This window comes from Piliocolobus tephrosceles, chromosome 8, assembly GCF_002776525.5.
Source record: "Piliocolobus tephrosceles isolate RC106 chromosome 8, ASM277652v3, whole genome shotgun sequence".
Classification (NCBI taxonomy): domain Eukaryota; kingdom Metazoa; phylum Chordata; class Mammalia; order Primates; family Cercopithecidae; genus Piliocolobus; species Piliocolobus tephrosceles.
Window position 1 is genome coordinate 123,719,223 of NC_045441.1, and position 144,179 is coordinate 123,863,401.

At 40.6% G+C, this 144,179-nt stretch overlaps 1 protein-coding gene across 2 annotated transcripts; it reads left to right on the top strand.

Moving 5' to 3' along the window:
* The first annotated feature begins 71,012 nt into the window (after positions 1–71,012).
* BPGM (bisphosphoglycerate mutase) lies at positions 71,013–100,338 on the top strand. 2 transcript variants are annotated; one of them, XM_023190090.2, is made up of 4 exons: positions 71,055–71,164; positions 71,596–71,705; positions 82,571–83,232; positions 99,367–100,338. In XM_023190090.2, exons 3-4 carry the CDS (start codon positions 82,632–82,634, stop codon positions 99,543–99,545), a joined length of 780 nt encoding a protein of 259 aa, XP_023045858.1. In that variant the 5' UTR covers positions 71,055–71,164; positions 71,596–71,705; positions 82,571–82,631; the 3' UTR covers positions 99,546–100,338. The 2 variants fall into 2 exon arrangements, with proteins under 2 accessions (XP_023045857.1, XP_023045858.1); XM_023190089.2 differs by lacking the exon at positions 71,596–71,705 and having other exon boundaries at positions 71,013–71,164.
* Positions 100,339–144,179: the final 43,841 nt, after the last annotated feature.

Genomic DNA, 144,179 nt, shown 5'->3' on the forward strand with positions numbered 1-144,179 from the left:
CTTCCACTGTGTTTCCAAAATCTATCTACAAAGGCAGAGAAGAGAGAGACAGAGACAGAGAGGAGAGGGAGAGAGAGAGAGAGAAGGAGGGAGAGAGAGAGGAGAGAGAGAGACAGAGAGAAGAGAGAGAGAGGAGAGAGAGAGATGGGGAAAGAGCAGCAGAGAGAGGGGGGAAACAGACAAAGAGGGAGTCAAAGAGAGAAAGAAAGAGAAAACTAGGAGTAGTAAAGAAAAAAACAGTGTGCCCTATTCCTTTAAAAGCCAGGGCAAATTTAAAACCTATAATTGATAATCGAAGGTATTCTCCATGACCCTATAACACTCCAATACCACCTTGATGTCAGTGTAAACAAGGGCATAGTCCAAAAACACTGAGACCACTGACAACCTGTAATGTTCCTATCAAAAATCCTTAACCCAGTAACCCGTGGATGGGCTAAATGCATTCAGTAGGCAGCGGCAACTGCTTTGCTAAAAGTAGCAAAGTAACCTTTAGAGGAAACCTCATTGTGAGCACACCTCAACAGTTCAGAGCTATCCTAAGTCAAAAAAAAAGCAAAAAGGTAGCTTACTAACTCAAAAATCTTAAAATATAGGGCTATTCTGTTAGAAAAAGGTGATTTAACATTAACCACTGAAAATTCCCTTAACCCAGCAGATTTCCTAAAAGGGGATTTACATTTTAATTACCATACAAAGATCCTTCCATACCTAGGAGGAACTCCCTTCAGGACAGGATGATAGATGGTTCCTCCTGGGTGATTGAGAAAAAAATCACAATGGGTATTCAGTAATTTTTAGGGAGACTCTTGTGGAAGCAGAGTTAGGAGAATTGCCTAATAATTGGTCTGCTCAATCATGCGAGCTGTTTGCACTCAGCCAAGCCTTAAAGTACTTCCAGAATCAAAACTTTATCTTAATCCTGAATCAAAAGGTTACCTACACACTCTCTGAAATGCATTTGCATAAGAACTGTTGTTTATGGGAATGCATCTTGATGGGGCAGCTGGGTTGTTATGAAATACTCAGGAACCCGGCCCAGCTCTAGGACTCACCCCTGAGCACAAAGGCAATATTGGGCACGCTGGTAAAGGACCACTAGAATCTAGCAGCCCAGACCCCTTTCTTTGTAGTCAAGAAAGGTGGGAAACAGGTGCAGGACTGCTACATCGGTGAGTGTAACTAATCCGATAAGCAGAGGTCCATGAGTGGTTACGCACGCTGGAAAGGTGCCAAGACCAGCTTGGTCATGGAGACCCTAACCCAGCGGCATTAGAGGAATTAAAGACACACACACAGAAATATAGAGTGTGGAGTGTGAAATCAGGGGTCTCACAGCCTTCAGAGCTGAGAGCCTCGAACAGAGATTTACCCTCATGTTTACTGACAGCAAGTCAGTAATAAGCATTGTTTCTATAGATTATAGATTAACTAAAAGTATTCCCTATTGGAAACAAAGGGATGGGCCGAAATAAAGGGATGGGCTCTGGCTAGTTATCTGCAGCAGGAACATGTCCTGAAGCACAGATCGCTCATACTGTTATTTTGGTTTAAGAATGCCTTACGTGGTTTTCTGCCCTGGGTGGGCCAGGTGTTCTTTGCCCTCATTCCAGTAAACCCACAACCTTCAGCAGGGGCGTCATGGCCATCACAAACATGTCACAGTACTTCAGAGATTTTGTTTATGGCCAGTTTTGGGGCCAGTTTATGGCCAGATTTGGGGGCCTGTTCCCAACAGAAAGGAGTAAGCATTAGGACCATAGAGGATGCTCTAGGACTAAAGCTCATCGGAAAATGACTAGGGGTGCTGGCATCCCTATGTTCTTTTTTCAGAAACGTTCCCCCCAAGGCAAAAATGTCCCTAAGATGTATTCTGGAGAATTCAGCCCAGTCAGAGTGTATGTACTTTTTACCTTCTCAGACTTGAAGCAAATTAAAATAGACCTAGGTAAATTCTCAGATAACCCTGATGGCTATATTGATGTTTTACAAGGGTTAGGACAATCCTTTGATCTGACACGGAGAGATACAATGTCACTGCTAGATCAGACACTAACCCCAAATGAGAGAAGTGCCGCCATAACTGCAGCCTGAGAGTTTGGCGATCTCTGGTATCTCAGTCAGGTCAATGATAGGATGACAACAAAGGAAAGAGAACAATTCCCCACAGCCCAGCAGGCAGTTCCCAGTGTAGACCCTCACTGGGATGCAGAATTAGAACATGGAGATTGTTGCTGCAGACATTTGCTAACTTGTGTGCTAGACGGACTAAGGAAAACTAGGCAGAAGCCTATGAATTATTCAATGATGTCCACTATAACACAGGGAAAGGAAGAAAATCCTACTGCCTTTCTGGAGAGACTAAGGGAGGCATTGAGGAAGCATACCTCTCTGTCACCTGATTCTATTGAAGGCCAACTAATCTTAAAAGGCAAGTTTATCACTCAGTCAGCTGCAGACATTAGCAAAAACTTCAAAAGTCTGCCTTAGGCCCGGAGCAAAACTTAGAAACCCTATTGAACTTGGCAACCTCTGTTTGTTATAATAGAGATCAGGAGGAACAGGCAGAATGGGACAAACAGGATAAGAAAAAGGCCACCACTTTAGTCATGGCCCTCAGGCAAGTGGACTTTGGAGGCTCTGGAACAGGGAAAGCCTGGGCAAATTGAATGCTTAATAGGGCTTGCTTCCAGTGCAGTCTACAATACACTTTTAAAAAGATTGTCTGAATAGAAATAAGCCATCTCATCCATGCCCCTTATATCAAGGGAATCACTGGAAGGCCCACTGCCCCAGGGGATGAAGGTCCTCTGAGTCAGAAGCCACTAACCAGATGATCTAGCAGCAGGACTGAGGGCAGGGCAAGCACCAGCCCATGCCATCACCCTCACAGAGCCCCGGGTATGCTTGATCATTGAGGGCCAGGAGGTTAACTGTCTCCTGGACACTGGCGCAGCCTCCTCAGTCTTACTTTCCTGACCTGGACAACCGTACTCTAGATCTGTTACTACCAAGGGGTCCTAGGACATGCAGTCACCAGATACTTCTCCCAGTCACTAAGCTGTGCCTGGGGAACTTTACTCTTTTCACATGCTTTTCGAATTATTCCCAAAAGCCCCACTCCTTTGTTAGGGACAGACATCCTAGCAAAAGCAGGGGCCATTATACACTAGAATTAGGAGAAGGAAAAGGGGTAAATATATATACAGACTCTAAGTATGCTTACCCAGTCCTCCATGCCCACACAGCAATATGGAGAGAAAGGGAATTCCTAACTTCCAAGGTAACACCTATCAAACATCAGGAAGTCATTAGTGTTTGGACGAACGGAGGCAAGATGGTGCACTTCTGGGTTCTTCATCATTAACTTTTCCCACGCGCGCGAAAATGCAGCCGGTGCCCGGGAAGGTGCAGATCAACTGGGCATGCGCCAGGTAATGTCAATCCGAAGAGACCAAGATTTACCTGGTCGCACCTGCGGAATGCCCCTGACACGCCCGTGCCCCGTCTATTGCCCTCCCACTCCTAGAAAAGCCGCTCCGGACGGACACCACGCACGGACTTCCCAGCCCCACTCCTGTCAGGATGTCGGGACTGCAGGAACTCCATCCGAGAGCCCCACTGGGGGACTCTGCTGGCCTCCTTTGCAGGAGGCTGACAGACCTCTCCCCCACACCTTAGGTTACCAAAAATAAATTTGCAATTTTGCTCCTACACTTGCCTACTCACTGGTTCTTTTTGTGCTCGCTCTGGTGGTCTTAGAAAAACAAATCAATTAGGAGATTATTATTGGCTATACAGAAACCTAATGAGGTGACAGTCTTACACTGCTGGGGTCATCAGAAAGGAAAGGGAAATAGAAGGGAACCGCCAAGCAGATATTGAAGCCAAAAGAGCTATGAGGCAGGACCCTCCATTAGAAATGCTTATAGAAGGACTCCTAGTATGAGGTAATCCCCTCCAGGAAACCAAGCCCCAGTACTCAGCAGAAGAAATAGAATGGGGAAACTCACGAGGACATGGTTTCCTCCCCTCAGGATGTCTAGCCACTGAAGAAGGAAAAATACTTTTGCTTGCAGCTAACCAAGGTAAATCACTTAAAACCCTTCACCAAACCTTTCACTTGGGCATTGATAACACCCATCCGATGGCTATATCATTATTTACTGGACCAGGCCTTTTCAAAACTATCAAGCAGATAGTCAGGGCATGTGAAATGTGCCAAAGAAATAATCCCTTGCCTTATCACCAAACTCTTTCTGGAGAACAAAGAACAGGCCATCACCCAGGAGAATACTGGCAACTAGATTTTACCCACATGACCAAATCTCAGGGATTTCAGTATCTACTAGTCTGGGTAGATACCTTCACTGGTTGGGCGGAGGCTTTCCCTTGTAGGACAGAAAAGCCCCAAGAGGTAATAAGGCACTAATTCATGAAATAATTCCAGATTCAGACTTCCCCAAGGCTTACAGAGTGACAACAGCCCAGCTCTCAAGGCTGCAGTAACCCAGGGAGTATCCCAGACGTTGGGCATACAATATCACTTACACTGTGCCTGGAGGCCACAGTCCTCAGGAAAAGTCAAGAAAATGAACAAAACACTCAAGCAACATCTAAAAAAGCTAACCCAAGAAACCCACCCTGCATGGCCTGCTCTGTTGCCTATAGCCTTACTAAGAATCCTAAGCTCTCCCCCAAAAGTGGGACTTAGTCCATATGAGATGTTGTATGGATAGCCCTTCCTAACCAATGACCTTGTGCTTGACTGAGAGATGGCCAACTTAGTTGCAGACATCATATCAACAAGTTCTTAAAACATTATGGGGAACCTGTCCCCAAGAGGAGGGAAAGGAATTATTCCACCCTGGTGACATGGTATTAGTCAAGTCCCTTCCCTCTAATTCCCCATCCCTAGACACATCCTGGGAAGGAACCTACCCAGTCATTTTATCTACCTCAACCCTGGTTAATGTGGCTGGAGTGGAGTCTTGGATACATCACACTCGAGTCAAACCCTGGATACTGCCAAAGGAACCCCAAAATCCAGGAGACAATGCTAGTTATTCCTGTGAACCTCTAGAGGATCTGCACCTGCTCTTCAAGTGACAACCATGAGGAAAGTAACTAGAATCGTAGATCCCCCTGGCTTTCCCTTGTCATATTTTTTTTACTCTTCTCTTACCTGCTTTTACTCTCACTGCACCTCTTCCATGCCGCTATACTACCAGTAGCTCCCCTTTCCAAGAGCTTCTATGAAGAATGCAGCTTCCTGGAAATATTGATGCCCCATCATATACGAGTTTTTCAAAAAGAAACCCCACTTTCACTGCCCACACCCCTATGCCCCTGCACTTCGGGCCTACATTTCAATCCCTATATCTTTAACCTCCTTGTTAAGTTTGTCTCTTCCAGAATCAAAGCTGTAAAACTACAAATGATTCTTCAAATGGAGCACCAGATGCAGTCCATGACTAAGATCTACCGTGGACCCCTGGACAGGCCTACTAGCCCATGCTCTAATGTTAATGACATTGAAGCTACCCCTCCTGAGGAAATCTCAACTGCACAACACTTACTACACCCCAATTCAGTGGGAAGAAGTTAGAGTGGTCATCAACCAACCTCCCCAACAACACTTGGGTTTTCTTATTGAGAGTGGGGACTGAGAGACAGGACTAGCTGGATTTCCTAAGCCGACTAAAAATTCCTTTGCCTAGCTGGGAAAGTTGACCTCACCCACCTTTAAACACAGGCCTTGTAACTCAGCTCACACCCGACCAATCAGGTAGTAAAGAGGGTTCATTAAAATACAAATTAGGCTAAAAGCAGGAGGTAAAGAAATAGTCAAATCATATATTGCCTGAGAGCACAGGGGGAGGAACAATGATTGGGATATAAACCCAGGCATTCAAGCAGGGAGCAGCAACCCTCTTTGGGCCCCCTCCTGTTGTAGGGGAGCTCTCTTTTCACTCGATTAAATCTTGCACCTGCACACTCTTCTGGTCCGTGTTTGTTCTGGCTCGAGCTGAGCTTTCGCTCACCGCCTACCACTGCTGAACGATGCTGTCACAGACCCATCGTTGACTTCCACCTCTCTGGATCCAGCAGGGTGTCTGCTGCATTTGTGATGCAGTGAGGTGCCCATTGCTGCTCCCGTTCAGGCTAGAGGCTCACCATTGTTCCTGAGCAGCTAAGTGCCTGGGTTCATCCTAATTGAGCTAAACACTAGTCACTGGTTTCCACAGTTCTCTTCCATGACCCACAGCTTCTAATAGAGCTATAACACTCACTGCATGGCCCAAGGTTCCATTCCTTGGAATCTGTGAGGCCAAGAACCCCAGGTCAGAGAACAAAAGGCTTGCTGCCATCTTGAGAGTGGCCTGCCACCATCTTGGGAGTGGCCTGCCACCATCTTGGGAGCTCTAGGAACAAAGACCCACCCTGTAACACTAGGGTGGCTGTAGCAAATTACCACAAGCTTAAAACACCAGAAATTTATTCCTGCATAATTCTGGAGACCAGGAGTCCAAAATTTAGGTGTCGTCTGGGCTATACACCCTTGAAGGCTCCAGGAAAGAATCCTTCTTGCCACTTCCTAGTGTCTGGTGGTTGCTGGCAATCCTTGAGGTTCCTTGGCTTGTAGCTGCCTCCCTCTGATTTCTGCCTCTGCTTTCACATGACCTTCTTATGAGGACACCAGTCATTGGATTTATGACCCACCTTAATTGAGAATGTCCTCATCTTAATTTAACTAACTCCATCTGCAAGGACTCAATATTCAATTAAGGTCCCAATCTGAGGTTATGAGTGGAAATGGACTTTGGGGGAACACGATTCCACCCAATATAGTGTCTGACACATTGTCCTGCCCTTAGTTGAATGCTTAATATTTGTGAGTATACACTTAGGGAGTTTTGTTTGTTTGTTTTTTGAGACAAAATCTCGCTCTGTTGCCCAGGCTGGAGTGCAGTGGCATGATCTCAGCTCACTGCAACCTCATCCTCCTGGGTTCAAGCCATTCTCCTGCCTCAGCCTCCTGAGTAGCTGTGATTACAGGTATGTGCCACCATGCCTGGCTAATTTTTGTATTTTCAGTAGAGTTCGGGTTTTGTCATGTTGGCTAGGCTGCTGCTTGTGCCCCAGGGCTTGTGGTGCTTGTGCCCCACTCCTGACCTTCAGTGATCTGCCCACCTTAGCCTACCAAAATCCTGGGCTTTTAGGCATGAGCCACTGTACTCAGACAACATTTTTTATCAGAACTTACTTTCTCATTCATTCGTTATCCAAGTAGCTAAAATAGCATCTCTTGGTATAATCTGTTTCACATTTAGCCACTGCTCTTCTCAGCAGCCTGTTTGTTTCTGTATATATTCATTCTCCAGTCTCCCTGGATTCTCATTGTTTTATTCAAAGCAAAGCATTCGCAGTTGTGTCTGTGAGTGTTGGCATCTTCCCCAGCACCATGACTTTGCGTTTGTGCTCTCTGACAAGGAAATTTGGACTCAAGCAGTTTAGCTCCACAGTTGACGTTTACTGACCTTGTGGAAGAAACAAATTCCTGATCTGACTGGAGAGATTAACTGGGCTTTTATCTATCTTGCCTAGGGGCATTTTGCTTTTTATAGCCAGGCTGAGTAGAGACCCTGATAGTGATAGCCAGCCATTCTCTATCACAAAGAAAATGTAGTTCTAAGATAACCTCCAATGATCCTTGTGTAATCTTGCCCCATGTAACCTCCTTCCTTGAAGAATAGACAGAATCTGTGATGAACATGATCACATTGGCATGATTATTATGTTGTATGGTAAAAGAAATTTTTTTAGATGTAATTAATGTTTCAGATCAATTGATGTTAAGATGGAGAGATCACTGGGGTGGGCCTGACTTAATCACATGAGCCCTTCATTATGTTACCTCTGTTTGTTAGACACCTCATATTCTGAAAAAATGATGTAGAAGAAATGAAATGAAAATGAAAAGTGGAAACCATAGTTTATTTTCCTTTCAGTACATCCTTACCAACCAGTAAGCCAGAAATAAAGTATATTAGTAGACTGTGTGCACATCAGGAAATGAAATAAAAATATTTGGGCCAGGCACAGTGGCTCATGCCTGTAATCCCAGCACTCTGGGAGGCCAAGGCGGGTGGGTAACCTGAGGTCAGGAGTTCAAGACCAGCCTGATCAACATAGAGAAACCCCATCTCTACTAAAAATAAAAAATTAGGTGGGTGTGGTGGCACATGCCTGTAATCCCAACTACTCGGGAGGCTAAGGCAGGAGAATCACTTGAACCTGGGAGTCAGGGGTTGCGGTAAGTGGACATGATGCCACTGCATTCCAGCCTGGGCAACAGAGTGAGACTCCATCTCAAAGAGCAAACAAACAACCCCCCCCAAAAAAAAACAAAAACAAAAACAAAATTTGAATTAGTTTTGCGCAGTGTTTCCACTCTTCTAAGAACAACGTATATACACATATATGAGCTCCAAAATATGAGTTGTATAAAGTTGGTGACTCTGTAAAAACTGGTATTGCACAATATAAAGACAAACAGTATAACTCATGCTAAAAACTTAACATTTTAATTTTTCTATACTTAAAATGACATTAAATAACAAACAAACAAAAGCCACTATGACAACTTGAGAAAGAAGCTGTGGGAAAAAGGAAAAAGATTTATATTTTAGCACTTTTTTCCCCAGTGAAAAATGATATGCATTTGATCCAGTAAAATGTTTTAAAAACTGTAATATACCATAATACAAGAAACTCTTGTGTATTAGTCTGTTCTCACTTTGCTATGAAGATACTACCTGAGACTGGGTAATTTATAAAAGAAAGAGGTTTAATTGACTCAGTTCTGCATGGTTGGGGAGGCCTCAGGAAACTTACAATCATGGCGGAATATAAAGGGGAAGCAGGCACCTTTTTCACAAGACAGCAGGAGAGAGAAAGAGCACTGGGGAAACTTGCCACTTTTAAACCATCAGATTTTCAAGAACTTCCTGACTATCATGAGAACAGCATGTGGGAAACCACCTCCATGATCCAATCACCTCTGACCACGTCCCTCCCTCGACACATGGGGATTATATTTAGAGATGAGATTTGAGTGGGGCCACAGAGCCAAACTGTATCACCTTGCTAATACATTTTCCCCCATTTCTCAGTTGAACTCAGGTGAAAGTTCAAGACTTTTAGGCACTGTTATTGAAAGCAAATTTTTTTTCCTAAGTACCAAATATAAATTTCACTGTAGAATATGTAGGAAAACAGAAAATCTCAAAAAAAGAAATTAAAATAATCAGTAATCCCAGCACTCAAAGATCACCATTTTTAATGTATTGATATGTTTCCTTCAATGCCATATTTTGTAATGTGCTTTTCTTTTTCCTTTTTTTTTTTTTTTTTTTTTTGAGATGGAGTCTCGCTCTGTCGCCCAGACTGGAATGCAGTGGCATGATCTCAGCTCACTGCAACCTCTACCTCCCAGGCTCAAGCGATTCTCCTGCCTCAGCCTCCTGAGTAGCTGGGACTACAGGAGTATGCCACCACACCTGGCTAATGTTTTGCATTTTAGTAGAGATGGGGTTTCACTGTGTTGCCCAGGCTGGTCTCAAACTCTTGAGCTCAGGCAATCCGTCTGCCATGGTTACATCAATGGATGATGAAACTAGTGGGTAAACATTTGATGAGGAATAGGATATCTGTCTTGCCTCAAAGTACCTCTTTATGAAATGCTTATTAATTAATAAAAACAGGTACTTTACAACTGACAGACTGGCAGATACGACTTGTATTAGTTTTCTATTGCTGCATGACAAATTACCACAAACATAACAGCTTGAAACAGCCCATTTATAGTCTTATAGTTCTGTAAGTTACAAGTCCAGGCCGTACCCCTGAGTTCTTTGCCTAGGGTCTCTCAAGGCTGCAATCAAGGTGTTGGCCAGGCTGGGCTCTTCTCTGGAGGTTTTGGGGAAGAATCCTTCTCCCAGAATTAAGTTTCTTTCTGCAATTAGACCAAGGTCTCTGTTTCCTTGCTGGCTGTCAGATGATGGTTGTGTTCCTTTCCTGGAGGCTAATCACAGTTCTGTGCTGTGGGTCTTCCCCATCTCAACAAGGTAGAGCTTCTCTGGAGGTGAATCTCTGCCACATCTTGAATACTTTTGATTTCTTTGCTGCTGTCAGCTCTCAAAAGCTCTCTGCTTTTAAAGGCCTGATTTATTTAGATTAGGCCTACCTCGGTAATTACCCATTTGCCATATAACACCGTCATAGGAGTAATACCATGAGCCGAGGTCATAGGGACGTCTTAAAATTCTGCCTACCACACAATCTTAATCAAGTGATCAATTTAATATTACTAGTAATAGGACAAATTGAAATCATGTACCACTTGATAGCATGCAGTGTGAAGAATCCAGCTTCAAATCTGTGATATCCCTGCTAAAGATGCATAATTTGAATCTAAACACTAGGAAACATAAGACAAACCCACAATGAGATAAATCCCACAAGATTAGTGGTCTGTAGTGTTTCAAATAGTCAAAATTATGAAATCAGAAAAACTGAGAAATGGTTCCAAATCAAATAATATTAAAACGACACGATAAATGAAATATATAATTTTAAAATGGATCATTTGGCTAAAATGGATATTACTGGGGCAACTAAAAAAACTTTAATGATGTCTGAAACAAAATGATAGTAATGTATTAGAATTAATTTCCTTATTTCAACGATTTAAATGTAGTAAGAGGTGTAATTCTTTGTAAGAATTGTACACTAATGCATTTAAGGGTGATGGGGTATCATGTTGGTAAAATACTCTCAAATTACTAAGGAAAAAAAAGTTCTTTGTATGATTTCTGCAATTTTTCCTGAAATTTTTTTCTGAAATTATCCACAAGGAAAAAAAGAAAAAAAAAGAATCATTAGTTAATAAAGAAAATAAAAGAGACAAACTAGATACAAAGCAGAATTGAAAAGAAATGATTTGGGGAAGAATCTCACATATTCTTTTTAAAATCCATTTTATTTTATGTTGAACATTTAAAAAAATCACCAAGTATAAGGGTCTGTCCCCTTTACCAAATCAGTTTGTAAAAATGGAAAAATTGTTAACTGGGAAGAAATGTCACTAAATCAGTGTGAGTAATAAAACCAGTCTTGCTGGGCGTGGTGGCTCACACCTGTAATCTCAGCATTTTGGGAGGCCGAGGAGGGAGGATCTCTTGAGCCCACGAGCTCAAGAGCAGCCTGGGCAACATGGAAAAAGCCTGCTTCTACAAAAAAGACAAAAATGAGCTGGGCATGGTGATGTCAGCCTGTAGTTCCAGCTACCCCAGGGGGCTGAGGTGGGAGGATCTCTAGAGCCTGGAAGGTGGAGATTGCAGTGAGGCACAACCACACACTCCAGCCTGAACCACAGAGCAAGACCCTGTATCAAAACAAAAACAAAAACAAACTTGTCTGAGTAGTTCTCAGATAATCAGGGTATCAAAATGGCAAAGCAGAATTTCAGAAGGACGGAAAAATAGTATTTGTTTCTACAGTATATTAAGAAGGTGACAAATGTTTTTAAAAGTATACAGAAATGTCGGCCGGGCGCGGTGGCTCAAGCCTGTAGTCCCAGCACTTTGGGAGGCCGAGACGGGTGGATCACGAGGTCAGGAGATTGAGACCATCCTGGCTAACACGGTGAAACTCCGTCTCTACTTAAAAAACACAAAAATCTAGCTGGGCGTGGTGGCGGGTGCCTGTAGTCCCAGTTACTCGGGAGGCTGAGGCAGGAGAATGGCATAAACCCGGGAGGCAGAGCTTGCAGTGAGCTGAGATCCGGCCACTGCACTCCAGCCTGGGCGACAGAGGGAGACTCTGTCTCAAAAAAATAAATACATAAATAAATAAAAATAAACAAATGAAAGTATACAGAAATGTCAAGAGTTTTGTCACGGTCCCAGGGTTACAGAAAGACAATGACCTTCTTTTATGTGGCAATAAGAGGGGTTTATAACAGTTTTTAAAAACATTTCATAAGCAGTGAATATTTACTGATCATTCTTGTTTCTCCTGGAATTCAATGCTTAATCAATACACAGGATCTACCTTTGGTTTCTGTAAGGACAAAAATCACCCAAGCTTAGGTTTTTTAATTGTCTTAGTAACATTATCAAACTCTAATCATCACCTCAGACACACATTCGAGGTCCTACTTTTTTTTAAATAAACTCTAATGACTTCTACAGGTTGGTTCTCTGCACTTTGGATTTCCATGTCCAGATATGATCTGATCAAATATTAAGTTTGCTGGCTGAGTTCCCAGCACCATGACTTTGCAGATGCACCTTCCTCAACCTGTCTTTAGATTTGGGATTTTGACTTTTGTCTGTACAAGATACATCATTGTCATTCTCTCCCACCAAGGCCAGGGCTGTGGAGTCTTGGAGGAGAGCAGGCTTGTGAGAATCAGAAACAGCCACAGGTCCCCAGCTCATTCTTTCTCTTAAGAACCTCTTCCTGGTGCTAGTTATTATTAAAAAAAAAAAAAAAAAAAGCCCCAAAAAAGTTATTTTAAAAAAGTCCCACATCTCCCATGCATACTCTTCAGAAGAAACCAAATACCAAGTATTTTCTTAAAAGCACACAATCAGAAGATTAGTAAATTGGTAAAGTTAGAAACTACAACCCTTCCTAAAGTATTAATATTCACACATCTGCCAAAAATTAAATTCCTTCTCTTCCGCTTGCCTCTCAGATAATGTAACATCAGAAGAGGCTCTTTCTGAACCCTATACTTTTCCTTGGCAACAGTTTGGAGCTAGCCCTAAAGGCGCTGGAACCCTTAAATCTACTTCCTTAATTTCTGCTTCAGTTCGCAGAGTGAAAAAGTGATCTCGGGAAAATACGTCTTTCGGCTCCTTTTGTCTCCTCTCATTCCAACACTAAAGGTGCAGCTTCTGTCTACTTAGCTTCACTTGATTTATTTATAAACAAACAGTTAGTATTCTAAAGCAGAAAATCCTACTGCAATTGGTGTGTCCTAATGTTTTGTAACTTAGTTTCATTCTACCTACAAGCTGGAAACCAAGCATCCAGACAAGCACTTTAAACACTTGCTTCATCATCATATTATCTTCTGCAATCTCACCCATTATGCATTCACTAAGTACAAAGCAGCACACTCATAGCGGCAAGCTGTACAAGCCGATAAACTAACAGGTTTGTCTCACTGGAGCCCTGCCCTGTTTCTGTGCAAGATATGAGATAGGGCTGGTAGAAAAGGTAACTCCAAGGCTAACATGCAGCTGTAGGCTTCGGGCTGCAGGAGAAGGGATGTGGTTGATTTAGGAGGTTTAGCATGTGCCTGCCAGTCTAGAAGTGGAACCAAATGCATGCTCGCTGCTTACAGAGTCTAATTAACAAGACCGAGGTCTGGTAGAAAGAAAGTGACTTTATTAACCAACACTAGTAAAGGGGAAGCTGCTGGATTCCTATTCAAAGAAACTGCCTTGAATCTAGCGGGGAAAGCAGGAGTTCAAAGTGGGAATACTTGATAAGGAAGGCATGCAAGAATTGTGCTGATTCCAGTGCCTGTGTGTCTTGTTCTGGTGACTGTCTCAGGTCCCAGGCCACCTGGATCTCAGGCTGGCATCATCTTAACAATGGCCGGGTTGTTGACTAGTCACCTTGAAGTAATCTCTGGAATTCTGTAGCTGGGTCTCCAGATTTGGTCTTCTGTCTAAAAAATTAGCCCCTGGCACTTCTAAGAAGGCACACAATTATTATAGACACTAGCATGCAGTTAGATAAATGCGAAGGGCCTATATCTGGTGAGAAAGAGAGGGACATGGAGTCCATTTTAAGGTTAAGGGAAAAGGCTTCTGCAGTTTGCTTCAAGGTTATATGTTGGAACCCAAGAGAAAGGAAAAAAAATGTTTAAGATGCATTTTGAAGTTAAGCTGCCCAGTTACAGTTCCCCACGGTCAAATTTTATTCTACTTCTGTGGAAAGTGGGTGACATAGTCGATCTGGCCACTTCCTGCTGAGAAGGGGTGTAGGTAATGGGTACTGAAATGGAATCTGTTGACCTGGAATTGGAAATATTCTCGAGCCCCTGGACTTACAGTAGGGGTTTGTTGGAGCATTATGGTGGAAGGACCTGAGCAAGTTTGAGCAAGTTCATCTTACATTACTATATAAAGTATACAACAGTAATAAAATCCATAGCAACGGAAAACAACAATGGGCAGAAGGCCAATCATATTGTATGTGAGAGTCTTCCATATATTAGGAAGTTGACTAAACCATGCTGTCACGAGGTCTTGAGAGACAGCATCTATAGTAGAAATATGGGCATTTAAGGCCTGCGTAGCTTGTGAGGATAATTTAGTATATACATAAAATACTCAACCTTAATTAATGCACAAGTGTTGCCTTGGGCTATAGTTAGGATATTTAAAGCCATATGATTTGAAGACATTGTGCGATTAGACACAGCACTAGTTTGTTTGTGCAAGATGTGTTTTTGGAGCTATCTGGAAAGTATGTAAAACATTTAGTCTTAATTACAGTGTTCCTCACTGTTGTTTGTACCCAGATTTCCTGTGGGGATATGACAAGAACCTGGCTGAACATATATATTCAGTGCCCATATGAAGATGGTCCTGACATGTGGGTACTGAACAAATACGCATTTTTGACCCATGTTATTTTGAGGTGGAAACTTAATATTTAAATGTACTACACTTAGGCCTTATATGTCAAAAGGTCTTTTTAGGACATAGGGCACACAAATGTGTGGTTTATGTAAACTGGCCAGAACTGGCCATGGTTGGTGGTCTTTTATCAGGAAAAAGTTACTGCAATTAGTCTCTTGACTAATTAAAACTGTAGTTATGGCTGGTGGAACAGGGGCTGGGAATCAATCAGCTTATTTTGAGGTGGATGCTTTTTTTGGCTGCTAAAGAAAAAGAAGAACATAGTTTCCTCGTTTAGTGTGGGAGTGTGTGACTTAATCCTTGCCTGGTATGGTCATAGGTCCTGTGATGATGTGATATTTTACAGCCAGAGAGCCTGTTTTGTTAGTCTTACAAGGCCAAAAGGGGGATCCATTCAGTTTGTTGAGGGTCTTAGAATTTTATTTTTTAAGTTTATATTGCCCCCTTTTTTTGTTAAGGTATGCCAGAGGCAATATTAACAGCCAAGCATTTATTTTGTCTCATATTGATGCCGGGATGGTGAGCTACCTGTCCCAGTCCATTATGTCCCTTGGTGGGAACTCTGTGGCCACGGGACTTAGAGTCAAAAGACTTACAGCCAATCAAATGTTTAGGCCAGATGAGAATGGAGGTGGGCAGGCACTCATTAACTTTTAAAACTTCTTTTAAGTAATAGAAGAGCCAAAACCCAAAAACCAAAAGGCAAGTTTTCTAAGTTTACTTATTTACAAATTCTATGCATTGAGCTACTGTAATCTTGGCTTGTGGCAATTGGCTATATGAAACACAAGGATTTTGTTCAACTATTTAGGCATCTGTGTGCCTGTCCTTGCTTTTCAGTGTCTAAATTAATATTATCCCTCAAAATCCGGCCCTTACAATCTCATATGCCCACCTCTTCTGCAATATTTCCTGGGCCTGGAGGGATTGAGTAGTTTTAGATTTTGGAGGTAAAACAAAACATAAAGAATTAGCAAAGTTTTAAATAAAAATATCATAAGCCCTGACTAGTTCTGAGAATGACAGAAAAGGCAGATTAAGGGTAGCTAAACATTTAAATTATTTAGTATCAAGGTATAGAATAACATATTGTTTTAGAGAGAGGCAAAATTATTAAATCAATCTTAATGGTTTTGAATGTCAGCCTGTCCCTGTGTCTCATGAAAGCACCTAATTTTGATTGTCTTCTTTGCTTGGGTGCAAAGACAAGGCTTTAATTAACTTGGGTTTGGTGTCAGATACTGGTAGGAGTCAGTGCCTTCTTTGGATGAGGTATGTCCACCCAGTAGTCAAAGCCCTGTGACTTAGCAGCACAAGGATTAGTTAATAACACCTGATAAAGGATTGTGTTTAATAGCACCTGGAGGTGGTGATAATGGAGTCCATGAGCTGACTGAAAGCTGCAAAAAAATTTTATCTTCTTTTTTTTAATGGGCTGTCTTGCAAAAATTTTTTATAGCCTTATGGTGATTACTTTTATAGCTTTAATAAACCCAAGCAACAAGTCAGAGACTTAATTTTGGATTCAATTTTGAAGACATTTGTCAAAGATATTAAAACGCTTAAAGCATTTTATCAAAACAGAACAACAGGTCATTGTAAAATAATCGTTATTCATTCAGCCAAAGTGATAATCAAAAGACTTTAAGGGCAATACAAGAGGTTACACAGATGTAAGAACCTTAACCCTTCAGACCTCAGTTTTTTCAAGCAATTAAAAACCCAATAAAGACAACATAGGAATTATTTTGATAAAATATAATATGTTGTTTCTTAAACCAGTTACCAGAAAGGCAAAGAAAAGCCTGCAGTGTGAGTGCTTCTCCTTATGGGAGGCCCATTTAGTAAACCAGAAGTTAAACCCAATGAACAAAAAGTACTTGAATTTAATCAATCACAGGAAGAGTGTGTTCAAGGTTATGAGTATATCAGGGGAATACATAATTCTTTTTTTTTTTTTTTGAGACAGAGTCTCACTCAGTCAGCAGGCTGGAGTGCAGTGGTGTGATCTCAGGGGACTATGTAATTCTAAATAACTGTATGAGAAGGGTCCTGATTACAATGAAAAATTTAGACATATCAAGAAAAGCCAAGACAACAAAAATTAGAACTGGAGGGAAAATGTTGTTGAAAAAGCTGAAGGAGAGAGTTATCATCTCAGGCCTCCCCAAGGAGAGAAGAAACTGAGAGCAGACTCAGCAAAATTGAACTTCTGAGATATGATTCTGAGACATTTTCAAAAGAAATATAAAAATTATTTTCTAGAAATGTAAAATCTAAATATAAAATATATTTTATATTTTAGGAAATTATTTTCTAAAATATAAATATATTTTATAGAAATATAAAATTAAAAAAAATTCTTGGCTGGGCACAATGGCTCATGCCTGTAATCCCAACAATCCCAATCTAAACAGGGTAGGATTGCTTGAGCCCAACAGTTTGAGACCAGCCTGGGCAACACAGTGAGATCCTGTCTCTACAAAAAAAAAATTAGTCAAAAAAAATTAGTCTGGCATGGTGGTGCACACCTGTAGTCCCAGCTGCTCAGTAGGCTGGAGTGGGAGGATTGCTTGAGCCCAGAAGGTCAAAGTGGCATGAACTATGATAATGTCACTGCATTACAGCCTGGGCAGCAGAGCAAGACCCTGTCTCAAAAAAAAAAAAAGAGAGAGAAAAAAATTCTTGTAATTCATTAAAAGCAAATCAATACCTTAAGAAAACCTTGTTTTGAAATAGGGAACCAATCTTAGAAAGATTATTTTAAATAATTCCCTTTTAACTATAGCTAATTTAATCACACACAAAATCCTTTTATAAATTTCCTTTCATGAACCTTATAACTTATATAGACCATCTACAACATGCTTGGACTTTCTCACTTGTCTTACCTTTCTCTTGTTACTAAATAATGTCATTTTACTTTATTTAACATGTAAGATTCTTTTTTATACACAATTATTCTTTTGTTTATAACCTTTTTATTAAAAAATATACCTTTATATTCATAACTTTTTTCACATCTCCCTCCCCCATTTATATTGCTTTCTTTTTCCTTTTTAAATAAATAATTTTAAAATAACTTCTAAATTACATAAAATTATTTTTATAATACAATTTATAGAATTACTAATTATAATTTTTATTTCTAGTAATCTTAAATTTTAGTGAAAATTTAGGAAGCAAGAAATTCTGAACTGTTGTCAGATGTTAATATTTTATAGATTAAGTCATTTCACAGTTTTACAACCATGTTTTTTCATATCATAATTTTTTTAATTGGAAATGACCCAGATATCAAATGAGCATTTATTATTTAATTTAAATTTTAAGATTTTTAAGTTACACAAGAAGTCCACTTACAAGCATTTATCTCATTTACCTGTACTTAATTTTTTAAATTTTTTATCAGTTTAGATTACTTTTGAACACTCAGATATTGTACAAAGTTAGTCATTATTTAAAGTTATTTCCCTGTTACCCATAAAGGCAAATATAAAATTTATTTACTCAGACACAAATGTATGCTGATGATTCTGGAGATATTTTTATTTTACTAATAATTTTAGAAGCCAATTATATTTATCAAAGATTCATGCTGTGAACTCCAAAAATTTGAGACAGGTCTCAGTTAATTTAAAAAGTTTATTTTGCAAAGGTTGAGGACACATGCCAGTGACACAGCCTCAGGAAGTCCTGATGACATGTGCCCAGGGTACTCAGGGCACAACTTAGTTTTATACATTTTAGGGATATGTGATACATCAATCAATGTATGTAAGAAGTGCATTGGCTCAGTCTGGAAAGGCGGGACAACTTGAAGCAAAGGCAGGAAGACTCGAAGCAGGGAGGGGGCTTCCAGGTCACAGGTAGGTGAGAGACAAATGGTTGCATTCTTTTTTGTTTCTGATTAGCCTCTCCTAATAAGGCAATCAGATATGCTTCTATCTCAGTGAGCAGAGGGATGACTTGGAGTAGAATGGGAGGCAGATTTACCCTGAGCAGTTCCAGCTTGAAGAAGCTGAAGATATTTTCCTTTCACAATGTGAACTTGAAAAGTGTTTGGACTTAATTTATGAGTAGTCATTATATGACAATTTGGTAGCATGCTAGACATAAAACAGAACATATTACATGTACATCACATAAATATATCTAAACCTGTAAACGTACAGACACAGAGATCCAATAGCTGTTACCTTGGAACTCTAGCCATGAGGCAGCATCACAAACTCACCAACCTATAAAACCTGGCTTCAAGTTATTTTTCAGATAAAACTGGAACCTGTCCACATGCCTAAACTTTGTTTGCCCTGATAGGTAATTCAAGGAAAGGTGTGAGCCAAAATTTTGGATAAAGCAGTCTTTATGGCAGTTTGGTTTTAAAAACCTCTTTTACCCTTTCCCCCCCTAATTTCAAACAACGTTCCAATGTTTACATTCTAGTTAGACCATAAATAATGAGTCTTAGCACCACCAGCTTAGTAACAGCAGATTTAAAGCAGGCAGAAAAGAGAGGAAGATAGAGAGCTTTAGAAAACTCTACTTAACTCTATAATGTAGGTTAGCCATTTGCACTCTGGGCTTTTCTTGTTATAATCTGCCCACTAGCTTAAAATGTGCACACAAATAGGCCTTCCTTGGGATGACAGAATCAGGAGCCGGGATGCTGGACACTGTTTTCCTCCTTCAAGGCTGAGTCTCTGGCTCGAACAGGAAAAGAGAAAAATAAAGAAAAAGAATGGAGAGGAGAAAGGTCAAGTTTTATAGGAGAGAAGAGGAAAGAGAAAAGAAAGAGAAGAGGCTCGTGAACCTTCCAGCGACTGTGTAATGTGGAGTCAGTATCCCCCACCATCCTCGTTTAGCTCCCATCAGGGAGAGCCTCAGCATCCAAGACTTACACACCATGTGGCATGAATCCCTCCCACTTCCACAAGTCACCTGTCAAAGTGAACTGTTTCCAGCAGAAGGGAGCTATGGATGCCTTTGGCTGAGGGGAGGAAGGCTGTAGGTGGCTTCCCAGGTAACCAGGAGGATGAAAGAAGAAGGAGAGAGAGAGAGAAAAATCAGGGCCCACACACTAAAGTCACACATTCACATTCACACGTACAAACAAATGGCGAGTCTTCAAAAAAATACCGTTAAGGGGCTGAGTAGAGTCCTAAATTCCTTGCCTCCCAAGTCTGCTGAGTCCTAGCCTAGCAAAGCCCCAGGATACCACAAATACAAATGCATAAAATGCTCAACTTGCGCCCCTAGTGGCCAAGTCTAAATAGCATAGAGACCCAGCGGCACCACAAAGGAGGCAGAGGGTGGTTGGTGCATTCCAACTAACTCACCCAGTTCCAAAGTTTTAAAGTTTCCAAATCCCCAAATTCCAAAATTTGTTGACTTCTCTAAAGGTCACTTTCTTTGCACCAGCAAAGAATTGAAGGCAGCAGGCATTGCAGTAGGAAGAGAGAGGATCCCTGAGACAAAAGTATCTCAGCAGCTGCAGGGAAAGTCCTCACGTTCCAGCCAAGGGTCAGCTAGCAACAAGCAGCTCCAACTCACAAACGCCCTGTGCCCTGCCGATAGACACCTCACCAGTGGGCTCAGGCCCCCAGGGCACACAGTGGTGCCTGTACAGGCCACCAAAACTGTACCTGAACACAGGCCCAAACTGAATTTGTTGGCTTCCAGTATGGGCCACCAAAATTGTGACCAAACACATGTTCGCTGCTTGCGGAGTCCAATTAACAAGAATGAGGTCTGGAAGAAAGAAAGTGATTTTTATTAACCAAAACTACTAAAGGAGAAGCGGCTGGACTCCTATCAAAAGGAACCGCTTCACTAGTTGCGGAGAAAGCAGGAGTTTAAAAAGGGAAAACTTGCTACGGAAGGCATGCGAGAATTGTGCTGATTCCAGTACCTGTGTGTCTTGTTCAGGCGGCTGTCTTGGGTCCCAGGCCACCTGGATCTCAGGCTGGCATCACCCTTACAATGGCCAGGTTGTTGACTAGTTGCCTTGAAGTAATCTCCGGAATTCTGTAGCTGGGTCTCCAGACTTGGTCTGTCTAAAAATTAGCCCCATAAGAATTATGTGCCTTTCTACTATATTTATAGTAGAAAGCCCTGATGGGAGCTAAACGAGGGTGGTGGGGGGTACTGACTCTGCACTATGCAGTGGCTGGAAGGTTCACGAGCCTCTTCTCTTTTTATTTTTATTTTTTTTATTTTTTTTATTTTTTTTTATTATACTTTAAGTTCTAGGGTACATGTGCATAACGTGCAGATTACACATGTATACATGTGCCATGTTGGTGTGCTGCACCCATCAACTCGTCAGCACCCATCAAATCATCATTTATATCAGGTATAACTCCCCAATGCAATCCCTACCCCCTCCCCCCTCCCCATGATAGGCCCCAGTGTGTGATGTTCCCCTTCCCGAGTCCAAGTGAGCTCATTGTTCAGTTCCCACCTATGAGTGAGAACATGCGGTGTTTGGTTTTCTCTTCTTGTGATAGTTTGCTAAGAATGATGGTTTCCAGCTGCATCCATGTCCCTACAAAGGACGCAAACTCATCCTTTTTTATGGCTGCATAGTATTCCATGGTGTATATGTGCCACATTTTCTTAATCCAGTCTGTCACTGATGGACATTTGGGTTGATTCCAAGTCTTTGCTATTGTGAATAGTGCCGCAATAAACATACGTGTGCATGTGTCTTTGTAGTAGCATAATTTATAATCCTTTGGGTATATACCCAGTAGTGGGATGGCTGGGTCATATGGTACATCTAGTTCTAGATCCTTGAGGAATCGCCATACTGTTTTCCATAATGGTTGAACTAGTTTACAATCCCACCAACAGTGTAAAAGTGTTCCTATTTCTCCACATCCTCTCCAACACCTATTGTTTCCTGATTTTTTAATGATTGCCATTCTAACTGGTGTGAGATGGTATCTCATTGTGGTTTTGATTTGCATTTCTCTGATGGCCAGTGATGATGAGCATTTTTTCATGTGTCTGTTGGCTGTATGAATGTCTTCTTTTGAGAAATGTCTGTTCATATCCTTTGCCCACTTTTGGATGGGGTTGTTTGTTTTTTTCTTGTATATTTGTTTGAGTTCTTTGTAGATTCTGGAAATTAGCCCTTTGTCAGATGAGTAGATTGCAAAAATTTTCTCCCATTCTGTAGGTTGCCTGTTCACTCTGATGGTAGTTTCTTTTGCTGTGCAGAAGCTCTTTAGTTTAATGAGATCCCATTTGTCAATTTTGGCTTTTGCTGCCGTTGCTTTTGGTGTTTTAGACATGAAGTCCTTGCCCATGCCTATGTCCTGAATGGTACTACCTAGATTTTCTTCTAGGGTTTTTATGGTATTAGGTCTAACATTTAAGTCTCTAATCCATCTTGAATTAATCTTCGTATAAGGAGTAAGATTGTGTATTTAGAAAACCCCATCGTCTCAGCCCAAAATCTTCTTAAGCTGATAAGCAACTTCAGCAAAGTCTCAGGATACAAAATTAATGTGCAAAAATCACAAGCATTCTTATACACCAGTAACAGACAAGCAGAGAGCCAAATCAGGAATGAACTTCCATTCACAATTGCTTCAAAGAGAATAAAATATCTAGGAATCCAACTTACAAGGGATGTAAAGGACCTCTTCAAGGAGAACTACAAACCACTGCTCAGTGAAATCAAAGAGGACACAAACAAATGGAAGAACATACCATGCTCATGGATAGGCAGAATCAATATTGTGAAAATGGCCATACTGCCCAAGGTAATTTATAGATTCAATGCCATCCCCATCAAGCTACCAATGAGTTTCTTCACCGAATTGGAAAAAACTGCTTTAAAGTTCATATGGAACCAAAAAAGAGCCCGTATTGCCAAGACAATCCTAAGTCAAAAGGACAAAGCCGGAGGCGTCACGCTACCTGACTTCAAACTATACTACAAGGCTACAGTAACCAAAACAGCATGGTACTGGTACCAAAACAGAGATATAGACCAATGGAACAGAACGGAGCCTTCAGAAATAATGCCACACATCTACAACCATCTGATATTTGACAAACCTGAGAAAAACAAGAAATGGGGAAAGGATTCCCTATTTAATAAATGGTGCTGGGAAAATTGGCTAGCCATAAGTAGAAAGCTGAAACTGGATCCTTTCCTTACGCCTCTTCTCTTTCTTTTCTTTTTCATAGCATGCAGTTAGATAAATGTGAAGAGACTATATTCTGTGAGAAAGAGAGGGACGTGGAGTCCATTTTAAGGCTAAGGCAAAAGGCTTCTGCAGTTTGCTTCAAGGTTATATGTTGAAACCCAAGAGAAAGGAAAAAAAATGTTTACAATGCATTTTGAAATTAAGTTGCCTAGTTACAGAATCATAGACTCGAGGTTGGTGGGGCCCAGAGGCACTGACGTTCTTCTAGATCTTCAATATTCCACACAGTCTGGCTAATGTTTAAACACCCCTAGGGATCAGGAATTCACGTCCCAACTAATATTTAGGAGAAAATCTTATGTTTAGCAAGTCTTTCTTATGTGCAGCTAAAATGCCATCTTCCTTTATCCTCCACTTACAGATCTCAATTCCACACGCAGTGACAGCACAGAACAGGTCTTTTCCTATTCTTCATGAAAGCCCTCCAAATATTTGATATAGGTCTTATATTCCTTTGTTACACCCAGTTGTTTTTGATGAATACCCCCAATTAATGGTTACAGTTCAAATTCACAAATCAAATTCATTTTAAAATTTAATTTATTAAAAATAGATATATTAGTTTACTAATATTGATACATCAATTAAATCACATTAACTTCAATTAATACAGTTCCAAATGGATGTGTCTTTAATACCCTTAGCTTTAAGAGACAGACAGAAGGCCAGGCACGGTGGCTCACGCCTGTAATCCAAGCACTTTGGGTGGCCGAGGTGGGTGGATCACGAGGTCAGGAGTTCAAGACCAGCCTAGCCAAGATGGTGAAACTCCGTCTCTACAAAAAATACAAAAATTAGCCAGGTGAGGTGGCAGGTGCCTGTAATCCCAGCTCCTCAGGAGGCTGAAGTAGGAGAATCGCTTGAACCAGGCGGGCAGAGGTTGCAATGAGCTGAGATCACGCCACTGCACTCCAGCCTGGGTGACAGAGCTAGACTCTGTCTCAAAAAAAAACAGGAAGACAGAAGGCTCCAGCTGAATCTTTTAGGCTGTCAGTACCTTGGTAGGGTCATTTTGAGACCAACGTCCAGTCTACAGTTTTTCAAATTTAAAAAATTATTTCTAATTCATTAAAAAACTGATAAATATAGTAGAATCTTACATAACTATTCAGAGAGATACATCCATCAAGCTGACTGAAACATATGTGCACCTGCTGGTCATGTATGATCTTTTCAGCAGCCAGCAAGCCTTTGAAAATGATTTGCATATCAGAAGAGTGATTATAATAAATAACTTAAGCCTAAGGCACTTACCATCTTGATTGATCGCAAGGACAGAGCACACTTTTGTGGGTGGTTCTTCTTTTGATAGTTGTGGAGGGAGATTCTCATGAATTCTGGATGAATGATTCTTCCCTTTCAATATTCATTATCTGGCATACAAGTCTTCCATCATCTCTGTATTTGGCAGTATGCGTAGTGACTATGAGGCTTGGCTCTAAAGTAAGTATTTATCACATGAAGGACTGAATACACAAACCACATGTCATCGGGATAGGATAAAGTCAGTTGAAATTTAATGACAGGAGCGTATTTTGCTGGAGGATAGTTTAAAAGCATTGCCTTTCCAGATAAAATTTGTAAAAGGTGCCACCTCAGGGTCCTTCCTATGATTTAGAAAACACTCCAGTTAGTAATGTTTGTAACATCTTTTGGGGGAGTAAGTTGATTCAGAGATGAGATACAGGATACCCATTTTTATTACTTTCTGTTGAAGAGGGTGGAATTTCTGTCTTCTCCATCCAACTCTGTACACCTACCCTGAAAGACGCTGTAGCTCCTGTGCTCAGTCTACAGTAGAGAGGGGCTTCAGAGAGGACAGGATGGATGATCTCAGCCTCCCGAATAAAGGAGGATGTGAGCTCAACTGCTGCGGTTGGGGAAGCTGACATGCGGTAAGGGATTTCAGGGAGTGGGGAAGGCTTAGAATGCTTCCACAAGGAATCCACTAGGGAGTTAATGAAGAATGAAACTTGAGCATTGAAGTCACTGCTGAGGTTACATATCACGCATTTAAAATTAAGTCACTGTGCAGACTTTTGTAATTTTCTGCCAAGCACCTGGCTGCCCAGAGAAAGAGAGATAAGAAGGTTGATTTTATCTAGTGCTGGGAATTGCCTAAGTACAAAGAATTCCAGGAGGCCTAGTGACATTAACTGATCTTTAAATAGAAAATCCTTAAGGGTTGTTTAGCAGGAAATGTTTCAAAGCAGGGGGAAGGCTACCCATGTAGACAGATAGGGGATGATTATAGACAATGAACCTGAGAGTACCCTGTCATCTCCCCAATGGCTGAGGTCTCACCATTTCTCTGGTTTACACTTGCATGGGGCTTAAGATCTTCTTGGCCCCAGCTGACTGATCTCCCTGTATTACTCGCTATTGTTTGTTTAATTCCACTATTGTCTTACCCCTTCAAACTTGAGTCTTTCATTATAAATATTAATTATCTGACTTGGTGCCCAAGCTGGGCGATAGTCTAGTTGGGGCTCTACTGCCACCTAGTGGTCTTTGGTCGCTTCGCATGTCTATGGTGTCAAAGCTAGGAAGGGGGCAAGTGAAACCAAGACACAGCTTGGATAGAAGCATTCAAGGGGTCTGGAGTTCACGACGAGGGCAAAGAGAAAAAATTACTAGGTACCAACAAGACAGAAGAATACTAGTTTGTAGCCTAAAAGAATTTCAGAGTTTGAGATCTTGATGATGGAGGAGTACTAGGGAGGATAATACCAAAGAAGTGGCTATGGTTGTGTGTAGCTGAAAAAGACTGAAGAAGGACATTAAAGCTGAAGGTCAAGGAGTTCTGGGCCAGTTTGTTGCAAGGGACATTTACATTCTCCACTTAGAGATGAGTGTCCCTGTGTTAGGGTCCACGTTTTGGTAATACATATTTTTTATCTTCCACACTTCCTAATACAGTGTCAGCAAAATGTTGGTTGAATTGACTTGAGTGTTGAAGAAAAAAAACATTCACAATGACTGTAGGGGATGCAGTGGAGATTATAACTTTGAACTTGCTAATCTATACTTTTAGATGAGAATGGCTTCAAATAGCTGGCTTTCTCAAGCCAGGCAGCTATTTTCACTCCTTCAGTGACTGCCCCAACATATCCCCGCTGGATGAATCTCCCCATTCCTGGTATTTTACAGTTTGTTGTGATTCCTTCTAAGGCAAGAGAACATCCTGGATATTGCTGTGTGCTCATTGTCTGAAATGAGCACACCACATGTAGCAATGCCCTTCTTACCTTTCCTGCCATTGACTCTCCATGTGAACTTTCTGTAAGCAAGATGTTCATCCAGGAGTTCTCCAAAGCCTACCTTCTCTTCACTCCTTTCTGAGTTTCTAAAAAGTTTTGGGAGTTAGTTACTCTACTTTCCCATACTACTCCAGGAAATTTGAAATCCCTGCACATCTACTTCCTGGGTAGTTGGCTCTTGATCACACTGTTTTCAGTCAGCTGGGTCTTTGGCCAACCCAGAGGTATTCCTTTGTTAATTCCCACAAGCTAGAGGATTTCTAGAGATTTTTTTCATTACTTATTCAGTGGACTCTTTATTTCTTCTCATCCCAAATCATCTGCTTGCCTCACTCCTGCCCCACTCTGATTTAACTCCCATGTGACTCATTAGCTCCAAGCCAGTTTGCAGTGACTCCCAGGCTCTCAGCTGCTTGAAGGATTGGCTGCCATACTGGACACTTTGATGACTATTCTGGTTGTCTCTTGATTCTTAGGACATCTTTGTAGGCCAACCTATCTATAAGATGACTTCCTTCTTTGTCAGCTATAATAATGGATATTGATTTTTTCCTAATTTTTCATTATAGGAATTGTAAACATATAGAAAGCTAGAGGGAATAGTGTATTGAATGTAGTGTACATACTCAGCTTTAGTATAATTTATGGACAATATTATTTCATCTGTACTTTTTTACATCCCTGATTATTTTGAAACAAATCCTAAACATCATATCCTTTTATCTGTCGATGACACTGCATAGCTTTAAAAAATAAGAACACTTGCTATGTCACAAGTAAAAATTAGCAAAATTTAGCAAACAAATTTCCAAAGTCATTCAGACTAGAATAATAGTGGTTGAAAGTAGCTCTTCTTGTTTAGAAAAATTTTAATTTCAGCCTGAGCTAAGACCAAATAAAATCACAATTAAGCTTTACCACTGCTAAGCCGTTAAACTCTTGTTGATAGAGCAATTCAGGATATTCAGCCTCTATTTTTGATAAAAAATCATAGAATTGCAGATGTTTACACCACAAAAGTGAATAAGGTCCATTTTGGACATGGCCTGTTCAATAATATATGATAGAACCAAACATGTTACACAAAGTACCTACTGATGAATAATACAATGAATGATTACAGGTTTTAACATCTTACTTTTTCACAAGCTTTTAAATGAGTCAAGTAAGCCTTTGTCTGCTTCACAAAAATTTTTACCACCATGTAGCACATCTTAGCAGATTCCACTTCAGGTTGTACTGAATTAGAAATTTTACCAACTTCTTTGAAAATATTATTCTCACTTGTAGTTGTTCCATACAGAGTATTCATAGAACCTAATTCTTCAGTTACTTCAAACTTAGCATTGATACCTCAAGTAAAAAACAACAGCTGAGCAGTATCAGTAGCATCTGTCTATTCAACAAGAGATAAGAAAAGATACTCAGAACAATTAACCTTGTTTTTAACTAACTATTGATGTTGCTCCCAATGTCCTCAACTCTTCAATCAACTTTTCTTACCAAAAAGCTCACAGTCTTGAACAAATTTATTTTCTGTGGACCCATTTCTTCAGCTAATAAAAACACAATTTAATTAGCTTACTATTGATACATGGGTTTCCTTGCTTGCTGACAAATGAACCACTTGGAAACTAAGTTTGGTTGCAGCCTCATTTGCATTTGTAATTCTTGTGAAGAAATTCCACTATAATAAGATATTCTATTTAAATTTCCTAATTTTTCTGCCTGTTGCTTTCCTGTGAGTTGGACATGTTGTGATGAGTGCTTAGTCTGGCAATGTTGACATATATTGTGCTGTTTTAGCATAGCTTTAGTGTCAGTGCATAATAAACACATGTTTTCTGATCTAATTCAATTTTTTAAAAAAAGCCAGATGCACAATAACTTAAAAGTACAACATTTGAAGTGGACTTTTCTTGTTTTGACATGAAAGATATGCGCTGATAAAATAAAATAAAAGTAAAACAAATATGCTTGGCACTTGAAACATTGTTAAGTTGACTCACTGAGCAGCAGAAGGAAGTGATGAGGATTCCACAAATGGTCTCTGTTGCAACTCTTCAACTTTGCTGTTGAATCTCAAATGCCGCCACAGACAATATTGAAATGAATAAGTATGGCTATGCTATAGTAAAGCTTCATTTATAATATTAAGCTTTAATTTAAAATAATTTTCACATCATAAAATATTATTGTTCTTTTGATTTTTTTCAATTATTAAAAAATGTAAAAACTGGCTGGGCATGGTGGCTCATGCCTATAATCCCAGAACTTTGTGAGGTCAAAGTGGGCAGAGCACTTGAGGTCAGGAGTTCGAGACCAGCCTGGCCAACATGATGAAATTCCATGTCTACTAAAAACACAAAAATTAGGCCAGGCACAGTGACTCATGCCTGTAATCTCAGCACTTTGGGAGGCGGAGGTGGGCTGATCACAAGGTCAGGAGGTGGAGACCATCCTGGCTAACATGGTGAAACCCCATCTCTAGTACTAGCCAGGTGTGGTGACATCGCACCTGTAGTCCCAGCTACTCGGGAGGCTAAGGCAGGAGAATCGCTTGAACCCAGGAGGCGGAGGTTGTCGTGAGCCGAGATCGTGCCACTGCACTCCAGCCTGGGCAACAGAGTAAGACTCAGTCTCAAAAAAGAAAAGAAAAGAAAAGAAAAATTTAGCTGGGCACGGTGGTGCACACCTGTAATCCCACCTACTCAGGATTCTACTGCTAAGGCAGGAGAATTGCTTGAACTCAGGAGGTGGAGGTTGCAGTGAACTAAGATGGCACCACGGCACTCCAGTCTGGGTGACAGAGTGAGACTCCTTTTAAAAAAAAAAAAGTAAAAACCATTCTTAACTTGCAGACCATACCAAAGGCTGGATGTGATCCATGGGCCATAGTTTGGCAATCCCTGGTCTAGACCATTGCACCTCTAAAAATTTCACAGACGTGTCATGCCCTTGAATCTTTGTAGGGCTTATCTTCTATCACCTGAGGTGCAGATGCCTTACTTAGGCATTCAGAACTCTAGTCACTTTCTGCCACTAGGTCCACTTGGCATGGTCTCATCAAAATAGTGGAACAATGACCAGAATGTGCAGGTGATCAAGGTCCATCATCTGTCTAGTTTAAGCAAGGACCAAACTGGTAAACTGAATGGGTTTTCATGGGGAGCATCACTCCTGCATCCTTTAAGTGTTTGAGGGAGACACAAATCACTGCAGGATGCAGCGAGTAGCCACTTGAGGAAAGACTGTGAATAACTACTTTAACTACTTGCTACAGCATTGCAGGAACTTCCTCAAGGGGACATGGCCCTTTAATCAGTGTATTCTAAGTCTTAAAATGGCCTTAGTTCTTAAAACAGGACAAGAGATCATGATTTCCTATCATGTGCTGACCAACCCAAGGTCTTTTTCAGATTATTAATCAAACAACACCTTAATGTATGTTGCTGCTAGGATACCATAGTTTATTAGTCTTAGGCTCCCTGGTTGTCACTGTGGCCTTGTTACCCGTTAGGGTAATTGAGTAATTGAGTATACCTGTCTCCCTACAAGGTTGTTGTGGAAATTAACACAGCAGCTAATTTCATCAGTCCTACCTTTCAACAGTTTTATGCTCTTATCTGGCTATTCTAGATCCTATCATTTATATTGACACCAGGTAGCCCAGTTTCTGAGAGTGTCTCCTACTATCAACCTTGACCTACAGAGGACACACAACATTGAGTTTCTCAAGGTGCTAGTGCCTCCTTTATGAATGCTTTATTCCTTATCACTTTAGTAAAGACAGCATCCTCTGGGTCCTCCTGGGAAACATAATCATCTAGTGGTTCTTTGATGTCTCACAATACATCAGTTCTAACATGCCTACCTCTCTGAACTTTTAGATGCCTTCCTCTGCCAAGGAATTTCCAGCATCTCTGCCTCATTTACTGCAGGCATCATTGTTTCCAAGCTGCAAGGAGCTATTCTAGCAGTTTATTAGCAGTGGCTCCAGCTGTCCATGCCAGGACAAGCTGGGGGAGGAGAAAGGAAAGAGCAAGAAAAATGAAATAATAGACCACACACCTTCTTCCCTCTGTTAAATCCATCAACCAAAAATCAGTTCTGAACTGCAGGAGTGGAAACATGTTGAAATGTATTACGGTTTGAAGTTTTTAGCCAGATAGTAAGTACCTCTTAGTACCTGAAAAGTCAGACTGTTTTAACACACAACAGTGAATGGAAAGTGATTGCCTATGATATCTCCAAGGAACAGGGAAGAGAGGAGAGCCAGTGGTATTTTGGGGTTGGGGGACAAGATGTTGCTCTGGAGTTAAGTGGTGTGATCTCAACTCACTACAGCCTCGACCTCCCTGGCTCAACCAATCTTCCTACCTCAGCCTCCTGAGTAGCTGGGACTACGGGTGCACACTACCATGCCTGGCTAATGTTTTCATTTTTGTAGACATGATGTCTCGCTATGTTGCCTAGGCTGGTCTTGTGTTTCTGAGCTCAAATGATCCTCCCATCTTGGCCTTCCATAGTGCTGGAATTATAGGCATGAGCCACCTGCCTGGCCCCAGTGGTACTTTTGAAGGCAGTGGTGGAAGAAAAATCACTGTTTCCTCATTGTTCACTACCAATTACAGATAGTTCAAATAACCAGCTGCACAGGTGTTGCAGTGCAAAATGGAGTTGCTGCCTCTTCATTCTTTGATTTTTTTTTTTTTGCATTTAGGAAATGGGTTAAAATAAGCTATTGTGGAATGTGAAATTACTAGACATTCTGTCCTTTATAAACACAGGGAAGAAAATACATGAATTCTGCATACCAAAATATGTGAACTGGTTTTGGAGACTGGGAAGCAGTAAAAAAATGTCATACAGGAGCTTTAGCCATGCACTGTGGTGCTCAAGGAAGGAAATAAATGTATCATCCATGGCTATGGGGGGCTGCTGGTCAAAGAGAACTTAATGAAAGAGGTTATACTTAAACAGAAGTTGACATGCTGAGTGTGGTTTTGAAAGATATAAAGAAAAAATGATTTCTGAGTATAGCAAGCAACAGGAAAAGGTATGGCAGTATATTAAAAATGAGTAATCCAATTTAAATGAAACAAAGAACCTATGAAGAGATATAATGGAAAACAAAGCCTGAAAAACATACTTGGCCAATATCTGAAGTCTTGGACACAAGGTGGCAGGATTTATACGTTATAGGTGAGTGCATGCTCTGGTTTGCACACATAGTTCACATGTTGGATGTGATCACCTTAACACCCAAGGTGATGGTATTCAGAGGTGGGGTCTTTGGGAGATAGGGAGGGCTCCATCCTCATGAACAAAATTAATGCCTTTATAAAAGGGCTTGAACGAAACTGTTAGCTTCTTCTACCTTTTCTGCCATGCGAGGATGCTGCAAGAAAGCACCCTCACCAATTACTGAAGCTGCTAGCACCATGATCTCAGACTTCTCAGCCTCTAGCACTGTAAGAAATACATTTCTATTGCTTATAAATTCTCCCATCTAAGACATTTTGTTATAGCAGCAGGAACAGACTAAGGCAGTGTATTAGTCCATTTTCAAGCTGCTGACAAAGACATACCCAAGGTTGGGTAATTTATAAAGAAAAAGAGGTTTGATAGACTTACAGTTCCATGTGGCTGAGAGAGGCCTCACAATCATGGCAGAAGGCAAAAAGCACATTTTACAAGGTGGTGGACAGGAGAAAAATGAGAACCATGCAAAAGGGGTTTCCTCTTATAAAACCATCAGATCTTGTGAGACTTATTCATTACCACGAGAACAGTATGGGGGAAACTGTCCCCATTATTCAATTATCTCCCACTGGGCCCCTTCCACAACGTGGGAATTATGGGAGCTACAATTCAAGATGAGATTTGGGTGGGGACACAGCCAAACCATATCAGGCAGCGTAAGAAAGATTGATTGACATTCTAATATTTCTCTTAATGTTTGAAAAATAATTTATTTAAATTCTTGTTTATAAACTGGACCTCAAGATAGAGGTATCAGGAGTAAGACTCCACAAAGGGACAGTGGGAAGAGAGTTGGGAAGCAAAGCAGTGACTGGGGTAACTATCAGTACATTCTGATGGGAGGGACTTAGTGGAAAGGGACAGCCCAAAATTCTTGCTGCATCTGCAAGTCAGCAATAGCTGAGGTGGAAACAGGCAGGCACCTGTTACTCAGGCACCACTTCTGAATTTGGCATCCTCCAATAAGTCTTTCTTTCGATGAAGTCCACCCACTAACCCATCCCAGTCTGATCTTGGTCTGAGTGACCAAGTAAGTAAGTGAATGGTACACCTCTGTGTGCCAAGGGTTCTTTACCTCTGGAGTTGATCACTTAATCTTCAAGTTGAATGCTGGAGTCCAGTATCAAAACACCGCATTTACTTTGACAAGCATATGCTTCCCCATTCCTTAATCATTAGAAGAAAGAGAGTTATTAGAAAGTTGCTAAGGTGTTAGAAATCCATCAACTGTCTCAGAAAGTTGGTGGAAGGATGCAATAGAACAACACATGTAAAATGACTACCACTTCCTGGCCCAGAGTAGATATGCAATATCAAGTTCCCTTTCTGTTGTTTTCTTACACAAGAGAGTGGCACAGAGTAAGTAATATCTGTCCTATAAACTCCCTCTGTGACTATCCCTCCCTGCCCCGCTAAAAGAAGACATAGTATATCCTCCCATTAATTTCTTTTCCCATTCCTACAGACATTATTCCTATGAGATGGTGTCATCCTTATCCATTCTTTTTTCCTTCTTCTGGACACCTGTGGTTTGTTTCTGTCTGTTTGTGATGCAATGCCTCAAACAACATTCAGTTCCTCAGATATGAGCTGACTAATGAAGGAGAAACAAAAGAGCTTCTTCATCTTGGCTTCAATTGGCTTAGATGCAACAATTCTGTTTTTCCAGACTAAGGATTTCTTTAGGGTTTTGTTTTTCTTTGGTTTGGTTTGGAATAGCAGCCACAAGTTGCTGTTGACTCATTTAGCTTCTAGCCAAAGGAAACCCCTGAGCCTCTTTTTCCTCCGTATGATGCTTCCTCCGTGTGATGCTCTCTTCCCCACCCAGATCTTGGACAGCTGTTTGCTTTTCTAGATCTGAGTAAAGGAGCTCTCATACCCAGTAAATTCCATCTTGTTGGATTCATTCTCTTCATTGCAGCCTTTAAGCACATTAACTATCCTGTTCCATCACCACTCCACGTATCTTCTTCAAATTAGATTGATTTTCCGATGATGTCCTTTATTGAAGACATTGCTAAAAAGCCTAAGTAGGACAGGAGACAACACTGAGCACTGTGACCTGCCACAAAAAGCCTCTTAACGGGTTGAAAGAGAATTAATTAAACAGCATTCTTTGGTTACGGTCATTCAACTGGATGTGAATTCACCTAATTGATCTAGAATCCAGCTCATATTATTACACATTTTCTTTTTTTCTTTTTTCTTTTATTTTCAGATGGAGTCTCACAGTCACCCAGGCTAGAGTACAGTGGCACGATCTCAGCTCACTGCAACCTCTGCCTCCCAGGTTCAAGCAATTCTCCTGCCTCAACTTACCGAGTAGCTGGGATTACAGGTGCCTGCTACCACGCCTAGCTAATTTTTTGTATTTTTAGTAGAGACGGGTTTTCACTGTGTTAGCCAGGAAGATCTCGATCTCCTGACCTCGTGATCCACCCGCCTCGGCCTCCCAAAGTGCCGGGATTACAGGCATGAGCCATGGCGGCTGGCCTATTACACATTTTCTAAAACAAATCATGAGAGATCTTGCCAAATGCTTTGTTCAAATCACATCTACAATTTATGCAGCACTCACTTCGTCTTCCAGTCTAGAAAGCCTGTCAAAAATGAAAATAATTCTACTATAGAATGGTTTACTCTTTGTGAATACTGTTTATTAAAGTTGGAAATGTATTGCCACTCTCCATTGCCCTCACCCATTAAAAAAACTCATTTTCTAAAATGTACCCCCCCGCCCCCTTCGTTTTTTTTTTTTTTTTTTTGTTTTGTTTTGTTTTGTTTTGTTTTGAGACAGAGTCTCTCTCTGTCATCCAGACTGGAGTGCAATGGTGTGATCTCAGCCCACTGCAACCTCCGCCTCCCAGGTTCAAGCAATTCTCTTGCCTCAGCCTCCGGAGTAACTGGGACTACAGGTGTGCAACACCACGCCCGGCTAAGTTTTGCATTTTTAGTAGAGATGGGGTTTCGCCATGTTGACCTGGCTGGTCTCAAACTCCTGACCTCAAGATCTGCCCGTCTTGGTCTCCCAAAGTGCTGGGATTACAGACGTGAGCCACCACACCTGGCCTCAAATGTACCCCTTTTTTCATAGAGACAGGATAGCACTGTGATCCAGAGCGTGGCTTGAATCCTGGCTTCTCCACCTTCTGGCTGTGTTGGCATGGGCACTTTGCCTCAGCTATCTGTCCCTCAGGTTCTTAATCAGTAAAGTGAGGACAATGATAGAACCCACATCATAGGATTAGTATAAGGATTGAATCACTTCACATTTGAAAGCATTTAGAAGTATTTCTGGTACTTTAGTAAGCAAAATATGATTTTGGAATTTGGAAGACGTTTGAGCTAGAGATATAAACATGGGAGTCTTTGGCATATTAATAGTATTTGTTTTAGCTTGGGTTCCCCTAGAAGCAGACCCCAACAAGGATGTGAGCGTAAATACTTTATTTGGGAGGAGATTCCAATAAATACTGATGGAGAAATGGGGAATTGAGACAGGAAAAGGAAGGATGTCAATAAACGGCACATTAGGAAGTAAACTCTTGCAGGTAACAGAAGTTTAGTCCCACTGTGGGACTCTGGGAGAGAGTGTACAAGAGGCCTTAAAGTTATCCTAACTGAGGGACCAGAAAGCTAGGATAATTATCCATCAAATTTCATCCATTTTGGCCAATGCCTGCTTTGGGAGCTTAACTGTTCAGCAGTTCCAGCTTCTCTGCAAGAGAGTCTAGAGCTCCCTGGGCCAAGAAAAGGCCTCAAGACAGAGAATCAGAAGTGCCCCCAGTAATCAGCCTTCTGTGTGCAGAGGTGAGTCTTGAGGGACTATGAGTGGGGCACCCATGCATGAGAGTATCTGATGTCATCCTAGGAGTGAGTGAAGTTAGAGAGAAGGTGGGGTCTGGTCACCAAAGTGCTATAGCACTCCAACATTTGGAGGTCAAGAAGATGAGATGGATCCAGGAAAAGAAACTGAGGAGAGGCCAGTGAAAAAAAGAGAGAGTAGAGTTCTGGAGTCCAAGTCAAGAGGAAGAATTCAAGCAGGAGGAAGAATCAACCATGTCAAATGTTGCAGAAAGGTCAAATAAAGTAAGGATTGAAGATTGACCGTTGGATTTAGATACTTGGAGGCCACTGTTGACCTTGACAGGAGCAGTTTTAGAGAGGTGGTTCAGGATAGGGAGTGAGTTCCAAAGAGAAGTAAAATTGGAGGCAGCCTGTAGAGACAATTCTTTCAAATAGTTTGTTGTAGGGAAATAAAACAGTAGCTGTAGGAAATGTGCAGGTCGAGAGAGAGAGAGAGAAGACATTACATTTTATTGAGACAATAATCTTGAATTCCAAGAGTTTTGAGAATATGTTAAAAGCAAAGTGAGATAAAAGAGATTTATGGGAAAGCAAAGCAGAAGTTGCTTTACTCAATCCATTTTGAAGGTGTTTCTTTGCCAAAACTGAATAGGGGGCTAGCAGAAACTCGTTTACCCTCCATAAATGTTGGGTGCTGGCTTTTCTCTCTGAGTCTCTTGATTCCGGCGGACCCTGTAGCCACTGACTAGCTAAGTAATCAGAACCCAACATGACCTTTAACTGTAAGAGTGGTAAATTATCTGTTCCAGTTTAAAAGAGGCTGAGTATGTTACAATCACAGGGAATGGTCTGGAAAAACACAATGACATGTTCATGGGGCTAGGAAGACTGAGACTACCTGTAGTCCCTGGAACTTTGGGGGTAATCTCCTTTAAGTTCCCTTTAGAAAAATATGGCTCCTCTTCCAGAAACCACATATCCTGATAGTCTGAAATATCTGTAGTTATTTTTAGTCCATTGTTCCATTTCCATGAAAGTGTTTACAAAATTAGCCAGGCATTGTGGCGTGCAGTAGTCCCAGCTACTGGGTAGGCTGAGGCAAGAGGATCACTTGTGCCTAGGAGTTCGTGGTTGCAGTGAGTTCTGATTACACCACTGTATTCCAGCCTGGGCGACAGAGTGAGACCATGTCCCAGGAAAAAAAAAAAGAAAGAAAAAAGAAAGAAAGAAAGAAAGAAAGAAAGAAAGAAGGAAAGAAAGAAAGAAGGAAGGAAGGAAGGAAGGAAGGAAGGAAGGAAGGAAGGAAGGAAGGAAGGAAAGAAAGAAAGAAAGAAAGAAAGAAAGAAAGAAAGAAAGAAAGAAAGAAAGAAAGAAAGAAAGAAAGAGTTTGCAAATATTTTGTTTCTCAGGAAGCCATAATACCCTTATGATTCAGTCAGCCTGATTCTGCAGTCCTGAAATCTCGACTGCAGCAGGTCTGTGCTGAGAAGGCTATGCTTAAAGAGGGCAGCCTCCCAGATCCCTATATGCCCTGATTCCTGACTTATCTCATCTGGAATAAAAAGAAATAACAACCAACACTGCACTTTGATGCTTTTATTCATTTGCTGCTTTTATTCATCTGTTCTCCACCTCAAGTGCCCTCACCCCACTTAGGGAGTCCTGGCTCATCCTTCAAGACTTCCCCAAATGCCTTCTGCCCTGTGAAGTCCTCCTTGAAACTGAAGAAGCAATTATTTTTCCTTCTATGTTCCCACAGAACTCTGCACCTCTATTAAAGGACTTATTAAATTCTATTACAGCTTAGTTTTTATGTAACCGTCTTCCCTGAAAAACTGCCTCCAGAGGAGGCATCATGACTTATTCATGTCTGAATCACCAGCACTTAATCTAGAACCTGGCTCAATAGTTTTCATATAAATTAAGAAAAGCAATACCTTAGAAAATCTCTAGCAGCCAAATTCAAAGTTTCTCTAAAGTGTACAACTGCTATGATTTAACTTCCTCTATTTGGAATTTCAAGCCACTAGAATTTGGAACAGGAACAAAATAGTGCAGAAATTATTGTGTACTATGTGATCAGAGTTCAGTGCAGAATTATAGAAGTATGTAAGTGTTTGTAGCTCTGGCATTGTGGTCAGGGGAAACATCTTTCCTGCAGAGGAAAAGGGCAGTGTCATCCCTGGGACCACAAGCTTCTTGAACATGTGGGAGGTGGGTTCTTCCTATTTTGGATTTGAGCTCAGCAAAGGCTGTCCTGAATTAATCACTGAAGAAGCACACGGCGCCATATTTCCTTCATCTGGTCACTGCAGAAAGTGGAAATGTTTATACCAGATGATGTTCAATATGATGTCATCATTTATCCAAATTCCCTCTTTCATCATGTTTTGCTTGGAGTTACACCTGGAGTTTTATGTATCTGCAAATACTCAGAATGAATTCTCAGTTGTGGAAGAAAAAATAAACGGTGCTCTAAGCTTATGTGTAAATATGCTTTGTAGAAAAGAAACATTTCAATGAATAAAAGCTGAGGGCAAAAGGAAGGTTTGACTAGGTAAGTGGTGTATGTTCCCATGGGAACATGCAGCTGCTGCCAAGAAATGCATGGGAAAAGGCTAGAGTCTTTCTATGATTCAGGCTAAAATTAAATTTGTAAAGGAGTCGAAACACACATGAATCATCCCCTCTTGTTCACTGTGATCATTACTATCTCCAAGTCAAAAGCTAGTCAAGAGTCACAATGAAGACTAGCCTGTTGTGACAACTGAAGTTGTTTGCACTAAATAATATCTCCACCAAGGAATTCCAACAGCTTCTGACATCTACCACATAACAATTTAGATTCCTTGGCCTATTAAGATGCTCATAATCTGGCACCATGATCTCTATCCCATCTAATTTCTGACCACTTTCCTATATGGGCCACAGTGGTCTCACTATTCCCTAAACATTCTTGTTCATTCCTAACTCCAAAACATTTCTCATACACTTTCTTTGTCTTCTAGCACTGTTTCCATCTTCTTCATCTATTCAAACCAGTCTATTCTTAAATTCCAGTCCTAGGATTGTCTGATCTGTGAGGTTTGTCATGATTGCAAATCATACTAGTTTCTTCCTGCTCTGGATTTCTGTACTGTCCCTCAAGAGCTGGAGGTGCAAGCTAAAGCTTCTATTGAAATCAGCTATCATGGACACTCTTTGGTTCACACACTGTGCTAGCAGCATAATGGACATTTCCTATTGTTCTGCTCCCTATTTTCTTTGCTGTTCCTTTGTTTTAAACCATTTAAAATAGTTTTTTTTTTCCTTCCCCCCAATGATCAATATAACTAAGGGCTTTTTGTTCCTCTTCAATCCTATATAAGGAAAACATTTTCCTCCCCTTCTAAGGATAGGAAAGAATTGGTGGATGCTAAGCTTGGTGGAATCTGTTGGAATCTTCAACTTTAACCCCTTCCAAATTGAGGGGCTCGAATAAACCTTAGTTAAAGCACAAATTAGTTACTAATTAGGGAAATCCTGTACAGATAAGGGAGTATCAGTTTTGGACCATTTGGCCACTTTTTTGGATATCCAGGTTGTAGAATTACCAACAGCCATATTCATTGGTATGTACTGAGTCTCAGCCAGGATTCAGAATGAGAGTAATTCTTTTGGGATCTGAATCTTGCAGGAAAATAAAAACAGTTAAAGCTTGATTCAGGTCTCAAAGTCTGGCAATGCCGGTTTAACCATGAACAGATAATGAAATCTTCATAATAGCATTTGATTGATAGCTTAAACCCCAAAATACCTTTATTTCTAGGGCAATACTATCTCTACATTTTTTTTTAAAAAAGTTTCTGAATGCCAAGACATTTAGCTTGATTTTATTTATTTATTTATTTATTTATTTATTTATTTATTTATTTATTTACTTATTTATTTATTTATTTCAACAGGCTTTTGGAAAACAGGTGGTGTTTGATTACATGGATAAGTTATTTAGTGATGATTTCTGAGATTTTGGTGCACCCATCACCCGAGCAGTGTACACTGTAAAGTCACTCTTGTTCACTTATGAAGAATGAGAAGAAAAACTCTGAAACAAAAATTTTCCTGCCTTTAATTGAACAAATTACAGCCCACTCTTGAATGACTTTTCTATACCTGACTCACTGTGGTAGAGTACTTTCAAAAATACTCACTCCTTCCCCCTTTTACCTCCACAAGGGAAATATCCTTCCCCAAATCCTTGACTTTGGGTTTGGCTGCATTACTTGCCTTGGCAGATGTGACACAAATAGGGGGTTGAAATGTGCTTGAGTGGTTGGGCCTGGCCTCTTTCACCCCTATCATTGCCACGAGAAGAGTATGTCTTGACTAGTCACTGGTCCAAGGCAGGCGAAGAAGATGAAGCAGAGCTACCCAGCTGACCTGCAGCTCTGTGAGATTAAATGATTGCTATTTTAAGATATTGAGTTTTGGGGTGGTTTGTGACACAGAATTTTTGTGGCAATAGCTGGTACACATCCCAGTAGTTCCACAAACGGTCGTATCTTCCCAAGTTCTGTTTCTGTCCCCAGAAAATATCATTCTTGACCCCCAAAATGCAAATGTGGTATTTTCCTATGGGCTTCTAATGCAAATGGCATAGTGTGTTTCAGAAAAATGTTCCTATTTAATTAGCTCAATTGTTTTTATTCCTGACATCACGCTTCCCTCTAAGTACTTCAAGTGCACAGAGAGCAATGTGAGTCTGTGTGCTCAGGTACTTATTTAATTTCAGGCTTAGGGGAGTCTGTGATCCCTAAGTCTGACCTGTCTCATAGACTATGAAGAACTTAAAGGCAGGAGGCTCTATCGGCCAGGGGCTCAGCAGAAGAGACAGCACACTCAGCTTTGTTTGTAGAGGCTTTTTCATAAAGGAAATATTTAGAGGTGTAGTTGGGTTTAGAGGAACTAGCAAGGCATGTTGAGGTGCCCAGACACTAGGAACAGCAGGGAGTTCTGATGAATCCCAGGCCTGAGCAGCAAGGGGAGAAACTGCTGTTTTTGGAAACTGGCTAAGAGTTAGAGTCAAGATGGGCTGCCCAACGATAGCTGTAGTTTGGGTGATGAGGCCGTTGATAGAACCACCGTGAAGCAGATGGTGAGTGGGAGCAAATGGTGAGGAGAGAAATATTGAAAATAAATATTCCAACATCTCTCTCCTCCCACTGGCCAGAGGGCAAGGGAACCTGGGTAACACAGTTCCTAGAGGTCAGGCTCCCAGGACAAAGAACATAACAGAACACAGAATAAATCTTCAGCGAATCAAAGAATAACCAGAACAGATGTTTATGAACACTTGTTCCAGTTTTCTCAGGAAAGAATGCATGGGGAAAGGGATGGCAAGAAATGTGTTATGTTTACAAGGAAATTGGCTACAGAGAGTTTACAAAGTCTTCAATTTTGGATTGGGTAGCAAAAAGATGGAGAATTAGATGACCTGTGGCTGGGCCAGTAGATATCTTTGCATTGCATATGTCAACCTCAAGCATTTCTCTAAAAGTATCATGAGACAAAACTGTAGCACTAGATGGCATCAGTGAAATTAACGTTAAAGTACCGGGAAGATAATTATTTTGAGAAGGGCTATGAGATCAAGCTTCTGGCCTTAATCTCTGGGTTTGACATTGGGATTTTAGAAGAAATATTTAAATGGATAGGGAAGTAAAAGGTATATTGGTGCCAGCAGATTCCTGAGCTATAGAATTCTGACACTATTTCATTTTTTTAATGATCTTCTGATTCTTCACCTATGAAAATACTATATGAAACTATTTACCAAATTTATCAACCCATGACACATCCACAAACTCAAACTTGCCTGAATACTTAATTGTTGTGTTAATGTTTCTGAAGGACAGTAGAGAGGGCAGGGGATACTGGAGACTCCTTGGTCTTCATGTCCATACATGCATTTCCACATACCAGCATTAGCCATCTCTCTTTCTTCAGCAGAATTACTCTTGCTTTCCATTTCTGTTGCCCAAAATGGGCAAAGGTGAGTGAGTAAAACCAAAACACCAATACATTGAGGATGTCTTTTATTATATACAGAAGTATTCTACTATGCTAGAAAACAATATTATACTAATTTTCTTTGAGAAACCAAGTAGCTGACTATTCATCTGAATTCAAATATAGGTGAGACACACTTTTTTGCCCTTTAGATATAATTTTCACATCGTACTTTCTCTTCAGATTTTATGGTTGGCCTGGTTTCCCTTTGAATGAGAGCCTTATAAGCATTTTGTACCTCTTAGCATCAAACTCAATGAATAATTAAGACTTGGGCTATTTGTATTGCCCAAATAGGAAATTGGGGAGGGTAAAGGAAGAGAATCCACCCCTCTCCATCCGAAGGTTCCAGGGGGCTACAAAGAGGTAATGGTTGATGTTGATTCTAGAAAACTGGTTCTCATGAAGTTTTTAAGCAGATTTCCTTATCTATTAACTTCACTAAAAGGATTCCTTTTGATAAGTGAAGACGAAAAGGCACCATTGAATACCAATTACAAACAAAATCTACAAGCACAATATTTTGCTTCAAATAAAATATATTTGTGTGGTTGCTATGTTTTTATTGATAGTCAATATACGTAAATATTTAGCTAAATTATGAAAATTCAAGAAAGATCACAGCTACTGGAAGTAGTAGGCTAACTAAAAGCCTCTACCGTATTGCTTGAACAGAAACAGACCAAAGGCAGATTATGTCTGAAGATGTATTGATTATTTATATCTCCTCAAAGGAATAATAAGTTCTTTAACAGGGCAATACGAGCAACATTCATGTACTTATGAGAAACGTGTAACTAAATACTTCATTGCTTAACTAAGCATTTATTGGATGCCTATCAGTGATTAGAATGAATGATTAGAAGTCTTGACCAAGGGGGTTCCAGTTAATTAATTACCTGAATTTGTCTTCCCATATCTCACTTTCAAGAAAGAAAATAATGTGACAAAAAGAAAATGGTTACAAAGTAATGAACATTTTATTTCCCAGTCTAATCTTTTTCATCCTATATTTATACCCAGAACACTGTGTGGTATGTTGAGCATCAAGTATTTTGGCTTCTGTCAAGATGAATATTTTGTATTGATCAAGGCTTCACACTTTACAAAGCACTTTCAAATACTTATTTCCTTTGACTTCTAAGTCTTACTGCACCATTGTGTAGATGGAAAAATTGAGTGTGAAGTGGTGATTTCCCCAATGTTATACTACTTCATGTCCACTAGAATAGCTAAAATCTAAGACTGACAATATCAAGTATGGGTAAGGATGCAGAACAATTAAAACTCACATATATTGCTGATGGAAGTATAAAATGATATAACCACTTTGACAAAAAGTTTGGCAGTTTCTTATAAAGTTAAACACATCTTCTGATCCAGCAATTGCAGTTGTAGGTAATTATCCAAGATAAATGAAAATACACGTTCACAAAAAGACTTGTACAAGAATGTTCATAGCAGCTCTATTCACTGTAGTCAAAAATTGAAAACAACCCAAATGTCCATCAACAGGAGGATGGGTAAACAAGTTGTAGTAGGTTAGCACTTAGCAATAAAAATGAATGAATTACTGTACTGATACATCCAATAACGTGAATAAAACATAATGCTGAGAAAAGAAGCTGCATACAGGAGAGGATATATTGTATGTTTCCACTTATATGAAGTTCTAGAACAGGTAAAGCTAACCTAAGTTGAAAAAAAATCAGTGGTGCCTTTGAGGCTTTGGGGGATTGCTCCCAAGGGAGGACTTTTTTCTTATGAGATGGAAATCTGGTGAGGGTATAGACACACAGCTCAAATTGTTTAATTAATACTTGTGCATCTCAATGTATGTATATTTTACCTTAAAAACTGTAAAAACAATAACAATTGGATGGAGGAATTGGGAGTGGAGGTTTAGATAAAAGAAGCGAGGTAGAGCATTGATACTACAAGTTGAGTGATGAGTGATGTCCCTTATACTCTTCTGTTTACCTACACTTGAAATTTTCCACAAAAAAGAAGTTTTAAAAAAGACAATAAGGAAAAATGATCAAAAAGCTTTCAGGGAACTGAAAATAGTTCAGTATGGCTGGAGCAGAGAATATGTTTTCCACTCTCATTTCACAGAAATCTTCCCAGACAGTGGTAAACTGAAAACACCAAATGTCTTAGTCACATCTGATTCTACAGCATGGATGGGTACAATGACTAGCTAACACAAATGAATAATTGTGGTGGAAAAAAACAGATGTTTGTATCTCAAGTGTAAACATAACTTACCAAATATTGTTACTTGAAGTACTTGGCAACAATTGGAAAAAGAATTTAAACATGAGCCATGTAGCTACCACGGAATATGGACATGTTTAATGGTATGGGCTCAGACCAGCATAATCCCCTTCCACAACTTGGTAACACTCCTGACATTGCAATAAGTAAACTCCACCACACCCAGTCAGCAACTAATTAAAAAACTATAAATGTCTTATAAATAAAAAATTATGTATCTGAAAATATGTGGGAAATACACTCAATAAATCATCTGATTCATCACTTCTTATTTTAATACAGATTATTGCAATGCTGTGGGTATTTCAATAAGAAATCTACTTAAGTTTTCTTCATCTGAATGCAATGCGTGTGTGTGTGTGTGTGTGTGTGTGTGTGTATGTGTGTGTGTGAAGTTGGGGCTCTGTGTAGATTTAGAATGAATTACAGATTTCTATTTTAGGAAGAAAACTTAGAAGTTCCCTTTAATTTTACAAATGAGGGAACTGAAACCAAAAGAAATGAAGTGACTTGTCCAAAGTAAAAAGGTGTAAGACCACAGATCAGATCTGATTTCTTCAAATTGAAATAGACTGTTTACAGTGTGCCTGAATCTGAAATGTTTTCCATGAGCTGCGTCCACATTGAATAAATCAAGAAAAGTTTATCTTGGCAATTCACAGAACACTATTCAAATACAGAACTGTTTAAAAGGCTTCTAGTGCACTAGTGGAAATATTCTTTTGCCCCATGGAGATTATAATACTGAAGCAGATAGCTATCTTCAAAAAGTTGTGGAAAACAGCCAATTTACCATTTGTCTATGCTTGCTTACAGAGCATTAGAGTGGATATTGAACTACCAAGACCCTGTCCTCTATTTTCTCTCCTTGCCTAGCTCTTTACTTGGGTGCCACCACATGCTCTTTACACCACTGTGTTTCAGGCTATGGGTTACAATTCACTTATGAGTTATACAATCAACTTAATGGCCACAATCAGCATTTTAAAATTTAAATTAATTAGATTAGAAAATATGAGTAGACAACACTCATAAGGTTAGGGCAAGTTATTTCATGAAATTCCTGTTTCAGTCATATACATATGTGTGTACACAGTGTGAAAATGTAAAACATTTTTTACTATGAATCAGTCAAGAGTAGTTGAGAGCAGATGGCTTTCATAGGTCCTTAGAGGGACTTGGACATGCTTTAACTCTGATCACCCCTTCCTCAATTTGTGTGTTCATGGTGTTCATGATTGTATTCTCATTTTTAAGTCAACACAAATGAGACGTTATTATAATAATTTATTCTCATAATATACAATGTACAATGTCTGTATTTACCTGCTTATTTGCTAATTTCTTTGCATCTGTGAGCTTTTTTCATGTAGTAACTTTCATAAAACACAACATTCACCATTTAATCATTTAACCACAACTCAGTGGCATTCAGTACAGTGATGTGCAACCATCACCACTATCTATTTCTAGAACATTTTTATCACCCACAAAGGAAACTTCCTATTCATTAAGCATCACTTTCCATTCCTGCCTCCCCCGCAGCATCTGGAAAGCAGTAACCTGCTATCTATCTTTACGGATTCTGGATATTCCGTATAAATGGAATCATACAATATATGGCATTTTGTGTCTGGCTTCTTTAAATTAGCATAATGTTTTTGAGATTCATTCAAGTTGTAGCATGTGTCAGTTCTTCACTCCTTTTTTGTGGCTGAATATTTCATTGTATGAATATGCCATCTATCCATTGATAGACATTTAGGCTGTTTCCAGCTTTTGGCTACAGTGAGTAGTGCTGTTATGAACATTTGTGTACAAATACTTATTTGGATATCTGTTTTCAGTTCTTTAGGGGTATATACCTAGGAGCAGGATTACTGGTTCATAAGACAATACTATGTTTAATTTTTTGAAGAATCACCAAACTGTTACAATCTATTAGTGGATTATGAAATCAAACTCTTTTCCACAGTGGCTGTACCATTTTAAATACCCAGCAGTAGTGTACAAAGACTCCAATTTCTGCACATCCTTGCCAACATGTTATTTTCCATTTTTGAAAGATGATAGTCATTCTAGTGGGTATGAAGTGGCATCTCATTATGGTTTCAATTTGCATTTCCCTAGTCACTAACAATGCTAAACATTTTTTTCATGTGCCTGTTGGCCATTTGTGTGTCTTCTTTGGATAAATGTCCATATAAGTCCTTTGCCCATTTTTAAATCAGGTGTTTGTCTTTTTGTTGTTGAGCTGTGAAATTTCTTTATATATTCTGGATACTAGATCCTTATCATTTCTATAATTTGCAAACAATTCTATGTTGTCCTTTTACTTCCTTGGTAATGACCTTTGATGAATAAAAGCTTTTAAATCCAATTTACTTCTTCTTCTTTTGCTTGTGCAAAAGAAGGTGTCATATCTAAGAAATCATTGCCAAATTCAAGATTGTGAAGTCTATCCTTATGTTTTTTCCTAAGAATGTTACAATTTTAGCTCTTAATTTTAGGTCTTTGATCCATTTTGAGTTAATTTTTATATATGGTGTGAGGTTAGAGTCCAACTGTATTCTTCTGCATGTGAATACTCTGAACTTTTTAGAATCATATTTCCCCTTTCTGAAACACATTCTTAAAAGTTTGTTTAGAAAATATTTCTTGGTAATAATTTCTATGTGTTTTTCTGGTAATGTCTTTATTACCACTGTATTCTGGCTTCCATTGTTGTTACTGAGCAACTTGACATCATTTTTCCTCCTTTGTAAATTTTCTACCCTTTTTCTCTGCCTGCTTTTAAATAGTCTTTGGTTTTTAATAAAATATATTTGAGTATGGCTTTCTTTTTATCTACTCTACCTTGGACTCTTGTTTCTTCTATCTGTGGATTCATGATCTTTCTTCAGTTCTGGAAAATTCTCAGGCTTTATATCTTCAAATATTGCCTTTCCTCTATTGTCTCTATTCTCTCTTTCTGGAACTGCACTTACATATGTTATATTTACTCATTCTATCCTCCATGTAGCCTAACATTTGTCTTCTTTTATATTTATCTTCTATCTCTCTGTATTATGAGTATTTCCTTCAGATTTAATTCTCTCTTCCTGCATATATTCTGCTGGTTAATTTATTGGGTTAGTGATTTCAATAATGATATTTTTATTTCTAAAGATCCTAATTCATTCTTTTTTTCAAATGTGCCTGGTACTTTAAATTAGATTTATATTTTGGTCATTTTTCAGTTTTATTCCATCTTTAATATCTTAAAACATTTGCTGATAATTGCTTTTTACTATAATAATTTCATTATCTTCAATTCTCAAGAACTTAAGTGTGTTTTTGTTTCCTCCTAACTTTTGTTCATGATATATTTGTTAATATCTTATTATACATTATATTTGATTGAATTTAATGTTTCCATATCAGAAGGCCTTAAATTGGGAATTTGCATTTGCTTTATGGATCCACGAGGAAGTACTGATCTGGGACTACTCCAGAGTTTTTCAAAGATGTTGGCTTAATGAGAGAGTCTCATTTTCTTGCAGAAAACCTAGTGCTTAATCTTTGAATTCCAGTGCTGGCACTGACATTTTCCCCGAGGTAATCCTAGCCTTTTCATTTGTTTAAACTGTTATCATTCCAGTTTTAGTTGTTTTTCATTTTCTATTTTTGGCACATGGGGATATTCCTTATTTCTTGTCAGTCAGTGTGATATCATAGAAAGATGCTTGGCCTTTGTTTCTGGTTTCTGGCACACAGTTCCCGAAACTCTTAGAATTTCCTGAGTGATAAGGGTGATAGGAGTATTTTTTGTTCTCGTGACATGACTTTTGGTGGGCTTCTAGGTAGCTTCAAGAGGGTGGCTGTTCCGGAAAAACCAGCCTTGATTAGAAGCTTGGAACATTCCACCCACCTCCCTCTAATCTCTAGGGCAGGGAAAGGAGCTGGAGAATGAATTGATTGCTGGTGGCCAATGATTTAATCAATTTTGCCTACAGATGAAACTTCCATAAGAAATCCTAAATGATGAGATTTGGAGAACTTCCAGGTTGGTGAACACATCAAGATGCTGGGGGAGTGACATGACCAGAGAAGTCATGGAAGCCCCATACCCCGATCCCAAACATTGCCCTACAAATCTCTTTCACTTTACTGTTCCAGAGTGTAGCATTGATAATAAACCAGTGAGTTGTGTGAGCTGTTCTCACAAATCATCAAACCTGAGGAAGGGGTCACGAGAACCTCTGATTTATAGCTTGTCAGTCAGAAAGATGGGAGGCCTGGGACTTACGGCTGACATTCGAAGGCTGTGTTGAGGGGCAGTCCTGTAGAACTGAGCTGAAACTTGTGGGGTCTGCACTAACTCTGGGTTGTTAGTGTCAGAATTGAATTGAATCACTGGACACTCAACTGGTGTCCAGAGAGCTGGAGAAGTGATATTGGAAAAGACACCATGTATTTGGCGGCAGGAGAATAAATGTCTCAGTCAGCAATGTTTTAAAAATTATATTTGAAATTCGTCCAGGCTTTAGTCATGTTATAGTGGGAGAGTCATTCTATCTAGTCTATCATACTCCTGGCAGTAAATGAAATAGAATGCTTTTCTCTATATCCGCTGAAGGTTTTGACTTTGGAAGAAAAAAGAGGAAGTGAGATGTAAATAATAAACCAGGGAGAGGTCTTGGGTAATAGGGTTTGGTTTCTTGAACCATGATTATACCATGCCTCTTTTTCTGAAGGCTAGAAAGATAGCAAAATATATGGGGAAAAGTTAGCTGTAAAAGGGGCTAGAAGGGCTTGACACCTAAAGAGTAAAAGAGAGAAACTGTTTCCTTGTAGTTAACTACTTAAAATAAGTTTTATTTTCATAAAATAATAAACTTCTTGAGAATAAGAACAGTATCTCTTTCATATTGCTTATTCAACAAAGAATAAACACCTATGTACTTTTTGGGATCCAAAGCTACTATGCTAAAATGATTGTCAAAGGTCATGTAGACTTATCCTGAGGTCACACAGCCAGTGTAACAGATCACAGGAGCAGACTATAGTCTCCTGACTCCAGACCATGCTTGTGTATTTATAGTACACTACACCTCTGAATTGAGTCAATAAAAATTATTTAAGTATATGGCATTGCATGTCACAAAGAAGGAGAAAAAAAATACTCTATTTGGATTCAATTGTTTTCTTCTTTACTGATTACTTCATACATAACCTTGTTTGTTGAAAGAAGCACATATTCTCTATGAATATACATCCTCAATTGTATGTTTAAAAAATAACTCATACTGCAAGGACACAGTCATTGTGTATGTATACAGCTCAAGTTCCTCAGTTGCTAAGGATGAATACTGCTTAGGAGTAAATGTGAAACACAGATCTAGCTAGAGGCCAAGAAAGAGCTGATTTGTACATCAAAGTCATGGTGTCTAAGAGCTATAAATGGTAAATATGTGATGAAAGAGGTTAAGAGAAAAAAGAGAGGTGTACATGCATGAGGTGAATCAGGCTGGGGTCTGGAATTCTAAAAGGTGGATATGTTTTGCTGATTTAGGGGTAGTTTTAAAGCATTCAAGACATCTTGCACACTATCTCTGGATTTATCCACCTCCCTTCAGAGTGGGCCTGAGTAGAACTGGATTGGAATTTCTTTAGTGGTTTGTTTAGTGAAGGTTGTCACATGGTTGAGGGTTTGCTTGTAGCACTGTGGACTCCCATTTGGTCATCAGGTGTCACACCTGTTTTTTTACAGGATAACCTGTACAGCACGTCCTCACTTCCTCCAGTAACAGAGGTGAGCTATGGAGGCAGGGTATATTGGATAGATGCAGCTAGGCTGGGTACAGCAGGGAGCAGTGAAGGGCAGGTGCATAGGGGTGTGTGTGTGTGTGTGCGTATGTGAAGAGCTAGAGATGAAAGTGACACAACGATAACTCTGGATACCCAAGAATGGGCACAGGGCTCTGTTCCACAGCTCCCAGCTGTGAACTGTAGTACAGATCTGCTAGCAAGAGACTACAACCACCTTGCTACTTCAATAGCTTTCTCTAATGTGTGGGTTTGCAGTTAAGATCTTATAGCTCTCTTTGACTATAGATAGATGCAGCAAGGAATGATAAAAGATGAGGTAGATACATAGAGAAAAGTAGTGGAGGAGGGGCGGAGCAAGATGGCTGAATAGGAACAGCTCCAGTCTCCAACTCCCAGCACGAGCAACACAGAAGACTGGTGATTTCTGCATTTTCAACTGAGGTACTGGGTTCATCTCACTAGGGAGTGCCGGACAATCGGTGCTGGTCAGCTGCTGCAGCCCGACCAGCGAGAGCTGAAGCAGGGCGAGGCATCACCTCACCTGGGAAGCGCAAGAGGGAAGGGAATCCCTTTTCCTAGCCAGGGGAACTGAGACACATAACACCTGGAAAATCGGGTAACTCCCACCCCAATACTGCGCTTTAAGCAAACGGGCACACCAGGAGATTATATCCCACACCTGGCCAGGAGGGTCCCACGCCCACGGAGCCTCCCTCATTGCTAGCACAGCAGTCTGCAATCTAACTGCAAGGCAGCAGCGAGGCTGGGGGAGGGGCACCCACCATTGCTGAGGCTTAAGTAGGTAAACAAAGCCCTGGGAAGATCGAACTGGGTGGAGCTCACAGCAGCTCAAGGAAGCCTGCTTGTCTCTGTAGACTCCACCTCTGGGGACAGGGCACAGCTAAACAACAACAACAACAAAAGCAGCAGAAACCTCTGCAGATGCAAACGACTCTGTCTGACAGCTTTGAAGAGAGCAGTGGATCTCCCAACACGGAGGTTGAGATCTGAGAAGGGACAGACTGCCTGCTCAAGTGGGTCCCTGACCCCTGAGTAGCCTAACTGGGAGACATCCCCCACTAGGGGCAGACTGACACCCCACACCTCACACAGTGGAGTACACCCCTGAGAGGAAGCTTCCGAAGTAAGAATCAGACAGGTACACTCGCTGTTCAGCAATATTCTTTCTTCTGCAGCCTCTGCTGCTGATACACAGGCAAACAGGGTCTGGAGTGGACCTCAAGCAATCTCCAACAGACCTACAGCTGAGGGTCCTGACTGTTAGAAGGAAAACTATCAAACAGGAAGGACACCTACACCAAAACCCCATCAGTACATCCCCATCATCAAAGACCAGAGGCAGATAAAACCACAAAGATGGGGAAAAAGCAGGGCAGAAAAGCTGGAAATTCAAAAAATAAGAGCGCATCTCCCCCTGCAAAGGAGCGCAGCTCATCTCCAGCAACGGATCAAAGCTGGACAGAGAATGACTTTGACGAGATGAGAGAAGAAGGCTTCAGTCCATCAAACTTCTCAGAGCTAAAGGAAGAATTACGTATCCAGCGCAAAGGAACTAAAAATCTTCAAAAAAGAGTGGAAGAATTGATAGCTAGAGTAATTAATGCAGAGAAGGTCATAAACGAAATGACAGAGTTAAAAACCATGACACGAGAAATACGTGACAAATGCACAAGCTTCAGTAACCGACTCGATCAACTGGAAGAAAGAGTATCAGCGATTGAGGATCACATGAATGAAATGAAGCGAGAAGAGAAATGAAAAGAAAAAAGAAGAAAAAGAAATGAACAAAGCCTGCAAGAAGTATGGGATTATGTAAAAAGACCAAATCTACGTCTGATTGGGGTGCCTGAAAGTGAGAGGGAAAATGGAACCAACTTGGAAAACACTCTTCAGGATATCATCCAGGAGAACTTCCCCAACCTAGTAGGGCAGGCCAACATTCAAATTCAGGAAATACAGAGAACGCCACAAAGATACTCCTCGAGAAGAGCAACTCCAAGACACATAATTGCCAGATTCACCAAAGTTGAAATGAAGGAAAAAATCTTAAGGGCAGCCAGAGAGAAAGGTCGGGTTACCCACAAAGGGAAGCCCATCAGACTAACAGCAGATCTCTCGGCAGAAACTCTCCAAGCCAGAAGAGAGTGGGGGCCAATATTCAACATTCTTAAAGAAAAGAATTTTAAACCCAGAATTTCATATCCAGCCAAACTAAGTTTCATCAGTGAAGGAGAAATAAAATCCTTTACAGATAAGCAAATGCTTAGAGATTTTGTCACCACCAGGCCTGCCTTGCAAGAGACCCTGAAGGAAGCACTAAACATGGAAAGGAACAACCGGTACCAGCCATTGCAAAAACATGCCAAAATGTAAAGACCATTGAGGCCAGGAAGAAACTGCATCAACTAACAGGCAAAATAACCAGTTAATATCATAATGGCAGGATCAAGTTCACACATAACAATATTAACCTTAAATGTAAATGGACTAAATGCTCCACTTAAAAGACACAGACTGGAAAACTGGATAAAGAGTCAAGACCCATCAGTCTGCTGTATTCAGGAGACCCATCTCACATGCAGAGACATACATAGGCTTAAAATAAAGGGATGGAGGAAGATCTACCAAGCAAATGGAGAACAAAAAAAAAGCAGGGGTTGCAATCCTAGTCTCTGATAAAACAGACTTTAAACCTTCAAAGATCAAAAGAGACAAAGAAGGCCATTACGTAATGGTAAAGGGATCAATTCAACAGGAAGAGCTAACTATCCTAAATATATATGCACCCAATACAGGAGCACCCAGATTCATAAAGCAAGTCCTTAGAGACTTACAAAGAGACTTAGACTCCCATACAATAATAATGGGAGACTTCAACACTCCACTGTCAACATTAGACAGATCAACGAGACAGAAAGTTAACAAGGATAAACAGGAATTGAACTCATCTCTGCAGCAAGCAGACCTAATAGACATCTATAGAACTCTCCACCCCAAATCAACAGAATATACATTCCTCTCAGCACCACATCACACTTATTCCAAAATTGACCACATAATTGGAAGTAAAGCACTCCTCAGCAAATGTACAAGAACAGAAATTATAACAAACTGTCTCTCAGACCACAATGCAATCAAACTAGAACTCAGGACTAAGAAACTCAATCGAAACTGCTCAACTACATGGAAACTGAACAACCTGCTCCTGAATGACTACTGGGTACATAACGAAATGAAGGCAGAAATAAAGATGTTCTTTGAATCCAATGAGAACAAAGATACAACATACCAGAATCTCTGGGACACATTTCAAGCAGTGTGTAGAGGGAAATTTATAGCACTAAATGCCCACAAGAGAAAGCTGGAAAGATCTAAAATGGACACTCTAACATCACAATTAAAAGAACTAGAGAAGCAAGAGCAAACACATTCAAAAGCTAGCAGAAGGCAAGAAATAACTAAGATCAGAGCAGAACTGAAGGAGATAGAGACACAAAAACCCTCCAAAAAATCAATGAATCCAGGAGTTGGGTTTTTGAAAAGATCAACAAAATTGACAGACCACTAGCAAGACTAATAAAGAAGAAAAGAGAGAAGAATCAAATAGATGCAATAAAAAATGATAAAGGGGATATCACCACCGACCCCACAGAAATACAAACTACCATCAGAGAATAGTATAAACACCTCTACGCAAATCAACTAGAAAATCTAGAAGAAATGGATAATTTCCTGGACACTTAAACTCTTCCAAGACTAAACCAGGAAGAAGTTGAATCCCTGAATAGACCAATAGCAGGCTCTGAAATTGAGGCAATAATTAATAGCCTACCCACCAAAAAAAGTCCAGGACCAGATGGATTCACAGCTGAATTCTACCAGAGGTACAAGGAGGAGCTGGTACCATTTCTTCTGAAAATATTCCAATCAATAGAAAAAAAGAGGGAATCCTCCCTAACTCATTTTATGAGGCCAACATCATCCTGATACCAAAGCCTGGCAGAGACACAACAAAAAAAGAGAATTTTAGACCAATATCCCTGATGAACATTGATGCAAAAATCCTCAATAAAATACTGGCAAACCGGATTCAGCAGCACATCAAAAAGCTTATCCACCATGATCAAGTGGGCTTCATCCCTGGGATGCAAGGCTGGTTCAACATTCGCAAATCAATAAACGTAATCCAGCATATCAACAGAACCAAAGACAAGAACCACATGATTATCTCAATAGATGCAGAAAAGGCCTTTCACAAAATTCAACAGCCCTTCATGCTAAAGACGCTCAATAAATTCGGTATTGATGGAACGTACCTCAAAATTATAAGAGCTATTTATGACAAACCCACAGCTAATATCATACTGAATGGGCAAAAACTGGAAAAATTCCCTTTGAAAACTGGCACAAGACAAGGATGCCCTCTCTCACCACTCCTATACAACATAGTGTTGGAAGTTCTGGCTAGGGCAATCAGGCAAGAGAAAGAAATCAAGGGCATTCAGTTAGGAAAAGAAGAAGTCAAATTGTCCCTGTTTGCAGATGACATGATTGTATATTTAGAAAACCCCATTGTCTCAGCCCAAAATCTCCTTAAGCTGATAAGCAACTTCAGCAAAGTCTCAGGATACAAAATTAATGTGCAAAAATCACAAGCATTCTTATACACCAGTATCAGACAAACAGAGAGCCAAATCATGAATGAACTTCCATTCACAATTGCTTCAAAGAGAATAAAATACCTAGGAATCCAACTTACAAGGGATGTAAAGGACCTCTTCAAGGAGAACTACAAACCACTGTTCAGTGAAATAAAAGAGGACACAAACAAATGGAAGAACATACCGTGCTCATGGATAGGAAGAATCAATATCGTGAAAATGGCCATACTGCCCAAGGTTATTTATAGATTCAATGCCATCCCCATCAAGCTACCCATGAGTTTCTTCACAGAATTGGAAAAATCTGCTTTAAAGTTCATATGGAACCAAAAAAGAGCCCGCATTGCCAAGACAATCCTAAGTCAAAAGAACACAGCTGGAGGCATCATGCTACCTGACTTCAAACTATACTACAAGGCTACAGTAACCAAAACAGCATGGTACTGGTACCAAAACAGAGATATAGACCAATGGAACAGAACAGGGTCCTCAGAAATAATACCATGCATCTACAGACATCTGATCTTTGACAAACCTGAGAGAAACAAGAAATGGGGAAAGGATTCCCTATTTAATAAATGGTGCTGGGAAAATTGGCTAGCCATAAGTAGAAAGCTGAAACTGGATCCTTTCCTTACTCCTTATACGAAAATTAATTCAAGATGGATTAGAGACTTAAATGTTAGACCTAATACCATAAAAAAACCCTAGAAGAAAACCTAGGTAGTACCATTCAGGACATAGGCATGGGCAAGGACTTCATGTCTAAAACACCAAAAACAATGGCAGCAAAAGCCAAACTTGACAAATAGGATCTAATTAAACTAAAGAGATTCTGCACAGCAAAAGAAACTACCATCAGAGTGAACAGGCAACCTACAGAATGGGAGAAAATTTTTGCAATCTACTCATCTGACAAAGGGCTAATTTCCAGAACCTACAAAGAACTCAAATTTACAAGAAAAAAAAACAACCCCATCAAAAAGTGGGCAAAGGATATGAACAGACATTTCTCAAAAGAAGACATGCGTACAGCCAACAGACATATGAAAAAATGCTCATCATCACTGGCCATCAGAGAAATGCAAATCAAAACCACAATGAGATACCATCTCAAACCAGTTAGAATGGCAATCATTCAAAAGTCAGGAAACAACAGGTGCTGGAGAGGATGTGGAGAAATAGGAACACTTTTACACTGTTGGTGGGATTGTAAACTAGTTCAACCATTATGGAAAACAGTATGGCGATTCCTCAAGGATCCAGAACTAGATGTACCATATGACCCAGCCCGCCCATTACGGGGTATATACCCAAAGGATTATAAATCATGCTGCTATAAAGACACATGCACACGTATGTTTATTGCGGCACTATTCACAGTAGCAAAGACTTGGAATCAATCCAAATGTCCATCAGTGACAGACTGGATTAAGAAAAAGTGGCACATATACACCATGGAATACTATGCAGCCATAAAAAAGGATGAGTTTGCATCCTTTGTAGGGACATGGATGCAGCTGGAAACCATCATTCTTAGCAAACTGTCACAAGAACAGAAAACCAAACACTGCATGTTCTCACTCATAGGTGGGAACTGAACAATGAGATCACTTGGACTCGGGAAGGGGAACATCACACACCGGGGCCTATCATGGGGAGGGGGGAGGGGGGAGGGATTGCATTGGGAGTTATACCTGATGTAAATGACGAGTTGATGGGTGCTGACGAGTTGATGGGTGCAGCACACCAACATGGCACAAGTATACATATGTAACAAACCTGCACTTTATGCACATGTACCCTAGAACTTAAAGTATAATAATAAAAAAAAAAAAAAAAAAAAGAAAAGTAGTGGATGTGGGGAGACCAGTCAGGAGGTTACTGCAGTCAGTAAGAAAGTATGGCAATCTGAATAGCAAAAGGGTTATAAGTACAACGAATACAGATATTTTTAAATTGTGAGAAAATACAACATAAAATTTTGGTGCCATAAATTTGAAAATCTAGATGAAATGGCTGATTATACAGAAAACACAAATTACCAAAATTGATTCAAGAAGAGATAAGAAACAGAAATAGACCAGCTAGCAGCAGAGGTCAGCGAAAGGGTGAGGTGGTGAAAAGAGTATGAAAAAATCTACCCTATAAAACATCTCCAAGCTTGAATGACTATGCAAAAAACCCTATCAAACATTCAGAGTGTAGATCATTTCAATAATATCCAAATTATGTCAAAGCATCAAAACCACGGAACTTTGCATTTCATCTCACAAGGTTAAAATAACCTAGCAGTCATTGAAAATTTTAACAGTCATTGAAAAAATTACAGACCAGGCTCTCAAATAAAAATAGATTAAAAATCCTAAACAAAATATATAACAATTGAATCTAACCATATATTTAGAAAATATACTGTGCCCAAGTAGGTTTTTATTTCAGAAATTAAAGGATAGCTAAATATTAAATATTCTATAGTTATGCTATATTGTGTAAATACTATTTATTTACATACTATAAAATAATCAATTAATGAATTTAATTAATAGAATAGAAGATAAAGCAAGCAAAAGATAGAGTCAGTAATTAGTTTAGTTGGAGGCTAGAAGTAGCCAGTTTGGGATCTGGTCAAAATACAGGGAAGATTATTATTCCAAGTGAAGAAGAGGGACAATTAGACAATTAAAGTACCATGAGATGTTAAGATCTCTAAGGAGAGCTCAGTTGTCCAATAGACATTTGGGGTGGATGCTGAGTGTGGGCTTTTGGCCACAGACATCTCTCAGGAGGCAATCTGTCCATCACTCACTTGGTGACCATGGGCCATTTACTTCAAATCTCTGTGACCCTAGATTCTCACCTAAAAATATGAGGCTAATGGGATGTAGTATATCTTTCAGGGTTGTCGTGAGGATTAAACGAGATAAACTAAGTAGTTAGCACAGAACCTGGCACATAAGAAAGAATGGTAGCTGCTATCTTCATTATTAATGTATTTTTTTAAACTAAGACCTGATTGACAACCCCTTCATAGGTGCTTTCTTCTCTGACCACCAGAGAGCAGACCAACATTACCCTTCCAGAATGAGAAACTACCTCAGGTTCTGCAGCCTGAGAGTTCAGAATGTTTGCGGTAAGCTGCTCTTCTACAAATTTTGTCAGAAGGGCAAACTAACCTTCGTGAAAGGCATAGCAAAATGTCTGCTTTCTTCTTTATATTTTAATTGAGAGAGGAGCAGGATGTAAGTTAAATAGTCACTGAATATGAAATTACATGTAAATATTGAGATACACCGTATCTGGCATTAGGAATCAAGATGATAACTTGATATTTCACTTTCCTTTTTGCTTTACATTGTAGGACACTTTTTGAAGTGCTATTATATACATATAATAGATATAAATATCAATTTTATCTTCACAGTAACAGTGTGAACTACACAGGCCAAAGCACATTGTTTCGATTTAACTGGTGTGAAAACTGAGGCTTATTAGAGTTTAGTGGTTCATCTAAAGATACACATATATTTGGTGTCACAATCTGAACTTCACCGGATCTGAAGACAACAGCACGTACAGCAGTGCTCTTTTGGTTCTCTTTCCCTCCTTCTCTCCCTTCCTGTGTCCTTCCTGCCCTTCTTTTCTTGCTTTCCTCTTTTTATTTTCTTTCCCTTCCCCTAGCTCCCGCCTACTTTTTCTTCACTTCCTTCTTAATTATGCAATATTCCACACATATATGTGATCTAAATAAAATGAATGTGATTAACCCACCATTCAGCTAAGAAATATTACCAGTATCTCTGAAACCCAACTGCATGCCGTACCTAACCTATAACCTGGATTTTGTGATAATTTTCATTTTCTTTCTAGTTTTATCACCTTATCACTTATGCATCCCTACAAATACATACATTGTTTATTTGCATATTGTTGGACTTTATGTAAATGAAATCATTCTCTTTTTTTGCTCAAAATTATGTATCTGAAATTTATCCATGTTGATGTGCATAGCTGTGGTTCATTCATTTTCACAGCTTACAGTACTCCATTTCATTCATCTGTTCTCTTACTATTGGGGCTTTTGGGTGATTTTCAGTTTTGTGCTATCATAAACAAAGCTGTATATGACTCTTGCTGTACATACGCAAAAGTTTCTCCAAGGTATTCGCCCAGGAATGAAATTACTGGTTCATGAAGTGTACTTACCTACAACTTTACTAGCTAATGCCGAATTGTTTTTCAAATTAGTTTTACCAATTCCTATAAGCTCATTACTTTGCATTCTCACCAACATGAAATTGTCAGAAATTTTAGCCAATTTCACACCTAATGCTCAGATTTTGGTTTTCAAACACCATTCTGCAATAAAAGGAACCAGGTTCCTTGGAGAAATAGCTGATTCCAGGGCTAGGGCAAGTAATAAACAAAATGAGCTTGGAATATCTTGTGGTGCCAGAGAGTAAGAAAATGCTCCACGAAACAAAAACAAACAAAATCACAGCAGCCAATCACAAAGGAGCTCCTAATTGCCAAACCTGGAACAATCAGAGCAGCAAAATAAATACAGTGTACCTTAGAACAACATGGGTTTGAGCTGTGAGGGTCCACATATACATGGATTTCCTTTCACCTCTACCATCCCGAGACGGCAAGACTAACGCCTCCTCTTCCTCGTCCTCCTCAGCCTACTCAGTGTGAAGTCGATGATGATAAAGACCTTTATTATGATCCATTTCCACTTAATCAATAGTAAATATATTTTCTCTTTCTTATAATTTTCTTAATAACATTTTCTTTTCTCTATTTTAAGAATACAGTATATCATACATATACAAAATATGTGTTAATTGACAATGTCTTCTGGAAGGCTTCTGGCCAACAGTAGGCTGGACGTGGTTAAAATTTTTGGGAGCCAAAAGTTATAAGTGGATTTTTTTTTACTGCATGGGGGTCAGTGGCCCTAATTCCCATGTTATTCAAGAGTCAACTGTATAGTATTGGATTATAAGCCATAAAATACAATACATTTCCATGAATTCATACTGATATAAATAATTACATAAATAAATAAACAAATAAATTGGGGAAATGGGACAGCTCTTCCTTGTGATAGAATTTGAATTAATAAATGTAAAATGAAAGAAAAACACAAAAAGTCATCACTAAATACCACCATAATAACTCTTGCAGACATCCTCCATCAAGAGATGCTAAAATTAGTGGGTGAAAGTTTGAGGAGAAATAAAGTTTGAATCATTTCAAATATCTTGCCTAAAACATTGATGACAAAGAGAAAGACAGTAATTTTACCAGGGAGAAACTTGACAGAACGCAACTTAATCAAGTGATCGAAGTCACCACTCAAGATATCAACATCATGAGCCCTGTGATATGATGCAGTGAGGATATAGCATCGTTTCATAGTAGTCTCACACAACATGCATAACTAGAGTTCAATCGCAAGAACACATTAGACAAACTCAAAATTGAGGGACATTTGACAAAATAATGTCTATTCTTCATAAATATCAAGGCCATGAAATATAAGAAAAGATAAGGCCAGGCATTGACTTCTGTCTACCTATGAAAGTCCGAGGTGGCAACTTCTTCCAATAGAAAGCTGTTTCATTTACATTAAAAATGTGTTTAGTGTAGCCACCTTCATCAATGATCTTAGCTAGACCTCCTCGCTAAGTTGCTGAAGCTTCTACATGAGTACTTGCTGTTTCGCTTTGCATTTTAAAGACACCTTCTTTCCTTAAACCTCACGAATGAATCAACCTCTGTTAGCTTCCAACTTTTTTCTCTTTGGTTTGAAGCTTCAAACTTTTCTTCTGCAGCTTCCTCACTTTTCTCAGCCTTTATAAAATTGGAGAGAGTTACAGCCTTGCTCTGGATTAGGCTTTGGCTTAAGGGAACGTTGTGGCTGGTTTAATCTTCTATCCAGACCACTAAAACCTCCATATCAGCAATACGCTGTTTCACTTTCTTATCATTTGTGTGTTCACTAGAGTTTAATTTCCTTCAAGAGCTTTTGCTTTGCATTCACAACTTGGCTGTTTGGTGCAAAAGCTCTAGCTTTCAGCCTCTCTCGACTTTCAACATACCTTCCTCACTAAGCTTAGTCATTTCTAGCTTTCGATTTCAAGTGAGAGACTTGTGATTTCCTTTAACTGGAACACTTACAGGTCACTGTAGGACTATTAATTGGCCTAATTCCAACGTTGCTGTGTCTCAGAGAATAAGAAGGCTTGAGGAAATGGGGAGAGATGGGGGAATGGTTGGTCAGTCAAGCAGTCAGAACACACACATTTATCAATTAACTTTGATGTAGTATATGGGTATAGTTCATTACACACCAAAGCAATACGATGGTAACATCAAAGATAATTCATCACAGATTGCCATAACATATATAATAATGAAAAAGTTTGAAATATCCTGAGAAGTATAAAAATGTGGAAGAGATACCAAGTGAGCAAATGCTGTTGGAAAAAAAAATGGCACCAATGGACTTGCTTGACAAAAGGCTACTACAAACCTTCAATTTGTGAAAAATGTAGTATCTGCAGCATGAAGTAAAGTGAAGAGTAATGAAATGGAGTATCTGTAGAGATATTAAACTGAATTAAATATTTCCACTTGGTTCAATGACAGTAACTTACAAGAGTGGTTGATCAGAGTTTGCTGGGAGATAATTGCTGGGCACCAAGTCACTTTTTAGTAATAGTTTCAAAATTTACAGTGATTGGAATAGTGAGTTTATATTTGGTGGTGCATGAAAAAACAACGAGATACATCATAAAAACCTTGAAAATAATAGAATCATTATCTTTTATAGCTTATAAAATGGTGGGCTGAGCTTCCGAGTCTACAAAATGGAGTGGGAAATCTTGCACATAGTGAGTTCACCAAGGCTGGTGTCACCTCAGTGGTTTTCCAGTCCTCATTGCCCACATTTTCTTTTAAACTTCTTTGGGTCCTAGGAAGGTGCCCCCTTGGACAACAATTAAGAAGAGTCCAGACCACATTTCTATCATTCAGGCCTGCTTTCACTTCCCTTTCAAGGCTACATTCATTTCTCTTATCTGTATCTGTAGCGATAGATGGTATTTTCTTTTTTTTTTTTTAGACAGAGTCTCGCTCCATGGCCCCGGCTGGAGTGTAGTGATGTGATGTCGGCTCACTGCAACCTCCGCCTCGTGGGTTCAAGCTATTCTCCTGCCTCAGCCTTCCGAATAACTCGGATTACAGGTGAATGTCACCATGCCCAGCTAATTTTCTTTTTTCATTAGAGACAGAGTTTCACCATGTTGGCCAGGCTGGTCTTGAACTCCTGACCTCGTGATCAAGCCACCTCAGGCTCCCAAAGTTCTGGGATTACAGGAATGAGCCAGCACATCCGGCTGATAGATGGTATTTTCTAAGCAACAAGTGAGGGTATTTGAGTTGAAAAAAAAGTGTCTCTCTTCAAAGAAAGAATGGATAGAATATTTCAAAAATTAGCCAGTCTTGGGAAATCAGAAGAGTAGTTACGGTGTTCCAATACCACCTGTTTCTGTAAATGACACATAGAGGGTATAACACAGGATTTAGTCTAGGGGTGGGGCCAGGCAAGGAAGTCTACACTGCTAGTTGGGAGGAATCTTCACCTTAACTAATTCTCCATAGTCACAGAATTCCTTTCATACCACTCCCTCTAATTTCTATTATCAGAGTCTTTATACCTATGTCAACGTATTTCTTTAAAAATGTGGTCCCAGAAAGGTCCACTTTAGAAGAATGAGCTCAAAGCGGGTGCTTTCCCTGCTCCTCTGACCCCACCAGGTTTCCAGCACTTCGTCTCCTGTATCTTCAGTTGCTCCACTGTTTCTTCCAGGCCAGTTTCCAGTGGAAAGACTGTGTCTAATGTCCTTGAGTTCTTCTTCTGTTGCTGGTTGAGATATGCCATTGCCCCAGGCAGCAATGGCAGCAGTTCAGGATCTCCAACCTCTTTCAAAACAGGAAGCCCCATCCCTTAAGCAACCACCTTCTAGTATAGTACATGCTAGACTGTGCTACCTGGGAGGAGTGGAAATAGCATCGTCTACAGCAGCCTCTGGTCTCAGAGCACATCAGGCCTTTGGCTCTGTGTTTCTATTCTGTCTTTGGTTCACAGAAATGTTTATATTGTTTTCGAACCCTAGAATATATTTTAGGGATTTTCTTTTTATGTTATTTAATACTGCTGAACGTTTACTGTGGAAAACCTACTACGCAATTCTGACTGCAATTCTGTGCATATTTAAACATTGCTCACAATTCACCTCTTCCATCAAGTATCTAAACTTATTACATCCCTGCACTTAAGCACTCCCTTTCCACCCCAAAATACTCTGAGCCCTTAATCATTCTACTTGCACTTGTATTTGTTGGACTGTAATTAACTCTTGAGTTAGTCTTTTCTCTACTGGACCACGCTCCTTGAGGACAAGGAGGATGTTTAATTTATTTACATATCTCTTGTACTTGGCACTGTGACTTGTTTATAGTAGGCACTAAAAATATTAATTCATTTCCTTCAAAATTCCTAACACAAGTTCTTAAACATTAGGAGGAATTCAGTGAATAATTGGTTACTTATTGATTTGCTGGTTGAGACCAGATCCTGTACATTTCTGAAGATCTTACTTATTATTCTTCCTTATCCTTTTTCTCTCCTTTGTCTCCCATTTTTAGAGAGGGCAGAGACACAGCAAAGCATAAGGAAATAGATGAGTTTAGGAAAAGAGAAAAATATGTATATATGCTATATTTACCTTTTTTCAGAAGAAAAGAAATGAAAGTATTTTCCATAATATTTTGTTAGAGGTTGGTTTATTCTTGTTTTACCTAATATAGCTGGGTTTGGAGTTAAGAAAACAGGTTCTTTCCTGTTGTGCATAAAAACAATTATCTACAGAAGGGAAACTCTAGCTATATATCGTCAGGCCTTTATATACTTGTTGGTATTCTGATGGTGAAGACATATATGTCATTTGGCATTGCAGTTCTTTCTTTGTTTCGGCTGTGATAGAGTGATCCAGGACCCTAACAATCTAAACATCATCTTACTTCTAATCATCAAGCTTTGAAGCCTTTGCCATTACTCACTTTATAAATCGTAACTTAGTAAACAGAACATCACATGAGAGTGATTTTTCTTCCCTATCTGATTTTTACAGCCTCTGGTTGCAGACAGCAATTTACCTATTCCTCTTATCTGATACCTCACAGAGTGACAACATCAGAAACTAGTTAGGACACTCACCTGGCAGAGACTGCAATTTAGTGGTTGGTACTGACCGATGATATAAACAAGTAATGAATTATTTACTCTCTTCATTCCTTCTTTCAAAAGTTACTAATAAATGAAGCCAGTCAAGCTATTTCTTAAATTGATTTTATAAGGATTCTGTGAGTACTTAAATGGGAAACGTAAAGAACTTTATCTCACTCATGTTGGAATCATAGATCTTTAGGAAAAAAGTTGCCTCTCTCTAGACATAAAATAACAGCTAGAAGTTGCTATGGAAACAACAGCTCTCAAAGCCAGTAGAGAACATTTTTTAAAAGGGTGACCCTTAGAATCTCAGGCAGCCTCCAAAATGCTTACACCCAAAGAAAAAGAAAAAGTATTTTACATAGAAGGGCTTAGTTTAGAAGCTGAAGATGATTTCATCTTTAAATAGCTTGCCTTTTATTCTCTGTTGTGATTTTTATACTGTTGTAGATTTCTTAAAAATTTTTTCCCTCTGTATTTTTCAGAATCCGTAGGCTTCATGTCATCTCAGCTGACTAGCATCTGTGGCCTGGCACTTGTTTTGACTAAATAATCATATGCCTTTCTCTACCTAGTGCAGCCCCTGAAACCTTATCTGCTAGGACCAGCCTTTCACTGCCCTAGGAAGGCCTCTCAGTTGCATGTTACATTTGTTTTTCTCTGGAAGAAAACAAGAGAAAACAATCAAGAAGGTTGATTTTACCCTATACATAAGAAACTTCGATGCTCATTCTGTGCTTTAACTGCTTTTGTACTTAAGCAATTCTTTTGTCTACTTTGAGCCTCTATTTTCTCAACTATAAAATAAGGGAGTTGAGCTATATGATTTCTGTTTCTTTCAGAGCTAACATTTTCAGTCCACACATAAAATTTAACATTATTCTTATAAGTTTATATATACATATCACATTTTATTGGAAACTCCTAGGGTCTAAAGGCATAAACATTTTTAAAAAGACGTACTTATTTATTTGTGTGAATCTATACATAAGTACTATTTAGCAAAAAAAAAAAAAAGACAGAGGAAATTTAATCTATTCCTTTTCTGATGCATTCATTTATTAACATATATTAATTAAGCACCTAATGCCAGACATTGTGGACAAGTGGTAAACCAAAGCAACAGGGCCCATATGTTTAGGGAGCTTGAAGACCAATGGAGAGACAGATCATATACAGTGTAAGTACATTTGTGTAAAGTTCTATAAAGAAGTGCTTGGTGCCTTGAAAACATGTAATTAACCTAGGAGATATAATCCAGGTAGGATCAAGTTTTTCTAGGGAAACGACCACTCAATTGTCAAAGTTGAATAGGAATCATTAGACTAAGGGGCAGGGAGTTGGGAAGGGAGGAATAAGAGAGGGAGGGGAAGGATATAGCATACTAGGTAGGGAAAACACATGTGTGAAGGCCAAATGATTATAAGGAGAAGGAAGGGTCACTATAAGGAGCAATGGGAAGCCACTGTTCTAAGCTAGGGAGTGGTAGGGGGTGACCTGTGACACAATCACTAAGGTATTCTACCATATCACCCACCCCTGGCTGCCTAGAAGACAGTAAAAGCAGATTCAGAAAGACTTGTTAGGAGCCTACTGAGAAAATGCTGGCAAGAGGTGATGGTAGCTTGGGTTAAGGTGTTGGTAGTGTGTAGGGGTGTGGTGTGTGTGTGAATAGGATGAGGAGGATGGAAAAACTATTTAAAACATATACCTTGATTGATATTGATTTTGATTAGATTGTGTAAAGAGGCTTTAAAGAGACATTCTAGAAATTACACTTTCACACAAGTGTCACTGCCTTCTATGTGTTATATTATGAGGTTACACACCCATTTCAATGATGCTTCATGGGTGTCAACAATTCTGAGAAGCTTCTTCTAGAACTTACGTCAGAAGCAGTGTATAAACCATACCAGAAAAATAGGTTTATTGCTATATAGAAAATATTTCATAAATCCCCAAAGCTAAGGAAACAAATATGTGTGTAATGTTCTTAAGTTGATGCAGGATTTATAAAGACTTCTTTTTATGAGTTTGACCTTCCAACATATACAGTGAGGTCACTTATTTAAGAAAATAAGCAAGTATGTAGGGGAAAAGCTATGTTATCTGAGTCTTCATCAAAGAATGAGGATATGGTCTTTTACCCAAGAGCTAGCTAACTGGGGAAGCCCATAGGCAGAAGAAACTCCTGGACAGTTAGGAGGGGTTTTTTAATCTTTATTTTTAGGGAGTAGATAAACACATCTTAGATGACTGACAACAAATGCTCCAAAGAAAAGAAGAATGAAGTTATCTCCATAAGTTTTTAGGAGCAGTGCATGGTGGGAAGAGCTTAGAACCAAGGCTAGGAGTCAAACTCCAGTTGTGTAACTAGCTGTGCAGTCTTAGGCAAATTATCTCTCCCAGTCTTACTTTCTTCATCTGAAAATGGGGACATATATGCCAGGAGTTTTGTGAGGATTTGCTGATGGAGCTCTGATAGTTTGGCTGTGTCCCCACCCAAATCTCATCTTGAATTATATCCCCCATAATTCCCACTGTTGTGGGAGGGACCTGGTGGGAGATCATTGAATTATGGCAGCAGTTTCCCCCATACTGTTCTCATGGTAGTGAATACGTCTCATGAGATCTGATGGTTTCATAAGGAGAAACCTCTTTCGTTTGATTCTCATTCTCTCTTTGCCTGCCGCCATCCATGTAAGACGTGACTTGCTCCTCCTTGCTTTCCATCATGATTGTGAGGCTTCCCCAGCCACATGGAACTGAAAATCCAATTAAACCTCTTTCTTTTGTAAATTGTCTTTATTAGCAGCGTGAAAATGGACTAATACAAACTCTGATTTCCATCCGCCATTCCCTCCATATCACCTCCCCACCTTGGCTCCTCAGCTAAACACCTTTTCTTCAGGTTAAAGAATAGAAAACCCTGTGGAGATAGAGGGTAAGAGGAAACCCTTCAGTAGCTATCAGGCTACTGTCTTCACCTTTCTTAGCTCTGTAATATCAGAGCATAGAGAAAAGAATTCCTGGCCACTTTATCAGTTTCCATGAAGAAAGGCTGAAGCCAGCAGGCATTGCCATTGATTCAGTAGACATTCCCAGAGCACCATCATTTAGAGAAAGCAGCAGCTCATTTAAATCACTGAATCTTTTTGAGAAATTGAAACAAGTTCAATGCCCAAGAGTAGAGAATTGGTTGGACTGTGAGACATACCACCTGGACGAACATTTGTGTAATGGAATTACACACTGAAGAAAAATATTAAATGACATTGTTCATATGTTCATAACAAATTAAGTAAAAACGATTGCCACAAAACAGTATATATACTAAGATTCCAGTTTTTTTTAAAGTAATTGGTTTATGGGAAGAAATAGGATACACAAAAATGTTAAAAATAAATTCTGAAGGGTAGGATTATAGGTATTTTAAGTTTTTTCCTTTTCTAAATCTTAAACAATAAACATTTTAAAACATAAATTTATAATTAATAAATATAAGCTTAAAAAAAACTCTATAGGGCACAATTTGTGTTTACCACAATATAAACAACAAGCATTTAAAGAAACATGGGTTTTTACTTAGTGGAGTAGAGAATTTGTAAAAGAGGAAAGCACCTCTTGATTCCTCATGTTTCTATGTTTTTCCCCTACCCTTGTCCCAGATCTGAAAGTAGTGGGGAAAAAAATCAACCTGGCTCTTTTCCTATGCCAAGGTGCTTACTCAATGTTTAGTCTTACTGTAAGGGAATTTCACATAGTTCAGGCTTCCCAATACCAGAGGTTCCTGGCTCTGCCACTAGGTCTGTACCCTCTCTGGCATTCACTTCCTGCCCATTACCTCTCTGGGCAGCCACAAGATAGCTGGGGAAATCCCAGTCTCATGTCCTCTGCAAGAGTACAGGTCTCCACTTGAGTGGAGAGTAGGGAAAGGAGGCAAGTGCAATGCCAAGACTTTACTAAGTTATTTGAATAAGAATACTTGTAAGTAGTTAAAAATGCTTTACATTTATCATTACCATAATTGCAAAGAATAACAACTATCATTTATGAGATGCTTTCCATGTGCCAGGCACACACCACATTATCCCATTTAATTTTCACATTGGCGATTTGGGTATTATCTCTATTTAACAGATAAAGACACTGAGGCTGAGGTCAAGCAATTTGCCTAGGCTATTCTGCATTTTGCTAGCCTAGCGGAACCATTGGCTCCCTCCTTCCAGCAGACGCTAGAGTTAACTATGATTGTGAGGCTTCCCCAGCCACATGGAGATATAAGTCCAATTAAGCCCCTAAGTTCCCAGCGCTGGAAGGTGGCAGACACAAGGTGCTTCAAAGCTATTCCAAAACTGCCTCCATGATTCTTCACCCTACTCTGTGAGGAAGATAAGGATTCTAAGTTTTAACTTTTGAAAGACAAGTGCAGGCTTTAAGGTCCCTTCTGAGAGGCCTGGATGGCTGATCCATAAGAGCATTTCCAGTTTTTAGTTTCAGAAAAGGGAGTCTTGTACTTAGGAGGTCAATGATGGGGACCACACGTAAGTTTATTATACTAGATTACGAGTGGTAAATTTTAATCTGACCCTTAAGTAAGTAGGGTACAGTTGGAGACTAAATACTGGCAGCAAATAACCAACTCATGGTGTGTCCTGATCACGTGAAGAGAAGGAGACACTCCTGTACATGGGATATAGAACTAGCTAACTCTGGAGTTTGCTGGAAGGAGGGAGCCAATGGTTCTGCTAGGCTAGTAAAAGGGAGAATAGCCTGGGTCCATGGATGATGTTTTGATGCATAGTGGACCAATTCAGCCATATATGGAAAAGGCTACAGGCTCTGTGCACATAACTGTGAAATTATTTTGACCAGGTATGTATGCTATCAATAAAATAGTGGTTTATTCAGGTCACAAGGAAAACAATTTTCTACTAAAACTCAAAGTATCCTATAGGTTAACATTGACTTTTTGATATACACTTCTAACAGAAAGGAAGACAAAGAGACAACATAGCTATGATAATTTATTGCTTTTCATTTCTTGTTTGGATAAAAGTAAGACTACATCAAAAGTTGTTTGATGACACTGAATTATTTTCACAATATCTATATCACTTGCTATATCAGAATTGAAGTCCTCATGGTTGGTCTTCAATGGAAGTGAATCCTAAAATTAATCTTAATTTTAAAAAATACATTGATTTTGGGGCAAAGAGAAGGCAGCAGGAAGAGGAAGCATTTTCCCAGAATTAAATGAATTAGCAACCTTGGGTCCTAGCCCAAGATTTGTCCCCAATCAAGTAATTTTGAGCATGTCACTTAAGCTTCAGTTTCTTTATCTGTACAACAAGGAGCTAGAGTTTAATTTCCAAAGCCCTGTCAAGTACTAAGTTTGCACAAGTCTAATATTCTTTGGAGTTCATCTTTGCCTTAAATGGATTTATGATCATTTTTGTGAACAACGACCTCGTTATTTAAAAATTCATAAGGGAGACAGCTCATCAAATACAGCAGGACACAGCGTTCAGGATATGATACTGTAACACAATTAAGTATGGAGAACAATACTGCCATAGGGCAAAAGTAACTCCTGAAATTCTCTTAGCCTCTGTGTACATTTGTCTTACAAAGAACATGCTTGCTCCTGATGAAAATTTGCTTTTTAATTCCTTCTAGACAGAATCACTGATACAATTGCTTCCATCTTATATCAAAATGAGTTATTCATAAGCCACATACTCTTGCGAATGATTCTAAAAGTCAAGTGATGTTTGATATTGTTAAGGTTTTATGTGACAAGTTAGCATTCCACGGGTATGCATAACAACAGTAAACTTAAATCCAGTGAGTAGGCGCCCTTAGGTCCAGACTAAGTATCCCTAAGTGCCAAATGCCACAAGACTGCCACTTGGGAATGACTGTTTTTAGCCTCCAGAGTATGGATGGTGGGCACTCGAGTAGGAGCTTTATTACACTGTAGAAGAAAAGCTTTCTCCTTACTTTGTCCTCATCTGATATTGAGAAAAGAACGCCGGGCGCGGTGGCTCAAGCCTGTAACCCCAGCACTTTGGGAGGCCGAGATGGGCGGATCACGAGGTCAGGAGATCGAGACCATCCTGGCTAACACGGTGAAACCCCATCTCTACTAAAAAAATACAAAAAAACTAGCCGGGCGAGGTGACGGGAGCCTGTAGTCCCAGCTACTCGGGAGGCTGAGGCAGGAGAATGGAGTAAACCCGGGAGGCAGAGGTTGCAGTGAGCCGAGATCCGGCCACTGCACTCCAGCCTGGGCGACACAGCGAGACTCCGTCTCAAAAAAAAAAAAAAAAAAAAAGAGCAAAGAGCAAGAGGGCAAATGTATAAGATTTGGAAACTGCCTCTTCCAGCTGTTCTGGCCTGAACTCTAGTTAATCTTGTGCAAGTTAAATTCTAACTATCACTAGATGGGACCTATCACCTGCTGGGACCTGTCAAGCCTTGGATTAGTGCGGTCCCGGAAGCAAAGTTCTGTTCTTTGATATCCCAGGAGGAACTGTCATGCTCTAAGATCGGTAAATGAGATACAGAACTGGCTACAATTAGATCTTAATAAGTTCAATACAGAGTGTGTCACAGAATTTCAAATGTTGAAAGATTATCTTTTCAAATGTATGTATAATTATTCTGAGGACTTGCTTGCCTGTCACAAACCTAATGCATTTGTTATGAGGATGAAACAGGAAAAACTCACAGGAAGACACGAACCACTACGTAGTATAGCTTCTAAGTTAAGAAGGCAATCTCCCAGGTGTTCTGGCAAACATAACATTCCTTATCTTTCCCGCCCACCCGAAAGTTCTAACACATATGCTTCAAAACCTCGTTGGTAGCTCAAGCCTGCTTAGAAGTTTTTAAGGCCTCGTGCCAGACTTCCGGTGTTTGCATAGATGTCTCTTGTTCAGTTATTGTCGCCTCCGAATTTGTCATTCTCTCATTCCACTCCAGCCTCCCTTCCTCTGTGCAATAAGCTTTTAGGGCATTCCTTTCATGACTTTTCTTCCCCACCTAAAATACTGTCAGCAAACTGCCTAACGGAAATCCCTATAAAAGTCGTAAGAGAAAGTAAGGATACGTTACTGCCTATAAATCGAGCACTTCAAAGGCATTTGTTTTAATCACGACTTAAGACTTTCACCCACGAGTTAGTTGTGAGAAAGGAGCTTCTTCTGGGAGGATACCCCAGCTTCGTCTTCAGGTTTCAATCCCTAAATTTCCCATAAGTAAAAGAAACATCACTTCCTCTCTTCCAAGAGTCCACTGACACCTGTCTTCACCCGCAGGTGTTTCTCCTAACACTTTAAACGCTTTCTAGAACCTCAAACCGCTAAGTCGCTCCCCGGACCCAAGGTTTTGCACCAGCGACGCTGCAGGGTTTGCTGTTCTACTTCCCTAGGCACAAGCCCGCCCGCTGGCGTCGAAGCCAACTCCTTACTGGTTCAGGTATGTGCTCGTCTCTGTAGCAAACCAATCAGAACCCCACTTCTTACTCCTGGGATTTGGTAAACGGAAGAGACCTCTCCGGTCCCGGGAGTAGGCAGGGACCGTGGATGAGTGACAGTTCGACTTTCCAATAGGCAGAGCCCTAGGACCTGCCCACGTCTGGTTCGGGGGTTAGAAAAGAGCGTCGATGCCGGCTGCAGTGATGAGTCCTAGGAGGCGCTGGCTGTTCCGCGGCTGGGAGGAGCGGCTGCTGCTGCTGCTGCTGGTAGCCCCTTTGCAGGTGAGTGGTTTTGTTTTAGAAAATGTTGCGAATGTTTCCATTTTTTAAGTGATGTGATGCTTTATTTTTGGGTGCGGGGAAGGCCAGTTTATTTACTTTCTCTGATTTAGTCGTTGGTGGGAGTCTGGTGCCCACTCCAGCCCTAAAGCTGGGACCCTCACTTATCGCCCCAGTCCCTTTCCCTTGTCCCTTTCTCAGAATGAGCCTCACAGGCAGTCACAGTTCAGTTAACTGAGAGGAGGAGCCCGTTTTGGTAGTGCTGTCCTTATGGCAAGAATAGATAGAAGTTGGAGGGAAGAAAACTCTATCCTGGACATTTGAGGCACTGTGTGGCAGAGCCCTTTCAATAGGAAGATCCCCTGGAAGGAAGCAGGGCGATGCCGCTGTATTTGGGGCTTTGGCAGACCTGGCCCTATCATTTTGTGTGGCAGACAGAAAAACTCGAATGCGGTGAAAAGAGAAGGAGGTGAATATATGCAGTGTTTTCATGTGGGAATCTGGAGCCAAATCACAAGTTCTTAGAACCACTAGAAATAAAAACGTAAGTGTATTTTCCTCTTTTCTAAGGGACAGGGGCTGGTATTACACTAGAGAAGGTCAATGAAATGCGTAATTGCAGTTAAGTTCACAGTTAAGCTTTAAAGAATAGTTGGTTATTAGCTAACTTATTATAACTCTCATTCCCCTACTGCCTCCCTTCCAAATTACGGAAGATCTTTAGCTTGTGAGTGGTACTATGTTAGCTGACTAAATGCAGACTCTTTCCAAGGCGGGGAAAAAATCAAAAGCTAAGTTTCACCTGTAGGTACTAAAGTTTTTTTATAGTGAAAGCAGAACTCATGTCAATTTCTCTTTTATTTTTTATTTTTATTTTTTGAAACGGAGTCTCGCTCTGTTGCCCAGGCTGGAGTGACTGCAGTGGCTCGATCTCGGCTCACTGCAACCTCCGCCTCTCGGGTTCAAGCGATTCTCCTGCCTCAGCCTCCCAGGTAGCTGGGATTAACAAGCATAGGCCACCACGCCCGGCTAATTTTTGTATTTTTAGTAGAGACTGGGTTTCACCATGTTGGCCAGGCTGGTCTCGAACTCCTGACCTCAGGTAATCTGCCCGCCTTGGCCTCCCAAAGTGCTGGGATTACAGGCATGAGCCACTGCGCCTGGCTTTGCCTGCCTGCCTGCCTTCCCTCCCTCCCTCCCTCCCTCTTTTCTTTCTTTTCTTGCTTTCTTGCTCTCTTGCTTTCTTTCGTTTTGAGACGGAGTTTCGCTCCTGTTGCCCATGCTGGAGTGCAATGGCGCGATCTCGGCTCACCGCAACCTCCGCCTCCCCCATTCAATCCATTCTCCTGCCTCAGCCTCCGGAGTAGCAGGGATTACAGGCATGCGCCAACACGCCGGGCTAATTTTATATTTTTAGTAGAGACAGGGTTTCACCATGTTGGCCAGCCTGGTCTCAAACTCCTGACCTCAGGTGATCTGCCCGCCTCGGCTTCCCAAAGTGCTAGGATTACAGGCGTGAGCCACCACGCCCGGCCTTCTTTTTTTTTAAACTGCCTCCCATAAGTCCAGGGAATAGCACTTTCTTAGCCATCTTTGTATTCCGGTAGCACCTCATATACCGCAGATGCTCCGCAGTTGGTGGTGAACTTTAGAGAAGCATGATTCAAACAGTGTCATAGTGGAAGGAGCTCTGAGTTAGAAATCAAGAACATTGGCTTTAGTCCTGAAGCTGTTACTATTTGTGTGATCTTAAACAAATCATTTCAACTGTGACTCTTAATTTTTGCATTTTTTTTTTTTTTTGAGACAGGGTCTTGCTCTGTTGCCCAGGCTGGAGTGCAGTGGCACGATCTCTGCTCCCTGCAACCTCCACCTCTGCCTCCTGGGCTCAAGCGATCCTACCACCTCGAATTTTGTATCTTTAGAAAGCAGATGTTGCATTAAATTATATCTGAAGTATAAACTCTGTATTGAAAGTCGTTTTAAAGTAAAAATGATTAGTACACAAGCAGAGTCTCATTGCAGTAAATTCTGTGCCATCTAGTAGCAAGTAAAAGTTCCCAACTTCAAGGATATATTCTTGTTTTTTAATTTTTAATTTGTGTGGGTACCTAGTAGGTGTATATATTTATGGGTTACATGAGATATTTTGGCATAGGCATACAGTGCTATTACATCAGGGTAAATAGGGTAGCTGTCACCAAAAGCATTTATCCTTTGTGTTTCTAACAGTACAATTATACTCTTAGTTATTTGAAAATTTATAATTAAATTATGTTGTACTATAGTCACCCTGTTGTGCTAGCAAATACTAGGTCTTATTTATCTTCCTATTTTTGTCCCCATTACAAGGATATACTCTTTTGTGTTCATATTTAAACCAAACCAGATTATTGTAGAAAATTTGGAGCATACAGAAGTATAATGTGGCAGAAAAATGTCACTTAGAAGCAACCACTGTTAGTGTTTGGGTAGAGCTTTTAATCTTTCTTCCTCTTTTGCCTTCTATGGTTGGTTGAGATTAAGAGGCACATTTAAAGTAATGATTGGTGCACCTAAATTCACCGGGCCTTCATCTTTGTGTGTCTAGTGCCTGAAGAACAGAGGTCACAAAAATGTTTGAACTGAATGGTTTCTTGAAACATCCTTGGAATAAAATCTGATATGAAAGATGTTTATATGGGTGGCAGAACAAAAGAGGACAAAAAGTATTACTTAATAACAAAACCCTTCTGCTGAAATTTGGCCACAAATATGAGGAAAACATACTGTGTAAAATATAAATTAAATGTTAACCACTTCATTAAAGCATTTGGATGGCAGAATATTAGTACTTGGTAAGCTTCTGAGACTGTATCTTACCATCACCTTCCATCCTACAATATTTGATTGCATTCCTCCTTCCACCACCTAATTTAAGCATTTCCCCTCTAATTCCTCCCTTCATTTTACTTTATTCCCAGTTTTTGCTTCTGCTCGTATCATCGGCAAGGTAGGATTGCTTTGACAGGCCTGAGATCTGTGCCATTATTTGTGAGTTAGTCAAAGTCTGCTCCATTCTACCTCTCACTTTTTGGTAGAGTGCTTTACCATAATCTCATTTAATCTTCCTAATAGCCCCCTGAGAGCTGTCGTTTCATGATCCTCATCTTTACAGATATGGAACCTGAGGTTCAAAGAATTTAAATAACTTGCTTAAGATCACATTGTCAGTAAGTAGCAGAGCTGGGCTCATATCTAGGTTGTTTTTACTTTAGACTTTTAGGATTTGGTGGAAACAATTTGTGTTGATAAAAGCTACTACCCTGGGGAAGACAAAGACCAGAGATAGGAAGGAGGGGTCTGTCATGAGTGGGTGTTGTCCACAATGATGATGCCATGAAGGCTGGAACATGCAACGTGCCCTGAGCAAATTCACTTCTCCTTACACATGTATCTCTTTTTCCTGCGAGTAGGGATCTGCCTGGTATGGCTGGTTATTCTTGTAACAAGCAATCAGTAGGAAATATTAGTAGATGTAAGATTGGTGAATGAGAGGGTTTTAGTGTCTGGAAAACGTGGGTTTGGTGTCTGGAAAAAGTGAGTGGTAACGTTCGCTCCTGGTAAAAAGGTATTCTTATAACTGCAAGTACAGATGAAAAAGTTTCTACAAAGCCTTAGGAAAAGTAATAGACCATGGAACACTTTTAGGTACAGTTGTGTTTGAACATCTAATAGTGAACTTGATATGGGGGAAGGCATAGTTTGTTACGACAGTAAAAGCCTTAAGGAACTGAGCCCCAGATTTCATTTCCCTTGAGAACTGTTCCTTTTTAATTTGTTAGAGACATGGTTCTTTTTCTCTGTCCTCAAATAATAGCCCATCTTACTATAAAGTTAGATTCCTATTGCAGTGGGGATTAAAAGTTGCTCAAAGCCACACAGTAAGGGTTTGGACCAACAAAAACATCATCTGAGTGTCTAGGATAGCACTTGACTATTTAATATTTAAATGTGAGCTTTGAATCTAAGTGACTCTGGTTCTATTTGTCTTATTTTATATAACTTCAACATTACATTGCTGATCAAATTTCTTGCTCAAAAATTGGAAATACAAGAAAAACTAGGTTTTTAAGTTGGACTTTACCCTGTAGTTTGTCCTACTTGTCGGTGAGTTGTACCACTAGGGTCTTAGGCATTATTAATTTTCAAACACGTGAGGAAGGGAGGAAGCAAAGTCCCAGGAGTGTCAGTTTGGAAGACAGGATGAGCCTCAGTTATGGGGAGTACTTATAACAGAGGAGCCTCAGTTATGGGAGAAATATAATGTGAAATTATATTTCACATAATTTCATATGTGGAATTATATAGTTTAATGAAGGAGTAGGAAGCAGCAGCAGATGATCATGCTACATTTGTTGAAAGTACTTAGGGATCTCGAAAATATTAGAGGGGTAACCTTAGTAAATGCAGTGCCTTGCAAGTACATCATTCCCCTATCTACAGTCCCTGTCTTGCCAAAAAGAATGCTAATCTTGAGTCATAATTTTATGTTTCAATTTTATGGTGGCATTTATGGAAAGAATATTCTTTGCTTTATAGCTAACTTAGATGGAATTCCTATACATTTATAGTGAAAGGCCTTTGAAAGTTATAAGTCACCTGCAAAGTGTGAACTTTGCATCACCGATTTGTTTATTGTCAAAGCAATTACGTAGCACCTACTCCTGAGCAAGTATACATTCACCTAAAGTGTGAGGCACTATGGGGCAATTTATGAAGATGTCTAATGGACAAGAGGAAGGGGAGGGAGGATAAGATACAGAGTTGTGTAAAAGATGTTTGCTTAGTAAACTTTTTCTTCAAGCCAGATCACACTTTAAAAAAGAAGACACCCTGGGGGATACTTCAATAACCTATGTGGTTTTTTTTTTTTTAACCTGATGTAAATTATTGATTAAAATCGGTACTTAATGTAAGTGCCAGTAACTTTTGCTATGGGATAAATGAGAAACCAGGTGCATGTTGGTGAGCTTTTATGAAAAACAAAACAAAACAAAAAAATAAAGCTTGAGGTTGAAAAGGAATTGTTTTTAATTTGGGGTGGGGAGTATATATTCTTAGTAAGGTTCCTCTTTATAAGTTGGGGTGACTATTGCCTGGCTTACTTTGCGCCTTGAGGTTCTTCTCAAGAATACTAATAAGCCGAGCCCCCTTTCATGCTCACCTTGTTCGTTTGCATTTTATGAAATGGCTGCCTGGGTTTGGAAGGACAAGTTGGGACTGGAGATGCCCCTGTGAAGTGAAGCCAAGTAAGCCAAGATCCTCAAACCACGACTCTAATATCTCCAGTGCTGGGTTGAAGGCAGAAAACCAGGGTTGCAGTTCCAGTTTGCCATTTACTGGCCATATGTTTTTGGACAAGTCAATCAGACTCTCCATTTTTTTTTTCTGTGGAGATTATGGCCATCCATGAGTATACTAAACTTATAGTACAAAAGTACAAGGTACAAAACTATAATGGATAATTATTCTTGGCTCTTGTTCTGACATAGATAACACTGGGATTCTTAAGCTAAAGCTTCCTAATATCTTGGCCCTGCCAACTGTTTTTACTGTGGCAGTTACTAAAACTCTCAAGCCTTACTCTCATGAGTACAATCCAGTCATTTCTGTCTGACTTAGATTCAGTCAGCACACCTACCGAGTGCCTCATATGTACCAAGCGATGTGCTAGGTTCTAGAGATACAGCAGTAAGACCTGCCTTGATGCCACTTACAGTCTTACAGGGTACATAGCCATTGAACAGGTAATATAGCTCAAGGGATCCATCGCAGGTACACCAAATGTGGTTAAGCGGGATGCTCTAGGAGTAGATCAGCAGGCCTGACCTACTTCCCAATGAGTGAAGAGCAAGGGAGAGAAGTCTGTCTAAAGCAGGGGTTCTCAAAACATGGTCCTTGGACCAGCCACGTCACCATCACCTGAGGACTTGCTAGAAATGCATATTCACAGTCCCACCCCTGACCTACTAAATCAGGCTCTGAAAGTGGGCTCAAGCAATCTGTTTAATGTGATTTTGATGCACATTAAAGTTTGAGAACCACTGACCTGGAGGAACTAACATTTAAGCTGAGCTCTAAAGCTGCATGATCTAGTGTGGTAGCCACTGGTCACATGTGGCTATGGAGCACTTGAAATGTGGCTGGCTCACACTGAGATGTGTTTTCATTATAACACCAGATTCCAAAGACATACTATGAAAAAAAGAATGTAAACTGCCTTATTAATAATTTTTGTGTGGATCATGTGCTAGAATTGTATTAGTTCTCATGCTGCTAATAAAGACATATCAGAGACTGGGTAATTTATAAAGGAAAGAGGTTTAATTGATTCACAGTTCAGCATGGCTGGAGAGGCCTCAGGAAGCTTACAATCATGGTGGAATGGGAAGCAAACATGTTCTTCTTCACATGGTGGCAGCAAGGAGAAATATAAGTGAAGTGGGGGCAAAGCTTATAAAACCATCAGATCTCGTGAGAACTCACTTTCTATCATGAGAACAGCGTGAAGGTAACTGTCCCCATAAGTCAATTACCTCCCACTGGGTCCCTCTCATGACACATGGGGATTATGGGAACTACAATTCAAGACGAAATTTGGTTGAGGACACAAAGCCAAACCATATCATTCCACCCTGGCCCCTCCCAAATCTCATGTCCTCACATTTCAAAACATAATCATGCCCTTTCCAACAGTCCCCCACAGTCTTAGCTCATTCCAGCATTAACCCCAAAGTCCAAATCCAAAGTCTCATCTGAGACAAGGCAAGCCCTCTCTGCCTATGAGCCGAGAAAATTGAAAGCAAGTTAGTTACTTCCTAGATACAATGGGGGTACAGGCATTGGGTAAATACACCTGTTCCAAATGGGAGAAATTGGCCAAAACAAAGGGGGTACAGCAGGCCCCATACAAGTCTGAAATCCAATAGAGCAGTCATTACACCTTTAAAGTTCCAAAATGATCTCCTTTGACTCCATGTCTGAATGATAACTTTTGGACCTATAGGATTAAATACAAGATTACAATTTATTCCACCTATTTCTTTTTACTGTTTCATGTGGCCTGTAGAAAATTTAAAACATCATTGTGCCTCGCATTATATCTTGATTGGACACAACTGATCTAAAGGATGACTAGAGCTTAACCTAAAGCAGGGTGGGACTGAAGTGGCAATGGAGAGAAGAGATGAAGGGTGAGTGTTCTGCATGGGTAGAGTGTGTCCAAAACTACTGAGGCAAGAAAGAACCTGACATGCTCAAGGAAATAAAACCAAAGCCTTGCAGGTCTACATGAAGGATTCTGAACATTTTCCTAAGACCAATAGGAAGAAGTGAAGGTTTAAAATAAGATCAATTTTCAAGGAGTTTAATTGTTAGTTTGCAGTTAATAAGTGAGGGCAAGAGAACTTCAACTGAATATAGCAAGACTTTCAACATTGAAGCTCCCCAACTCCCCAGGATGGTGGGGGAGGGGCACTTTGGTCAGCAGAGGAAGCAGGACGCTGCCCATCACCTGACCCTAACCCTAGGGTATGAGGCATGAGCACCCCCTACTAGAGAGAGAAGCAGTGTCACCTGGGAAGAGGTAGTTTTCAGTTCAGTTCTTTTTCAGCACAATTGATGCTCAAAGCTGAGTGGGAGTTTGAAGACAGAGCTAGGAATTCTGAAGGGCACCAGCAAATGGTTTGGGGAGGGAGGGCTCTAAAGGTGGGTCAGGGAGAAGGAAGCCCAGAGCATTATGGGGATTAGAGGGTCTGTCCTTTGAAAGGCTGTGTTGGACAATAACAGGAAAGCTGGTTAAGTGGTCCAGATGCTTGGGTTCTGTCTGCTGGGGTATGGTGGCTGCATCATTTATCTGTGCCCCGGGGGAGGTTTCCCTTTAAGTCAGAGGTCAAAAGCTAGCAGCTGTGATCTAGCCTGCAGAAGAAATGTTTTGTTTCACTCACATTTTACAAATGTACATTAGTTGCTAATATTTAAATCAGATATCAGATAAAAATATGTTTTTCTTTTTTTTTTTTTTTTAATTGGAAGATCTAGAAACCTCAATTGCTCAGTATCACAGGGCAGTGGGCGGGAGCTAAGTAATAAGTTCTCCTTTTATTTTTTACATAAATTTTTAGGAGGTTTTGAAAGGATTGTTTTAACTTTTTAAAAAAAGACATTTATTTACTTAAAGGTTCTCTGTGGTCTGACTCTGGGTCTTGCATTCACCCTAGTCTTTGGTGTCAGCAATCCCATCTTCTTTTTGTTTTCCAGAAAAGTTCTAAGAACAGTGCTGTTGGCTCAATGAGATGAGGTTATAGGAAAGCTTTTACTGTTTACACAAGAGTTGCCTCCTTCAGAGAAGCATACATATTCCTTGCAGTTCACGGTGCCCATCACTCCCCGTAGTCCAGCTGCACTCTGCTTCACACAGCTGCCTGGCCATTGTAGGAATTTGAGTTTGCAATCCATGCCTTAAACTTTAAATCACACTGGCTACAGCGTTGTGTATTTCTTGGTAAACACTGGGTAAATCAGCTCCAGTGGATGTTGATAGAAGTTTTTATGTTTGCAAGCTAATCCTCAGCAGTTTCTTTGTAAATATGCAGCAGTTAGTTAAGTGGGAAAAGTCTGTTGGTAGTACTAGGGAGGAGAGAGGAAAGTGACCTTTTGTTTTCCTGAGATATACTAATTTAGTACTTTATCATATATTCACCTGTGTAAATGTATTCCTGTGCTTCAGAGTGAGGGAAGGATGTGTATTTGCATAGTTTCTGTGTCTGCAGTACTGTTCCTCTGTTTTGGGGTGTGTGTGTGTGTGTGTGTGTGTGTGTGTGTGTGTGTGTATTTTTTCAGTAAAAAGAAAACAGAACTTTTTTTTAATGCAGTAAGCAAATACAGGAGAATAAGAGCACAAAGCTTGGTGGTGGGTGCCTGAGTATCCATGTTGCTATTGCTACATTGTTTTGTCCCCTTGGTGTAGTTTATAATCAAAAGATGGTGGAAAGGTGCTTCTGTCTACAAAACTTGTCTAACCATGCCCTTCTTTAACTGAAGAGAGAATGGCTTCATTAGCTTATAAAGGCTTCTCACTTGACAAGATAAACTGAGAGTGAAGGTAGAACAACAGTTGATACCTTCTTTTTTCTCCATCCCCCTCCTCTGCTACCACTAACAAAACAAAATGATAGATGGTTACAAAGGGTAGATACAGTTTTTGATAGAGCTCAGGCTTCTACTACTTGGTGGATTGGGGCTTTGTAAAGAAACAATGCAAAAATATCTTCCATTTGCAAATGAACATATACACACCCCTGTGTGTGTGTGTGTGTGTGTGTGTGTGTGTATTTATCACTTGGTTTCTTGCAGGTGAGGGGCTCTGAAGATTGAACTTTGTTAGACTCATGACTATTCTGCCCCTGGGCACAGGCAGTCATCTGGCAAAACACTCCCTAGATACCTTTTGTTCCCTTCTCTGTTCTGCAGCCCCGATGCCCCTTCTGTGCTAAGGACAGAGACATTGGGCTCCCTCCCGGGGAATTCTCGGCTCTGTGGGATGCTCTCACCTGGGTCCTGAGCCTAGGCTCTTCTGGTTCCCTGGCACTTCCCTGCTCCACATGCACAGCAACCTGGTACTTAGCAAGGAAGGAGAATCATCATCCTAACTGCTGTAGCCTTTCAACTTCAGCCATGCACCACTTTCAGTCAAGCATGGATCGCGTGTATGATGGTGACCCTGTAAGATGGCAATGGAGCATATATAGACATCCGATATGTGGCACTTGACATTGGCATTGCAGATCGAGTAGGGGAAATGATTGATATTCATTAATTGTACTGGGATACTTATGTATGAAAAAACATACATAAGTAAAATTATGTATACCATCTAGGTTTGTGTAAGTACATTCTATGTTGTTTGCCGGACGAAATCACCTAATGATGCATTTGCCAGAGCATATTGCCTTCATTAAGCAATACATGACGGTACTTGCATATCACCTCAATTTGATTTCTTCCCTTAAGTCCTCTGTTTGCCTTCCATTGAAATATAAAGACTTATTTTAAAGACTGTTTTCCCTTCAGAATCTCTAGGAATTACTAAAGAAAGGTAGAAACTAGATCTAGATTCCAATCAATTTTGCCATTGATTGTTATTTTACTGTGGGTGACTCACAGTTTAAGTGGGACAGAAAATCTCCAGTTAATGGAAGTTGCCAAGAGTGGCAGAAGACCAGACCCTAGTTCTCGTATAATCTTTACAACCCAGTGTGCAAAAACACTGGAGCGGAGATGGAGACGCCGGGCATGTAAACCAAGCATGTGTCAGTGCAGATGTGTCCACCACAAGGAGAGAGAGGCAGACCGAGCAGCCATGTCAGCAGATTCTCCGAGGACAGAGTGGGCCCAGCAGATCTTCAGGCCAACAGCTTAAATGTAAGGAGTTCAGCATAGCTTGAGAGTTGCTGGTCTCCCTTTACTAGATTCTCCGCCTGCTAAGATGTAGCTGGTGTGTGTAGGATATCTGGAGGGCTGGGGAGGAGGAGGCGTGGCCTGTTTATCAGTGTGGTTCCTCTCACTCCTACAGACCAGATCTGTTTGTACAGGCAGCATCCCTCAGCTGCTTGCATTTGATAGCTTATTTTGCATCTAGATTTATTCCTGCTGAAAACTGTCTTCAGGCAGGTGCAAGATTATTTAGGTGCATACCATATTTGGTGTTAGTGTCTCTTTAAATCATTTTTAATTTGTCTGAATGTTGAACTGATGTGTTTTGCATACCTTAGATTTTCTAGTGTGTGATGTAGCCTGTGGCATTGAAGAGCTAGTTGCCACCAGCCAGTGATACATGCCAGATATATGCAGTGGTGCATTGAAATAACATGTTTAATAACTTCTATATTATTCTAATAATATAAGAATGTGAGACTGGTAAATACTTCTTTTTCCACCACAGGAAAACAAAGTGAAAAGGACGCCTTCAGTGTAGAGTCAGCTGCTGGGAGCTGGGAGTTCCCAGCTACTAGTCATTCTTTCAGACGTCTGTAACTCATTATATTAAGTCCTTTCTACTGTAAGCACAAATTGCCTTTGTATCTGGCAGAAACACAGCATGCCATTAGAATGAAGTGTTTTGTTATTTTATGTCATACAGTTAACATGCTATCCAAACATCAGAAAAAAGTCAACTAGATTCCCTGTAATGAATTATTAATATCTATAGAATATGCCTGTATATGTCCCAGTGTATGAGTTATCACATTTCTGACTGTTCAAAGGGATTTCAGTTTCTTTTAGAAATTGGGTGTTGTAAAACTGTTTCTATCCCTAGGTGGTCAGTTGAATGAAGAATATAACTTAGCCTTGTTCTTGTCTTTCTAGATGTATTGCTGTCCTTGAATATTAGCCCATTTGAAAACGCCTGGGAAGTTCAGCCATCAGTATGTCCAAGTACAAACTTATTATGTTAAGACATGGAGAGGGTGCTTGGAATAAGGAGAACCGTTTTTGTAGCTGGGTGGATCAGAAACTCAACAGTGAAGGCATGGAGGAAGCTCGGAACTGTGGGAAGCAACTCAAAGCGTTAAACTTTGAGTTTGATCTTGTATTCACATCTGTCCTTAATCGGTCCATTCACACAGCCTGGCTGATCCTGGAAGAGCTAGGGCAGGAATGGGTGCCCGTGGAAAGCTCCTGGCGTCTAAATGAGCGTCACTATGGGGCCTTGATCGGTCTCAACAGGGAGCAAATGGCTTTGAATCATGGTGAAGAACAAGTGAGGCTCTGGAGAAGAAGCTACAATGTAACCCCACCTCCCATTGAGGAGTCTCATCCTTACTACCACGAAATCTACAACGACCGGAGGTATAAAGTATGTGATGTGCCCTTGGATCAACTGCCACGGTCTGAAAGCTTAAAGGATGTTCTGGAAAGACTCCTTCCCTATTGGAATGAAAGGATTGCTCCTGAAGTCTTACGTGGCAAAACCATTCTGATATCTGCTCATGGAAATAGCAGTAGGGCACTCCTAAAACACCTGGAAGGTACCAGCTTTATATACCACTTATTAGAGGTTGCCAAGTGTGATATCTGGGCCTTAATCTAGAAATTAAGCTACTGATGCCCTAGTTACACAATAGACTCTCCTTCTCTATCCCCCTTTGTCACTTCAGATTTAAGAATCATCTTGTTCTAGAAATCAGATCTCTTGTGCGTTTTCCGTTCCTGTTACCCGAAGCAGCAGTTTTCAGACTTTAGCAAGCATCAGAGTCACCTGGAGAGGTTGGTGTATCACAGACTCTGGGTCCCACCCTCCGAGTTTCGGAAGCAGTAGGTCTGGGGTGCACCCTGAGAATCTGCATTTCTTAGAAGCGTTAGGTGATGCTGATACTGCTGATTGGGGTTCCACACTTTGAGAAGCACTGGTCTAAAGGACTGTATGGCTTGTTGTAGTGAAATGAAAGGAAGCTAGGAAAGGAAGGAATCGTTGAAACGGCCTTGAAAGTAAATTTGAGTTTTTCAAGTTGAGTAAATTATCGAGACTTCAGTTTTGCTCACGTTCTTCCAACTTTAAACAATGATTGCTGTGTTTCCAGACGTAGGTTTCCTGAGCAGTTCTTTTGTTTCACTCCTCTTTTCAGAGCAGGTTTAGTCATTGACCGGAAGAAAGTTAGGGGGAAGGAAACTAAAAGCATAGTTGGTTTATTTATTTATCTTGACTCTCAATTTTTGGAAATCAGCAGCACCATAATTTTAACTACTTTATGTCGTGTTCTACATGTATACTAAAACATATTGTATTGTTACCTTCTTTTTAAGTAACATGAACCAAATGACCTCTTTTGAGAATTCAGGTTCACCGGTTTTGAGCATCAGTGATTGCACTGTGACCCCTTCTGGATTTCTGACTGTTCTGCGGATTTCTCGTTTCCCTCTCTGTCTCCACTCATCCCAAATGATTGTGGTTTTTGCATGATATGCCCTATCTGGTGTTTTCCTGCCTTTCATCACTGTCAGCAGTTAGCTTACTGGTAATAAATAGAAGACATTTCTCCACCATTCCTTTTCATTCCGCTTGAATTTTCTATAAGAGGCTGTGACAAATAAAAAGGCTGACCTTGTATGTGAAATAAGTAGAAATAGATTATTAGTTAAAAATGAAGTAATCTTTAGCATGTGATTATTTTCCCCTGATTTTTATAATATGACCAAGAACTAAATCATTACTTGTATAGCTGACATCCATTAGTCATGCAGAGACCTAAAATCTACAGACTATTAGATACTAAAATTTTATTGGCTAGACGTGGCACTTGATATGTGTGTGTGTGTACGCGCGTGTGTGTTTATGTGCGTGCGCACACGCACTTGCGTATCTTATTTACTCAAGTATATAAAAGTTTCTGTTCTTGTTCAGGATAATTAGATCTTTAACTTCATCATTAGTGATATATAACTTCATCATTAATGGACCATAGTATTTTATTGTTTGAAGAAGAGTTGAGGCTCCTACTAGACAACAAACTGAAATTCAGAATTTCAGAATTTCTGCCAGAGGTGTATTCTATTCAACTGTGCCAACTCCTTTTTTAGACCTGGGACTCAGATTTATTGTGGCCAGGCTCCCTTCCCTCAAGAAAATGCCACTATCTCCTTTAGGGTCCTCTTTCTCCACCTTCTTAGCTTGGAAGTCCCCCTTTTAAAAAGTTTCCTACTGTTTAATACCACTGACTCTTCACCTATCTTCAAATTTGTTATAGATCTCTTTAAACTCATTCTACAGCCCACCCACAGCTGATTGTACACATTCCCTCCTGCTAGTGCATTGATGATTTAACTGTTTGTTACTGTTCTTTTTGAGGGAAATAGGAACGTTTAGAAATGGTGGTAAAGAAGACTATAACCATGCTGGGGCAAAGAGAAAATTACATGTAGAGGTTGTGTTTAGACATAGCAAAACTTACGTTTCCACATTTGAGGGAGGTTTTGAAACTATTAGCCATTTATGAAATTAATTTAATCAAATGGTGTGCCTGCTTTGGAAAACAATCTGGCAGATCCTCAGAAGGGCTAAACACAGAGTTACCATAGGATCCAGCAATCCCACACCTATGCATATAGCTGTAGTAGCTTCCCAGTGCTGCCGTAAGAAAGCACCTAAACTGGGTGGGTTAAAACAATAGAAATGTGTTTTCTGGGGGCTGGAAGTCCCAAATCAAGGTGTGAGCAGGGCTGTGATCTCTCCGATGAATCTAGGAGACAATTCTTCCTTGCCTTGGCTAGCTTCGGTGTTTGTTGGCAATCTTTGATGTTCTGTGGCTTGCAGTAGCATCGCTCCTTGGCATTCTCCTTGGGTGTGTGTTTCTTATCCACATTTCCCCTTTTATAAGGCCCCCAATAATATTAGCCCACCCCCTCCCACCAGTGGCCTCCATTTTAATGGGATTATTCTCTGTTAAACACTGTATTTCCAAATAGGGTCACATTCTAAGGTACTGGAGGTTGGGGCTTCAGCATATCTTTTTGAGGGGATCACAGTTCAAACCATCACAATGCCCAAGAGGAACGAAAGCACATGTCCACACAACAGCTTGTACCTAAACCTGCAGAGCAGCATTATTCATAGTAGACAAAAAATGGAACAACCCAAGTGTTCATCAACTTATAAATGGGGTCTGTCTATACAATGGAATATTACTTGGCAATAAAAGGGGAGGTGATGCTGATACATGCTACCATATGGATGAACATTGAAATAACTCTGTTATGTGAAAGAAGCCAGCCACAAGGGATCACATATTATAGGGTTTCATTTATATGAAATACCCAGAATAGGCAAATCTTTAGAAACAGAAGGTAGAGTTGTTGTTGCTTAGAGGGTGGGGAGGATGGAAGATTTTGCAAGTGATTTGCTGATGCGTACAGAGTTTCTTGTTGGGGTGATACAAAATACTCTAAAATTGATTGTAGTAAGGGTTGCACAACTCTGAATATGCTAAGAGCCATTGAGTTGCACACTTTGTGTGGGTGAATTGTATGTGAATTATATCTCATTAAAGCTGGAAAAATAATCAATGGAATTGAAAGGTAGAAGGATTTGTCATTGGCCTAGAAAACCGTAGGGGAGGGCAAACATATAGAAGTGAGTACAAAGCTGAAATGCACGGCTGTGGAGTATAGAACACCGGGAAAAATGAAAGTGCAGCTTTGACCGCTGGGGCAGAAGTGGACTTATAGGGCTCGCTGGGAAATAAGCAGGCATTGGTCTTCAGGCAGCTTCCAGTCCTTCATCTAAAGGTCTTTTTAAATTTTTTTATTTTATTTTATTTTTTTAAGTTGGAAGTATGAAACTGAATGACCTTTAGAGATTAATGACATTTTCTTTTCTTTTCTTTTTTAGACAAAGTCTCACTGTGTTGCCCAGGCTGGAATGCAGTGGTTCGATCTTGGCTCACTGCAGCCTTCGCCTCCTGGGTTCAAGCGATTCTCATGCCTCAGCTTTCTGAGTAGCTAGGATTATAGGTGTGTACCACCACACCTGGCTAATTTTTGTAGCTTTTTAGTAGAGATGGGGTTTCGCCATGTTGGCCAGGCTGGTCTCGAACTCCTGGCCTCAAGCAATCTACCCACCTGAGCCTCCTAAAGTGCTGGGATTATGGTATGAGCCACCGTGCACCTGGCCATTAATGACATTTTAAAGTAGCCTTACATTATAACTCCTATCCCTATTACCATAAACAGGCTTTATAGAAAATGTTTTTATTTGGGGGATAATTGATGTAAAACAGTGGGGTTGGTGCAGAAAGAGGTAAATTGTAGGCAGTGACTTCAGTGGGAAGTATGTGAACACAGAAAAGGACATGGGCTGCCCGAGAGGGAGGTATCTATGAGAGAGGTAGAAAATAAAAGCGATGGGGTTGGTGACCAAGGAGGATGGCAGATAGTTAGAGGGAAAAAATGGCAGAAAAGCCAGAACATGCAGTTAGGATAAGACCATAGCCAAGAAAACTAATAGAGTGGATGTGAGGATCCAGATTGGTCCGCAGGAAAATAGAAGGATACTTTGTAAGCTTGACTCTCACCCATCCTGGATATGACGACTTTGTTCCTTTCTGGTCTATAGTACCCCCTGGTGGTACTCCAGTTAATACTAATGGAGTTCTTAGATGTTGCTGTAGTTCCCTACTGTGACTTAACTCCCACACCTAACATGGAAGAAACTATGTCATGTACATGAAATAGGCTGGATTGGATTTCAGGATCATTGCATAAGTTAGTTATTGTCTCTAAATGCCAGTCTGCATTAATAAAGTTTCTCTTACAATGTCTATTGAAAAATAAGGTCCCAAGTATTCTATTTCACAGCTGTAAGAATTAAGCATAAGTGACTTTCTCAGGATCAGAAGAAACAGTATGTCATCATATTTTTTTCACATCATTTCTGTTAATTTAGTGAATTTAGCCCTTTCAAAATTGATTATAGATGTATTAACTCGCCAGAATAGGCATGTTAGTCTCATGTTAGTCCTCTTGTATTGCATGTCTAACTTTCCAGAGCTCAAATTACAGAAGTTTGTGTGCTTCTTGGTAATTTACCAATCTAAAACAAAACATTTCATTCATTGGATTTAGATACTAACTTTTCAAGACTCCAAAAATTAAGTGAATCTCCCCAGCTGTTTAGGGGGAAATAAATATTTTCTTTTATAGGAAGGACTACTTTGCCAGTTCATGTGTATGTGTTTATGGTGGTAAAAAACAAAAGTTACCATCTTAATTGCCAGTTTATGCTTACTATCAAGTTACATGATCATACATGCCCATTTTGTGATTAATACCTGTTGTCCGAATGTAATTATTAATAGCATCTCCTTTTACTTTCAGAAGTGCCCCAGCCTGGATGCTAAATTATGTGGTTACCTCACTATAAAGATGTTGAGCTGGGTGTGGTGTCACGCACCTGTAGTCTCAGCTACTAGGGAAGCGGAGGCAGGAGGATTGCTTGTACCTAGGTTTAAGATCAGCCTGGACAACATAGTGAGAACCACTTTTAGAAGATAAAAACATGAAAATGAAGATGTTAGCTTTCACTACTGTTAAGAATTGAATCTAGAAATGGGCATAACCAGGGTTTATATTTCCTGTAAGCACAAAAGTTGCAAAATTTCTTTTCATTTATTATGAAAGTAAAAACACTTGTGGCTGCAGATTCATGTGATTCCAAGCCATGCTTTCTAGAGATGTTTATGTAAACTTCACCCATACAATATGGGCTCTTGCAAGGGACTGGAGTAAATTTTCCTTATTTTGTCTTTAAATTGCTTGACAAGCTAAAAATGTTTTACCTACTGGGAAGGAGTGTGGTAACTGATAACATCAATGACAGCATACTGTCCTATCAGAAAAATACTTTCTTATTGTTTGAAAACTGTAACTATGGGGTGGGAAGAATTATGACCCCAGTTAAATAACTAATTAGAATATTGGTCTATGCTGAAATCTCAAATTGCTTTAACATCTTTCTACCAAGAGTATGCTAGTATTACTCATCTCCTCTTAGGTCTGCTCTTAGAGGTATCATCCATGTACGTCAACAGTAAAGAGTGTTGGTTCTGAAGATGTTAGCTGTTTCTCAAATATTTGATATTATGACACTATAGGCAGTCATATCCTGACTGATGCTTTCTCCATTTGTGGAAAAGAAGACAGGTGCTGTTGGAAGAAACTGAAGTCTAAAGAGACTCCAGATTCCTTGGCCACGATCATGGTAATTAGTTGGCGTCAAGAACTCTACTAAAAACTCAGTTCACTGAGGCTCCACACACAGTTATCACCTGGGCTTTAAAATTTTTTTCTAAAAGGTAGCCTTTCCCTTGACCTATTCTTTGGAATACTGTGTTTTAAGAAGCTGAGTCAAGAACATCCATGGCAGGTAAACTATAAAAAGGTAATTTAATGCAACTAATCGAGTCTTAAATTATTACTGCTGTTATAACATTGTGGTCTGAATGGCGCATTCCAGCATAGCTATACAAGATGACCTTTCTTGAGTGCGTACTGCGTGCCAAGCACAGTTTTAGACATTTTACATACACATGTTGTTTTATGTAGGAACTAGAACATGGCTCTGAACTCACTGGAAAGCTATGGTTCAATACTGCGTTTTACTTTGCCGTTTAGTATATCCAGGTCATATTTTTTATTTCGTTTGATCAGTCATTGATCAGTAAGCTGTTTTGCTTAAAGAAACTGCTTTAATAAAAAGAAGCAAACTATTGGTACACCCATTATCATGGATGAACCTCAGCTGCATTGTGCTAAGTGAAAGAAATTGGGCTAAAACAGCTGTGTATTGTATGATTCCATTTATGTGCTGTTTTGGAAAATGTTTTATCGGGAAATAAAACAGATTGGTGGGGAAAGGGTAGGCTGCCAAGGGGCACAAGGAAATTTTAAGGGTTTGATAGAGCTGTTTTAGATCCTGACTGGTTATTACACTATTGTATGCAGTTGTCAAAACTCATAGAACTTACATGCTAAAAAGGATGACTTTTGCTGTATGTAAATTATACCTCAAAAAGCCTTGCTTTGTCCAGTGAACTCACCATTGCCTTAATTGGGACCTTATCTTTTGTTCACAAAGTAATAGACTACATTAGTCAATTAGGAGAATTAAGTGAAGGTTGCTGTATGCACCTATCTTTGCCTTTGAAAACTAACCTGGAGGGCATTTGTTATGCTTTCTCAAGGCTTCAGGAGCCATCTGGTTCTGACTTTATTTAGCACCTAAATCATGGTCATTATAGGGAACTGCCTTTTAAAGTCCTTCTTCATGAGAAGTTATGTTTAAGTTGCTGGACCATGAAGTTTTGTTTGAGAATCTTGCTAATGTTACAGGTTGAAAACTCCTCTAATAAAGTTTTTTAATTTTTTTTTATCCCAGAGCTATCTCTGCCTATTATCATCAATTTCGTTAGCCTTAATTGGGCCTTCCATCCCCTCCTTTTTCTTCTTGTAACAACCTAGTCTAGGAGCGGGTCAACAAGGACCTCCTAGAGTCAACACAGATAAATGGTACACTGAGAGGCAAGTGATACTGATTCGGAACTAGATAACACTCTTGTATGAGAATTGCAAACGTGGAAACCACATGTCAGTACCTAAGACAGGCTTCTTGGCTAATGGGGATGACCCTTCCCCTGTCAAATGACTTATTTATATAATATCTCTGCTCATAAATCGTATATGCTTTTGAGATTGCTTTACTTTTAGTCTGATGGTAGTTAATGCTTTCAGAAGAAAGAAGTCAAAACAAGACATACAGGATATTATATAGTAAAAAAATGCCTACTTAAGGGACTGCTTTACTGGCTTTTAGAAATATAATTACCTATGATTGTACTAATAAGTCCAGGTTAAAAAGCAGGGCCCACCTCTGACTGGTTCAGACACACTTCTCACAAAGCGCCACCATGAAAACATCTAATGTCAACCTAAGTATCTGAAAGCATCCTGTACTGTCGCGTTCCAGACAGGCGTGTGTTTCATTCTCTGTGGTTGGCATAGTCACTTCCTGTTTGTTTCCTGCTGGCGAGCATCAAAGGAAAAGCCCGGTACCAAACTGAACCACTGGATGTAGTCTGCATCTTGCCAGAGGAAATGGATTGTTTAGTCTGGGTTCAAGCACAGGACGAGGCCGTTTCGAGTTTGGAGTAAGAGTGACACACAAGACACTCATGCAAGACAGACTTGATCCCTGAAGACCTGTGTGCAGCTGCATATATAGCAAGACACAGAAGTGGTGAGATAAAATTAGACACTCAGGGAGGAACGGTCAGCTGGGACTAGCTGTGGGGACAGGGACTGATGAGTTGGTCACCTTTGGCATTTTAGTGGGATATTTTCAGAAGCAGCCAATTCAGGCCTCTCTTCTGTGAGGCAAGTAGTTGCCTATTGGTGTGACTAAGCTTTCTTTTATAATAATTGATTATAGAACCCTTTGTTTTTTAAACATTATAGGCTATTTTAACTATAAAATTAAACGTAGAATGGATTCTTCTCTCTGCCTTATTCTAAATTAGTCTGTTATTTTATTGTGTTTTAATATTCAAATCACCCTAGCCCATCTTTACATATATAGTATGCAGATCTTAAATAATTAAAATTAAAAATAGGTAGATCATCTGTGAGATTCAGAATCTCTTGTTTCAGCTCGTATTGGCCATAAAGGAATACAGAACTCTTATCACAGATTGTTTGTCGGTAGGGTTTGAATTGTGACTTACCTGACCAGGAGAGGGAAGTGAGGAATGAGTGGGTCACACCTTATTTAATGAATGAGTTGACTGGAGTTGTTTCCTTTTTTTTTTCTAATTCCAAAGCGTATGCACTACAGAATTGGGGTTTCTTCTTTCCTTTTTGTCCTGTAGCAAATCTTTCTGTCTCTCTGACCATCTCTTCTGTTTTCTAAAATTCAAAGATTTTGAACACTTTGGAGAAAACCAAAGAACATATAAAGCCACTTAATTTGAATTGTTTATTTTATTGGCACTAGATTTCAACAGCTTTTTCTTCGAGGCTAAGATTCTTTTAATTCTCCTTTTTTTTCTTGGTAAGGTCATGGGGAGCACAATGTTTAATCAAGGCTTCAACAGCAAAAGACTAGATTTAATTTGAAAACCCAGAGAGTTAGAACTTATTCAATTCAGGTATGCACCTAGGGTTCACTAAATCAGGTCTTGTTCTTGGTACAAGGGATACTGCACCTATATGGAATGAGACACAGGGTCCTTTTGTGGAGCTTTTAACCTCTTTCTGAAATTTGTCTATACTGCACCTCTGACAAAGTCCTTGGGGTGTTTTCATATATAGGCTTTATGTTTTAGGATTTTTAATTAACATTTTGTTCTTTGTTGTTGTTGTTGTTTTTTGAGATGGAGTCTGTCTCTGTCACCCAGCCTGGAGTGCAGTGGCGCGATCTCGGCTCACTACAAGCTCCGCCTCCCAGGTTCACGCCATTTTCCCACCTCAGCCTCTCAAGTAGCTGGGACTACAGGCGCCTACCACCACGCCCAGCTAATTTTGTTTTTGTATTTTTAGTAGAGACGGAGTTTCACTGTGTTAGCCAGGATGGTCTCGATCTCATGACCTCGTGATCGCCTGCCTCTGCCTCCCAAAGTGCTGGGATTACAGACGTGAGCCACCACACCCAGCCTAACATTTTATTCCTTATAGCCTTTAGTTACATGTAAAAAGTAGATTCACAGAATAAATACAGTTGTAGTTACTTAGTGGATCATATTACTAAATAATTTCTGGACCCAAGCAGCCAAACCATAACAGTGTTACTTATAGTTGAACAAACATTTACTAAATCTTGCAGTGGGTAAGGCACTATGTTCTAACAACATGGGTGATACAGAAATGGATCAAACATTGTTCCTGTTCTCAAGGAATTTATAATCCTGGTGGGGAAAGTGAGCATTTGCACAAGCACCTCTACCAGGAGGTGCTTTGGTAGATGTACAGTGTACATAACAGTTTGTCTTTGGTTCCTGTTCCTGCTATGGTGACTTAGGGGAGAGGGTTGGTAGGTGCAAATTTGACTTCCTGAAGTTAGTCCTCTATGCAGAAAATAAAGTTGTTTGACTTTGTCCCCAGTTTTGACCTTGAGTTACTTCCTGGACTTATTACCCCAAACTTTCATTATTTCTTCCTTAAAATATCCCATTATTTAAATTGACTGCAGTAAGTTAGCTCCAAGGTGCTTCTACATGACGATTCAAGACTTAAAGGCAATGGCGGACCCTTAAAGACAGGGGTAGCTGTAAAGGGAAACACCACTGAGTTCTCGCCCTGCACCTGCTCCCCCATACATTACTGTAGAACACAGTGCCTTGCCCACTGCAAGAATTTAGTAAATGTTTGTTCAACTGTAAGTAACACTGTTATGATTTGGCTGCTAGGGTCCAGAAATTATTTAGTAATATGGTCCACTAAGTAATGACAACTGTATTTAACTCCACACCACTGCGGAGAGGGGTCGGTACAGGGTGCGAACTCAGTGGTGGTTCCCTTTACAGCCGACCCTGGAACAACACGGATTTGAACTGCATAGGTTCACTTATACATGGGTTTCCTTCCAACAAAACTTGGATCAAAAATACCACACTTGCTAGATGTGAAACCTGTGTAGACGTAGGGCTGACTTCCAGCCTTGAGTGTGAGTGGATTTTGGTACACGTGCAGTCCTGGAACAAATCCCCCGCTTGTAATGAGACAACCATAGAACTGTAGAAAAATCTGAGCCAGTTATCGAGGGATGTGATATCTAGCCACTCATTTTTAACTTTCCTATAATGTTCCAGTGAATGAGTTTATAATAGGATATTATATAATATAGTACTAATTCAGTTTGGTTTAATATAGTTCAGATGCATTATTCTGGCCTTAGGAGTTCTGCCTGCTTAACTTTCTTAGGATGTTGAATGTAACTTATGCCAAAATTGAGTAATGAGTAATGGCTTCACTGTGGTTTTACCTAATCTGCTGTTTTAAAATTTTAGTCACTTAAGTCTCATTGACTGATTATTAACCAGTCTGAGTGTTTTAAATATTTGTAAGTAATTAGTCTGCTGTGTGAATGGCTTGAGTAGTCATTAGAGTGGAATGTTTATTTATTTATTGGAAACATTACTATTTTTGTTGAACTCTCCTTCCTTTGTAGTTGAAATATTATAGTTTCGGTGGCCTTTGTTTATTTGGCTCTTTAATGTGGTCCCACATAAAAGGGACCAAACTTGAGAGTGCCGCTGTTAAAGAGGGGATCTGTTGGATCTGGTTAGAGCTGAGGCCATGGTCAAACAAGTGAATCCCATGTATGCCCCAGCCCCTTGCTGAAGACCCGGAGCTGGTTTCTAAAGTCACAGACAACAACTCCTAAACGTGGCCCATCATGATCACAGTGTGTTAGCTGGGGATCAGACAAACTTATTCATTCTCTCTACCAGTCGTGGGAACACGGGATGCATCAGCAGACGTCCAGTTAGGACCCAGCCTTTCACAAGGGCAGAGCATTCATAGAAGCATTCTTCGCTCTCCTCCTCGGTAGTCGTGGAAATAACCATGGACAAGTCACCTCACCAGGGTTTAAATCCTGGGGATTTGGTCGTTTAAAAAGGTCCATTTTTACTGCCTTAGTAGTCCTGTGACTGGAGCAGGTTTATTTAACCTCTCTGGATCTGTTTACTTTTTTTTTTTTTTTTTTAAGACAGAGTCTTGCTCTGTCACCCAGACTGGAGTGCAATCTCGGTTCACTGCAACCTCCTCCTCCCAGGATCAAGCAATTCTCCTGCCTCAGCCTCCCGAGTAGCTGGGATTACAGGCGTGCACCACTATGCCTGGCTAATTTTTGTATTTTTAGTAGAGACGGGGTTTCGCCATGTTGGCCAGGCTGGTCTTGAACCCCTGACCTCAGGTGATCCACCCACCTTGGCCTCCCAAAGTGCTGGAATTAGAGGCGTGAGCCATCGCACTGGGCCCTGTTGACTATTTTTTAACATCTTTATTGCATTATAATTCACATACCGTGCAATTTGCCATTTAAAGTATGCAGTTAAATGACTTTTAGTGTATTCACAAAATTGTAACTCCATTACCACAATCAAGATTGGAACATTTTCACTACCCTAAAAAGAAACCCAGCACTCCTTAGCTGTTACCGTCCCCTCAGTCCCTCCCCTATTCCAGCCCTGGGCAACCACTGATCTACTTTCTGTCACTATAGATTCGCCTGTTGTGGACATTTCATATGAATGAACTCATGCAATAAGTGCTCCTTTGTGACTGACTTCTTTTATTTAGTAGCATCATGCTTTCAAGGTTCTTCCAAGAACCTCATTGTGGTTTGCATCAGTACTTCATTCCTTTTCATTGCCAAATAATATTCAATTGTATGGATATACCACATTTAATTTATCTGTTCATTAGTTAATGGACATTTGTGTTGTGTTCACTTTTTGGCTATTGTGAATAATGCTGCTATGAAGGTTTATGTACAAGTTTCATATAGACTCATGTTTCATTTCTCTTGGGTATATGCTTAGTAGTGGAATTGCTGGGTCATATGGTAGATGTGTGTGTAACAAAAGGAATTGCCAGACTGTTTTCCAAAGAGGCTATAGCCTTTTGCATACCTGATTTTACAGTGTATTATGACTCCAGTTTCTCCACATGCTTACTCACACTTGTTTATAATCTGACTTTTTATTGTTGCCATCCTAGTGGGTACAAAGTAGTATCTCATTGTGGTTTTGATTTGCATTTCCTTGATAGCTAGTAATATTAAGCCTATTTTTATGTGCTTATTGACCATTTGTATATCTTTGGAGAAATGGTTGTTCAAACCTTTTGCCCATTTTTAAATTTGATCATTTGTCTTTTTATTATTGGAGGCAGTTCTTATATCTGATAAGGAACTTGTATCTAGAATATATATGCTATGCAAATTTTTCTCCCATTCTCTGGGTTGCCTTTTTATGTTCTTAATAGTGTCCTTTGAAGCACAAGCATTTTTAGTTTTTATATACCCAGTTTATTTATTTTTTTCTTGTGTATGCTTTTGGTGTCATATCTAAGAAACCATTAATTAACTCAAGGTCATGAAGACTTTACTCCTATGGCTGTTTTTCTAAAAAAATTTTACCATTTTGGCTTTTGACTCTGAAGTCTTTCATTCGAGTTAATTTTTATATAAAGTATGAGTTAGGGGTCCAACTTCATTCTTTTACATGTGGATATACAGTTATCCCAGTACTATTTGTGGAAAAGATTATTCTTTATGCATTTCATCGCCTTGGCACACTTGTTGGAAATCAATTGATATAAGATATGAGGGTTTTTTTTGGGTTCCCAATTCTACTTCATTGATCTGTGTCTATCTTGATTGCTATAGCTTTGTAGTAAGTTTTGAAATCAGGAACTATGAGTCCTTTGGTTTTTTCTTCTTTTTCAATATTGTTTTGGCTATTCTGAGTACCTTAGATTTCCATACGAACTTTAAGTTCAGTTTGTAAATTTATACAAAAAAGTCCACTGAGATTCTTGATAGATTGTATTGAATCTGTACGTTAATTTAGGGAATGTTGTCCTCTTGATAGTGTTACATCTTCTAATCCATAAATACATGTTTAGGTTTTAATTTGAACACTGTGTTGTAGTAGTCAGAGTACAGTTTTGTACTTTTTGGGTTAAATTTATTTTTAGCATTTTATTCTTTTTGATGTTACTATAAGTAGAATTGTTTACTTAATCTTTCATGTTGCTTATTGCTACCGTATCAAAAACCCAATTTCCTTTTCTGTATTGTTCTTGTATCCTGCAGCCTTGCTGAATTTATTGTTCTAAAAGGTTATTGGTGGGATCATACTTTCGGCAAATAGAGATAGTTTTACTTCATCCTTTCCAATCTGGGTGCCTTTAATTTCATTGTCTTGCCTAGTTGCCCTGGCTAGAATCTTAAATACAATGTTGAATAGAAGTAGAATGTTCAGTCATTCTACAATGAAGTCCTGGGTTCAAGAGCTTAAGATTAATAGTTGTTGACATTGCGAAGGCACACATCTATGAGTGGTGAATCCGAGATGCTGATAGGTATGTACACTCGTAGTTTCTGCTTCTCCTGGTAAACTTTTAGTCAAACATGGTCACTTTTGTTATCTTTTAACAAATTAATTTTTAGAATTTAGATTATTTGGAGAAATCTATAAAATCCATTTTTCTCTCCAATTTAGTGAGCAATATGCTTACAGACTCTGGAAACAGATAAAGCATGGTCCTTGCACAGTAGATGAATATAAACAGTACTCAGTGTCCTCTTGCTCTTGTGTCTCCAAGGTGCCTCTGCTTTTCTTAACCATTAAGAATAAAATAAAGGAATGTTGGTGCTAGAGAGACTATCCTCTCTCATTTTATAAATGAAGAAATAGTTCATTGGAGGTAAAATCTTGGCCAAGGTCACTCACACATGTTCTGCCACAGAGTACTAGGAACATAAAGGGTCCTCAGTTACTAGTTAGTGAATGAGTTAGGTTTGGAGACCTCCAGAGCTTCCCCTGGATTTGGGAGTGAGTACTGTTGGATTTGAAAGGCTCAGTGGTCACCTGACTCCAAATGACAGGCTGTTGACTTCCCCTCCTGCTCTTTCCAAGGGATGTATGTGGTGGCTGTTGTGCAACTAGCTGACATTTCTGACCTGATGGAGCCGGAAGGTGCTTAGAATCTAGAGCAGTCATCTCCCTGCTAAACAGCTAGCGGTCTGGTCTGAATAGATTTGTTCTCAGCAGCTGTAGTTTGTGATGGTAATCTTCTGTAAGGTTGCAGTGCGAGGGTGGGGGCTTGGCAGGGCAAAGGAGTATCTTAGTAACCTTCCCTTTAAATCTTCTACCTAGAAGGGAATTCCTAATAGAGAAAGAAGAGAGACTTATTGTGCTACCCTTTTTTCATGTATGTTCTCTTTTAAGCCACCCCTTTTATCCCACAACCCTTTAAAATGCTGGCAAAGGAAGAGTGTGTGTTTTTTGTTCTTTCTTTCTTTTAATTGACAGGAGAATTGGAGGTCCAGAGAAGTTACTTGCCTAAAATTGCATAGTACATTGAAGGGGGACTGGCGGGGGAGGTGATGGGACAGTACACTTACTTGGAAGAGACTGTGTCTTCCAAGTTAAGATCCTTTCCATTTTCATAGTTGTTTGAGTATGGATAGTTTGTGTATACGAGTTATTAGGTAGCTCTTCTAGGCCTTGACATGAAATTCTAATAGAGAGCCAGCCCAGCAGTGAGGATCCAGTGCTACGATTCTGTGACTCTGGCTGGTGCTCCCAGTTAGGACCAATGGCTAATTAAAATGAAAAGGTGCATTGATTGCTAACTGATAACAACTTATTCTGCCCCACCCTCAAGTAAAAACAAACCCTTGGACTCCCCTGAACTTGTTCCAGCTAGGTCCTTTCTGTTAAGATAGAACGGGATGCATATGGTTAGCATTTAGAAGTCTATGTAATTAATAAAGGAGTATTTTTCAAGTAGATAATTTGAATACTTTCAGTTGTCTTTTAGTTTGTTGAACTTCATCTCTTTCTCATGCCTTCCCTTTGCTGACTTTGAAATCAGAGAAACTTGAGAGGAGTTACATTACACAGTAGGTACAGACCCCTAGGTTTGAATCCAGGCTGTGCCATTTACTATCTGTGTGATCATTGTTTACTTAACCTCTCTGTGCCAGAACTTGTTACATGGAGAAATAATATGTCGTCATAGGATTGCAATGATGATTAAATGAGTTAATACATACAAAATCCTTAAAAGAGTACCTGGCATGAAATATGTACTCAGGATATATTTGCTATTTCTTGTTAAAAGTACTTGTAATAATAAAAAATATTATTACTACCACTTCTACTACAACTACCGCTCTTCTGGTCCAAGTTGAATTACCTGTAATTCAATTGTACTTTAAAAAGGACTAAAGGTGGCTTGTGTGTTATATATACCTTCCTTTTTTAGCAGCTGGAATGTTCAGGGACCACAGGAGAGCGAGCCGTGTTCACAGGCATGCTGTAAAATCCCTTCCTGATTCCCCTTGACTGTGCTTTCTAAGCACCTAGGAAAGCATTCCTGCTGGACTGGATCTAGCTCTGGGTATTGCAAGCTCACTAAGTGTGGGAAAACCAAACACATTCTAATCAAATGAACTAGATTTAGAGATTAGCGAAAAATCCTAATTTTAGTACCAGGTACAACACATAAAAGGAGAAACACAGAAAACGCTCCTGGTTCACTTTCTGATTTTTTGAGATGGCCTGATTCTTTGGAAAACTAGTAACACAAATGTGGGCATAGAGAAAATAATTTTCCTTCCTTTCAGGTTTAGATAGGAAACAGGAACAGATTGTCCCAAAAGGTATCTACTGTCCTGATGTAGCACTTGCTCTGAATCTCTAAGCCTTTTTTCTTGTAATTTCTGGAAAGTTCCTGGCTTCCAGGAATTATAGCTGGAATCCCTCAGTACCTGCATGTTTCAGGCACACAGTTAAATGGGATTAAAGTGCAGTTACGTAATTAAACAGAACTTCCCCCGAGTTGTCTTTTAACACCTGGTCTCTTCCTGTCCTGATCAACAGGTATCTCAGATGAAGACATCATCAACATTACTCTTCCTACTGGAGTCCCCATTCTTCTGGAACTGGATGAAAACCTGCGTGCTGTTGGGCCTCATCAGTTCCTGGGTGACCAAGAGGCCATCCAAGCAGCCATTAAGAAAGTAGAAGATCAAGGAAAAGTGAAACAAGCTAAAAAATAGTCTTTCCCAACCATTGGCTAAGAAGAAATGCAAAAGAAGTGGCATAGGAGTGTGTTATGGGTGCTGAAGTCTCTCTCTTCTTCCCCGGTTTTCCAGAGCTAGGCTGTGGAGTAGAGTTTGTATAGGTAACTAGGTAACTTATTGTGACCCAGATAAGGCTTTAGGATGCCTCAGTGCTTATGTCACAGCCTTATGAGTTAGCTTTCCTGCTAGCCCCCTAGTCGGTCACTAAACTAGTAACTAATTGGGGTTTCATGAAGGTCATAAGTTTCTGAGATGGGAGAGCAACAAGTAGAGATGAAGTTAAAGGTATTTATCATCCAAGAAATCATTTTTGAGTCACCATTGACAGGCACTATTCCAATTAGTAGTTCACTTTTATATTTAGTAAGATTTTCTGGGATGACAATAAGAGATATTAGATAATATACCATATGTATTTATTACTAGTCTTTTCCTCTAGGAAAAGGGATGCTTTGATAATTAGGGCCAGCGGCCCATTAAATGAGAAAGTCACAGATATATTTCTCCAAGAAAGCCAACAACCGCCACCACAATGACAGAAATGACAACAAGGCCCTTTAACTTGTCTTCTAGTTTAGCGACATCCTTCATTTGACATTTAGTAGAATTCCTCTTTGGCCACAAGAATAAGCAGCAGATAGACAACTATGGCTATTGAGTTTCTCATTTTGGTTTGTTTTAATTTTTCGAACTTCAATGTTTGGGTACCTGTAATTAGTTTAAAAATAAAGTTCCTGATAATAAAGTGACTGAAAATGGCATCCCCAAAGTGTCTCCATGTGTTTGGTGAATTTTAGGTAGGCTTCTAAACGAGTCTGACTCATGCCTTCCTGTAACACTCAGTTACACTTATTTCAACACAACAGACACTCGCGATGTTCTATATGCTGAAACATGAAGCAGGGAAGGTAGAATACAGTGCATGGAACTTTATTCACATGAGCAGAAGGAATGGTATATTGGGGCTTGTGACATAAATTTGTTGTTCATTGAGGGCAAAAGATTATGGTATGTAGCGCAGAGCAGTCAGGGTAGGCCATGGACACAACTGATTGCTTATCTGTCTTAATGATACTCTTCCACACTATGTTTTTAGATGCTGTGGGTATGTAAGTCATCATTTATTTAAGCCATTGACTCTGTTTCAAAGCAGGTCACATATATTTCAATGATAAAGTCATGTAAAACATTTGTAGCTATAATACCTGTTATAGATATTTACCATTTTTTTCATGGCTTTTCATTGGTAGATTAGTTTATTTGTATCTACTTTATAGTACAATTGGCATTTGAAGAATACTAACTTGAAAGTATTTTTGCTACTGCTTTGTCTCTATTTGATTATTAATGCAAGACTTTTAAAGATTAGCCAAAGAAGATGGCTGAAAAGATGAACCTGCTTTGCCTACAGCTGGCCACATCTGTGATGTATAAGGAGAGAGAATGTGGATGCTTTATATTTATTACCTACTATTGGTTTCTCTAGTGTAGCCCCTTCATTTTAGTGGTGTTCATTAACCAAGTAGTACTCTAGAATTCAAATATCAGAGTCAAGAATGCAACTACCAGATGTTCCTAGAATTCCAAACCTACGGCTAGGCTGCAACTGATACCATTTTTGAATAGCATCATCTCTGGAAGTGGCCTCTTGAGTTTTCCAGCCCAAGTGGTGACCATGTCTTAATGTACCTCAAGATCCTAGAGTTGGATTCTTCCATTGTCCTGCATCTAGGTATCTTCCTCCAGGGAACCTTCTGGCAGCATGATGTGCTTCTGTACACAAAGCATCTCTCATATCCAGTCACTTTAGAATCTCGTAGGCTTCCCAAGAAAAGGATGATTTTTGCTGATACTCTATGATACAACTTGGTCTTACGATTTTTGAGATCTTGGATGAAAAAATAAATGTGAACAGAGTAGACTTTTTTTGTTTTTTTGTTTTGTTTTGTTTTGTTTTTTGAGACAGGCTCGCACTTTTGCCCAGGCAGGAGTGCAGTGATGCGATCTCGGCTCACTGCAAGCTCCGCCTCCCAGGTTTACTCCATTCTCCTGCCTCAGCCTCCTGAGTAGCTGGTATTTACAGGCACCCGCCACCACACGTGGCTAATTTTTTGTATTTTTAGTAGAGACGGGGTTTCACCATGTTAGCCAGGATGGTCTCTATCTCCTGATCTCATGATCCGCCCGCCTCGGCCTCTCAAAGTGCTGGGATTATAGGTGCGAGCCACCGCGCCCGGCCAAGACATTTTTTTAAAAGTCACTTAAAATTAGTTAACAACTCCAGTACTCCAGCCTTAGGATCGCCTAGCAAACCTCTTTCCTTTGCATTGTTAACAGTGTGTCCAGAATTTCTGATGCAGGAATCTTGAAGGCTGCTTATTCTCTATCCTAATCTTGGCATCCTTCTGAGGCTGGGACAGAAATTAGGGATTTATTTTCTCCTAAAAAAAAAAAGAGGGATGACAATGACCAGCCCAGCTGTGGTGGTTCATGCCTGTAATCCCAGCACTTTGGGAGACAGAGGCAGGAGGATTGCTCCAGCTGAGAAATTCAAGACCAGCCTAGGCAACATAGCAAGACCTTGTCTCTACTAAAAAAAAAAAAAAAGACAGCCTATCTAGGAATTAGGTCCTTAGAAGGGAGAGCCTATCCTGCTTCCAGTTTAGGCTTTCCCTGGAGCCAACTCTGCGTGTCACCTCTGCCCAGGCTGAGATGATTGTCCCATGTGCGTCAGAGTGGCAGGATAAAAGCAATAGCGGCATCAGCTGCTCCCAGAGTTTTAACTTTTAAAAAGCCTCTCAGACTAGTACCGTATCCCAGTACACCGAGGATGGCTTTTCTGAAAGAGCAGTTCTGCCCCAGAAGAGAGGATTTTGCATTGTTTGGTACCAATATGGGCACCAAATTAACAAAACACCCTTGGTTAGAATACATTATGTCTAATGTATTTTTCCTTGCTAAGGTGTGCAAGGAAGATGAATGTGACAATCTATTTCCAAGCTCAACCAGACTCTTCTGCTCAACATTTGCAAGTTATTTCTCATCCCAGGTTGTGACCACTTTTATTAAAATGCGGTTCCCAATGTGCACATCAGTAACAGTGGTTATTTGTCTCCTGGCCTGTGACAAGCCTCACCTTGCCCTATAGATTTGGGGAGTATGCTTGTTTTTTTTTTTTTTTTTTTTTTTGGTGAGAGTGTGAGTCTGTTAGAGCCAATTTCTGTTGGATTGTAATTGGCCACCTTGGTGGCAGAAAGCAAAAATTCTCCCTCTGGTCATGTTACCACCCATCCAGTCGCCCAGGAAAGAAAGAGGTCAGAGGTCAAGTACTCTTTCACCGCTCTCTACTCTGTAGTTGGAGTTACTTTCCCAGCACCTTAGTATTTTTGACAAAATGGAGTTGAGGGAAACAGCTTTACTAGCCAGAAGATTCATCACGCCCCCAGCATCATTTCAAATTTATTTTGATGCTTTCACAAGTAACATGTAGGAATCTCTTCAAAGTTCACCTTCCCTGTCACCTGGAAAGCTTTTCACACATTCTCATTCCCTCAGAAAGACACCCAGATTGCCTCAGCCTGGCAAATCCTGGTCATGTTTCCTGGTATTGTCTTTTGTATCACTGGGATCTGCAAATTTGGGGCTCACTTACATGACGCTTTTTACTGTGTTAAATCCTGCCTCGCCTCACAGCAGATCTGGCGGTGGCAGATGCTGTGCTATGCTGGAGCCTGAGGTTTTCATGTTGGACTATGAGGGGAATTTAAACTGCTGATCCCAAGGGAATAGGGAACACCCAAAACCTAGAATAGCCATCCAATATCTCTCCAATGACAACATTATTTGGCAAAATTAAAGACAGAACTGAAATCACTCTTTTTCCCCCACTGTTGATGTTTTCTTTACTGGAGGGTAGTCTAGTTCTATATAGTCTGGCCTTTAAGATCCTGGGACCTGAAGTTGTCCCCCAGATTTATTGTAAGTTGCTTTGGCAAGTTTTTAAAGGTAGGCTAGTGTGTCATCACCACCTCCTAGGTACACGTAAGAGAGCCACGTCTGAGTCCAGGCTGGTCATTTAAGCTTATTGCACTTACCCTAATTTGACACGGATACATTTTTAAGATACTGTAAATATTGTAAACATGCACAAAAGTAGAGAGTATAAATGGCACAAAGAACACTCCTATGCCCCTCACCCAACTACCAAATTCTTGTGACCACCGTTAGGTACCTTCTCAGTCTCTCCCCACACCCGCCCCACTGGATTATTTTGAAATCAATGACAAATGTCAAACAGGATAGATTTTGAAAAGGAAAACAGCATAAATAGTCTCCGATTCATTAAAATGAAAGTTATCAGTAATCTGTTCTGAACTTTGACTTTTTTGGGACTCTAGAGAAACCATACAGCTTTGCAGCCATTGCAAAGCCGTTCAATTCAAATTTCTACTTGTGTATAATCTGTATTATCTCTGGTTACTGTTTAGAAGCCTGTTAGCCTGCTCTGTGCGACTTGTGCAAGATGACGTAGGATAGTTTGGTACCTCTGATGTTAAACTCAAGTGCATAAAGATGAAAATGTTGCTGAGACTATTTTTACTACGTAATTCTGAAACAATTCTGTAGCATGAAAATGAGTATAAATGTATTGATGTTATTGTAAGTGAGGTTACTCACTATGGGAGAAGAAAGATACAGAATGGAGGAAGGTAAAGAAGGACCCTGTGGTGTACTGGTCCTGGGTGAGAGGTGTTTGTGTAAGAGTGTGTGTGTGTGTATTTTCCACTCTCTTTCCCCCAAGCCCCTCCCTACTAACTCTGGCTCTGTCCTCTGAAAGGGCCTAGAAACAATAACCCAGAAACAAGAAACACACTGAATTCCTTCAGTCTTGGTTCCTAAACACTATTCCACAGAAGCAGGGATGTTTGGGGAAATGCCTGCTTCCAGGTTTGAGGCAGATGAAGCATAAGGTGAACTTTGAGCACTTTTGTCTTTTCTGACTCATCAAGATGTTACAAGACTGATGGGACACAGACATTTGCTTGAAGGACCAAATTTGGGGCAATTTAAACTTAGAAAAAGAATGATGTGATGAATTATAGAACATTGAATTCAAAAAATAGTGCCTAAGACTATAAAGGTATTTTTTTAAAGGTGGGGAGAGAAAAAGAGACAAAAATATATACTGTTTCTTTACAGAAGATTACCAGCTTCCATCGTTAATAACGGATCCAAGCAAGGACTATTATTGGATGCTAAAACCACTGGGCTTTTAGAGAACTGAACATTCGCGTAGTCTCAAGTCATAATAAACTTATTAATTACAAAGAAAAAATGTATCTTCACAATGGAGAGATCCCTTAGACACTATTGCAACCAAGGGATTAACGTTAAAATCTCCAATGGATGGGTCAAATAGATAGTATGTGATTTTTATGCATGTCCTTGTATAAATCAGTGCAAAGTACCTATCACTTAGTCGTCTTCCCAAAAACTTTAATAATGAGAAAGCAATATGACATATTCAAAATACAGGATACCCTAAAAGACAACTGGTTTGGACTTTTAAAAAATATCAAGGCCAAGAAATAAACACAAAAATATGAAGGGACAGTTCCAGATTAAATGACACTATAGGGACATGATAGTGAAATGTAATTCATGAACTTTAATTGGATCTTTAGCTTGTAAAAACTTACAAAGAACATTTTGGGGCACTTGGGAAAATTTAAATACGTGTCTATGTAGGCTGGGTGCAGTGGCTCATGCCTGTAATCCCAACACTTTGGGAGGCCAAGGCAAGCGGATCACTTGAGGTTAGGAGTTCAAGACCAGCCTGGCCAACATGGTGAAACCCCGACTCTACTAAATATATGAAAATTAACGAGGCTTGGTGGCGGGTGCCTGTAATCCCAACTACTTGGGAGGCTGAGGCAGGAGAATTGCTTGAACCCGAGAGGTGGACGTTGCAGTGAGCTGAGATCATGCCACTGCACTCCAGCCGGGGTGATAGAGGGAGACTCCATCACTCCCCGAACAAAAAAATAAAAAAATAAAAAATCTGTCTCTGTATTAGGTGATAATAAACATTACATTTATTGGCAATGGTATGGTGCCTTGTTCTTAAGAGATAGCTGCTGAAAAATTTAAGGATAAGGCATCCTGATGTCAGCAAGTCATTTGTAAATGGCTCAGCCAACACAACGTTTCTATATCTTTAGAGAAAGACAGAAAGCAAACACGTCATTGATCACTTAGCAACGGGACTTGTTCTGAGAAATGGATTCTTAGATGGTTTTGTCATCGTGTGAACATCATGGAGTATACTACACAAACACAAAAAAAAATATGGTTTAGCCTATTGCTTCTACGCTAAAGACTTGCGCAGCATGTTACTGTACTGAATACGGCAGGCAATTGTAATACAATGGTAAGTATTAGTGTGTCCAAACATATCTAAACATAGAAAAGGTACAGTGAAAATACGTTATAAAAGATTAAAAAGTGGCACATTTGCATAGAGCACTTACCATGAATAGAACCTGTGAGAATGGAAGTTGCTCTGGGTGAATGAGTGAGTGGTGAGTGAACGTGAAGGCTTAGGACATCACTGTACACTACAGTAGACTTCATAAACACCATACACTTTGTCTACGCTAAATTTATTTAAAATATTGTCTTTCTTCAATAATAAATTAACCTGAGCTTACTGTAACTTTTAAAAAGTTTTTAATATTTCAAAATCTTCTAACTTTTGTAATAACACATTAAAACAGAAACCTTATTTAACCGCATGAAAATATTTTCTTTATATCATTATAAGCTCTTTTTTTTTTTTTTTTTTTTTTTGAGACAGAGTTTCACTCTTTCTCCCAGGCTGGAGTGCAGTGGTGCGATCTTGGCTCCCTGCAGCCTCTCCTTCCTGGGTTCAAGTTACCCTCCTGCCTTAGCTCCTGAGTAACTGGGATTACAGGCATGCCATACCATGTCTGACTAATCTTTTGTATCTTTAGTAGAGACGGGTTTCACCATGTTGCCCAGGCTGGTTTCAAACTCATGCACACAAGTGATCCGCCCACCTCGGCCTCCCAAAGTGTTGAGATTACAGGTGTGAGCTACTGTGCCTGGCTATAAGCTTCTTTCTGCATTTTAAATTTGTTATTTTTATTTTTTACCTTTTAAACTTTCTTGTTAAAAGCTAAGACACAAATACCACATAAGCCCAGGCCTACACAGGGTCGGGATCATCAGTATCACTGTCTTCCACCTCCACATCTAGTTCCACTGGAGGATCTTCAGGGGCGCCAACATGCATGGAGCTGTCATCTCCCATGTTAACAATGCCTTCTTCTGGAATACTACCTGAAGGATTTGCCTGAGGCTGTCTTAAAGTTAACTAATTTTTTTAATAAGTAGAAGGAGTATATTCTAAAACGATAAGAAAAAGTATAGTATAGTAAATACAAAAAGCACTATCAGCCATTTATTATCATTTTCAAGTATTACATACTGTACATCATTGTATGTGCTGAGCTTTTGTATGACTGGCAGTGCAGTAGGTTTGTTTACACCAACATCACCACAAACACGTGAGTAATGACTCATGCTATGACCTTAGAACAGCTGTAAGTCACTGCACAACAGGAATTTTTGAGCCCCATTATAATCTTATATCTTATATGCAGTCCGCTGTTGACCAAAACAGCACATGACCGTGGCACATTACTATATGGTAAATGTCACAATTGGTGAATTGAGGAAATGATTTGTAATGTATCATTCTACTATCATCTCAGCATTTCTGTAGGTTTGAAATTTTTTTAAAAAACTAAAAAAAAGTGACAAGAAAAAATTGATAAGTTTAACAATGTTGTGTTTAGTATAGTCATTAAAATATGTCTCGTTATTCAGAGTGAGGTGCCTGGTTTTTGACTTTTTATTTTTGAAACCTCAGTCTTTGTTAAGAGAAAGATAAGAGAAAGGCTTCTTTTTTTTTCTTCTTTTGAAACGGGGTCTCACTCTGTGGCCCAGGTTGGAGTGCAATGGCGTGATCTTGGCTCACTGCAACCTTCGCCTCCTCAGGTTCAAGTGATTCTTGTGCCTCAGCCTCCCGAGTAGCTGGGATTACAGGTGCCCACCACCATGCCTGGCTAATTTTTGTATTTTTATCAAAGATGGAGTTTCACATGTTGACCAGGCTGGTCTCAAACTCCTGACCTCAAGTGATTCACCTGCCTCAGCCTCCCAAAGGGCTGGGATTACAGGCGTGAGCCACCACACCTGGCCCAAGAGAAAGACTTCTTAAGTCTGTATTATCTTGTCAAGAAACAAATTGTATGCTTATTTTGTTTCTATTATCTTTGAGGCTACAGCTTGCATCAGACCAGCAATGAGCTTGTGTGCTGAAACAACAAATCCGAAAGGCAATTACGATTGCCATCACCTTGCAGTTAACAAACAGTAATGAAATTACTTTCTCTTGATGCAGAACCTTCTATTTATTCTCCTTAGTACCTTTGGGTGATATCCCTTCTTGGTGCCAACATTTGGCTCTTGAACTTAATCTCTGGGCCTCCATTTCCTTGGATTTTAGCTCCTTAGAGCAGCCACCTCCCAAGTGTCCCTTGTGTCACTCAGCTCGCTGTCATGGTTCAGCTTGATTTCGTGTGACACTAAAGCAGTTATCATTTCTACTCTTCCACACACCCTTGGGTCGAGGCTGCTGAAGGTCAGTGGCCTGTCAGGCATGCTTCTTGCTGCTCTCAACAGAGTCGAATGGATTCTGTTGGCATTAAAAATTTGCCTTTGATCATGTCATAGTTGGCTATTTAAACTGACGTCTATTTGGTTTTTAAAAAAACGAGATTCAGGAAAAATGTCTTATTTTCACGAAGGAGGCTCTACCTTATCAAGACAGCCTCATTATCTGACCTATAAATTTAATTCTTTATAAAGCCAAGTTTTTAAAAACCTCCATGTAGTCCAGAATGGGACAGTGACATAAGCATATTTTCAAAGAGTCTATGCCTATTTTCTAGTTTACAAAAAATAGATGCCATCTGATAGCAAACTACAGCAACTCTTGGCCAAGACGCTAAAGGGCCACTTTCTCTCTCATGGTGAAGCCACTCCGGCTGAAGGAGTTATTTTGCTGCAGAGAGTTTACTCGAAAATTTCTCATTAACTTGGCTGGGCGTGGTGGCTCATACCTGTAATCCCAGCACTTTGGGAGGCTGAAGCAGGCAGATCATGAGGTCAGGAGTTCAAGACCAGCCTGACCAACATGCTGAAACCCTGTCTCTACTGAAAATACAAAAATTAGCCAGACGTGGTGGCACGTGCCTGTAATCACAGCTACTCAGGAGGCTGAGGCAAGAGAATCGCTGAAACCCAGGAGACAGAGGTTGCAGTGAGCTGAGATGGCGCCACTGCACTCCAGCCTGGGCGACAGAGCAAAACTTCAATTCAAAAAATAAAAAAATTTTAAAAATCTCGTGAACTTAACCCTAACCACACAGTATTGAAAAGGGAAAGTCTGCCCAACCACACTGCCTTGTATCCGCCTGAGAGGAAAATTATCTGGATGTCGTGTTGAACTGGATGGGGAATCAGACAGAGCTGGAGTTTGTATTGGTCATGTTAATTGCATAAAATCTACCCCTAGTGGGAAGACTCTTTGACGTAATTGAACCTAGACCTTTACATATGTAACCTCTGAAGCAGAGGGGGCAAAGGCCAACACATAGCTCTGCACCATGATTGAGGCCATGTAATCCATCCCGACACTCATTCTGTAGAATACTCGTTAGAGTTCTCCAGACGGCTGCTGGCCATGGGTTAGCTAGTCAGTATTTTTATCTCTGAGGATGCCCACTAGGATCCTGGGATTGAATTGCAGGGAATGTTACTTGCAGCTGGAATTCCAGGTACTCTCCCAGGAGTCTTGGTATTTTATACAGTTTTTAAAATTTTTGTTTCTGTACATAGACACTGGGGGTCAGTATTTATTCATAAATGCCTCTGGATATTTATGACAAAAGATTGTTTCTAAAGAGGCTTGAATTCCTTCCCTGGTGTGACTTCTTTCTCTGATTATTAACTATAGAGCTTACCCTATGTAACCATAAAATATAAATAAAAACATAATCGATCTCCATGGATTAGAATATGGGAAAGGGGCAGGCAGTTTTCGATCTAAAATACGAATGAATACCAAGTACTCGTTTGTCTCTAGACACTTGTTCAGCAATGTTGGCCCCACCAGTGCACCCAGATGTCTAGTCAGCATCTTGATGATCACCCTTGACTTTCCTTCTTCTGATGGTTAAGAAGTCCTGCTGATCTCGTCACCTCTTACCTTGTAAACTCATCGCCTCTCCATCCCCACTATTCTGCCTTGAGTCAAGCCTTCATCTTTTTTCTCTTTCAACATTTCAGCAGCCTTCTAGCTGATCCCCTTGCCTCTGCTTTTACTCTCCTCCGGTCCCATCCAGATAGTCATCAGGGTAATTCTCCAAGGCTGTGCCCCACAGAGCCTCATGCAGACCTTCAGAGGTCCAGCACCCCTCCTAGGCTCTGCCTTTGCACCCACTGTCCCCTTGGCTTTGAACTACCCTCCATCACCCACCCCACCTTGCCCTCTTTTCATTGCCTGCCTAATATCTGCTCATCTTTCAGGGTTCATAACAGTCTGCTGTGGAGCCCTGTGACTGACTCTTGCTGGATCTAGCTTGTTCACTTGTCTCTTTGCTTCACTGGCAAGATAACTGAATGGATTTAAGTCTGGGTGCCAGCCAGAGTCATGCAGACTTAAACTCCAGAATTCCCTAGAATTATCCACCTGGAGGGTTAAATTGCCCACTTTTTTAGATTTGTTCTTTAAAATATTTCTCGCAACTGGCATTTTTTTTTTCTTTTTTTCTTCCTTTTTTTTTTTTTCCCCTTTGGAGACAGAGTCTCACACTTGTTGCCCAGACTGGAGTGCAATGGCACGATGGCACAATCTCGGGTAACAACAACCTCCACCTCTCGGGTTCAAGCGATTCTCCTGCCTCAGCCTCCCAAGTAACTAGGGTTACAGGCACGCACCATCACGCCCGGCTAATTTTTTGTGTTTTTAGTAGAGACGGAGTTTCACCATGTTGGCCAGGCTGATCTCAAACTCCTGACCTCAGGTGATCCGCCTGCCTAGGCCTCCCAAAGTGCTGGGATTACAGGCATAAACCACTGTGCCTGGCCTAAAATATTTCTCTTGCTGGCATTTGATCTGACCTGTCTATTCTCTGTGGCCATCTTCCCACCATGCCAATGCATGGAAGCAGAGGTGGAAATCCTGCCACTGCTAGACAGGAAGGCAGATGAGGCCGAGTAGCCTGTCAGCTCCGAGCCCTTCTCCATAAGCAGCTGCTGTAATGGTATGGAAACAGGTTACTTATGGATTTGCAACCTGTTTTTAACCTGTAATTATAGAGTTAAATGTAACCATATAAATATCTTGAAAATAAGTGGAAAAGATTCCCTAATGTTCCCATCCTAAGAACTATTTTCTTTCTTTCTTTCTATATGCATGTTTCACTTATACATATTCTTGATTTATATCCATATTTTATTCTTGTCTTTATCATAAGGATTTCTCCATGTTGTATAGACTTCAAACAATTTTATTCTATGGCTGGACACTGTTGCATCATTTGGATAGAACTTAAATGTCCCACAGGAAAAAAAAAATAGGTGCTTTCAACGTTTTCCTATAAGTAATGTCTAAATATTTAAAAACTCAACCAAGCTAATAAACTGCTATATTAAACATGTTTTGTATATTTTTTATGCCTTGAGAAATATACCTTCATAACAAAAAGTATTTTAAAATATATAAAGCCATTTTATATGACTAAAAGCCACCACACATCATCAAAGACAGTTTTCTCGGAAAAGGTTTCATATATATCGAACTTTGAATGATTTTGTGTGTATTTGTGTAAGTGTGTGTGTGTACCTGTGCGTGTGCTCCAGGCTGAAGAAATAACAAATGCAATAGTCCTGAGAAAGAAGAGAGTGTTTAGGCAACAGATAACAGGCGAGCTCAGTGTAATTTGAAGAACTTGAAGAAGGTGTTTAGGCAACAGATAACAGCTAAGGTTAATAATGAAGGCTGAAGTGGTGTAGGATTAGAGAGGTAGGCAGAAGCCAAACTGAGCCATGGTGGGGTGAACAGAAGATAGGAAAGGTCTTCCAAGCAGAAGAGTAGCCCAGTAGTCCAAGCCCTCACTGCCACTGAAGAGCTTCTGCCATCTGAGCATGTAATCTCTCCAAGACAACATTTACATTCTTGTGTAAAAATAGATTACTGTGTAACATAATCTCTATAAGAACTGCAATTTCTATCATATTTAAAAAGAGAGTAACAAGGAGACCTCAATGTTTCTAAATGCACCACTTCTGAAAGCATTTAAATCTGGATTTTAAATTTTATCATTTAGCTACAATGAATTGTATGTAAAATGACCCCTGGGTCATTCTCTAATGGCAAATTAAGCCAGGTCTTGGATCCTGTTTAATCCTCACAATAATATTGTGAGGTGAACATTTTTATTATATTCATCTCACAGAGGATCCTCGTAAAACCTGAGTAGCAAGACACAGTCGCAAAGCTAGTATATAGCTGCAGCAAGATTTAAATCCAAGTTGACCTAACTCATACTGTTTTTAGTTAAATTTTTTTTTTTTTTTTTTTTTTTTTGGTGAGATGGAGTCTCGCTCCATTACCCAGGCTGGAGTGCAGTGGCTTGATCTCAACTCACTGCAACCTTCACCTTCTGGGTTCAAACTATTCTCCTGCCTCAGCCTCCCAAGTAGCTGGGATTACAGGCATGCACCACCACGCCCCACTAATTTTTTTTAATTTTAGTAGAGACGGGGTTTCACCGTGTTAGCCAGGATGGTCTCGATCTCCTGACCTCGTGATCCATCCACTTCAGCCTCCCAAAGTGCTGGGATTACAGGTGTGAGCCCACCATGTGCCTGGACAAAAAAAAAATTGTAATTAAAATAGCCATCCAAAATTGGTCAAAGAATAAAGTGGTTCAACAAAGCTACAGTGAGCAAGTTCCATTTTCATTCTCTTAAAAAGTAACATGGTGCCACACCAGTTCAACAGGACACCGAGTGGAGCTAGAGAGGTTAGATTTTTTTTCCAGACAAAATTTAAGTATGTGCTTTTGAAAGTGGGAGAAATAGGCGTTTGCTTTCCTTCTTTTCTTAAACTGTCTGCTTTGATACTTGGAGAGTTCAGAGCTTGTATATTAAAGCCTAACTGAATTATATAAATACACACATAGGAAGAGGAGAACAAAACATTTTATTTGCAGAAAATAAAGCAAAACATTGTGCTTTCTTTAGCATAGAGTATTAAAAGTCACAGAGCTCCAGCCTTTGAAAGCTATCAGAGCCAGCGCCTTCCATTAAAAGCTGTAAAGACCAATCTAGCTAGTTTAAACAGAAAAGGAATTTGTTAAAGGATATTGGGTGGCTCACAGACTCTTTGGGAAAGCCAGAGAGTTAAGCTTGGAAAGCCAGTCAGCTGAGAGCAAGACTCAGCCCACATCGTGGGATGGTTCCAGCAAGGACTCAATGGCCCTGCCGCTGGGCACAGACGCTGCCCTCCTGCTGGAACGTCCGCTGCCGCTAGCCCACTTGGCAATGGTCTGAGAGACTATAGAAGTGGCTACACATCCTTGTCCTCCTCTGTCCACCCATGCTCCCTTACAGAGAACTTTGAATGTCCTCCTAGCTGATTCTGGGCTCAGCTGCTGGGCCGACTTCTTTCTTTTTTTCTGCGTGTGAGTTCAAAGTCAATCCCAGATGGATTGTGAGCACGGACAGGAATGCTTTTCTGCACTGAGAAATACCTACTGCTCCCCAGTGCCAGGCCCTTGGCTCCCACAGCTGCGGCTGCGGCTGCACACACAGGGCCTTTGTGTAGTCTGAATATGCCAGTTCCCACAAACCTCCAGCTGCGATTCCCTTTTTACCAACCATTCCTATCTAAAGAATTAAAGGACGAATCACATTGCAAGGGACAATGGGTGTACAGGCTTGCTGAGAGAGCTTGCTTCCAAATCCATGAGCTGAAGAGACTCATGGGCAGTAAGAGGCCATGGAGGCACTGCTGTTTTGGCAAAGAATGCTGGTCGTGACCACTTCCTTGTCTTTATTCTTCCTCAGAGTTCAACACTGGCCTTGCCCAAGTACCATGCTGAGACCTGGACCTCAGGAACTCCAACACACACGCCCTTTTCAGAAATTTGTAATTTCATCATTTCTTGACCAAATGACTCCAACCGCAGAAAGGCACAAATTTTCCATTGGGATTTATTCTCCCCTCCCCTTTGGTGGGTATACTTTTCCTCTCTTTCTTGCTTTTGAAACCCCACTCATTATATGAAGTATAGGTTTTTCAAACTGATTTTAAAGTAAACTTGTTATTAAATATACACATTGTGCCTTTCTGTCTTTCTAACTCCACTTTATAGATTTGAGAATTGAGACACAGAACAGTCTATGGCTCAGAAAAGCTAAATTCAATTTTTATTTGGCCTACGGGTCCTAATCTGGGCTTTGAAGTCTAAAGATCTAGAATTACCCACCCTCTTCCTACCCTCAGTCTGGTCAGACTCTGATGCATAAAGCCAGGAACCTCACTCCCCAAGCACGGGCAATCCAAGACTTCCAGTTTCTGGTTGCAATTGAAGGCCAATAAATTTGGAGCACAGGATGAAACTGTTTCTAGTACAGGCAAATAATTTGTAATAATTAAGAAGTATGAAGTTAATGAAAAGCAATTAACCCCATGGCAAGCTCGGCCATAAATTTTACTCCCAAAGTGAATGTATGATGCAGGTATGAGCCTTGATTTCAGATAAAGAAGAGAATGTGGAGCTATTATTAAATACAAAGTAAAACAACATGAAAAATGCCAGAGGATATAAAGAATGCAAGTAGGAGCCTGGGGGCAGAGGGAGGGAAGAGCTAAGTGAAGGCGGGGGTGGGGCGGGGGGGCAGTGGTGGAGGATGAAGAGAAGGGGAGACTGTTCCAGGGAGCTATGCCAATCTGATGCGGTCTCCAGGCTGGCTGATGCTGAGTGGAGGGGACAGAGCTGGCTCCTCCCCCAGGAGCCCTGAACCTGGACTTCTCCAGGCACCACTGAGCCCCCTCAGCCTCCCCACCCCACTCCTCACCCACCACAGGGAGGAGTCACATGGTGTTCCCCTTTTAAAGCAAGATTTAAAGAATTACTCCTCATTTCCTGGAACACTTGAGACCACAGGGGAGTTGGCAGAGGCAGGGGAAAGTTAAGATTTTTGGTAGAATAGGAAAGGGGCCAGGGAGGAGGGTGCCACCACGGCCCTTGTGTCTTTCCCTACCAGGCAGAGTCCTGGCAAGAAGCGTGGAGGGGCTTTTCAGGCAGCCTGTGGTTGAAGAGCCAAAAAAGGATGCTTCAAGTTCTACTCATAGGTCCTGATGACTAGGGAGGGATTTCTGCCTTTAAAAGATCAAAACAGGACTTGCTCTTAAGCCACCTGAGGGTAGCTTGAATTAACACCTGATACGCTCACCAGGTCTTCCCCAACCACTGAGAAAACAGAACCCTTGTTTCTGTCACAGATGTTCGAAATGCCTTTCATAAAAAGTCTTTACTGAAATCATTAGAGATAAAATGTTAACAGCACATACCACTAAGGAACAGAGAATTCTGAAGACATTTATTCACAGCGGAAATGTAGTCAGTCAATGGAGGTTCTGGTAGAATTATTGGTGGCAGATTCCTTCTTGATTTGACAGTGAAAAAAGGGCTAAAGAGGAGGAGGGACTGTCTTTTTTAAGAAGGACCTGGAAAACTAAGTTATTGACTAGCTGATGATGCCAAGGGCTGGCGTTGTTTATCTTCAGCTGGGGTGGAGGAGAGAGAACAGTCCACCTGCAAGCTGGGTGTGAAAGTATCTTGTTGCGTTGGGCTGTTGGAGATCGATAACCTTGTACATGCTTTCATGGACATTTTGGTGCTTTCTTTTGTAATGCTTTGAAAAAAAAGTGTTACTGGAGCATCCTCTAGCATCATTATTGGAGATGTATATGTATAATGAGACACTTGGCAGCACGAGCGAATGAAGTGGAAGGGGACTGGGCACAAGGCACTCAAGGTTTGGATTCTACCCCAGGCTCTGCTACCAACTGACTGAATGACCTGCAGCCCATTACTTCATCTCTGAGACTTAATTCCCCAAAGCAGTGGCTCTAAGTCAAGGTTTTCTTCTTTCTAAATCACAACATTTTCTTTGAAAGCAGGGCTGCCCAGTGAAAATGAAGGAGGGGCCCCAGGACTCTGCCTATTCAGCTCCCCACATCCTCCCCCTGCCTGTGTGGTGTCTCATCAGAAACCCGGGCTGATCTGAATTGCACTGGTTCAGAGGATGACTAAACACCCCTCCAGGTCATCAAAGAGTAGCTGCAGTTGGAGGAGCATCACTGACCACTCTGGGAAGCTGGCAGTCCTGTTTCAGTATGTGGCACAGGTCCCATGAACCTTATTCCGCTCTTGGGTTGAGCGTGGCAGCCAGGGAGCTGATGCTGGTGGCTTTTAGGGTCCCCCAGGGCGTGGATAATTTCTTTCTTAGCTGCATGAGCTGCTGAAGACATGGAAGTTCTAGGAACTTGTATTAAGAATTATTTGATTAAGAATAGCTTCTAATCATTACATCCTCTACTAACAATCACGTAACTTCCTGACTTCCAGTTCAGGCCCTGCTTGCTAGCCTAGGCTGCCTCTTGTTCTTTTCTATCTCTGCCATCCCATTGGAGCCTGAGAATAAAGATTGTTTGACACTCCGTGTCATAGATGACTTAAATGGTCAGAATAAACACATCTTCTGTATTATCTAAGTGGAGGTATCACACTTCCACGTCCTATTCCCATCAGATACAACAGAGAACAAAGAGGAAACTGTGATCTTCTCCTATATCTGCCATTAAACTGCCGAGTAGCCTTGGAGATATTTATATTGAGCAACGTTTCAGTACCCCTATGTCCCTTCTGTTGTCAAAAAGCCTTTACTGAGCACCTACTCTTTGGGAAAGCAAATTATTAAGCACTAGATGGAATAAGAAGTGACATAAAACATGAGAAGTAATGAAACTGCTTCTTTAAGCCTCCATAAAAATTAGAGTCAGGTCCAAAGCCACACCACACACATGGGGGAAGCCCTAGAGACTCGTAAGTGTGGGAGTGGGGTGAGAAAATTGCATTTGAGCAAAACGGTCCTGCAAAAAGATATATAGGGAATCAGAAAAGACGAAACTCAAAACAAGGCCAACCACCTGAGTGCTGTAGAATCCACACTAGGAGAACTGAGGACCCGGTGCCTCTCCCCCAAGAGAGGCAGCACTGAGCAATGGGAAGAACTGGGCCTAGGGGCTGGGGACTGAGAGACCCCAGGGGCTGGCACAAGTTCTGCACTCAACTTCCTAACAACAGGCTCTACGATGAGGAGGAGAGCCTCATGGTCTTTGAGCACTCCCTGGTCCTTACAGTCTATAATTCCCTCCTTCATCAGCCTTTTTGAAAGAAAATAAACTAAATGTCCTCAGAAGAGTCACAAAGCCACTCGGCATCCTTCCCTTCGTTCTCTGCATGCATTTTCATTTGTCCCCAGATTCTTCTGGCCATCTTCCATGTTGATAGTTAAAAGTCATCAGAGCAGTCCCTGATGGTGCAAAGCCCTACCTAAAAACACTGTGTAATAGTAACTCGCACTTGTGTGGAACTCTTTCTGTATAAGCCCTGCTTGAACACAACTTTATACATATTTGTGTATAAAGTAGATACTAATATGATTCCCATTTTGCAGATGAGAAAACTAAGGCACCCTGCAGTTAAATAAGTTGCTCAAGGTCATCCAGGGACAAGTAGCAAATAGCTGAGCTTCAAAGCTGGGCAGTTTGCTCTGGAGGCCATGTGTTAAGCCATCATGTTTCACCACCTCTCCGTAATATGACAAATCATAATGGCAAAGCCTCAATAATATGTATGGGAATTTCTTGGACATTCTGAACATGGAGAGTTTTGAGCCCTTATGAAAGAGCTGATGCAACAAGGAAGTGGGTGGTGGAGTATCTTAGACTGTGCTAAGGGGCCTTAGAGGATGTCACAGCTATTGTGTACATGCACTGCTGCCACTGTCTATTTCTCTCTAAAAATTAACAGCTACAAAGAAACATGATCATTTTCAACTTAAAAAAAAAAAAAAAAAAAAAAGCCAGCAGCTATAGGAATCTGGAAATAATCCCCAAACTCAAGGGACTGATGCATTGGTTTAAAAGGGGTTGACTTTAAAGCTGGTATGTGTGTTGACTGAGGCCATTGGCAGGGATGCTAACAATTTGTGGAATGCATTTTTGGAAAGAATTAGGGGGAAAATCATGTTGTGTCTTACAAACCAATAATTAGGTATACAGCTCTAAGGGGTGAGCATTAAATATCAGGTTTTCAGAATGCATAGTTTTTAAGGGAATCAGTTTGCCTTCTTCCTTCTTTTTCTTTTCTTTCTCAGATCTTATCCTAAGGATCAAATTCAAGCCATACCGGATGTGCCCAAATCATTTCCATCTGACGCCCAGGACGACCCAGAAGGCCTGGCCTTGAGGAGCAGCTCCCAGTGAGAGCTATTTGTGAAGGAACCAAGCTAGAACCGCGTCAATTGTTTCTGTTCAGCCTGGTCCTAGCCCCACTGGTATGGTCTTGCTGACTTTCTTCTGACAGCTGAGTTTTTAAAATGGGCTGCTTTACAGTGTGGCCATGGATTAAAATAAGAAAAACGAAGCCCTTCATTTCTATTCTATTTCCCTCCCACCCCCTCCCTTTCCAGCATATAAATGAAGTGCTTCTGACAGAACAGAAGCTTACGGACAACAGATGGGGAAACTGAGGCACACAGCGATTGACTCATGTGTCCAGTTCTGCTCAATTTTTGTGTAACAAATTAAGAGACACAGAGCTCTCTGTCCAGAACAAAACCCCAGGTAGTTAACGGGGTGTTCAATCAAAAAGAGAACACGGGGCTTTTATTTTTATTTACTTATTTCTTAAGAACCCCTTTGTGGCTGTTTCTGGGAAAAGTGGTTGGAGCCCATCTGCCTGATCCCAGGTTTTCACTGCTCCCCAAGACACAGAAAGAGAGCTGTTTAGTTCTGTATTTACCTCCACTTTGGCCAGATGTGATCAGACAAAACATGCCTGGCAGAAAGGGTTTCCAGCTGCTCCCGAAGGCAGCTGTAGTAATTTCAAGGGTAGAAGTTGGACATACTCGTGTTTACCAGGAAGGTCAGTGTCTAAATTGAAAGGAGACAGGGAGGTGTGACTGACAGCCTCAGGCACTGGGCAGGACGTACACAAAATCCTGCCTCTGTTCAAGGGGGCTGGGGGAGGGGACCTGCAAGGAGTGGCTTGTTCTATCCTGAACAAGGGTTTTACCCCAGGAAGGAGACTTGGAGATCTCTGCCTCCAACCTCCTAGTTTATTTGTATTATTTTTATTTTTTTATTTTAAATACATAAAATTTTAATACCATGAGACATACTATTGTTGTTGTTGTTGTTGTTGTTGTTTTGAGACGGAGTCTCACTCTGTCGCCCAGGCTGGAGTGCAGTGGCACTATCTTGGCTCACTGCAAGCTCCACCTCCCAGGTTCATGCCATTCTCCTGCCTCAGCCTCCCAAGTAGCTGGGACTACAGGCGCCCGCCACCGCGCCCGGCTAATTTTTTTTTTGTATTTTTAGTAGAGACGGAGTTTCACCGTGTTAGCCAGGATGGTCTCAATCTCCTGACCTCGAGATCTGCCCGCCTCAGCCTCCCAAAGTGCTGGGATTACAGGCGTGAGCCACCGCGCCCGGCCAAGAGATACTATTTTAAAGAATAAAATGCTTCCATCAACTCAGATTCTTTGTTTTTGCTACTTAAATCGAGAGACTTTGTAGTCACCTGTTTTTTCATGTCACACAAAGCAATGTGGTCAGTACTGGTCACATTCTAGTGTCTAGAAATCAAACAAATCATATCGAGGAGCATTGATTGAGCACCATGTATGTGCCCGATACAAGGAAAATTGCCAAGTAGTGTATTCCTACAGTGGGCTGTAAACTTTCTACTTTGAATCATTTGAGCTTAGGAGGAGTTACAACATGAGTCTAGAGGGTGTGTATGTGCCCAACTTTCCCCAGTGGTGACCTCATACATAACCATAATACATATATTATTGAAATTGGAAAATAACCCTCTACTTTTACAGATGAAAGAATGCAAACTCAGGGAGGCCAGGCGACTTGCCCCAGGGCACACAGTGAGTGAGGTAAGTTGGTGTCCCGAGGCAGGCACAGCCTGGTTGGTAATAGCAAGGCTTTGTTTGAGTCCAGTTTCTGCCACGGATGAGCTGAGTGACGTTGGACAAGTTCCTTAAACTCATCTATGAAATGGAGACCATTACAGTGCTTTCCTTGGGGCATTGTTCTGGGGACTGGGAAAAGGTGTGTGCAAGATTCTTGGCACAGTGCCTGACGTGTAACAAGAATCCACCTGCATTGGAGGCTTGCTTTGTTCCGGTCATTGTTCTGGGTGCTTTATATGTTACACTATTTATTGCAACAACCCTAGAACCCATCATTATCGATTCTTTTACCAATGAGAAAACTGAGGCACAAAGAGGTCAAAGGCCTAGTGCGGGGCAGAGATGGGGCCCAAAGTTGGGTTGAGTTTTGGAGCTCCTGGCTTCCCTTGGTCAAGGCTGAATGAACAGTGCTGCTGCAGTTGCTGTAAGCATGTTACATCTCACCTGGATGCTCTGGCTTCCTGTGGTGGCTTCTCTGAGCCACCTCCCTAGTGGCATCTGTGCGTGAGTTTGGCAGGATGTGCAACCTCAGGGCATTTAACATTGGACCACCATGAACTTTGCGGCTAACCAGATACTGCACTGACTTTACTCAACTCTTGGGCCTTTCAGGAGCTCAGTAATTATCCACTAGGAGGCTCCTCACCTGCCCATCACGAGAAGCTCCGTTCATTACCCTTCTCTTTTTCTCCACCTTTTGTGCCTCCTTAGTTTTAAAAGACTTTGTTATCAAACAACCTGTATTTTAAAATTAGTTGATCCATGCTTCCATTTTTTAAAAAGTTATTCTTGGCCGGGCGCGGTGGCTCAAGCCTGTAATCCCAGCACTTTGGGAGGCCGAGACGGGTGGATCACGAGGTCAGGAGATAGCATCCTGGCTAACCCGGTGAAACCCCGTCTCTACTAAAAAAATACAAAAAAACTAGCCGGGCGATGTGGCGGGCACCTGTAGTCCCAGTTACTCCGGAGGCTGAGGCAGGAGAATGGCGTAAACCCGGGAGGCGGAGCTTGCAGTGAGCTGAGATCCAGCCACTGCACTCCAGCCTGGGCGACAGAGGGAGACTCCGTCTCAAAAAAAAAAAAAAAAAATTCCAAGATATGTGCAATTGCCAATTAGAGATACTGGGCAGCAAAAGACAACCATCAAACTTGGTTTGTAGAATTCTAGCCCAAAGCAAACAAAATTTGACATTTTAATGAGACTGGGCAGGCTTAGCAGGCAGGCGTAGGACTTCAATGTGACTTTTAAAATATTGAAAATAGTTTGAGGACTCCTAAGGGTTTAGGAATCCCAGGGACTTAATCCAGTCCCCAAAGATTCTAAAGATTCCAGAAAATCCCCCATAAAACATAAATACCCTTTATTATATGTGCTTTATGTTGGCCTAAATCCCTTTTTCAGTATCTTAATCGCATTCTACCTTACAGTTTGATATTTACATGAGAGTCTCTAAAATTCAAGGAAATCCAATTGCATTAAAATATTTCTATGCACATATGGTACCCAGGTGCATAATAAAGGTAGACATCATTATTTTAAAAAGAGTGGCATGCAGTTTCTTCCCTGGTTATTCAATCTCTATCTACCCACATAGTTTCCAGCATTTTCCCTCTCCTATCCAGCCTTTAGCCCTATTTGCTGTCTTTCTTTCCTTGCTATTAAGTTGGTGGTTCAATAAACTCTTACTAAACGTGCTGTATTACTCCATGTTTTCCAGAGAAACAGAACCAACAAGATACTGATTCAATACATACACATATATATTTGGACATATACATGTATATGGAGAGAGACAGAAAGATAGAGAGACAGAGGTTGATTCATTTTAAAAGAAAGTGTGGGAACTGCAAGTCTGAAATTTGCAGGGCCAGACCAGCAGGCTGGAAGTTCTGGCAAGAGGTGACATTGCAGACTTGAGTCTGAAGGCAGAATTCCTTCCCCTTTGTAGGGCTTCAGTCTTTTCTCTTAAGGCCTCCAACTGATGGTGTAAGGACCACCCACATGATGTATGGTAATCTACTCAAAGTCAACTCACTTAAATATCAATTATATCTTTTAAAATATCTTCACTGCAACATCTAGGCTGATGTTTGACCAAACAACAGCGCATCGTGTTGTTGTGCCCCCAATATTGACAAATAAAATCAGCCATCACATGGACAGGCACTGTATTAGGTGTAAAGATAGGGTGTAAAGATAAATATGACCTTGTCCTTAATCTTGAGGAGTTGATGATCAAGTGGAGAAGGAAAGGCAGGAAGGAATCATTTTTGTAAATTCCACATTGAGGTATAGATGCAAAGCTGATAAAGGAGTTTGGCCTTGGGCCAGTATGAGAAGGCTACACTTTATCAGGTGCAATTTGAGCTGGATCCTGAAGAGTGAGAAGAGGCTTGCTCCAAGGAAAGGTGTCCCGGTGATGGAGAAGCAAAAGGATTTGCATTGTGTGGGCAACTGTGAATGGCTAGATGCGCTCATGTAAATAGACAAGTTTTCTGAATAACTTGCCTATTTCAAATCACATTTAGCCATTCCTTGTTACAACATTCCTTCACAAAGAGTCATTTAGTTCAACAAACTCATTGTGGTCCTGTTTTAGACAGAAAGCTTCTCTTTCTCAGAAACGTAGCTGAGTGATGGTATTTTCCTGTACCATATTTTCCTCACTGTAGTTGTATCTGACCTCAGGGCTCTCCAGAAAGCAACGATTCCTTTTAATTCCTCTCTTACCTCTTTTCATGCCCCAAATCCCATACACATACCTCAAATCCAAAATAATTCAACCATAGCCTTATGCATTGATGTCACAGGGCTTTCCTCTACTGAGAAGTTGAGCACAAAATCTCTTTAATTCCCTACTGCTTTCAGACTATGAAATGATGTCTGTTGGTGAATTGTTTATACATTCCACCAAAACAAGCCAACAAAAAACTGAATGAAGTTGGCTCTTTTTTTCTCTCTGTGGATTTCAGAAAATTCCAGTATGTTGCCAATTAGGCTTCCAAAATGGATGATCAATCTAAAAAAAGATCTAGACAGCAGCATTATGTAGAGGAACAAGCACTATACTAGGAATCAGAAAAATGAGTTTTTGTTTTCACTTGTTTAAAACACACTTATGCCTAATGTTTCATTACTGGAACGTTGAGCACGTGGGAGGTATTTATATCCTACTGCTTAAGGTCATCGCCAAAGTCTGATTGAAAAAATTCAAAAATGGCAACCTCAGGCATAAATGGGTTAAATGTTCTCTTATTTTAACCCTTACCTAAACTGTGTGACCTTAGGAAAGCACACGGTCTCTCTGAGCTTTGATCCTCATCCAAGTGGGCTTCACACTCTCCCAGGTCCTTCCAGCCCCCGATTGTCTTCCTTCCTTCCTCCCTCCCTCCCTTCCCTCCCTCCCTCCCTCCCTCCCTCCCTCCCTCCCTCCCTTCCTTCCTTCCTTCTTTTCTTCCCTTCTTTTTTCATTTGTTTGTTTTGAGATGGAGTCTCTCTCTGTTGCCCAGGCTAGAGTGCAATGGCGTGATCTTGGCTCACTGCAACCACCGCCTCCCAGGTTCAAGCTATTCTCATGTCTCGGCCTCCCAAGCAACTGGGATTACAGGCGCCCACCACCGCGCCTGGCTAATTTTTGTATTTTTAGTAGAGACAGGTTTTCCCTGTGTTGGTCAGGTTGGTCTCGAACTCCTGACCTCAGGTGATCCGCCCACCTCGGCCACCCAAAGTGCTGGGATTACAGGCATGAGCCACCACGCTCAGCCTCGTGTTCCTTTCTTTCTCCACTTATTTATAAACTTACATTCTTGAATAGAACATCTTTATTCTTCTGCTTTTCCAGTATTTTAAGGCAGTAAAAAATATTTTGGAAAACACTTAACTTCACGAGTTGCCATATACATGATTTTTACCTAAGCCTGGAATGAAAATAGTTAATTTTTGTAGTTGACCATTCATGTGACGTTCTTTCTTTCCATCTGAAGGTAATGTGGAGGAGGCGACATTAACATAACAAAAGCATGGAAGAAATAGGAATGTCAGTCTTTGATGCTGAGCTTCATAACTCTTCCTTCTTATATGTCATTGCCAAATCGGTGTCGGCATTTCAAATGGCTTTGGGATAGCACACCGGCCTGAGAGGAGTTGAGGTGAAGCCTCTCGTTTTGGTTTTCCTGTTGAATAACTACACTGAAATTCACCAATTCATCAGTGAGGCAGTGACTGGCTTTAGGCCACTGAATTAAACCAAGCTCACTGGCCCCATCTAGGGATCAAAAGCATTTAGCCCATGTTCTAACCATTGAATTAGACATCAAAGGTCCAAAGTTCTGAGACTGACTTAGAATAACCGTTTACCTCCAGGCGGCACAATCTCCAGAGCGTTCTTGGAGGATGAACTTTTGGCTTTCACCAGCCTGCCTGTTAAGCCATCCACCAAGGAAGATGAAATGTCTGACCAGACATCACTCCCAGGTGGCAGTTCGTGCCTGTTTCCTCTCACATGGCCATCATGGGACATCATTCTGGAAATCATTCTGCAGCTGTATGAAACCAGGGCCAAAACCCATTTCCCTACCCCAGAAGCAAGAGAAATATGGATATGGGAGAAATGAAATTGACTGACTATTGGTGATGGGGCGCTGTTGTCAAGGGTAAGGACTGGGCAATACTTTTAAGAGACTGAACACCTTTTGTTTTATCAAGAAAACCGTGAAAGACTCAAGGCAAAACAAGCAAGAAGCAAAATGGCCAATAGTTTGTCTCCAGCCAGGTTTCTGTAAAGACCAGGAGGAACAGCCTCCCAGGAGTCAGGGAGACAGGCTGTCTTCTTGTCTAGTCACTGTGAGATGACAGGGTCACAGGGTCACTCAGCTTTGTTTGTAGAATCCTGAACCCCCTAAATCCAGTCTTGGATAGGAGGAGGGGTGAAGGAGCTCTATGGAAAGGGGAGCCTTATCAAGATTCTGGGGGACCCGCAAGTGGCTCTGGCCCTGGGAACAGCCACTCTGCCATATTTGCTAAATACCTGTCGCCGGCAGAATCCTGCTCTAGACGCTGAGAGGAGCTACAAGGGCTATGAAAGTTCTCTCCATTCATGGAGTTTGAGGTATGAATCGACACAAAACTGGTCTGTAAAAATGCATGTGGCCGTGCATTTACTGTCCCCCTCAGCTGCACAGAAAGCTACGCTGATACCCCTGCCACTCAAGGGTAGGACACACCTACAACTTCAGAGTTGGAAAGCACCCTCAGTAATCCCCTGGAACAATCCTCTCCGGGATTTACAGAAGAAACAATACCCAGAGAAGGGGAGTGGTTGCCCCATGCAGTTGGGAAGAGGCAGCATGGGAAGAAGAACTCCAGGCTGCTGGAGCCCATGAGGGGTCCAGTCTGGCCCAGGCTGCCTGACTCTTCTTGTGAGTTAGGGGAAGGGAGTAAGAGAAGCCAGAATCCGACCACGTGAGTTTTAATCCCCTTTGTGATACAGTCTGTGCTTGCAAATGGTTAAGACAGTGTGTGGCTTTGCCTGTTTTCCTGCCCGCATGCTGACAATTTTGTTGAACAAAATTACAAGAATAGCACAAGGATAACCTTTCCCCTGCCCTCTGCATGTATCTTCCCAACGTTGTTATGCTTGCCTATCTTGTGCTATTAGACCAGCTTTCTTAATGCATCTATGCATTATGGAACATTCTGGTTACAAGCCTGCATGCTGGAGTCAGACTACCTGGGTTCAAATCCCACCACTGCCTCTGCTGGCTGTGACGTCTGGCAAGTTCCTTAACCTCTGTCTTCAGTTTTCTTGCCTGAACAGTAAGGAAGGGGATCAGATCCTCTCAGAGGTGCTGCTCAGCACTGACATGATTGTGCTTTTATTTATTTAAAAAATATGAAAATGATGACTGTGCCTATTAGAGGCAGGAATGGAACAGAAGGAGCACGCAGTGGTGAGAGAAAGATGGATCAAAGAGCCTTTCCCTTCGGCTATAAACCAGCTTCTCTTGTTTCTCTTTGCCTTGTTTTTTAGGTGTCTCTGACTGCAGAGGAAGAAGAACATGGGAACTTTGAGTTGTTATTACTGAGGAAGACAGGATGATCAGGAATTTGACCAGGAAGCCCAGGTCACATCTAACATCAGTGAGGCAGTGACTGGTTAAAGGCTTGATGAGAGCTGGCTGTCTGGCCCCGGGCTGCCAGGAATAGCAGGGGTGAATGACCTATAGAACCTCAGGCTGTATCAGCTTGGGTGGACTAAGTGATCACCATGTCCCCCTAGAAGCTAGTCTGGAAGCCATCCGCAGGGGAGTCTGAACTAATGAACCAGGGCCACTCGGATGGGACCCAGGAATCTGGATTTTAACCAGCATCTCAGCTGACTCTTAGGCTTCAGGTTTAGAACCACTGATATGGTCCATTCTTCTCACCGACAAACAAGGACCAGCTCTTTCTTTTTTATCTGCTTCTTTCCAGACAGAAGGTGTTCAGGGTAGAGAAGTAGAGTTTGACCTCAGTGCTGCTTCTTCTTCTAAGCCACTGTGTTCAGAGAGCTAAGCATAAGGCAGAATGGAGGTGAGAAATTGCTCAGAAATTCTCAAAGCCCAGGCAAAGGTAGATTTGATTTCCTTTTGCATGCTTCCCTGAAATATGTTAATTCTGGTGTAAACATGGTCTGAGGTGTTACTAGGGTGAGGAGAAAGGCGTGCTGAGAAAGGAGGTCCTTACTCTCATAGGCCTTTCGTTGCAGGTCACAAGATGTCACCGATGGGTTGTTCTGAAAACATCTGCCCCCTGCCACCCCCACCAAGCAGAGTCCTACCCTCTTACGAAAGCAGTTTCTCTGAGGTCAAAGGCTGAGAACAAACTGCAAATAAAAGCATCAATCTCCTTTGCAGCTGACTCACTTAGGTCACCCCAGGGAGCAGCCAAACCGCTGTATAAGGGAGGGACAGCTCGATTTGAGGCATGTATAAATTAGGAAATGTGTAGTACTAATGGAGAATTAATAGGTTGTTTTATTTGCAGGGCTGATAGACAAATTTGGCATTCCATGTGTTCAGACCTTTAAATATTTATAACCAAGAGCCTACAGGAGTACTGTTTCTGTAGAGACTTTTCTGACAGAGTATTGTGAATTTCGAAGAGCCCTTTGCTAAGCCTATCTGTGATTCCATTCCACTTTTTTTTTTTTTTTCTGTAAGTAATGGCTAAAGAAATTTCCTGGGTCACCTTAGTAAACACTGTGTGGTAGTACTTCGAATGATGTAGGGCCCTGGGATACACCCACTACGCAGGGCTAACTACCCAGCAAAGAAGTCCCTTTGAACAGGTGGAAGGGACTTCCTATCGCAATTTAACTTTGAGAACCACAGGACCTCATTGCCGATAGACTTTGTTTGAGATGGGCCCTAGAGACCCCTCTGAAAAGTCTTTCAGGAAATGTGAGAAGTTTTTCCTCTTAGAAAAACTTCAGCTACTCCTAGGGAGTCATGAGCAAACCCTAAATTGCAGAAAGGGGCTTCTTGGGGATTTTGAGACTTTGGGGAGTTTGAGAACTTGACCTTCCCAGAGTACCCTCGAGAGGGGTGAACAGATCAAGAACTGGACATTCCATGGTAGCACCTGCAAACCCTCTTCCTCACACCCAACGGGAGTGCTTAGCCCCCACTGGGACTCCTTGCACCCCAGGGAAATGGGTCCAGGAGAGTTAAGCAATTCATCCAAAGTCCCACTAGAATGAGTGGCAGGGCTAGGGTTCAAACTCACATCTGCCAAACCTCAAAGCCACACTGCAATATAATTATGAAAATAATATGATACTTCTAGTTACTGAGGCATGCTTCACTGAACCTCAGATTCCTTATCTGTCAAGCCGGGCTAATAACACCCACACACAGAGCTAAGGTCAGTGTCAAATGAGATGATATACATATGTTGAGCACCCAACATTGTTTCTGGAACATAGAAGACACATAACATAGGATGGCTGTAATTTTTACTGTGGTTGGAGAGTAGAAATAAATGAGTGGGTTAGGGAAAGAGTGCACATTACTGTCCGTAACACAATACAGAGAAAGATCAGTGATCTTTGGGAATTGAAAAGAAGTGTTACAAATTGTCACCCTATCCCACTCTGATATAACAAATCTTTAGATCAGCCAAGCAACAACAAGAACGATTGTTACGGACGGTTGTAAGAGAATGGGTGGCGATAGACTCAAGACTGTTTTGAAGAGTGAAGCAACTCACCGAGTTGCAAGTACAAATAATAAAGGGACAGCAAACAAGTACATAGGAGCCAATCTGCCGATACCAGAAAGAGATGATCTCTGTCCTTCGTTTAGCATGTAACGAGCAGCTACCACATGCTGAGAACTGTGCTGGTATAGATTTGTGTTCCTCTCAGGAGGGCGCTTCTGGCGCTAGATGCAAAGTTGGACACTGTGGGATCACTGACATGTCTGTAATGATAGGGAAATACCATCCTAACAGATCCAGGTAAGCAGAGGACAGTAACGTGGCTAAAAAGTGTTCAGTAGTAACAGCTGCTTCCACTGTTGACCATTCTTCTGAAGCACTGTTATATTTATTAGAAAAGCTTTTGCAAATATGATTTTACTAAAGTTGTAACATTTGATGTTAAATTCCAGTGGGATCCACTTTCCTGGTAATGTGTCCAGATCCCGTGGGGGAGCACATGGTTTCAATGAGTGGAGAATACTAGAATACTAGAATGATGTGATTATTTCTACCAACCAGACAATGAATTATTCCTACCAAACAAACAATGAAAAAAAAGGGCTTCGTTTTGTTTTTGGTTCTCCTGCACTTATGTAGCTGTTGGAGTCTGTAGAAAGAAATAGCAGAAAAATGTTTTGCAATTTCAAAGAGTACCTGTGGCCAAATGCTATACCATTCAAAGTTAGAAGTCGTTTTATGAAGTGAGTCAGTAAATTCAGGCAGTAGCTTTCTAATATCTGAGTGTTCTGTAAGCCAGTGGTTCTAGTATTTTGAAATTCATTTTAAAATTAGGGGCCAGGAGTGCTGGCTCATGCCTGTAATTCAAATACTTGGGAGGCTGAAGTGGGGGGATCACTTGAGTCCAGGGGCTAAAGACCAAGCCTGGGCAACATAGCGAGACTCCATTTGTACAAAAACAAACACACAAAAAAATTAGCAGGGCCCAGTGTGTGTGCCTGAAGTCCTAACTACTCAGGTGGCTAAGGCGGGAGGATCTCTTGAGCCCCAGTTGAGGCTGCAGTTTTCCACAAAAGAAAGGACTTTTTCCACATTAACAAAAGGAGGATTAAAAACATAAACTAAGAATAAAAGAGCCTTCTTTCCAAGTAAAGGTGATAGGTAGCCTTAACCTTGTAGCATATTCCAGCTAGGTTTCTTTCCTTCAAGCGTATGCTGCTGGACTGCGTTTTTTCACCCCCCGCCCCCCGCCTTCATTTAGGTGGGGCCATGTGACTAGTTCTTAGCAACGGAGTGCAGAAGGGATGCAGGCTTGCTCTGCGCCAGGTGGCTAGGTGCAGGTGTGTCCTCTCTACTCTCCCTTCCCAGGTTCTAGATGATGTCAGAGCCCCTGAATGGAAGGAGTTCAGGTCCCAGAATGACCACTGGAGCAGTCCTCACGCTCATGGACTGTGATAGGACTGCAAAATAAACCTTTGTTGTGTTAAGCAATTGAGATTTGAGGGTTATATATTAGAGGTGCATTATTATTTAGCTTAACTATTACATCCCAATTCATGAATACATTTGTACATTTATTTATTATATTTACTCTATGTGTTAATTTTTCTAACTGCTCTGTGAACCAGTAAAAACTTTATTACAGACAAGTTTGGGAACCACTGCCATATGGCCTGGACTTAGAAGTTCAAAATACAGAAGAGTAGAAGATAGCGAATCATACTGTCGAGAATTATGACTGGTTTATTGTAAACTTTTATATTTTTAAGGACTCTAGCATAAAATTTACTAGTTACTCTACATTAAAAGGCCTATTTCTAGGGACTATCAAAGAATCACGTATGTTAATTGGTGCAGAAGAGTCAACACTACTTGGTCTGTACCACACCATCTAATTTGATCTTAGCCTATCAGCATCCTGATATCTGCTAAAGCCCTAGTGAATTTTCTGTTTCAAGTGTAATATTTGAGGCACCATTACCAAGTGCTCCTAGGAAAAGTCACACAAAAAACAAGTGATCTAGAATGTAACATTATGAAGATTTGAACAGGAAGGAATCAGATATCAATTTTTTAGAAAACAGCCCCTAGACTGGGCATGGTGGCTCATGCCTGTAATCCCAGCACTTTGGGAGGCCAAGGCAGGCAGATCACCTGAGGTTGGGAGTTCGAGACCAGCCTGACCAACATGGAGAAACCCTGTCTCTACTAAAAATACAAAAATTAGCCAGATGTGGTGGCGCATGCCTGTAATCCCAGCTACTCAGGAGGCAGGAGAGTCACTCGAACCCAGGAGGCGGAGGTTGCGGTAAGCAGAGATGGCAGTACTGCACTCCAGCCTGGGCAACAAAAGCAAAACACCGTCTCAAAGAAAACAACTCCTAACTGATATACAGACATAGAGATAGATAGATAGATACATAGATACATAGATACATAGATGATAGATAGATAGATAGATAGATAGATAGATAGATAGATAGATAGATAGCAACACCAGTTAAAAAAAAGAAAACCCTCAAATCACTCCAAACCAAAGGCAATATATTTTAAAAGGATACAAAGGGCAAACGAAATATGAGATTTATAGTGCCTGAATGTCAATCCTTAGTTTGACTCTGAAAGTATTAATGATAGGTAAGGTTTTGACAGTCATGTGTCCTAACAAGTTAATAAATCAACACACAAAAGCAGCATTTTCAGTTTTTCAGACTACTTTTCAGTAATGTGACCAAACATGCATTGTGAAATCAGTCTGAGACTAGCCTCTTTTGTGAGGGTAATCATACTATTGCCCAATATCTGAAACATTCCCAGTGCCTTCAAGGGCATAGGTGCTAATGGAGGCCTTTGGAGCGGGTTTACAACATGCACAAACACACACACACAGTCTCATTACATTAAAAGTGACACCTCATTATTTTCTAATTTCGAATTTTATTTTAAATGTGTGTGGGTGCATAGTAGGTGTATATATTTATAGGTACATGAGATGTTTTGATACAGTATGCAATGTGTCATAACACATCATGGAGAATGGAGTATCCATCCCCTCAAGCATTTATCATTTGTGTTATAAACAATCCAATTATATCCTCCTTTAGTTATTTTAAAATGTACAATTAAATTATTATTGACTATAGTCACCTTATTTTGCTATCAAATACTAGGTCTTATTCATTCTTCCTATTTTTTTTGTACCATTAACCATCCCCACCCCTCTTTCACCCCCCATATCATTTTTTGACCAAATACCGTTACTCAACTTGGTGACAGTAAGGACCATTCATCTGACCATCTCCCCGAGTAGAACCATACACGGACTATGGTGCACATTCAATATTCTTCACTGACAGCCATTGGTTGAATGACCCCTTTAATTTATGAGACCTTGGTCTTGTGGTTTCCACAACCTCAAACCACCTTCTCAGATGTGAAGGAGGTGGTGTGAGGTGGACAGTACACTGTTTGGAGTCAGACATTCTGGCTTTCTTATTTGTCAGCTGTGTGTCCTTGGGCAAACAACTCAACAGCTTGAGGCCTTGGTTTCTTCATGCCACAGAAGTTATACAGAGTCTTGGGAACGTTTTGAGCATAAATGGGATAATGTATAAATAATATGATACATGGTATGATGATTTATTATTGTTATTTAAAGGGATATACATAGCCTGTGAAAATAACATCAAGATTTACAAGCATTTGGATCCATGAAAGTTAATTGGAATAAGTTTTTCTCTTTGCAAAGTAGACAGCTCTTATTTGTTTTATTAGTCCTGGAATGCTGGTTAAAAACTCAGTCACACCACTACAACTTGAAGGATTAATAAAATGGGTGACGATTTGAAAAAGACCTTTACAATTTCCAGCTTTTCCTTTACCATTCACAAAGCGCAGGAATGCTATGGAGACTGAAATAAGCGGGAGGTGGAGATTTAAAATGGAAAGTACCATGACGGGCATCTGAAGTTTCTTTTGGATTAGGCTCTGATTAAAGAATGGAAAATATTTTTGCAACGGAAATTCTTGTCATTAAGCCAAACACCTTTGTTGGATTATTTTCCTCTTGGGAGAGCTGACGCTCCCTCACAGGCTGGCCACCCTATCTCTTTAGGGACTGACATCCCATCTGTAACCAATAGTTTCAATATGGATTTTTTGAGCCCTGTATTTCTAGGAATTATTATTAGTATTATCTATTTTATTTTTTTGAGAGAGAATCTGGCACTGTCACCCAGGCTGGAGTGCAATGGCTCGATCTCGGCTCACTGCAACCTCCACCTCTCGGGTTCAAGCAATTCTCTTGCCTCAGCCTCCCAAGTAGCTGGGATTACCGGCACCCGTCACCATGCCCGGTTAATTTTTTGTGTTTTTAGTAGAGACAGGGTTTCACTATGTTAGCCAGGCTGATCTTGAAATCCTGACTTCATGATCAGCCTGCCTCGGCCTCCCAAACTGAAGGGATTACAGGCGTGAGCCACCGTGCCCGGCCAGGAATTAATTTGTAACAGTAGATATAGGATTAAACTACCCAGAAACAGTTAAGTATCTAAATGTCTTCCTATGTGACCAGTTTTTTAATTGCAGAAGAATAATACAATATTTTTTACATTTCTACAAAATATATTTATTTGTAGAAAATTTGGAAAATGCAGGAAAACATAAAAACTAAAGTAATAACCACACATAATCCTACTTCATTTTTGAGCCTAGCTTCTCAGTTTTTTTATATGTATGTACATATATTTATACACATCTATATGTATGCTTACATGTGTAATATGTGTAATACATGCTTTGAGAGCTCATATTTACAAACTACTAGAAACTGGCTTTTTTTTTTTTTTTTTTTTTTTTAATGGAGTCTCGCTCTGTCACCAGGCTGGAGTGCAGTGGCAAAATCTCCACTCACTGCAACATCTGCCTTCGGGGTTCAAGTGATTCTCCTGCCTCAGCCTCCTGAGTAGCTGAGATTATAGGCACCCACCACCATGTCCGGCTAATTTTTGTATTTTTAGTAGAGATAGGGTTTCACCATGTTGGCCAGGCTGGTCTCAAACTCCTGACCTCAGGTGATCTGCCCGCCTCGGCCTCCCGAAGTGCTGGGATTACAGGCAGAACTGGCTTTTTAATTTAGTATATCATGAGCATTTCCCCATGTCATTGATTTACTACTCCGGAATGACTGTAAAAGACTGTAGAGTGCCCCATGGCAGTGGGTTTTGCTGTGGCCTGGCCACAGGGTTCAGGAAGCCCTTCCCCAAGGCAACACTGGGTTGCACCTCCCTGCCTGCCCTGCTCTGTAGGGGAGCACGTGCTCTATGCAGGGCATCCCCTAGAGGCACCCGCATGCTCTGCCACCCCCAAGGTCACTCTCCCTGTGCTGTCCCCTGGGGTCAACCAAACCATCAGTCATACCCTCTCGTGCCTGACGATTTTCACAGTCTCAAGGCGATGGGGAGGGAAGGGGAGGAGGCTTCCCACAGGGGCCGGCCTGCATGTGAAGAGTGCCGATGTGGCCCAGCAGCGAACCCCCCAGGCTGGTGTCAGGCTGACTGATGTCTGAATCCCTGCCCCACTGTACACCAGCTCTAGGCCCTCCAGCAAGGTCTCGAACCTCTCTGGCTGAGATAAGGTGATAACGAAAGTGCTCACTTCAAAGAGTTGTGAGAATTAAGTAAGAAATCCATGCAAAGAATGTGACACAGTGGTAAACAGGAGGAGCTCAGTAAATGTCAGCTGGTGTCACTGTTACCTCAGGGTTCCTGTGAGAGTGAGGGAAGTTGATGGGAGGACAGGTGGGGTAAGGTACAGAGAAGAATCCCAAGAAGAAACAGAGTCTAGGGAGGATGCTGGTGTCAGTGGTGGGAGGGACTGTGTGATGTGAGTTTTACGTGTCAACTAGGGCAGGCCATGGCAGCCAGATATGTGAATAAACATCAGTCTAGATGTCACTGTGAAGGTATTTTTTGGGTGATTCACATTTAAATCATTAGACTAAGAGTAAAGTAGTTATTCTCCAGGATGTGGTTAGGCCTCATCACAAAGGCCTTAAGAAGGAAAAAAAACAGAGGTGCCCTAGAGAGGAATACATTCTGCCTTCAGACCAACTTTGGACTTCAGCAGCAACACCAGCTCTTTGCTGGTCTCCAGCCTGTCTGCCTGCTGCGCAGACTTCAGCCTGGCCAGCCCTCATAATCACGTGAGCCAATTCCTTAAAATCAACCTCAGTCTCTCTCTCTCTCTCTCTCTCTGTATGTGTGTGTGTCTCTCTCTGTCTCTGTCTGTCTCTCTCCATATATATCCTATTGGTTCTGTTTCTCTGGAAAACTGTAACTAACACATGCTGTTATGTAAAATGTAGAAAAAATAGAGAAAAGTAAAATGGAGACAATGAAAGCTCAGGCAAGGTTGGTGGAGGAGGGAAGAGAAAGGAATCATTGGACATATTCAGAGCACGAATCATCTCCCATTTATCTTTGTAGCCTTAACGCAGTTCCTGGTATATAGGTACCAAATAAAGGAAGGAAGGAAAGAAGGAAAGGAGAGAGGGAGGAAGGGAAGGTGGGAAAGAGGAAAAAAAGAAATTCCCAAGATAGGCTTGAGGCAAGATTCTGCTCTAGTTGTCATTCTCCCCTTTTAATTCTTGAAACAATGCCTAGAGTATTGCTTTTCAGCATACTCTAAAATCAAACAACAAGCACAGATCTCTTACCATTTCCTCCAGACCTTTTGCTTCATCAGACATCTCTCTCATCTATCTCACTTGGAGGCCCAGCCAACAGTATCTTCTTTTTAAAATATTTAGTCTGGAATCTGTCTTGGCACAGCCATAATGCCCTGCTTTGATTATGGACTGGTGGAGAGATGGGACCCAGAAGACAAATGCCCCAGATTACTGGGTAGTGACATCCCGGCCACCAGAATTCTTCCCTGTGGTTTCAATTGGATACACGCATTGCATGCACTGTAGTCACCCACAAAGCAGCCACATTCCTGCGCAAGACAGTGGAATTGTGTCTCTGGGAAAATGTCCCACCCGGGACAATCCCTGGAATGCCTTCTAGAATTAAAGTAGACACTAAAGATGATGGGTTATCAATTTATTATTTTAGTTTTGTTCATCCTCAGAACTCAAGAGTGAGTTTCCTCCTTTGTGGAAAAATTGTAGGATTCTGGGGAGACTTTGATGCTCAAAGGGATTCTTCCCACCATAGGGTCAGAGAATCAGTCTTTTAGCTAAGATCTGACGTGTATTGAAATAACAAACTACCCCTGAATAAAAGAGCACTCTGAGACGGAATCAGACATGCCTTAGAGTGGGGTTTACACAATAGAGGGAAAGAAGAGAAAAAAGTAGTTAAAAATCCAAGAGGAAAACATGCCTGAAAATAAACTTTATGCGTTTTATAATTTGGACTAGGACAATTCTCATTCACTCCTTCCCTCTTTCATTCAAGGATCTATTGACAGTCTATAATATATAAGGGACTCAGATATACATAACTTGGGAGAAGGGTAAAGGTACAAAAACAGAAAAGGAACTTTAAATCCACCTTTCACATTGACAGATGAAGGTCTGGTGATTTCACCAAATTACTTCCTAACTAGTCAGCATCAGGAAATAAGTGACATTGGTGTTCATTACTCTCCTTCTCACTTTTCATTCCTCGTTTCCTAGACACCCTCTGGACACCCCTTCGGTAGTTCTATTTAATGCCTGCCTAGAACCTACACTTCATGTTAATTTCCACTTTAATCCAAACTTACCTGAGCTAGCCCCTATTCCTTCTCACCTGGATGGTGCTGTGTAAAATAAACATAGTAAACAATTTCCTTGTAAGGGATCTAGTTGGAAACGTGGATGACCCCCAAACATGCAGTTCCCTCTGACTGTGGGGAAGGTTGGGAATGACTTGCTGCTCCCGTGACTGAAAGCCGGGGGCTCCGGGACAGGCAGTGCCTTACACCAAGCAGGATTTCTCAGACCGTGTTTTGTGGGAGATGAGTTTCAGGAGAAATTCGCAGGTATGCTACAAAGAAAAACTTTTTTAAAAAATTGAATGAGTATGGAAAACAAGACATAATAAATCTCCACTAGGAAATTCCCTCCCCCCTCAAATTAGTATAATAAAGGCTTGATATCCTTCAGTAAAGAAACTCATTGATTTTAGCTCAGCTTAATAGTAATCCCAGGTGGGAAATAGATTTTTTCCTATGGAATGATGGTCCACAGCACAGTAGCTTAGAAAATGCATGCCCAGACTCATGAAGTTAAGAAAAGGAAATAGAAGTGGTGAGATTTCAGACGACTCCAAACAGCAGAGAGAAAAAATGTCTTGAACTGGGGAGGGTTGGTGATATGGTTTGGGTCCGTGTCACCGCCCAAATCTCATGTCAACTTGTAATCCCCAGTGTTGGAGGTGGGACCCGGTGGCAGGTGATGGGATCAGGGGGATGGATTTCCCCTTTGGTGCTATTCTCCTGAGAGTGAGTTACTGCTAGATCTGGTTGTTTAAAAGTGTGTAGCACCTCCCACCTCCCATCTTTCTCTCTTCCTCCTGCTCCAGGCATGGACGATGTGCCGCTTCCCCTTCATCTTCTGCCATGATTGAAAGTTTCCCAAGGCCTCCAAGCGTCATCATGCTTCTTGCACAGCCTGCAGAACCGTGAGCCAATTAAACCTCTTTTCTTTCTAAATTATCCAAATTTTGCATTTCTTTATAGCAGTGTGAGAATGGCCTAATACAGCTGGTTTAGAGAAGAGGAAGAAGTTCCAGCCCAACTGCATGGCACCCTAAGAACATGCAGACCCATATTGTAGATACATCCCATGCTCCTTCATCTCCCAGAGGACTTGTCCTTCCTCTGGCAGGTTCTTCCCGGTCCTTTCAGGTCCCTCCTCTTCAAGTTTGTCCACTTCTCCATCGAGAAGGCTTAACTCTGCCCACCTTGCTCTCCTCTCAGGCCACTCCTGTCTGCCTCTCTGCATGCCGATACTGATGCAAGGCAGGTTCTTGGCTTTGCTCAGGAAAAAATTCAAGAGTGAGCTGGCAGTGGAAGAAAGCAAGTTTATTGAAGCAGCAGTGTCACTGCTCAGTGACTGCTCCTTGCCCAACAGAGTTAGCCACAGGCAGTTTGCTCAGAGGAGCAGCGTATGGGCTGTTGGTAAGCAGTATTTATACTCGTTTTTAATTAAATGCAAATTAAGGGGTGGGTCATTCAGAAATCTCTAGAAAATCGGTGGTAACTTCTAGATTTGGCCATGGAAAGGGATGACAACTTCCGGGTGTTGCCATGACATTTGTAAACTGTCATGGCACTGGTGGGAGAGTCTTATGCTGATGGGCAGCTAGGGCAAGTAGAGGTTGCTTTCTTGGTGCCACTTGCTGGTTCTGGGCACCACAGGGTTGAAAGAGGTGTCACTTGCTGGTTCTGGGCAGTTTCCTATCTGGTCCGGAAAGCAAGTCTTGCCAGTCTCCTACTTCAATACCAGCTGTACTTTCTCCTTTGCCTAGTAGGGGAGCAGCTGCATTTTCCTTATTAGTTGGCTCAGCTTCTTTCCTTCAATGAGTTGCTATATGTTACCCATGGAGGAAGGTTATGCCTTGTTGCAAAGATTCCACAAATATAAAACTCTAGCTTCATTGTAAGATATATATACTTCGACTCTTTAGAAAAATAAATTCTAATAAACACACACTCAAATTTGACATGCAGCAGATTTTAACATACTAGAGACCACCACTACAGTGACTTCTACTACTGGGTGAGTTTGGTTAAATTCAAACCCAGAAACAGCATTTCTCTCTTGAAATAGATTTTCATTCTTGTGTATATATTTGAATGTCTTATACACGTGTCTTTGAACAGATCATGTAGGTCTGCCATAATCTGTTCCTGAATTTGGGCCTGTGCATATACCCAAAAGTACACTATTGCAAGTATACACCCTCTGTTAACATGGGAAAGACCATGCTCCATTAAATTGCTAGGTAAGGCTTGAGTATATATGGTCAGCACTATGCTGTCTTCTAGGGTGAAAATCAGTTATCCAGTACAAGTGGACATGTTATGCATTTTCTTATGGCAGTATCATATTGTAGTAGTTTTAATGAATTAAGTTTTCTTGCCTTCAAGTTTACAAATTTTGTATGTGTATATATATATATATATATATATACACACACACACACACACACGTGTGTGTGTGTATGAGACAGAGTTTATGTTTATATTTATTTTCCTCTGCCCCACAAGTGGGAATGGGATAATTATACTTACAATAAGAAATGTATCAAGATAAAAATGACAAGTCTGACCAGGTCAAAGGCCAGTCAATGAAGGCCATGTGTGGAAAGTTTTCTCATAAAGTCATGCAGAGACAAGGAGAACATTAATAATTATTTGTCATTGGGGTTCACCTTTTATGGAGCTAAAAGTTACTGGATGTACTTCAGGCAGTAAAAATTTGCAAAATAGTTCTATGATGCCTGCCAAGTTACAATGGTATTTTGAAACAGAATATAGTGAGAATAAAAATAAGGTTATTGGTATCTTACAGTGTGTCTTGAGCTTACTGTACCTAGAAAACTGAATTTGAACTAAAATTAAATCTTACAATAAAAAGTCACATCCAGCATGACTCTAAGTAGATGTACTCTGAGAGAAAATGGAATGTACCTTCAGGGGTAGTTTTGTTAAACAATCTGTTTAAACAATGCAATTGGCTACTATAAAAATTCAACCACTCTCATGTCTCATAAGATACTAGCTCAGATGCAAGAATTATCACCCAGTGGGTTTAATGAATCAATTAAAAGGCTGAAATTTTGTGAAATTTTGATAACTCCAGTGGACAAGACTCTGTGTTGCTTGCTTTTGTATTGTAGGTTTATGCAGGCAAATATGAGAGAGATTTGTTATTTTCTAAACTCTTGACATGTACACGACAGAAGAAGAAACTTTTAGATGTTTAAATCAGTTTTTAACACACCTTCAAATAAATTGACAAAAATATAAGCTAGCAGTATGGACAGTGTGAAAACAATGGCAGGGAAAAAACTCAGCCGGAAGAGTTCATGTCAACACCATGACCAAAGTGAGTTCAAATATTCATGGTAGGTAGAGTGGACGTGAGCTAGTTATTAAAAATATGATAGCATCTTTCAAAACCACTTTGCACCATGACTTGTAAATTGTTAGTTTTATTAAGGAATAGTATTTACATTGTAGACTTTGATGTATGATATGGATGATGTGAATAGTGAGTTCTGGAATTTACCTTTTTCACACCAAAGACCAATGCCAAATGAAATAAGAAATCACTGGTCTTTGTTTTTTTGTGGTTATTGTTGCTGGTAAACAAACTCCATTACCATACTATCTCTCAAATATAACAAGGTTGGACCACTGAAGCTTTATATATATACTTATCTTAGACTGTATCTATCTATGTATCTATCTATCTATCTTATCTATCTATCTGTCCATCTATCTATCTGCCTGTCTGTCTGTCTATAATATATTTAATTTTTAGGACAGTATACTTTTACAGAAAAATTGAGCAGAAAGTACAGAGAGTTGCATAGTCTCTCTCCCCTACCTCAACATACACAGTTTCCCCTAGTGTTAATATCTGACATTAGTGTGGTACACTCATTAAAACTGATGAATCAAAACCGATATCGCTGTATTATGAACTAAAGTCCATGGTTTAGGCTAGGGTTCATTCTGTGTTGTATAGGTCTATGTGTTTTGACAAATGCATAATGCCATGTATCTGCCATAACAGTGCCATACATAATGGTGTCACCACCTAAAGGACCACTGTAGTTTTAATAAGCTGAAAGAGCCCAATTGGAAAAGCAGAGTGACCTTGGTTGCCTTGCTTACAATGGTCAAGAAAGTACCAGGAATGAAATCGAAACACATTTCAGTTTCATTCAGTACATCTCATTTCATGCAATACCAACTAAACGTACCTGCCTTGATCCCAAGAATGAAGGAAAATAAGGGATAGAAGGTGGCCTGGCAGAAGGAATGGTGTGATGCAGAGAAAGCACTGGAATCCAGCTGCACTCGGCTGCTCAGACTGGAGCATTCGCCTGCCTCCCTGGGCTCAGGCTCCAGGTTCATAAAGTCAAAGTGAGGAGTTTGACTCCATGATAGGAAAGGTTCTGCCAGCTCCACTTGAAAGAAGGCACAGTCATTATAGCCAGGGTTCATATGTGTTTAATGGATTGGTGAACATTTTCCTTAAGCCCCAGGATTTTTTTGTGTGTGCCAATTGCCTTTGGAGATTTCAAGAATTAAAAAACAAATGACTAAGAAAACATAAATATGAAGACATATATTTTGGATTTTTATCTTCTTAGTAAATAACATACTTGGACTACAGCTAAAACAAAGAGAAAATGATAACAATATAGATTGTTTCTAGATAAAAGAACATTCTTCTTGTCATGGAAAAAAAAAAACAATACTAACTATGTGAATGCTTCCAGAAGGTAGAATTTTCATGTGGTACCTATTTTTCTTTCTCCCTTTTGTTTTTAAACACAGAATCAATCTAAAATTGGTTCATGGCAAGAGAAGAAAAATGGGAGAGGATTTTTTTGTTGTAAGTGCCTGTGGATTTATTCTGAAACCCTAAGTTCTAGATTGAAAACTTTTTTTTTAATCCTCCTTTTGGGAAAAAAGAATGAAATCCAAAGGATTGTGTGAATGTACACTATTAATAATAGTTACCATTTATTTTAAGCTTGATGTCATAAGCACTTTACATGGATTATAACATTCTACCTACTCATCAATCTTATGAAGTAGACACTATTATTATCTCCATTTTACAGACATGACACAAAGGCACAGAGAAGTTAAATAGCTTGCCCAAGGTCACTCTGTGGTGGTTAAGCTGGGATTTGAGCCAAGGCAGGTTGACTCCTGAACCTGAGTTTTTAATCACTAAACTCTACTGCTATAAATTACATGCTTATATTTATTTGTATACATGTGTTTATTTAATGGGAAAAAGATTCATATGACATATCTGAGATGGGAGCAGAGACAAGTAGTAAAATATAGATGATTTACAAAAGGCTTGTTATGCATTAAAAATGCATACGTCCTGGCCTTAGGTGTTTTAAAATTGGAGTAAATTACTGTTCAAATTTCTGTTGCAATTAGAAGACGTTGGCTACTGCTGTTGTTGTGAATAATAAAACTCTTTGTCTCTGACCCAGGAGTCTCGTGTCTTATACTAGTTGCTAGTTTTCAAGAAGGGTAAAATCTGAAACCCTTAGCAGTTCTTGACAGCTGTTTCTGGAGTTTTTATTTCCCCAAAATATTGTCACTATTGCTTAGATGTCATACCTAGATGAATAACACTTGCCAAATAAATCTTTGAGTCAAGTTGAATGACAGAATTACCTTTTACTGGGAACCTATCAGTGGTTCTCAACCATGCTAGCATCACGACCACTGTGTACACTATAGATTATTATCACCATTTTGCAAATGAAGGAACTAAGGTATAGGGACATTATTTTCCTCAATATCCTGCAGCTCACAAATGTTAGAACTAAGGTCTGAAGCTAGTCCAATGTTCTTTTTACCGCTATTGCCTCTTAAAACATTTTAGCTACAGTAATATTAATTTTCAGATCAAATGATAAAGGTCACTGGGAAAGGAAAAATGATTGTTTAAAGAGGAAATTTAAGCTTCACACAAGAAGAAAAGGGAGAAGTGAAGAGCAAATAAGGATGAAAGAAAATAGAAAAAGGAGAGACAAAAAGGGCTATAAAAAATGTCCAAATAACTTTACCGGGCAAATAGAGGGCTGGGGTCCCTAAAACAAGAGTTGGGAGCAGAACAGGGTTATGAGGCTTGCTAGGGGAACTTGGTGTAGACGTGTAAAAAGTAGCAGAACACCCAGAATGAAGCCTAGGAGGAGCCAAACAGCCAATCTAAATAAAGTACCATTCAGGCAAAGGGCTAGAGTCCAGGGAAATGGGGCAGTCATCATAGTCTCCTAGAAAGAGAACGGGGTCCAGGCAAAGAATCCGGAAGTTTGCGAGGGGGATAGGAGAGATTTCTCCAAGCACAGGAAGAGTGTAGCTGGGCCCATCAATGGCCATTGTCCGATATGTGTTTGTCCATTTTGTTTTGCTTGGAAGTCAACGGCCTTGTGCGTGTGCAAAAAAGACCTTTTAAGGACTCGAGTCTGGTTTGGGCAAGGTGATAGAAGCCAAAAGTTACCTTGGTTGGGTCTTAAGGGAATGAATTTTGAGAGTTATTTGTTCAAAAGCCAAAATGTTCAAATCCCGAAATGTTCAAATCAATCACCAAAGATGCCCGCAGTGAGTTTTTGTTTTCTTGTTTTTATCTCTGTTTCAATTCAGCCGTACTTTGAGCTACACAGATCCTTCAAAAGAATAAAAGTTGGGTTTCTTAACCCCCACTTTGGTTAGTGTGTATGCTTTCAGCACGTGTGTTTAGTATTTTTTAGCATGTAGCCTTTGTAAACTTCACCCACTGTATTTTGCTGTAGTCAGACTCACCCTTTGCTCACCAGTAATCAGCAAATGTTTGTTAATGACGACGGTGGCACTCTGGTTAGCCCTTCTCCCTTTTTTTTTTTTTTCCTTGCAGAGCATAGTTGAAATAATTTGGGAAAGTTTCTCTTCTTCAAGGAGCTGGGAAAGAATGATGAATGGGCCCCTTGTTCTGATGCCTCCTTCTATTTCCTACACAGGAAAAAACTGACAGCTGCTAATCTCTGTGTGTTCAGGAGCTCTACCTTCCTTTCTAATAAGATCGCTATTGCAGCAAGCATGTGCCATGGAGGTGAAGCAGAGTTTCCCATTATTCATTAGGCCTGAGTCCTCATTAGTAACTTCTTTGTAAAATAAACACGAGGCTCTGCAGAAATGGGGAACAAGAGCCCACTTCATACAAAGTACAATGATAAATGTCTCCTGTGGCCCCAGATTCCAACGCTTAACATCTGTGATCTCCCCATCTCCATGGCAACATAAAGTAAATAGTAAAAATAGTCCAAATCCAGGAAAAACACAGCAGGGAATGTCTGTCCTAAAGGAAAACAAACGCTTAACATACACTCACACACGAGCAAGAGGACCCACATGAAATGCAGCAGTTGGTCAATAGGAAAACAACAGAGAGTGGGGAATTAAGGGTCTTCAAGCTAGCAGACAAGAAATGTCAGATGATTTGAAGAAGTGTTGTCTGCTTTCAGTAGGAGGCCTGAAGGGAACATTGCATCTTATATTCACGGGCTTGTACAGTGTGTATTTTACATTTTGTACAAATGTGTTTTGAATTATAAGCTTGTCATATTGCACTAGATTTAAAGGGAACCATAGATTATAAAAGTAATAGCATCAAACAAAGAGTTGAGAACTGGTGATTTGGTGTTTGCCACGTAACTTCTTAGCAAAGCTGTGGTCTGCGTAATAGACCCTCTGGATCTCCTCCCTACCTGTAGCCCGACTGTAGCCCGACTGCCTGGGGCTGTTCCTGATATTTGCCATAGGCCACTGGCACAGGAGGCTCTGTGGCCTCCCTGTGTCCCCGACAGTTAGGGCAAGAGCAGTGGAGCAGCCCTCTGGAAGAGAAGAATGTTCCCCTTATGGGTACAAGAAAATGCTTGGGAATAGGATATTTTCATGAATGGCAATTTTTAGTTAATTTAATTTTCTGATAAACTGCAGTGACTTGGGGCCTTTCAACTCACTGAGCCTGGTTTAGGTCATCTGCAAAAAAAAAAGAAAAAAGAAAAACAGGATGGGGGTACTTCATGGCCCTGGAGTCCCGCCAGACTCGGAATTCTGCAATTCTATGAATTGAGCACAAGGCATGATTTTGTTTCAGCCTTTGTGGATTAAAAAACTTAGAATTCCTGGGTTTACTGTTCTACTGTAGCAAAAACTGAGCACTGAATACAACCCCATAG

Coding starts and splice junctions, on each gene's coding strand:
- BPGM (XM_023190089.2), top strand. CDS start 82,632: ATGTCCAAGTACAAACTTATTATGTTAAGACATGGAGAGGGTGCTTGG. Junction 83,233..99,366: donor ACTCCTAAAACACCTGGAAG/GTACCAGCTTTA, acceptor CCTGATCAACAG/GTATCTCAGATGAAGACATC.